The 144,179-nt window shown below is 39.4% G+C and overlaps 2 protein-coding genes across 2 annotated transcripts in view; one reads left to right on the plus strand and one right to left on the minus strand.

Annotated features, from left to right (window-relative positions):
- The first annotated feature begins 11,144 nt into the window (after window positions 1–11,144).
- LOC129777338 (ras-GEF domain-containing family member 1B) lies at window positions 11,145–111,961 on the plus strand. Its single transcript, XM_055783565.1, has 11 exons — window positions 11,145–11,780; window positions 49,524–49,903; window positions 53,856–53,960; window positions 61,821–61,934; window positions 62,051–62,247; window positions 62,375–62,498; window positions 62,604–62,873; window positions 63,067–63,210; window positions 72,843–73,087; window positions 89,489–89,652; window positions 111,104–111,961. The coding sequence occupies exons 2-11, from the start codon at window positions 49,748–49,750 to the stop codon at window positions 111,172–111,174; spliced, it is 1,590 nt and encodes a 529-aa protein (XP_055639540.1). The 5' UTR covers window positions 11,145–11,780; window positions 49,524–49,747; the 3' UTR covers window positions 111,175–111,961.
- Window positions 111,962–135,793: 23,832 nt separating this feature from the next.
- LOC129778356 (leucine-rich PPR motif-containing protein, mitochondrial) overlaps window positions 135,794–144,179 on the minus strand; it is a 10,589-nt gene continuing 2,203 nt past the window's right edge. Inside the window, exons 4-5 of the mRNA XM_055785221.1 lie at window positions 143,567–144,179; window positions 135,794–137,555 (exon numbers count right to left, since the gene is read on the minus strand). The exon at window positions 143,567–144,179 is cut by the window's right edge and continues 1,230 nt beyond it. Of these exons, the coding sequence (XP_055641196.1) occupies window positions 135,918–137,555; window positions 143,567–144,179 (2,251 nt within the window). The 3' untranslated portion in view covers window positions 135,794–135,917. The remainder of the gene's footprint in view (window positions 137,556–143,566) is intronic.

Raw genomic sequence — 144,179 nt, forward strand, 5'->3', positions numbered from 1 at the left:
ATTAGGTTCTCGAAGTATCGTTTTAGTACTCTGCTGACCGTGGATTGGACGATTCCCAGCATCTTACCGATGTCCCGATGTGACAACTCCGGATTCTCGAAATGAGTGCACAGGATTAATTCACGACGCTCTTTTTCGTTCGACGACATTTTTCCAAATTTACGAAAAATTGACAGTGAAGCATGGCCAACGTGATCTATACACTCTTATCTGATTATAAGCGAAAGCTGAAGATATAATTCCTAAAAATTCAATTTCTACAGCGTTTTTTCCGTGATGCAATTTGATGTGACACACCCTTTAGAAGCTCGCTTCCTTATTGGAAAAAACTCGGATAGCCAATTTTCACAGGCCTCTTTTGTGGCTAACTTCTGACTACCTAGCTCGTTCCCCATGGACAAAAACAGGTGGTAGTCACTTGGTGCAAGGTCCGGACTATACGGCGGATGCAAAAGAACCTCCCATTCGAGCTCCCGGAGCTTCTGGAGCGTCACCAAAGAAGTGTGTGGCCTGGCGTTGTCCTGATGTAAGACAATGCGGCCTCTGTTTATCAAAGATGGCCTCTTCTTCATGAGTGCTACCTTCAAGCGGTCCAGTTGTTGGCAGTACAGGTCCGAATTGAGCGTTTGGCCATAGGGAAGCAGCTCATAATAGATTATTCCTTGACAATCCCACCAAACACATAGCAAACACAACACCTTCCTGGCCGTTAATGAGGGCTTGGCCACCGTCTGAGCCGCTTCAGCGGGCTTCGACCACGACCGTTTGCGCTTCACGTTGTCGTAAGTGACCCACTTTTCATCGCCAGTCACCATCCGCTTCAGAAACGGGTCGATTTTGTTGCGATTCAGCAGCGATTCACATGCGTCGATACGGTCAAAGATGTTTTTTTGCGTCAACGTGTGTGGCACCCATACATCGAGCTTCTTTGTGAATCCAAGCTTCTTCAAATGGTTAATAACGGTTTGATGACTTATCCCCAGCTCTTGGCCGATGCTACGGCTGCTACTATGCCGGTCTTTCTCGGCTAATTCAGCGATTTTGTCGCAATTTTCGACGACAGGCCTTCCGGAGCGTGGCGCATCTTCGACGACCTCTACACCAGAACGAAAACGTTGAAACCATCGTTGTGCGGTGGAAATGGAAACTGTATCGGGTCCATAAACTGCACAAATTTTATTGGCAGCTTGAGATGCATTTTTGCCTTTGTCATAGTAGTACTGTAAAATATGTCGGATTTTCGCTTTATTTTGCTCCATATTTACGACACTATAACTCACGAACGACTTAACCAAACAAAACACTGTCAATGACTATATTATAGCGCGCAAAAATACCTTTCCAACGAGCTATAGTATGACTCGATACAATGAATACAACTAGAACTACGCGCTTACAACGACATCTCGCGGAAATACCGCAGGACTTTTTTGACAGCCTAATACAAAAGTTTTTTTTACACCAAATTAAAGTAGTCCAAAGTTCAAGTAGTCAAATTGATAGACTCGTCATATAGAATAGGGCCCACAAGCTTGGAGAACCTTTTGACGCGATACAGAAGTAGTTATTTTTCCCCAAATTGTAACAGGAAATTAATTCGGATTGCAAATAATACATCAACGCTCAAATCATGAGTGCATCAATCAATCTACTCTCACTTTTGGCGATTAAATCAAATCCTTTGCCACTGTGTAAATGGAATACGGACGGAGACTTTGATACTATGCAACATTTAATAACACACAATCGATATACGACATACCATGGGATTGAGGTACCCTAAGGTATTAATTACATCCGCCAGGTCAGAATATAATGCAACAACCTCTTCTGAAGGCACCACTTTTAATAAATTATCTAGCTCATTGTTCCGGAAGTTACGAAAGCTTCAGTTTTATTACTCTCCGGGGATAGACGGACCTTCCTCCAAACCTCGATCCCTCATCTAAGCCACGGAGATCGTTCTGGTTGGGGTCTCAAACCCTCATTTCTAGTCGCTACATTTATACATAAAAACTAGAGCCTACATAACGAAACAGTAACACTTTTCAGTCCGCAGCTACAAACTGCTTGCCAAAAAACCAATTTTGCCGATCTTTTTTTCATTTGATTTTTATTTGACTGGATCTCTCGCGACACTTTTCCAAGGAAGATTCTTGTCCAAGAATTTCTTGTGTGATTTCTGATCATCCATTCTTCAAATCGTTCATCACATACCGTGAATTTGGGACAATTGAACAGTTCAGTCAACTTACGAGCGAAAAATTCGTGATTTTCATTCCTAGAATGCAGGATACGTGACGCGTTTGTTCCGGTGACGCCATGATGTAAACATTGTAAACAGCAATACACTAAGTTTTTTTACCATTTTGTTCATATTGGTTTTTATAAATAGTGAATATGATTATTAACTTTCAACTATTCATTATCAACCTATCAGAAACCATTTTATCACCATATTAACGAAATGAGTTCATAGATATGACGAATCATCAATTTTCACTAATATCACTTTGGCAGTACGTTAAAATCTGTTGAGTTCTTCTATTCTAATATGTGTATTGTGTATTGTGATTGTATTAACTTGGTTATTTTTGGAATAAAAAAAATTGTTCTAACTCGTTTTCTGAACGTAAGAGGTAAGTTTTTGATACATCCGTTTAAATTGAGCACAGACCATTCTATAATTTATATATGCCGACAATACATTGGTTCCCAAATTTTTATTAAAAATTAATAGTCGTGTTCCTTATCGCAAAATATTAGACCCGTTTTTTTTTCTTTTATTTTTATAGGATGGCCATTTTCACTTTAGGTTGGTCAGGAAAATCATTTCTCAAAATATCACAACTTTTGAACTTCTGGATTGATTCCGATGACTGACATATCAAATTAAAAGCATATAGCTAGTTTTCTTTGTAAAAATATCACATTTGCAAAAAAATGGATTTTGTTTCCATAACTATTGATTGCATTGGTTTATTATAGTTTAGAAGGATTAGAGGTGAAGGGCACTATATATTTTACTATTTTATCTTAAAGCTCAAGCCTTGTTACATAACGTTTACGAAAATCAGAGAGGCTTTTTTTCGTTTTCGAGTTATGATTTTTGGAAGTTAATATTAGGTTGGGGAAAAAGTAATCCATTTGGGTGAAATTCAAGATCTTTTTTAATGTGCTTTGGATTGTCCGAAGCAAATTAAATTGCACTTATTTTACTGCTACAGTATCGCCACCATTAACACCATGCACAATTTCAGCGGCCTGACTTGCATTTTCGTCTTTTTAAATGAAAACAGTGTATAATGTACCGGATTTTCTTTTAGTGAACTTCCCTTGTGAACACCCTATAACTCACAACTGTATGGAACAAACAAAAAAGAACAAAAAAAAAAGATTTTTTTTAGTTTGAAATGTCACCTTTACAACGAGCCTAAACTTGAAATTTTATGATGGATATTACGCGAGATATTGATCACAAAACCAGCCAGCTATCGAAAAAATAATGAATAACTTTTTCTCCAACCTAGGGTAAATGATCTTGGTTTGTCCAATTTGGGGTGTTTTTACGCAACTAGTAAATGCAAATTTTTCTTCAAGAAAATCACACATAATCGATACGAGTTTGGGTTTGTTGAAAAGCCCCAAGTCTCTAGTTGCTAATACTACCATAAGGTGTTGAAATTATTCAAATTTTTATGTTTTTTAACGATTTTCCTTAAAGAAGAATTATGATCATGGTTTGACCACCTCTGATCATGATTTGCCCATAAAAATTATCATGGTTTGTCCGGTTTCAGAAATCTCCATTTTTGAATGAAAACATTCGAATTCACAATTAGATGTTGCATTTATCATTGCTTGAGTTTACTGTCATCATATTGATTCATTCATAATTTAGGCTTTCTTCAGAATATTGCCTTTTCTTGGGCATTTTAGAAGTGTTCACCTCAACACAATCAACACAGAAAAACCATACTTCTGCTATGCGCGAAGCACACCATAAACAAACATAAGCAAACTGCAGCGCGCCAAGCGGTTGCCATAGAAATCATGTGGACAAAACAACATTATTGAATTGGACAACTCATGATCAGAATTGAGTTTATCAAAATGCGTTAATTGTATGGTTTAGCTATGTAAATCCGATACAAATGGTGAGCAAGCATGATGTTTACAATATTTATAAGTGTTGTAATCCAGAAAAGGTCTGAATACGTGTCAAATAATCATCTGGTGATCGATTAAAAGTTAGCTCGAATGAGGGGCGCATTGACACAAATAGAAGGTGTATTTTATAATCCTTTAAAACATGTGATTTCGTAAAAATATACTATCAAACTACTATAAATCATGTAAAAAGCAATTTCATTTATATGTTTTGAAACATTCGAAGGCCTTATTTGACACAGGAGCGCTGAATTAGAGCATTCAAAAAAGTGGGCAAACCATGATCATATTTTCGACTGGACAAACCAAGATCATTTACCCTATTTTTTTTAAATCCCATCAACATGGATATCAAATGAAACTGCTTGACTAGTAGAACACAGTTATTTTTGAAAAATGCAAATTCAAGATGGCCGTCACCACAAAATGGCGCCATATTTTTTTTTCGAAACCCCATCAATATGAGTATAAAATGAAAGTGCTTGATAAACACAGTTATTTATAGAAAATGCAAATCCAAAATGGCCGCCATCACAAAATATCGCCATAATTTTTTTTCAAAACTCCATCAATATGAGTATAAAATGAAAGTCGTCGAATATACAGTATATACAGACACTGGAACACCTTCGACGTCGAGTTTGTCTTGAAAGAGGTAACATATTGCAACACGACAACGCTCGTTCACACCCTTCACGTGCAACTGAGACTCTGAAAAACCTGAAGTTTGAATTAATTGAATTATTGAAAAAATCCTCCTGCGCATATGGTCGAATTATAAAACTACATATAAACAATTTTCCTAACTCTATGGTTAGTAACAGTTCGGCTGAAAAGATCATAAGGTTGACGTCTAGATGGCGCCTCTTGCAAAAATCTACTTGACTATCACGAAGCATCATCTTTCAATGGATACGCGTCAAAATTGACAGCAATCGGTCGATTGGTTCGTGAGTTACAGCATTGAGAGTGAAGCAACTTTTGTTATTGTGAAAAAAATGGAAAAATCCGAATTTCGTCTGCATTAATTGGGCTTCGAATTGCTGCCGCATCCATCGTATTCTCCAAATCTTGCCCCAGCGACTATTTTCTGTTCGCAGACCTGAAGAGAATACTCGCTGGCAAGAAATTTAATACCGATGATGAAGTGATTACCGAAACTGAGGCCTATTTTAATGAAAAACCGAAAGAGTACTATAAAAATGGTATCGAAAAGTTGCAAGATCGCTATAAACGCTGTATCGCCCTCGAAGGCTATTATGTTGAATAATAAAATTGAATTTTGCAAAAAAAATAGTTTTACTGTGTTATCTTATAAACTTTTCAGCCGAACTATTAAGGGGGAAAACCGATTACTCGCGGAGGACTCCAGTTTAGAAGGGTGACATATTTTTTGAGGAAAAGGATGGGACATAAGGGAATTGTTACAATGCTGAGAACACACTCAATTCCTAAATCTATTCGTATATCTATTGTATATTAACATTTCAACATATTTTACTGTTTATAGCAAGGGAGGCAATTGCTCGCAATGGAAGAGAAGGGGGGTATAAGGATATAGGTTACAATTACACACGAAGATCGATAGTTTTAAGGAAAACATATACAGGTTATCTGCGATATAATGTACATTTCACTTTCAAAATTGTACGTTGTATCGAAGCATAATAAAGAAATCAGAAACGCAGCTTATTGTGTTTTATTGTGTTGCTGTTTTGGTAAGGTTGATGAATAAATTCAACTAAAAGACGAAGCTAGCCTTTCTCATGATGTTTTGCTTCGTACTGTTGATTAAAGTTTGTTTCATTTAGAATCCGGAATCACGAAACCAGTTGTATTTCGGGATTGGTTAAAGGTACGAAACATGTTTTAGTATCAAAATACAGATAATTTATTGTTCTTTCAGGAAAAAATGTTTAAAAAATCATTCCTTTACACTTTGCAAATGTTAACTTACACATTTTCAAGGTGTAAAGGAATAATTTTTTAAATTTTTTTTCTGAAAGAACAATAAATTTTCTGTAATTTGGTACTAAAACATGTTCGAGGTAAAATGTACGTTATATCCAGTGACGTTAAATCGAAGGCACGTTATAATGAGGGTACTTTATATCGAAGTTTCCCTGTATTTGGAACATGTAATCAAGGTCTAACCGAGCCAAAAAAAATATACAAAATGTATTAAGAAGGGACCCCTGTTTAGAAGGTCGAAAAATAAAGATTTTTCGTGAATTTTTTTTCCAGATGTTAGGAATAAAGTCAAGTGTTCGGGTATTTTGGTTATTGTTAAAGTTATATTTGTAGATGTATTTATCATTTTTCGAGTTAACAAATAATGATTATTACGTTGTTGACAGCTGGATACCTTACTGGCGATTTCGGTTCTGAAGCACCGGGTGCCGCAGAACGATGAATATTTTGAAACTTTAGGACAATACATCAAGCATTACATAGGGGTATTTAAGAATTCGGAAAATTGCCAAAATGGCGACCATTTTTGCTAAAAATGAGTTATTTTTCATGATAAATCGCAGTTTAGAAACTCATAAAAAATCGAAAAAATGAGATATTAATACGGCTATGTAAGGATTTAAATAATTCATTTTCACATGCTGATAAAAAAAACTCAGCCAAATCGGTCGAGTTGATCCTGAGATATCGATATCACCAGCTGAAAAAACATGGTTTCGAGAAAAACATGTTCAAAAATTCGCGCGGTAATACTTAATATATCCCTTGAGGTGACCTCATACTTTCGGCTGTAACTTTCCAACGAAATCAAATATTGAACAATTATGTAACCATGTTACAGTCGAGTCGCATAGGAATATTGAACGAAGACTGAAAACACACAAACTTTGAAAGAATATAACTTAAAAACGGAAAAAAACGCTTATCTATAAAAAAATTAAAAAAATGGCGCCCTCTATTTCTAAACCATGAATACTAGAATAAAAAACAAATACAATCAATAATAACTGGAATAAAATCATTTATTAGCTACTGCAATGTTTTTCTCAAAGAAGACTAACTAATGGGCTTTAATCCGATATGTGAATCATCTGCATCGGTCCAGTAGTTCGAAAGTATTGATTTTTTTAAGAAGTCATTTTTTGGAAAAAGAGGAAAACAATTATTTTTCGGACCACCCTAAAATGGAAATGGCCACTCTAGTGAACAAATAAAAAAAATATACGAGTCTAATATTTTGCAATATGGAACAAAACTACCAATTTGCACGAAAATCTGAGAATTACTATATCGGTTTGGCATGGAATGACTAGATGCATGGTGTCAGGTAGTTTTAAAATTAATGTTTTTTCCATCCCAAGAATACATATTAAACTTGATTTTTTCTATCGGACAAATTATAGCTTTCTAACCAATCCGTTCTTTGACACCGAAATCCTACTTTTTAAAAAATTCGGTGCGATATCATTTCAAACACTTCCTGATTAGTCTTCAGTTAGAATCTTCAAAGACCACGAGTTTTACGCCATTGTATTGCCGAAAAATAGCCAATTAACGTTGAAGTAGTCAGTGTTTACTTAAAATAAGTCAAATGTGACAAGTTTAATCTTTGAAAGTTTCCAAAAATGACGTTTTGTTGGCTCGAATTGATATATATAGGAACTCTCGATCAAAGTAATTAAAAAATGTAATTATTTCGATTATTTACAAGTACAATATTTGCACACCTGAGAACAATTTTTTAAAGTGAAAATTGTTTTTAAAGAATAATATGCAAACATGCCACATTATGGTTAATATTACGGAATTTGATAAAAGCTTAACAAACGATATTGTTGCTATATAGTATATAAAATTAGTTATTTCTCGAGAAAGTTTAGTGTTAGAATAAAATTTTCTGGACATATATTCAAACTGTCAAACTCTGTTGAATTAAAACAGTATTCTAACAATAACATATTGAAAAAAATAACTAGAGGGGGTATTTTAAGATGCACAAGATTTAAGTATTAAATTTAATTTTTCAATATGTTTTTTTCTAACGGCTGTTTTTAAATATTATGAAGAAAATCTGGTAAATAAAAATGGAAAAGTTCGATTGATTGACTTAGGCTGGTCTAAAGATTTAATTTAATTTAGCTCTTGATTTAATATGTCCTCAATATGTCCTCAAAAAAAGAAACTTGGATGCTATATGAATAACAGCGAAAACCTAAGATGGTTATTTGGTTATCCGCAAAAAGGTCATTGCAAGCAAACAAAAAACCTTGCGTGAACACAATGAATATTTCCAGGAGAAAGTTCGTTCGCCAAAGATCTCCAGACAAAAAGGAAAGTCAAATCCAAAGCTATAATAAGTATAACGTTAATCACACGAGCATCTGCAGAAGAGAGACATCTATACATAAACAAATGGAATGATGTCTGTCTGTCTTTCTGTCTATCTGTCTATCTGTCTTTCTGTCTTTCTGTCTTTCTGTCTTTCTGTCTTTCTATCTTTCTGTCTTTCTGTCTTTCTGTCTTTCTGTCTTTCTGTCTTTCTGTCTTTCTGTCTTTCTGTCTTTCTGTCTTTCTGTCTTTCTGTCTTTCTGTCTTTCTGTCTTTCTGTCTTTCTGTCTTTCTGTCTTTCTGTCTTTCTGTCTTTCTGTCTTTCTGTCTTTCTGTCTTTCTGTCTTTCTGTCTTTCTGTCTTTCTGTCTTTCTGTCTTTCTGTCTTTCTGTCTTTCTGTCTTTCTGTCTTTCTGTCTTTCTGTCTTTCTGTCTTTCTGTCTTTCTGTCTTTCTGTCTTTCTGTCTTTCTGTCTTTCTGTTTGTCTGATTCTTATGGACTCGGGAACTACTGAACCAATCGACATGAAAATTAGTATGTATAGGTTTTTGGGGTCGGGGATGGATCTTATGATAGTTTGAGACCCCTCCCCCCCTTTCTAAGATGCGGCTGCCATACAAATGAAACACAAATTTCTGCATTACACGAGAATGAATCAAGCAAATGAAACCAAGTTAGGCATAAGGAGGTTTTAAGATGCAATAAATATTTCTATAGTGGTTCGACACTTCAACCCCCTCTCTAAGGGGGGGGGGGTGGTCGGTTGGCTACCATAGAAATGAAACGTAAATTTCTGCATAACTCGAGAACTAACCAAGTAAATGGAACCAAATTTGGCATATTGAGATTTTAGATTGAGATTGAGATTTTTTGGCATTTTTTAAATATTTTTATGGTGGTTTGACACCCCTTTCTACTCTCTAAAGAGGAGGAGGGGAGAGTTCTGAACAACTCGAGAACTAATCAAACAAATGGAATTGAACTTAGCATATAGAGGTTTTAGGGATCGATAAACGTTTCTATGTTGATTCGACACTCTTCCCTCCTCTCTAGGGGAGGGCTACCATACAAATGAAACACAAATTTCTGTATAACTCGAAAACTAATCTATCAAAGCCAAATTTGGCATGTAAAGGTTTTTGAATATGAGAAATGTTTCTATGATGATATGACACCCCTCCCTCCTCTGAAATGGAGAGGGGTCTCGTAAAAATAATACACATATTTCAACCAAACATATTCCAACCAAACATGACAATTGATTTTTTTAATGTGATAAAACGCACTCCTATATCTTCTTCTATATATATATATATATTAAAATGGTATATTATAATGACGAGTTTTGGTAGAAGTTCTAGGAATTTTATTTTTAGTTTTGGTAGAAGTACTAGGAATTTTATAGTAAAAGGTAAATTTAAAGGGTAGATCAGAAAATCAATCAATGAAAAGTTCTGCGATTGGACCTATGAACTTGCGCTTATTAAAAAAACGTGAATGTGATAACGAAAAACAAATTTTGGGCGGGACAAAGTTTTCCAGGTCAGCTAGTATACTATAATAATTAACGGATTAGCTTTAATCTCGCCAATAACATTTGCAATAATTATACCACACTTCCACAATATATAGATAATCCTTAAACATCCTCCCTCATTATTTCTATAACAATAACCCAAAAGTTTTGCACAAGCAAATCTCTCACTCCAAGCGAAACACCACTAATAAAGAAGGATAAGAGCTGGTCGCCTAGTCGCGATTCGCTCCCCCTTAGCAGAATGTGAAAAGCCCTCTAATACTGGCTTTGTGCCTCCGACCAGACGAACAGCGCGGCTGGAAAAGGCCGAGAAGTAACACAAACGGAAACCAACCCAAAATCATTAAAAACGGATATTCCTTCCCATCCGAATCTGCTTATCGGGATAAGGAAAACCAGGGAAATGAAAATGAGAAAGTTCGACTGATTGACTTAGGCTGGTCGGAAGATTTAATGTAATTTAGCTCTTGATTTCAAGTTTCGCGCTATACTGCGCTAAAGAGGGGGTGAACAAAAATAATTGTTCAGCGGCATTACAGGAAGCGCGGTACGGAAGACGGAAATGCTAATGCGAATTTGTGGCCATTTCGCTCTCTCAGAAAGCAATTCTCGTAATATTGCCATGAATAATATTTCCTGTTTGATTTTTTGAGAATACTTCATCGCTTCATCTCCCGAGTTGATTGATTCCAATATGAATTCTCAAAGAACATGTTATTTCGAAGACGATATTACTATCATTAAACTTAGGTTGTTATGGTTAGTAACAGTATGTCTATATACTTTCTTGAATTACAAACATACAACCCAAAAAGTTTTTAGGCTAATACAGATACACAATAAGAAACAAAAAATGAAATTGATTAGTAAATTACGTCCACTCATAATATAAATCATCTATGCGGAGTCTTCGCTTCCCATTATTGACGATTATGTGCAGCTTAAGATCTCACGTTGATTCATCCAACTTCATCCCGATGAACGAATTCATTTTCGAACAGTCACACACAATCATTGCACGCGATATGGGCTGCTCCTTGCGATGAACACACCGTGAACCAAAATGAATACCCACATCCGCGGAGTCTGTTGGCAGTTTCCGGACAGTGCATCTGGGGGAAATCAGTTGCTCGCGGGCGGTCTGATAGAGCGCATGTTGAACCTTTGCACTCCTGCTTTGGATTTACCTTTGTTAGCTTGAACATTGCTGTGACTATCAACGGAAATCTGGAAGTTGGTTCCAGTTGGTTCATTTACTTCGGAATTATCAAAGGAATAAAACGAAGGATTACTGCAGCTGAGTACTGTGTGTGTTTGGATTACACCCCCTCAACTATCGATGGACGCACGGGTATTTGATTCGGATAATGCTTATGTGCTGTGAATTGTATCTTACAAACGTAAACTAAGCTTTTGTGGTATATAGAATAGTGAAATGTGATCAACTATCATGCACCTGCATCGATTTTAGCAAGGATGCATCTGAATGCACCTGGCAGGAAGTGGAATTACATTAAGTGAACCGGAAAATAACTCGTGTGCTGTTGCTCCCACCCCCCACACTTCGTGTATTCACTTTACGTGTGTCAATGCTTCGGTTAGTTCGAGAAAAAACAGTGGGAGCGGTGCATAAGTAATGAATATCCTGCTAATGATTTCACTAATTGAGAGTTGAATACAAGGAGCGTGTTTACGGAATAGCAATCGGATTAAACAAGTGTGAAAGTGAATGAAAGGTGGTGTTAATAGATTACCTAATCAGGATATAAATTGTGGTAATAAATTATTTGAGTTTATGTTCCAAACGATCTCACGATCTCATGTTCAGTTTTTCATGCATCGACACGAGTCTCAAAATACATATGCGGAAAACACAGTTGAAATTTTGGAGACGCCTTCATGTGCGAGTGCTGAATAATAAATCGTTATAAAACATTCCATCTAGATAAATTTGAAAAATGTGTGTCAAACAGACCGTATATATGTTCCGCTGACGGTTCTTATCACGTATGTGTGTATGTTTACGCTAAATTTCAATTCTGCAGCCACATAAATTGTACCCATGTTCAACAGGAGCTAAACCGAGTTATCATTCCACCACACCTCCCGGAATGATTAATTCCCTCGTGAGGGAAACTCAACATTGCTGAAATATGCTAATGCTGGGGGCTGCGAAATGTTCCTGAGCAGTAGATTTTAATTTGCGGGAATGACACCGGAAATGATTTTCCGCCACCGTGCGAAGCAGCTGAGCGTAATTTCACGTTTGCTCGTTAGCCATTATCTAAATTAATCGCTTAATAAATCAAAAGACCGCTCGGGTCAGCTTTATAGTGCGGTGGAATATTTCTATCCGAGTAACTTATGAATGGAAAAATCTGAACTCAACTGGATTTACAGGGATACCACATCGGTAGCTTAGAAATATTCGTGTCGAAGAGAGTTCTACTATTTGAATGTTTGACAACTAATACGTATGTGCACAGTGAAATCGCTCAATCGATCAGTGTACGAGTTATATAGCAAATACGTGTACCTTTACCAAGTGCAGATTCTCAATATTGTCATGAACGTTAGCCACACATCACTGAATTCAATTTCGTGTTCCATTTAGCATCTGGGGTTTTGGTTTTGCACTAATTTAGCTACAGATAATGAAAATGATTACCGATTTACTGAGGACTGGTTTATACTATTCGTGCAGTGCTCATGACGAGAATCTCTTTTATGTCTTCGTGTAACAAGGTGTTAAGTAATAAATTTTTATCAATACACCGACAACATTTCCTGGACTGAAACAGATAGAAGTCAATCAACCACTCTGTATGAGCATGTTTGGGAATCTGCGCTTATTTGTTTGAACGAAGGAAGCACGCCTAGTTCCATTTAGAACAGGGGTTCTCAAACTATTTTGGGCAATAGACCCCTTTTCCAGAATGAAGTGATATTTCAGACCTCGGTAGCCAAATTTTTTGAACAAAAATCTATTTCTAGTATTTGTTTTATTCATACAAAATTCTTACTAATTTAAATTCGATTATTGCCTAGTTTTCACGGCCTTACAAAGGGTTAAGCCAGGGTTGCCACATGTATTGAACAGAATACTGGATGTTTGAAAATCATTTGTCTGGATTTTTGTCGACATATTTATATTCAATTGCGAATTTTAATAACATTTTCTCGAGAACGTCGTTAGATGTTTGTAGAAGTGAACACGGTTTGTTGACGAACAATGACAATTAAGTGTCTTTCTCAAGGCAGTTGAAGGAGGAGTTTAGATTGAGTTTGTCCACAAGGGTCCTTCTCAGGCTGTATAATTTACAACAATCAATCAATCAACAATTTTACATAGGTGTAAAACATTGTTTAACCATTGTTTCTTGTTATCATATATCGACGCATTATATATAAACTGGATGGTTGCAGACATGTGCATCTTCGGTGTTCGGTAAATTTTTGGGATAAATTTCCTCAATTGCGAAAATGCCATTTCACCACCACGGGTAGTTGTGACTAGAACTAGAAAAGTCGAGAAATGCTCGAATGAAGAATCGGTAGGACTCTCACTCTGAAATAGCTTATTCATGTTGTTAATCATTTTAAGTATGTATGACAAAAATGTCAAATAAATATAAGTCTACCACTTTGGCGTCCTCAACATGATTAATATATTTCACAAATCCAAAGTAGATTCGGGGTGGTTCATATCTGTCAAGCACATTTTTAACACTGCTTCAAGGGTTTTAATTCAAGATTTTCCTGCATCTCATCACACTTACTAGTCCGCAAGGGACTGGGACAAGTGAGTTGCCTGGTGAAATCATGGTCTTTGCTCCTTCAGCCACATAGCCAATCAAAAAAATTTGGTATGCAATTTTGATCCTCTTGAACAACGAAACCATCTCGTCATACATCGTTCTAGAATCCGTTTCGGTAACCTATATCAGGTCATAAAAGCTATCATTCACGAACAGCATACTATCCTGCCAATAGCTAGTTCTGGCTACTGAGGGTGCTCATATACAGTTTGACCGAAGCCATATATTTGATTCAGATAAAACACAGATAAAATTTCATCTTCGTGTACTGGTCCAATATACTTGACACAAAACACGACAAGCAAATATTCAATTATTGGATGCCGAAAATATTGTTTTGGTCTGTTCTTCGAATCTGTCGGTACATGGTTAAGTTACCTTGAATATTTCAGTCGATTTTTTCCATGTTCGATGCTTGACATTGTTTGCCACTGTTGATAATTGAAGAGTGGCAAACAAAATAGTGTTTGTACAAATTATCTGTTAAAAAGTGTCAATTATTTGATCTGTGGTCAAACAGTGTACAGGTATCTTAAGGCTAGTGACTATTTCTTCGACAGATTCTTCGCAAATGATTAATGGGCTTCTCGCATTGACCATCTCCGGGAACATTCGTGAGCACAGTCGCTTTTGTTCTTGTCGGTCGTAACATGCTTCAAGAAATCCCTCAATCCTCCAAGAAACTTTATGTCTTTATTACATACTTTGTAGAAACCAGCATGCTAATCGGTGGATTGGTGAATATGGTGTGAATATTTGAATAATTTACCAAAGTCTGAAAAATTCCACACAAATCTGGATGTCTGGGAACCGTGGGTGGGGCTAGTAAACTTGACATCATTTTCTCATCACTATTCAACAAAATAAATAGATGTAAAATTATATAAATGAGGGGCTTAGAATGAAAGGGGTGTAAGTGATTTGATCGATTTCTCTACATCGACTTTCTCTTTTGGTCATAACTTAGCTGCAAATACATTCCCAGCTGTATTTGACAATGCGGAAGATAGGTCAGAACCTCATCTATCGGATTCTATAGCAAACTCAAATTGGAACGTTTTTGCAGTTGAGTTATTAACTGAAGAAAAAGTTGATGAAGAGAAATCGATCAAGTCACTTACACCCCTTGCATTCTAAGCCCCTCAAATATTAATTTAATTGTAAATATGTTGATACAAATTACTCACAAATTTTCGAAAAAAATATAAAATCTGCACGTTAATGAAAATCAGCGTTTTGCGATAAATCGCGTGACTTTCTTTCTATTTCTACTATCTCTAAAATTAAATTAGTAAATAAGTGTTTTCAAGTTTCAGCAAATTTCAGAACGCAAATGCCAAATGTACTTGACACATTTTTCATTTTATACGAACTCAAGCGCGCTTATCTATTTGTTGAATTTTTGAAAAGTACAACAATAATACTTCCTACTAAAATCAAGTTGGATCACGTAATACAACTTATACTCCGGAGGCGATCTGGCGTAGTGGTAACATCCATGCCTCTCACGCTAAAGGTCACGAGTTCAATTCTCACTCCCGACATTCTTTCAAAAATGGAAGTAAAAGTGACCAAATGAGTTGAAAATCACTATAATACAGATAAAAAAAAACTTATACTTTATCTTGAAGGTTTCAAACAAGAACTTGTATTAATTATTGGGAGCCAATTTTTAGACCTCGTCGACCCCCAAAATAAATTTTTGTTCATGTCGACCCCTGAGAAACCAATATCGACCCCAAGGGGTCGACACCGACCACTTTGAGAACCCCTGATTTAGAACATGTTTTCACTTAAAAAAAACATCTGTTCCAATTATTCTGTTGTTATAAATTCAGGGTGTGTAAATATAATTTCGTTCCGAAGATGAATTTACTTGTTTATTTAAAGAATTTCATGGAGTACTTCCCAGAAGAAATATTGATTGTTTTTGTGAGTCTGATCTTTTTTCGTATAAAGTAAACTGCTAACCCCGTAAGCAAATGTTGCCACACGTTTATCTGGAAAAGTTCGTTATTTTTGGTACAGATTCTGTACGGTACAGAGTACAAATTTTCGTATTTTACAGAAGTGTATTGTAATGTACAGATTGGTACATATTGATTCCACTTGTGAAACTTCTTACATTTGAACAAAGCAACTTTGAGGTACATGACTTTTACGCCGCTGTATCGCTTAGTGCTGCTGATTATAAAAGCATTTACAATGCAATGATTGATCAGTTTTGTAAGGACGGATCGTCTGAAAGGCTTCGTGTCGGGCGATGCGACGTATCTTTTTCCCCAGGTCAACAGATTGAATCGTTTGTTCCAGGCTGGAAAAACCTGAATTCACGATGCTAAATGAAGAGCTGAATGATTTTTATTTGATCATTCTCATTAATATCTGCGAGGAATCTTACGTTGCTTCAATGCTATTAAATTTGAAGTTCATTTGAAAATCGGCAAGAATTTTTAGGTTGGAATAACAGGAGAAGATACTATCATAACAATGTACAGCGAAAGGCAGATCGTTTCAAGGATATTCGTCGCAGTTCTTTCGTGGAGCTGAGATCTAAGTATATTCGTAACGGCAGCTCGAAAATTTTAATAAATTATAATATGAAATCTAGATTCAGAAAAACTATGTATAAGCATCATCAATACACGAATGGCTTGACAAATGACAAATGTAAATGTAGTATTTGTAGTAAATAAATGAGTATTTTTTTATGCTAATAAATTAGTTTTTTCTCTGAAACAAATATTTTTCGATGGTACAGATTGTTGGTAAAAAGGACAGATGAGGAAGATTCTTAACCCCTCTGGTACAGATAAAAATGTGGCAACACTGCCTGTAAAATTGAACAGCATCGTCCTTATTGAAGTATAATACAAAGGACTATGACTGGCAAATGATATTCAACCACTTGCCAGTCTTATTAGCTCAACCCATTCCATTTGAATATGTTAAATCGGCATTTTCAGTATGCGTTCTAGCGTTGTCATGTACAAAAATTAAATTGCTACGGCTATAGGTATAATTTTTCTTCTATAGCCACCGTCTAGATAATTAGTTATCGTCGGCAAACTTCACTAATAATACTATCAGACGATTTCAGCAACATATGTACAAAATATTCAAGCTCCCACCAAATACAGACCATGACCTTGACACAACGATTTTTTTCCTGTGGTTTTGATAGACTGCCTTCAATTGACTTCACTCTAGCTTGTTATGATACACAGTATGTCAGTTAAATTTTGGATGTGGTGGCGAAAATGAACTTCTAAGAAGTTATTCTAATATTTACTATTATTGAAACCATTTTTATTATTTTCATTTTTTATTTTTTATTGTTATTCAAGTGAGGTTATTGCTTCAACACGTTCGTCGCCCCGTCGCCCAGATATGGGTGACACTTTCCTCGTTCAAATAAAATAGGATTCTCCAACCCAATTTGATCGAATTGACCCTGCAAGAAACTCAGCCGGTTAAGGAAAGGATTTCGTCTTGGAAAATTGAAAAACTCGATTTTTTTATTTTTATTTCTTCTGGTAGCTTATAAAGCAACTTAATCGTAAATATTTTGCTTCATTCATAACAACACATCGTAGTATAACTGAGGCCAAAACGTATTGTTCTCCAAGCTTAGCTTTTTCAACTGGCAGCACAATTATTTCAGGATCTGTACGACCGATTTGGCTGAAATTTTATTCAAACATGAAAAACCGCCATAGCCAAATTTCAACTAAATCGGCAGCATAGAGATAAATGTTCGCCAGTGAGGAACCGTCTTTGAGAGAGCACTTACGCGCACAACTACCAGCGTCTTAATAAACAAGCTTTTTAGAGCCATCATTTTTAAATTACACTGATAATAATTTGAGTCGTAAAACATAATTGACACACTGTGTATAGCAACCGATAGTTGACGGCAGCTCACTAACTACAGCTCACTAGTACAATTGAATAAAAGAAAAATAAATTTCAATGATATGACTGTACCCTTAAGTTATATTAACACACATACAATAAGTTGCGAATTTATTCGAATCGAAAAATCATTCCCTATTTCAGCCATTTCATGCGAAACTGATATATATATATATATATATATATATATATATATATATATATATATATATATATATATATATATATATATATATATATATATATATAGTGGTTCTCAGTTCTTCATGAAAAGTGGTAGATTTGTTCTTTTTCGCAAAATATTAAACCTGTATGTTATTATTTTTTTCATTAGGTGCATTCATTTTAAGGTGTTCCGAAAAATCAACTTTTTCCATTTTTTCCAAAAGTAACTTTTTCAAAAATTCATATTTTCTGACCTTTGGAACCGATTCAGATGTTCGATATATATAACATTAAAATAAAAATTAAAAATTGTTTACATGGCTTTGGACTAGAGGGCACCATATTTTTTATATATTTTCTTCAAAGCTGGGAGCTTTTTTAAAACATATCCATAAATCAGAGATGTTATTCATGTGATGATTTTTCAAAATTGACCTATGGCTCAAAAAATATGTTTTTTGCAATTTTTCCAAAAATAACTTCTTCTAGAATTTATAACCTTTGAACTATTAGACCGATTCAGATAATCGACGTATTAACCCTTTCGTATTAAATTTGGGCATGGCTGTCTTACTGGTCGGAATTATTTTTTCCTTGAAAAAACAGTGATACAGACAAGATTATGAAGAATATACATGCAAACAATTAGTCTGCTCTTTAAAAACAACTGCTCCAACATAATTCAAACCAGTAGTTACTCAAATAATGATTTCTACGTATCCGAAATGATCAGAACTTTTCATTTTAAATGAACAAAATTTTGTCGCTCAAAACACTTATGCGATTATTCAAATAACATGAGACATTTATGCAAACAATAGTTCTAAAACTTACGAACAATCTTTTCCATCACACCAAAGTGTTACAATTGCTAAATTCTGCTGTTATGATTTTTGTCTCACATTCCTATTCATTCAACGCACTGTGCGTTTTCTAGTGTGGGTGACTACTTCGTTTGATACTGAGTACCGTTATCTATAACTCATAGGAACACCGTATTGATACGTGAACAAGTTCACCAGACGTCAAGCTTCGTTTAGTTTAAGCATAGACTGATACTTGGTTGAGTAAAATATAGGATTAGCATGGTTTCTTGCTGTGGTGACTGAGGGCAAACAAACGACCGCAAAGAGTTAAATTGAAGCCAATGAAGCAAAAATATTACTCTTGCGAAAAAATTGGATTCTGGAATATTGAACGAAGACTGAAACAAGTTAATATAGACAACGAGGCAACGAAGGTATATATTATATTTTTTTATATTGCACTGTAGTTTTAGCTTATTAGACTTAAGTTTATGATTATGTAGTTATAATATATTCAAATAGTTTTAAAATGTATTGCTCTTTATCCACTCGAGCCTAATTAAATAAATAAAGGAAAAAAAATATATAGACAAATCATAACTCAAAAACGAAAAAAAACACATGTCTGATTTCAGGATATGTAATGTAAAAAAAAACTCAGCTTTCAGGAAAAATATTAAAAAAAGTAGTGGTCTCTATCTTTAACCACGTAAACTAAAAAAAAAGAAAGTTATGAATTTTTGAAAAAAAGTAATTTTTTGGAAAAAATGGGAAAAAATGATTTTTCTGGCCTCCCTAAAATGAAAATGGACACCCTAATGAATAAATAAAAAAAATACAGGTCTAATATTTTATAAAGAACAAATCTACCACTTTTCACGAAAATCTGAGTACCACTATATCGTTTTGGCCTAGAATGGCTGAATTTATTCCATTATTTATTCTGACAAAATTAACAATAACAGATGGTTAGACACCGATTTATTACTTTTGAAGTAATACTACTTTATGCATCTGGTTGAAGATTAATCTCCAACAAAAAATCAATATCGATAGAAACACTTCAATTGTCGAGACACGTTTGTAGTGACGAATATTTACAACGTTGACAGGATGGTTAATCGAACGAATCAAACGAAAACCTCCATTCCGAATTATAGAAGCGGAATTGAATATCTTCAAAACATAAAATATTTCTCCGATCTCCGGAAGCTCCCTTTACGTTAGTCCATATATGGTCGGTGTTCTTTCAGACCAATATACTCAATAACATAATTATGATTTCGAGTAAATCGAAAGTTTGACGCTATATAGTTTTAACAGCTTTCATCCTCCCCAGTTATTCTTCTACAGCTCTTCAACCAAGTTGTGTAATAATAATATTATAACAAAAAAAACTTTTAAGTTCACTCAAGAGGGTTTTACGACTGACTATGTGTACTTGGTACACTATTACTGAACAATTTGAAGATGAAATCATAAATATTCGGCACGCAGTCGACGTGGATTTAAAACTGTAGAAATTTCTCCACTAATCCTATACAAACAAAAACAAACTGGTTTTATGACATGAAACAGTATTTCAATTAACCACCAAAACCAAAAACAATCGATCAACATCACCCTAGAACATCATTTAATCGAAATAGGCATTCTTATCGTCATCCTGTTTCAAAATCTCATAGAATTTGTGGTGGGTTGGAAGAACGTATTTCAGCAAATGGATTTCACAATCTCTCAATCTAAAAAAACGTGGCTGTTTGCAATATTAGTGTGATCTGATTAAAGCAGAATGTAGGCTAGGAAATTCTTGATTTTTTGCTGCCATTTACTCATTTTTTCTCATTTTGTTACTTAGTCTGGTCTGCCTGAACTCCGACCATAAATTAACAGATGAAAAAATGTTCATATTAACTAGAACATTTTTTTTGCATTCACAAAAATTAGCCTGATTATTTTGCCGATTAAAGGAAATGTGTATCATATTTTCATATCGTATCATATTTTAATTATTAGCATCATATTTTCACATTTTAATTGATAACAGTGTTCCACATTTTCATCGGTAATTTGGGCTTCTTAAAGATCTGTTGCGCATAACCCCACTCAAATTAACGAACGGCTAATAACTCTACCACAGTCAACGATCTAAAACGGCAAAACCAACATTTTCAATAACAAACACTAGTTTGATTTACTACCGTAACTTGAATCTATTCGGTGAAATTTATTTACCAATAAAATGTAGGTTTGCAACGATTTTTTCCAAGAATATTTCTATATACGACCTGAAACACTCGTTCAACATGTTTTCTGATCGTGGACATCTAAAGCACTTCGAAGAATTTACGAGGTTGAGAACGAAACCCACCAAATTGCCAGTTTCACTTGTGCTTTGAAATCGAAACAAAATAGTAATATGTTATATTTATAATTGAGGGTCTTAGAATGCAAGGGGTGTAAGTGACTTGATCGATTTTTCTTCATCAACTTTTTTTTAGTTAATAACTCGATTGTAAAAACGTTTCAATTTAAGTTTGCTATAGAATCCGACAGATGAGTTTCTGACCCATCTTCCCCATTGTCAAATACAGCTGGGAATGTATTTGCAGCTAGGTTATGACCAAAAGAGAGAGTCGATGTAGAGAAATCGATCAAATCACTTACATCCCTTTCATTCTAAGCCCCTCAATTGTTATCATTTTTGTCTGTTAGAAGATTGAATGGAACATAACCCACCAAACATTAAATCGTATAACTATCGTATATGCAGCATCATATACCCCATATTTTGGGCGACTTGCACTGTGGTCACCGTATTGTAGGCGCTGCCACTCAGAATGCATTCAAGGCAGGTTATTTGGCATAGAAAACTGAACTAAGTACTAAAAAAAATGTAATACTACGTTAAGACGGCGAAGTTCCTCTAGGGCAATTTGCATAATCGGTTTGCCATTTTAACTCTAGCCTTTTGAGAAGAATCTGAACAAAAATTGTTTGAAATTTTAAAAAAAGACGAGTGGGTAATGTCGGGGACATAACCGGAGTGATGTAGGACTATACAAAGGGGACAGCTTTTGTTAAATATATATTTTAAATATATTGTTTTATTTTCTTCTCCTACGTGAATACTTACCTATCTACCTGAAAAATGGATTAGTTTACTGTTTACTCTTTATGAACATGTTGCGTTTTTTTTCTTCTGCGACCTGATGCCGTTTTGCGATTGCGTTTGCCACTCGCCACTCGCTGCAACTGCCTGTTGTCTTGATGTCCACCGAACCGAATGTGTTCTGTTCCGAATGCAGGTTTTCTTATCGTCGCGAGCAGCTTTGCCAGCTAACTCGATCACTCCGGCGGCCGAAACTATATAACGCCGGCTGGGTGGACTGGTACACAGGTTCTAACGCGCTCGGCCTAGCTACCCTTCCGGTGCAATTGGCGGATACACCTACGGGAAATTGCAGACCACCACGGTTCGAGCGGGATTTTGCCTTTCCCTTCTCTTTTCCTCCTTTGTTGAGTACACGATGCCGATGCCGTACAACCACACGGGTTTACGGTTTGAAAAAAAATAAGATATTTTTTTGGGGTCCGCGTGTTTTATACTCTAGCGGTACACACTCACAGGATAGAGACAAATCGGCAGACTCAGCCAAAGGGGCGAGTCCAACGAGACGAACGAATGAGCGTTAAAAGGGAGCGATGGCAAAAAAATACATTCATTACGATTTGTTCGCTCGTTGGATTCATACAGGCTAAAAAGGGTCCTTTTCAGGATCACAAAAAGTCCAAAGAGTTTATTGTTTTGTTATCACTCGATATACCCATCTTGTTCGGCTAAACCTTCCTGTTTAGCGATTTGTTGCCACTCACCACAGCTTTCACAGTTGGAAAATTTCTTCCCATCCAGCTTTGTGACATGTTGTACAGTAAATTACATTCAATGCGACGTGCCGAAGCGCCACTCAGTGTCGCATTGGAGGTAATTTTAACCTGTAATTGAACATTTGCGATGACAGTGGTACAGTGTCGACTTTCAATGTGGGGTCATAATTTGGATCTCTATGTTTACAAAAATGTCCAACTAAATAAGTCGCATTACATGTCCGTTCAATTAGCTAAATGTCGAACTAATTGTAAATTACTGTACTTTCAATCTGGAAACAATTTAAGAATTGGTGAAAATTGAATAATCAGAAAAGTCCCCAACTATCAATAAGCTCAGAACAACTGCCAAATTCACATACTCATCAGATCCTGGCAAACAAATTATGAAAACAACAATTTGTGTTTTATTATTATTTTGGATAATGTTTTAGAAAGCATTGAACTTTATTTCCTAAACTCTTTTTTGGAAGGTTTAATGGCCCTGAAAAACGCCTTGTTTTATGGAATGGTTCCAATTTAGAAAACTTAGTACTCGTGGTTTTGAAAAAAAAACCATTTCGAACGCCTTCGATGCCGCCTTGTTCTGGATTTGCCACCAAAGCAGTGTGTATAAAGAACAAACTTTTTTCTTCTGCTACCTGATGCCGTTTTGCGATTGCGTTTTCCACTCGCCACTCGCTGCAACTGCCTGTTGTCTTGATGTCCACCGAACCGAATGTGTTCTGTTCCGAATGCAGGTTTTCTTATCGTCGCGAGCAGCTTTGCCAGCTAACTCGATCACTTCGGCGGCCGAAGCTATATAACGCCGGCTAGGTGGACTGGTACACTGGTACTAACGCGCTCGGCCTAGCTACCCTTGCGGGGAACTCCAGATCAACACGAGCGGGAACTCCAGATCAAGGTTCGAGCGGGATTTAGCCTTTCCCTTCACTTTTCCTCCTTTGCCATATCCAACCATGGCTGCTTGTGTTGGTTTGTTGATGTGAGGTGATGCGAAACGATGTGGTGTACGGTTCGGATGAGAATGATCGTTACGGCAGCGGAGCGGGGATTTTTAAGCTGACTCGAGGCTGGCTCGAGAATTACGCATGTGTAAGACTACGACCAATGTTTCCCTCATTTTTTTCTTTTTCCTTTCCAATCGTGCTTCATTCTATTTCGCTGCTGCTCTGGTTGCCCGTTTTGGTCGGTACGATTTGAGGAGCACAAAATGGACCAATCAAAAATGGGCACATAGTGTATTTGGACAATGCTTGATATTTCACAATTATTCAATTATTTATCTCAAGAAAAATGAAATGTTATTCGTTATGTTAGATGCGTAGATATATTTCCTATCAATTGATGCAAAAACCTTTGCGATCTATTGAGAAATGCTCGAGTTATAAGCGTTCCAAATCTTGCATTTTTCCTACTTGTTCAGTGCCTAGATTTCCATTTCACCCCCTATATCTTCCGGTTAGACGTAGTCCTACGTCAAAAAATATATTCAGAAACGATGATTCGTTCGACTGGGAAAATGAAATGAACACGGACCTCCGTTGAGCAGATAGCAACGAAAACGTCCGAATGATTTTGATTTATGTTGACAGCGAAACGGCTGGAAGAAGCAAGAGCTCTTTTCCAATTGTTCAATAGTTCCCTAACTATCCTCAGATGAATATGACTTTGCCGAGCCCTGTGCATAACTATAGAACCAGATGAAAAACTCACTCCTCTACAAAATTAACTGCAATTTCGCATGAATTACAACAAGTTTTTTTAATTCGTATGTTTAATTCTAAGATCTTAATCAACACACTAGCATTTTCCTTTTTTGAATGTTGACGCCTATGACATTGACATGTGTTATTGTTGTCAGTTTGTCGTCAAATTGAAAAAACGTAGATAATGTGAAGGTTGCCAAAAAACTAATTTTTACGTTCATTTCACAGTTTATCCGCAAGTTGAGCCTTGCAAGAAACTCAGCCGGAATAAATTTATAAATTTTTTTTTATAAATTTACTAAACTTTTATGTTATAAATAATTAAATAATGAAAACACAGACACTCTTTGAGGTATATGCTTTATTTTGACATCATTTCCAGGTATCGATACAGCCTATAATTTATAATATTAGACATTTGCAAAAAAGTGACAACCAAAACCAATAATAAAATGTTTGCGTTAGCAAATTCCGTAAAAAACAAGCATCGTTCATTTTTCAGTTTCTGTAGTTGTTTCAACTATGTTGATTGTTGTTTTCATGTTAAGTGCTAGAGAATGTATGAACCTACAATAAATGGTTGAAAAAAATGATATTTTATGCAGAAAACTTCATAAAAATTAATATTGAATTAGTGTTCCGAATAATCAAAACCCTGAAATTCTTTGGGTTATAGCCTTCAATTTAACATCATTTACAGGTGTATCAACAGCCTATAATTTAATATATTAAGCAATGGCAAAAAAGTGACAGTCAATACCAATGATAAAATGTTTGCGTTAGCAAATTCTGTGAAAAACAAGCATCGTTAATTTTTAAGTTTTTGTATTTTTTTCAACTATTTTATTTGTATATATGAAATATGTATATATGAAAACAAATATGAAAACAAAATCATATTAAGTGTTAGAAATGGTAACAATCTACAATGAATGGATGAAATAAAATGATATTTTATGCAGAAAGCTTCATTAAAATTAGTGTTCGGAATATGAATCAAGTTTCTGCGCATGATTCAAATCCCGAACACTTCATTTTTGAATGTGAATTTACTGGACTTTAATGTTATAAATAATTTAATATTCTAAACCCTGAAAATCCTTGGTTTATGGAATTTATTTTAACATCATTTACAGGTATCGATACCGATATAGCGCCCTTAGTCCCGAAACCATGCAAACTATAACAAACAAATACAATCAATAATTACAACAGTTTTGTAATGGTTGCGACTCAAAACAACTGAACAAGATAAAGTTAAGCAAAACTAACTCACACTGGGGCTATTTTCACAGTATGTGTTTTTTTTTTGTGAAATCATAAGTTTCGTAACTTCAGTTATTTTTTGTTATCTATACATTTTCACGCCGTTATAAGACGGCATTTTGAATTACTTTTTTTTGTAAATAACCCGAGTAATTCACCAATTGAGTCAAAAGTTATATTGATTTGGACATTAGTGAAATTATTGAAGAAATACGAAGTATGTTCAAAAAGTATCGTGAATTTTGAATTTCGCGGGTTACGTATATTCGAATTTCGATTATTATGTGGTGTTATGTTGGTACTCATGTCTCACACTTATGCCGACAAGTTCGGCCGTTTTGAATGTTCAGTTAATTGTTGGCAGCTGCTTTGCTTGCACGTGTTTTGGCTCGTGTTCGATTTTTACCTCTTCAGAAAAAAGGATCACAGAACATGTATCAAATTTTGTTTATTTGTTTATTTGTTTATTTGTTTATTTGTTTATTTGTTTATTTGTTTATTTGTTTATTTGTTTATTTGTTTAGATATAACATTCATCTGACAAAATCGTCTTAATGAACAAAAATTAGTATAATAGTCGAACAAAAACATAACATTAAACACATCGGGATTCTCAATTCGGTTTCTGAAGCGTAGTGATGATTCTCCAAAGTCATAAAACTGCTCTACGGATGAAAAGGTTCTGATCCATTGACCATACGATGAACGATGTGCAAGCGGTTGCAGCAAAAACGAGGATCGTAGAATTCTACTGGGAGCGCGAAAGTTCATCTTCTCGAGCAAGTTAGGCGCATCGATTTCACCACAAAGAAGTTTGGCAACGAAGGTGGCTTGTTGAATACGCCTACGACGCTCAAGAGTATTCAAGTTCAGTAAGCGACATCTAGCTGTATATGACGGCAGGTTCCGCGGATCACGCCAAGGCAGATTCCTAAGCGCTCTACGGATGAACCATTTTTGAATCCGTTCAATCCTGACGATCCACATGTGTTGGTACGGGCTCCATACTACAGATGCGGTTCCAAGAATCGGCCGAACAAGCGAGCAGAAGAGAGATTTCAGGCAGTAGGGATCAGTAAAGTCCCTAGAGATTCTCGAAATAAACCCAAGCTGACGATTGGCCTTGGATAACAATGCAGATCGGTGTGCGTCGAAAGTGAGCTTAGGGTCGAGAGTTACGCCCAAGTCATTGACCTGACTGACTCTCTCCAAGATAATATCATCGATCGTGTAGTCGAATATAGTTGGTTGTCTTTTTCGATGGAAACTCATGATGACACATTTATTTATACTGATAGTTAGTTTGTTCAGGCGACACCAACTCACAAACTGGTCAAGCAGGCTCTGTAACCGTCGGCAATCCTCGAGGGTTTCGATGGCTAGATAGATTTTCAAGTCGTCTGCATATATCGACACACAGTCACATGCTAGAATAAGCGACACATCGTTATAGAAGATCGCGAACAGCAGTGGTCCAAGATTGCTGCCTTGCGGAACACCCGAAGAAACAGCAAACGGAGATGAAGTGTGAGACAGGAGCTTGACACGGAGCGTTCTTCCAGACAGGTATGATCTCAGCCAGTTGATGAATTCGTCGGAAGCACCAAGACGGGATAGTTTTCTCAGTAGGATGCGATGGTCAATTCGATCGAAAGCGGCTTTTATGTCGGTGTAGATAGCATCAACTTGAGCGCGTTTCTCTAGACGGTTGATACAAAACGACGAAAACTCGAGGAGATTGGTGCTAACCGAGCGTCCTGGCATAAAGCCATGTTGTACTGGTGAGATATAACGCTTAACTTTGAAAAAGACAGCATCGTTTACGATCAACTCAAAAAGCTTGGAGGCGGCAGATAAACTGGTTATGCCACGATAGTTAGCCACGTTACACTTATCACCTTTCTTAAACACGGGAAACATAAAGGAATGCTTCCACACATCTGGAAAAACCTCTTGACTCAGCGAAGCTGTGTAAATACGGGAGAGCGGTAAAGCCAAAGATGTAGCACAGCGGCAAAAAACTATAGCTGGAACGCCATCTGGGCCAGGAACTGTTGAACGTTTCAATTTTTTTACGCCCTTCTCAACCATCTGTGGGGTAACAACGAATGGTCCCAAGTCTATTAAACTCTCTGGAACGTTAGCTGCAGCTCTCTCGGCTTCTGACGGGGTGGCTGCATCAGCGACAAACACCGATGCAAAGTGTTTTGAAAATAAATCGCACATTTCAGAAACGGAGGACGATTCCTGAGCACCCGAGAACACCTTAGACGGAATATCTGCTGAAACTCGTTAAATGCAGCGAAATTAATTTTTGCGTAATTCAACGCTTGTTCGCCTTCGTTCCGATCCTCAACGGCCAACACTGCTCCTCTTGTATCCGATAACGATAATACTAACGGAGGATGGTGCAAATCCACCGCTAGCAGTGGCGATACAGATTCGTTGATAGCGATGTTAATATCGGGAGCACAAAAAACCAGATTCAGTGTTCGGCCACGAAAATTACGAATGAAGTTGCGCTGCTGGAGACCGAGAAAGGTGATTCCATCCAATAGAACAGCACTCGCCGCAGAGGTCAAAGACGGATTCAGATCAACAACAGAGTTAGCATGTAATTCCCATGCAATATGAGGCTGATTGTAATCGCCACATACCAATACGGTGTCATCAGAAGACGCACGGTCACACAGCTCACGCACAGAAGCCAAATGGGAATCATAAGCCCCCACGTCACGACTGCGGTCGGGAGGAATGTATACTGCGCAAAGTAATATCCTTTTCCCACGTATGGTAGTGGAGACACAAATCTGTTCCAAAGAGTTTCCATTCCTCGTTTGAACCGATACAGCAGAGAAGTGACGAGCTACTGCGATAAGGACACCACCAAATCTGGACTTGGAACTGTTGGAAGGACTACGGTCACAACGGAAAACGTTAAATTCAGCTCCGAATAGCTGTATGGAGTTGACGCTGTCGTCAAGTTCGGATTCAGTCAACATGATGACGTCGTAATTACAATCGCATACTGCTACATAGAGATCGTCAATTTTCGTCCTCAGGCCGCGTACATTCTGATAATACAGCCACATAACATTGGAAGTCGTGTCGTTGCCCCTAGAAATGAGAGGCAGATCAGGTTGCGAATGGTGCTCGATTGAATCGTACTCGCCTAGAGTGGCACGTTGGAAGACCCCTTCCCCAGACTCAACAGGACCGGGACGGCTAATCTGACGCTGGCTACAAGGCTCGACTGAGTTGGACGGGTTAGGGGCTTCCATGATGCCGTTAATCGTGCGTCCCAGTAATCGAAGCTCATCATCGAGCTGATCAGTCCATATAAATTGGCTGGAAATTTGAACGAAGTCAGGCAGATACGAGCGATCATAAAATGCATACTTGCCTGAAGAGTCAGGTTGGGAGACTCTCCCCCAACATCCGATCACAGGACCGGGATGACTTTAACGGCAAGGGTCAATCCGAGGTGGATGAAGTCCGGCGTGTGGCACGACTGGGTCGGAGTAGTTGAGAGCTCCCATGGTACATTGTTTATTGCATCCCGGTTGTACAAACGTTGATGATTGCTGCTGATGTGACTCGCTGGGTACATATTCTCCTCGTTCTCCTCGTCCAATCTGCTTTTCTACTTCAGACGGAGCGTTTTGGAGAACCCCGACTGAGTTTTCCGATCTTGATAGTCGATGAATTCACGAAAGTATACTCCATCAGGCCACGTGTCAGCACATAGAGCCACTTCCCGATATTTTTCGTCAATTCCAATTTTGAACGAGACGAAACGCATCGAATTCAGCGTCCTTTTTTACCAGCTTTTTGACAACTATGGGTTCGTCGCACGGAATGCACTCGGTGACTAGCGAAAGTATGTCATCTTCAGAGGCTTTTGGATCGATTCGGGACATGTACACCCAGCAGTTTTCAGGCTCTGGGGCAACAACAGGGATGGTGGTTTTTGTTTTTCTCCTACCGCACGACATTGTAGGTAGCTTTGGAGATTCTAGTTCCGCAGCATCAACGGATCTTTTAATAGTTGGTCGTTTAAGGCTCGGCCACGGTTTGGGAGTTGTAGGAGCAGTGGAGACTTTGGTTGCTAATAATTCCACTTGCTCCCGGTTCTTCACCAACTCTGATTGGATTCCTTCCAATGCAGTACGATGTGTTTCGCTCAGCTTGTGAAATGCATCATTCAGAGTGGCGAACGCATCACGAACATGCTTTGACTTCATGATCGCAGTGCAATTGTTGCAAAACCAAAACAGATTGGGTTGATCGTTGATGAAATCCATGTTCGCTCTAGTGAATGAAACGCAATCCAAGTGCGCAATTTTTTCGCAAAATCCCTGACATTTGATGAACTTCAACGTTTTCACCGGCTCAGAGCACTGAAGGCAGCTGGATTCCATCATAAAGCTTAATGCGGGAAAATATACGCCAACAGTTATGCAACCCTTAAGGTAATCTTGTGTGGTAAAAGTTGAAATTGTACGCAATTTTCAGTACCGCTGCTGACCAGCAGATGTCGCTCCGGGAGAAAAATTTTGCGTGGAGAGGTGATAGAGCGAGGTTCTTTTCAATACACCAAAAACAATCACTACACTACACTGCCGAATATTAATGAATTCGGGACAAAAACAAACAAACTGCATTTTAGAGGCGAATGAACTGCAAAGTTTAAAGCCTCTTAAAAACAAAGAAAGAAGAAGAACAAACTGCACTACACAAACGGATAAAAATTGTTCACAAAGTGAATTACGCGTTAGTATGAATTAAAAACAATAGAAGTATTTCAAAAAACGGTAAACAAAAATGAACAACAAAAAACCGTACGTTCAGTCAACTAGTGTTGCCAAACTGTTTTGTGTGAAAAACGAAATTAAGTGCGCGGATGTATTCCGAGTGTTGACTGTGGCATACGGAGAAGCTACCTTGGACCGCAGGAACGTTTATTGGTGGTACAAAATGTTCTCAGAAGGCCGAGAAGATGTGAACGGCGAAAAGCGGACCGGACGCCCGAGCACTTCACTGTTGCTGAGTTGCTGAGGACCTAGACATATCCATTGACTCGTGCCATTCGATTTTTGACGTAGGACTACGTCTTTCATTTCTATACCGGGGTGTAAAACCAAAGTTTCGAAAACGAAAGCGTTACGCCGAAGACCGAGATTTTGAGCGTTAATAGCTCCTAAACAACTGAACGAAATGGTATGATAAACACTTCATTCGAAAGATAAAATGTCTACGCGTTCTATACTTGTTACTTTTTGATCCAAAAACTTGTTTCAATAGTCTTAAAATTGCTTTCAAAACAGGCTATTGAAATCACCAATCGGTATATAAGCGAGCGCCGCTCGGAAATCCACTCAGTTCTAATTGAACAGCGATTGGAGCATGTTGTCGCTGTTGTGGTGAAGCTAATTTCGTTTATCATGAAAGCGCTGATGAACGGTGTCACCAAGAGCCTGTTTGTGCACCTAAGGCCAGAAGGGAATCCATCAGGAGGAGAGTGATGCCACAAACGGTTCCCCGGGAAGACATCGCTACACACACATACACGCGCGGAATTCTTTCCGTTTGGATGCCATTCAGCATCGAGAAAGTTCCAGAAAGATCTAATCATTTCTGGAAAATAATCTACCAGTTCCTCTGGGAATTTAAAAATACATTCATGTGAAAGGGTTTATTTTAATGTTTTCTAACCATATAACACAGCGATCAAACACATTTGATTTTGTAATTTTTCAACCAAGTGTAATTAGCAGGAAAGCTTCTGAAGATTATTCTTCCCCATCAGTAGGACATTTCCGTATCCAATATTGTATGCGCCCGCAATCGATTATTGCTCAGTCGCCGAAAGTTCCGAGCTCAGAGAGTTCATTCCCCTCTAATTTGCCTTCCAAATTGCCATCGTAAACCACGCCTTCTCTCGATTCAATCACACACAAAAAGCATACTTAAGCGATTTTCTGGTGGTGAGATGCATTCATTTATCGTGAGGACATCGACAAGACAACATCGTTGCTGAGGGTGCTGGACGGCGAAGGATCGAGATCTGCCCTGAAACGCAAGCAGTTTGTTTGAAACTGTGAGGGAGCACAGAGAAGCCATCCTTCAGGAGAAGAGAAGGTGACCATCGAAGCAGCCGCTACACACACACATACACGCACGGAATTCTTTCTGTTTGGATGCCATTCAGCATCGAGAAAGATCCGGAAAATAATCTGCCAGTTCCTCTGGGAATTTAAAAATACATTCATGTGAAAGAGTTTATTTGAATGTTTTCTATCCATAAAATATCCATATAATACATTTGGGTTTGTGATTTGTTAATCAAGTACAGTTAGCAGGAAAGCTTCTGACGATTATTCTTCAGAACAAGGTTTTTCGTATCCTATATTGGATGCATAAAACCCTGTGCCTCCAACGTAACGCTCTCGTTTTCGAAGTCCCCCAAATATTCATTTATTCATTCATTTAGAATGGATTTAGATTCAACTTCAAACAAATGATCTCTAAATCAACGATAGTCCTACGTCACCCTTGCGGTCATACCATAGATATAACCCACTTCCTGTTTTTTTTAATTAATTCGTTTATTTTTACAGGCTCAGTTACTTAAGTTTAAAGGAGCCGAATTCTTAAATATAATTTTAAAACTATATATATAAACAATTTTCTTACATCTATGGTTAGTAAGGTGGAAAACCGATTACTCGCGGTGTACTCGAGTTTAGAAGGGTGACATATTTTTAGGAGAAGGATGGGGTATAAGGAAACTGTAACAATGTTGATGAACACTCAATTCTTAAATCTGTTCGTATATCTATAGTGTTTTTACATTTCAACTTATTCTACTATTTATATCAAGGGGACGAATTACCCGCAAAGGAAGGAAAGGAGGGTATAAGGACATAGGGACAATCACACACGAAGATCGATAGCTTTAAGGAAAACATATATATGGGACATGTAATCAAGGTCTAACCGAGCCAACACATCTCTCACCGGTACATTGGGCTGTCTTCCTCGGGCCCGAAGGGAGTTTTCTAAATTCGATCTGGCGACCAGATACACCTCGCACGACCAAACAACGTGCTCGATGTCGCGATAACCTTGGCCACAAACACAGAGATTGCTGCTGGCAAGATTAAAACGAAAGAGTAGTGCATCTAAAGAACAGTGATTGGACATGAGTCGGGAGAAGGTGCGAATAAAGTCCCGACTCAATTCCAGACTTTTGAACCACGGATTGAGGCTAAACTTAGGGATAATCGAGTGAAACCAACGGCCCAATTCATCTTCATTCCACTTGCGTTGCCAGTTAGCGATGGTATTTTTGCGGACTAAAGAATAAAATTCATTGAAGGCGATTTGACGCTGATAAATATCGCCTTCAATTGAACCTACCTTTGCTAATGAGTCGGCCCTCTCATTACCCGGAATGGAGCAATGTGAAGGGACCCAGATAAAGGTAATGACATAACAGCGTCTGGATAAAGCACTCAAAATTTCTCGTATTCTCTCAAGGAAGTACGGCGAGTGCTTTTCCGGCCTCACTGAACGGATAGCTTCGACAGAGCTAAGACTATCCGTTACAATGTAATAGTGTTCAACAGGTCGTGAGGCGACGCTGTCCAGCGCCCAATGAATTGCTGCCAATTCAGCAATATACACTGAGCAAGGATTCTGAAGACTGTGTGAAGTGCTAAAAAATTCGTTGAACACTCCAAATCCTGTGGACTCATTTATAGTGGACCCATCAGTAAAGTACATATTATCACAATTGATACCCCTATATTTTTCATCGAAGATCGTTGGAGCTATCCTCGATCGTTGGTAATCTGAATATCCATGGATATCTTGCTTCATGGACAGATCAAAATGCACAGAGGAATTGATGTAGTCAGGGAAACAAACACGGTTGGGGATATACGAAGAAGGATCAACCTGCATGGAGATGAATTCATGATATGAACTCATGAATCCGGTGTGAAAATTTAGCTCGATCAGCTGCTCAAAATTTCCGATCACCAATGGGTTCATGACCTTACACCGGATGAAGAACCGAAGAGATAATAAATTGAAGCGATCTTTTAGTGGGAGTAGGCCTGCCAAAACCTCGAGACTCATGGTATGCGTTGAGGGCATACATCCCAACGCGATACGGAGACAAAGATACTGAATTCGCTCGAGTTTAATGAGGTGTGTTTTGGCAGCTGATTGAAAACAGAAACTGCCATACTCCATCACTGAGAGAATAGTTGTTCGATACAACATTATAAGATCTTCGGGATGAGCTCCCCACCAGGTGCCGGTAATTGTACGGAGAAAGTTTATTCTTTGTTGGCATTTTTTACTCAGATACCTAATATGGGCCCCCCAAGTACATTTGGAGTCGAACCAGACCCCAAGATACTTGAATGACATAGCATGAGTGATCGGTTTACCCAAAAGTTGAAGCTTTGGTTTTGCTGGTCTATGCTTCCTAGAAAAAAACCACCATCTCTGTTTTCTCCGTGGAGAATTCGATTCCTAGCCCAATGGCCCAGGTTGAAAAATTGTTCAATGTATCTTGTAAGGGTTCTTGCAGGTCGGATTCGTTTGATCCTACGACAGACACCACTCCATCATCTGCAAGTTGTCTTAGGCTGCAATTTTGTGTAAGTCAATTGTCGATGTCGCTTACATAGAAGTTGTACAAAAGGGGGCTTAAACATGAGCCCTGGGGGAGGCCCATGTAAGAGAACCGACTTACTGCCGAATCTCCGTGAGAAAAGTTCAAATGTTTCTCACAAAGCAAGTTATATAACATATTATTCAATAGAGGCGGCAGACCCCGAGAGTGTAATTTGTTTTACAAAACCTCTATTGAAACAGAATCAAAGGCCCCCTTTATGTCCAAGAATACTGAAGCCATTTGTTTTTTTTTCGGCGTAAGCCATTTGAATTTCTGAAGAAAGCAACGCAAGACAATCATTCGTCCCCTTGCCCCTGCCGAACCCATATTGTGTATCTGAGAGTAGGCCATTCGTTTCAACCCATCGATCAAGGCGAAACAAGATCATTTTCTCCAACAATTTCCGTATACAAGACAGCATTGCTATTGGGCGGTACGAATTGAAGTCGGACGCGGGTTTTCCGGGTTTTTGAATAGCTATAATTCGCACTTGTCTCCAATCATCTGGAACAATATTATGCTCCAGAAACCGATTGAATAAATTCAACAAGCGATGTTTCGCCACATCAGGGAGGTTTTTCAGCAAGTTGAACTTAATTCTATCCGATCCCGGAGCAGAATTGTTACAAGAAAGGAGAGCAAGAGAGAATTCTACCATCGAAAACTCGGAGTCAAGATCGCACCTATCTTGTGGTATACCTCGATCAACTTTTTGCACAGGTGCGGAATCAGGACAAACCTTCCGTGCAAAATTAAAAATCCATCGATGTGAATATTCCTCGCTTTCATTCGATGAAGAGCGATTTCTCATGTTTCGAGCCACTTTCCATAATTTTGACGTAGGACTACGTCTTTCATTTCTATACCGGGGTGTAAAATCAAAGTTTCGAAAACGAAAGCGTTACGCCGGATACCGAGATTTTGAACGTTAATAGCTCCTAAACAACTGAACGAAATGGTATGATAAACACTTCATTCGAAAGATAGAATGTCTACGCGTTATATACGTGTTACTTTTTGATCCAAAAACTTGTTTCAATAGTCTTAAAATTGCTTTCAAAACAGGCTATTGAAATCACCAATCTGTATATAAGCGAGCGCCCCTCGGAAATCCACTCAGTTATAATTGAACAGCGATTGGAGCATGTTGTCGCTGTTGTGGTGAACTCTTCACTAGAGGCGAATGAACTGTAAAGTTGAAAGCCTTTTAGAAACAAAGAGTCGAGTTGAAGCTCTTCGTTTATCTTTATAGCGCGGATGAACGGTGTCACCAAGAGCCTGTTTGTGCACTTTAAGCCAGAAGGGAATCCATCAGGAGGAGAGTGATGCCACAAACGGTTCCCCGGGAATAGATCGGAGCAGCCGTCACACACACATATACGCGCGGAACTTTTCGTTTGGATGCCATTCAGCATCGAGAAAATTCCGCAAATATCTAATCGCCGCTGAAAAATAATCTGCCAGTTCCCTGGGAATTGAAAAATACATTCATGCGACAAAGTTTATTCGTAACAACACGAAGGAGCGCCAACTGCCTGTGGATTGAGGTACTACAAAAGCGAAAAACCCCATGTTCGTGAGCCATGCGTTTATTTTGATTATACGTTTGTCTCGCGTTTCGCTGACGTTTCATCGTTTCCGCACACCGAACGAATGACGTCACGACGGGTATAAAGAGAGCACATCGTGGTTGACTCATTCTAGAGACGAATGAACTCTCAGAGTTTAAAGTCTCTCTAATTCAATACCTTCCTTCCTTCCTGACTCATTCTCTTTCCTGATCAACGACGCCTGCCGTCAACATTCTGCTCAACGACACCTGCTGTCAACCTGTTTCCGGCCGACGACACCTGCTATCAACCATCTAGTGAAAAGGCGAACATCAGCGAAGAAAAGTTTTTTGTGCAACTGACATTTAATTAGAAGAGTAAAAAAAAAAATTGAACCAGTGATTAAATTAGATTAAATAAAAGGAAGTGTGTTTTTGAAGTAAAAGCAAATACTGACCTGGAAATATTTGAACGTTTGGTTTCCTGATGATCTGAAATAAAAAGGGAAATAGGAGAAATATACCTACCTGCTGTAATCTGCTACCGGCTGCAAGTGATTTTTCGGAGACGTTTCGCTGGAAAGGACATCGGCCCGTCTGCTGCTTTGATGATCTACCGACAGAGTTTATTTTAATGTTTTCTATCCATGTAACACTGCGACCGAATATTTTTCAATCAAGTGCTATTAACAGGTGGTTATCGAGTTAGCATTAACCACTGGTGGGCTTCCAGTATCGAGGAAAATCTGGAAAGAACTAATCGTTGCTGAAAAATACTCTGCCAGTTCCCCTGGGAATTGAAAAATACATTGATGCGAGAGTTTATTCTAAAGTTTTCTATCCATATAACACTGCAACCAAATACATTTGGTTTTGTGATTTTTCAATCAAGTGCAATCAACAGGTGATTATCGAGTTAGCATTAACCACTGGTGGATTTCGAGAAGAATCGAGGAGAATCCGGAAAGATGTCGTTGCTGCAAAATAATCAGCCAGTCCCCCTTGGACTTGAAAATTACATTCACGCGGAAGAGTTTATTTTAATGTTTTCTACCCATATACAGGGTGGGCCATTTAAAGTGGAAGCATCTGGCAACCCCATAACTTTTGACAGAGATGTCAGATTAACAAATGTCATACCGCGTTGGAAGCGTCATTTCAGTACTATTTTAACCATGGAACAATACACACCTAAACAACGCGCTGAAATTGTTCAGCTGTACATTCAAAATAACTTCTCAATTGTGGCTTTTGGCAAAAAATCATAATGTCTGATGAGGCGCATTTCAACTTGAATGGAGGAGTGAATAAACAAAATTGTCGGTTTTATGCTACTGAAAACCCTCAATTCATCGAAACGCGCCCTCTTTACGACCAAAAAGTTACTGTGTGGTGTGGCATTTATGCCGATAAAGTCATCGGCCCGTACTTCTTTGAAAACGAAAATGGAGCAACGGTAACCGTGAATGGGGAGCGTTATCGGACAATGATAACCGATTTTTTATTGCCATTTGTTCGTGAAAATGAATTGGACAATTACTGGTTCCAACAGGACGGCGCTACATGCCATACAGCGGCTGCCACGACCAAATTATTGCGCGAAATGTTCCCCGGAAGATTAATATCGAAAAACGGCGATTATGACTGGCCACCGAGATCACCTGATTTGAAGCCTCCTGACTTTTTTTTTATGGGGATATTTAAAATCCAAAGTATACACTGGTAAACCAAGGACCCTGGCTGTGCTGAAAGACAATATCCGACAAGAAATTGCTGCCATATCGGCCGAAACATTGGGCAAAGTGATGGAAAATGCCGAAAAAAGGGCACATTTTGCAGTCAAGGCCAGAGGCGGTCATTTACGAGATATCATAATCAAAAAGTAGTTAGAACAAATCTCCTTGGACCAAAATAAATGAATTTAAAAAAAATATATAAAATTCCACTTCTTTACTTTGCTATTGCAAAAACAAATCCTTCCACTTTAAATGGCCCACCCTGTAATACTTCAATTCTGTGATTTTTCAATCAAGTTCAATTAGCAGGAAAGCTTCTGAAGAGTATTCCCCATCAGTAGGATATTTTCGTTCCAATATTGGATGCATAAAACCTTGTACCTCCAACGTAACGCTCTCGTTTTCGAAGTCCCCCAAATATTTATTTATTCATTCATCCAGAATGAATTCAGATTCAACTTCAAACAAATGATCACTAAATCAACGATAGTCCTACGTCACCATTGCGGTTATACCATAGATATAACCCACTTCCTGTTTTTTCATTGACGTTTCTCGTGATAAACCTCCCACGAAATTTCGCCAATAAGCACGTTTTTTCCCTTTGATCAAATTTTGAATTGATTCTCAAGGGCTAAATACGTTTGAAAATTTTCAGGGGTTCCACGTTTCCGAAAAGCTTTAAATGCATTCGATTTATCCTGATAAAGCTTGGAACATTGGCTATCCCACCATGGATTGGGAGGCCTTCGACGAATAGTGGAGCCTGGGATGGGTTTCGTTTGAGCGCGAACCGCGCTGTCATATATCAAACGAGAAATGAAGTTATATTCCTCCAATGGAGGTAAACCATCTCTGGAATTGATGGTTAGAGCAATCGCGTCCGCATATTTTTTCCAGTCAATGTGTCTTGTGAGGTCATATGCCATGTTTAAAGATTCAGAAGAATTCGACCCAATGGTGATGGAAATTTTGATTGGCAAGTGATCACTACCGTTGGGATCCTGGATTACATTCCACTTGCAATCTAACGATAGTGAATTCGAGCAAAGCGAGAGGTCAAGAGCACTTGGGTTAGCAGGAGGTTTAGGTACACGTGTTGTTTCCCCAGTGTTTAAAACGGTCATATTGAAGCTGTTACAAAGGTCATATATCAACAATGAACGATTGTCATCTTACTGTTCCCCCCAGGCAGTTCCGTGAGAATTGAAGTCTCCCAAGATCAATCGTGGCTCAGGAAGGAGTGAGCACATGTCAGCAAGTTGCTTGCGGCAAACCGCAGCTCTCGGAGGCCAATACAAGCTGACAATACAGAGGTCTTTGCCTCTGATGTTTGCATGACAAGCAACAGCTTCGATCCCTCCAATAGGTGGAAGGTCAATTCGAAAAAATGAGTGGCACTTATTGATCCCCAATAGCACCCTGCCGTATCTGTCATCACGGTCCAAGCGTATAATATTAAAATCGTGGAAAGAGAGATCATTTTGAGAAGAGAGCCAAGTTTCGGACAGAGCAAAAACATCACAGTTGAAGTTATGAATTAAAAATTTGAACGTATCCAATTTAGGTATAAGACTACGACAATTCCACTGTAAAACAGTGATATCTTCGACCTCTCTATTTGAATTAGACATCAAGAGAGATAATCATTGCAAGGAGGGGCCATGTTTGCATCAATTGTTGCAGAATTGTCTTTAATACTGGAAGCATTGAGATGACAATGGTTCTGATGGAGTCGGAAACATTAAAACACTTGAAGATTTGATCCACAAGGTCAGTCAACTTTATAAATCCCGATTGGGAAGTTGAGCTGGACGGACAAATAGGGACAGTTTGGGTTTTTGATGTCCCCTCGAGTGCTGGGTCGTTCGAAGGTGAACTATTCCCACGGAAGCCAGGAGGAACCTGATTTGGCTTGTCCGCTGCACTCGATTTTTTAGGCAAGCTAACAGGGGTTTTCACCGGGGGGACTTGTTCTTGAAATTTGGGAGTGGTCACATTTTTGCGCCGGGGATTCCCTTTGAAAATACACGGTGTGCCCCCGCTAGCTGTGTCCGCTTCCATTTCGTCAACTGGCAACGTGGAAAAGCTATTGTGTGTCGATATTGATTGTTGTTGTTGGGCCAGTGGAGAAGCGCCCTTCAAAATTTCCGCAAAAGTGCGCTTCGAGCGTTCCTTTGAAGAGCGCTTCTGTTTCTCCCAGCGACTCTTGTAAGTTTCACAAGCTGAGAGCACATGTGGAGTCCCCCCACAATATGGACACTTATGCTCAGTCGCACTGCAAGATTCGCCCACATGTTGCTCTCCGCAAGTTGCACAGCGCTCCTTGTTGCCACAATAAGCTGAAGTGTGGCCGACTGACTTGCATTTTTGGCAAGTCATGGGCTTTGGCACGAAGAGTCGCACCGGTAGCCTCAATTTGTCCACCATAACGTAGTCCGGGAGAGCGGAACCAGCAAAAGTTACTCGAAACGAGTCGGACGGCGTGAATTTTTTTATTTCCTTTTCTTGGGAGACCTTACCGAGTTGGCGACAGTCCAAGATTTTGACTTCCGCCGAAGGGAGCTTCTTGAACTTGCCAACTCCTTCACTTCTAATTTTTTCGCACGTCAGACCGTCAGACGTCAGACGCCAGGCGATTTCTACGTCATTGGAGGGAATCCATACGCGATATTCGAGGATGAAATGCTTATCAGCAACAATCTCGTTTGCATCCTTCCGTTCAGACACGACTACTCGTAATTTGTTCGGTCTGACCTTGAAAATTTCTTCTACGGAAGTGTATCTGGTCAGATCTTTCATGATCTGAATCACGTTAAGGCCTTTTCCATTTGGTTTTGGCCGGAAGAAAACAACCCACGGGCCAGTTCCAGGTGCATCTTCTGGATAGACTCTGATACGTGGAGCGGAGACAACAGAGGGAGAAGACGAGGACGAGGATTGAGTTGTAACGGTAATATCAGAAGGAGGAAGCGAAACCGAGGAAGGGGGAGGGAGAGTGGGAGTATTGGAGGGCTGGGGAGGGAGAGTGGAAGAATCGGAAAGTTGGGGAGGGAGACTTGCGAGTTTTTTCGAGGGGGGCTTAGTAGGGTGAGTTGACTCGTCCCCGGAAGAGTTATCGCGTTTGAGTGCTCTTCCTGTTTCCTTTTTCATACATAAGGGGGAGTCACTTGTTTCCATGTCGGAGATCTCCATATAAGGAGACTCCCCACCACCCTCTGCCATTACGTGGAACTTTAATTCTAATTATGATTTTTGTATATAATATATAGAAAATAATAATGAAATAAAAATAATGAAAAAAAAAACTATCTTATAATTAATTTTTTATAACTATACCTAAATTTGCACACAGTGCGTATGATTCAATGACTGCTTCCGCTGACCACGCTCTCCACACTATCGTCAGTGTATTGGTGTCGAACGGGCAATCAATGCCGATGCACGAACAAAAGATGACAGCGCTCGCTGTGGAATAATTTCTCCTCTCGTTGACTTTTTCACGGATGTGGTCCGGTGCACGCAGTCGGGGCGCGTTTTCGCTTTCGTGTACGGAACGCACCACTGGCTAACTCAATTCACCAACTCAATTGTTCTAACACAGTCTGATGCGAAAGAAAAGAAACCACAACAAAAGAAACCACTTCGATTTATGAAAGAACGATGATGGACGTTTTCGTTCTAACCACCGCAGGAGCTATGAATAAATACATCCGATCCGAATGACTACCGATTACCGAATGTGCCATTCGATTGTTATCAATGATTTGGACACGAGACGGGTCGCCGCGAAATTCGTCCCAAAATTGATCAATTTTGTCCAAAAACAACATTGCTAATGAGCTGTTGGACTCCGCGATGACCCAAATTTGTTCCAGAAGGTCATAACTGTTGACGAATCGTTGGTTTATGGTTATGACGTGGAAACCAAAGCTCAATCATCTCAATGGAAGCTGCCGTACGAACCAAGACCGAAAAAAACGCGCCAAGTTCGTTCGGATGTGAAAGTTTAGTTTACAGTTTTCTTCGATGGCAGGGTCGTGGTGCATCATGAGTTCTTGCCACAGGGTAGAACGGTCAATAGAAATATTACCTACATGTTATGTGCAATTTGCGAGAAGCAATCCAGAAGCGCCCGAATTTGTGGAAGAACAAAAATTGGTTCTTGCACCACCATAACGCCCCTGCTCACACATCGTTACTTGTGCACGACTTTTTGGCCAAAAACAACACGCTAATGATGCCGCAGCCACCGTATTCCTAAGATCTGGCCCTCTTCGACTTTTTCTTGTTCTTGTTTTATTCATTTATTAAATCGCTCTGAAAAACCGTAAGCTTTTCGAAAGTGCTTCTTGTAAAATTATGATAATTATGATAGGAAAAATACTGTTTTAAAAAATATTGTTTTTTTTCAATGATCAACAATTATTATCTTTATCTTTAAGTGAAGGTAACTATGTACAGGGTTTTCCATTTCGGGCTTCCGAAAGTATATAGCCCTGCGCTGACAACCGTTTGACATAGCTGTCAACCAAAGCGTCATATCGTTAGTTGAATGTCTGCCATTTTACAATATGGATCGTTTTAGCATCGCCCAACGTGTTAATTTTGTTAAATTATACTATAAAAATGATGAAAAACCGGCAAATGTTTTTCGAGCATTACGGACGGATTTTGGTCGTCATGGACGGCCTACAGAGCACACAATCGCTAATGTAGTGCGTAAATTCGAACAAACTGGATCCGTAGCGGATATTGTGAAACCTGTGCATCATCGTAATGTGCGTTCGGCCGAAAATATTGCTGCTGTTGCTGACAGTGTGAAGGATGACCCGAATGTTTCGATTCCACGGTGTGCTCAGCAATTGGGCTTGTCAAACACATCATTGTGGCGAATTTTGCATTTGAACTTGCACCTACATCCATATAAAGTCCAACTGGTACAAAAATTAGAGTGTGGTGACCATGGAATTCGTCGGGCATACGTCGATTGGGTGAACGAACAACAGCAGCAAAATGCTGAATTTTCGCATCAAATTTTCTCCAGCGATGAGGCACATTTCGAGCTCGGTGGCTATGTGAACACCCGAAATTTCCGTATATAGGGCTCAGAAAATCCACACGTGATTGTTGAGAGGCCATTGCATCCGCCAAAAGTCACTGTTTGGTGCGCATTATGGTCTGGTGGAGTCATCGGGCCGTATTTCTTTGAAAATGAGGACGGCGAAACGGTAACTGTGAATGGTGAGCGCTATAGCCGCATGTTGACCGAATTTTTTGCCACAAATTGAAGATATGGATACGGATGACATGTGGTTTCAGCAGGACGGCGCCACGTGCCACACAACACGACCGAACATGGCCATATTGCGAACGAAATTTGAGGGACGCATAATTTCGCGTTTTGGTGATGCCAATTGGCCGTCCAGATCATGCGATTTGAACCCGCTAGACTTTTTTTTGTGGGGTTATGCGAAAGACCGTGTCTATGCCAACTCTCCGTAAACTCTTGAACATTTGAAAGACAACATTCGTGAAGTTATGACCGAGATTCGGCCCCATATGTGCCGAAAAGTCATCGAAAATTACCTGTTCCGGATCAAGGTGTGCGAGGAAGCCCTAGGTGGACATTTGAATGATGTTGTATTTCACACATAATGGCATAAGCCAAACTTTAATTTGAAATAAAAGTTTCATCGAAATTCTAATTCTAAGTGTGTTTTATTTCAATTTACTTGCGGAATTTAAAGTTGGAAAACCCTGTATTTATAAACATGATCTATATAAGTAAAAATGATTTGGTGTCCGTTCCTCACGATTTAACTCAAGAACGAAGTAACGGATATAAACTGTCAGTATTAGGATTGATGCGTCTTAGTCTGCATCAGGTTTATATGTCAAAAAAGAAATTATATAGCGCGATTATAGATTACTACATAAAAATAATATCAATATGTCAATTGTGGGTGGGACGAAGTTCGCCGGGTCAGCTAGCTTGTTAGTAAAAAGAATTCTGTTTTATATGTTGGACGTTTTCAGATATCTTATATTGTCAGTCTCCTCCCTCTCAAAAATTTCCATGTGTTTTGTTCGACCATAACAACCACCCATCTCCTCCCATAACCATACAGCACCCCCTCCTTCCCACTGGATGGTGCCTACACACTCTGGTAATGATGCTTCTCCCGCTGGTAATGCATGGTACAGCATTTACAATCTACCTTAGAAGTACAATGCAATAAGTGCGCACTTTTGCCTCATACGGTGCGCACTTTTACCCCAACTATGGGGCAAAAGTGTTCCCTAATTAGAAGAAATCAATAATAGAACTGCTGCCTTCATCAAACAATGTGGCTCCGTTCAGTCCGATTGCAGAAACGAAATGAAAATGGGAGAGAATAGCATAATAATGCATAGGCGTGTGAGCGTGACCTTCCACAACTCACATCCCAATACAAAAAAAAAGAGCGGGTGCCAGTTTATATTGAAACAAGTTTTCGGGTCAATAATTAACAGTAATATAACTTTTGGACATTTTGTGTTTCGTATGACTATCATACCACCCGTTCAGTCGACAAAACGGTAATAACGTTCGAAACCTTGTACTCGAAGCGTCACTCTCTCATTTTCGAACACCCCGGTACAGAAATGAAAGACGTAGTCCTACGTCAAAAATAAGGTTTAATTACTGAAAAGCTCATAAATTCTCTGAAAATCTCATCACATTCATCACAAGATATTTTATATTCTCTTATGAGATTTTTTGCCGGGCTGTTTCCGTTCCAAGAACTCCAAAATAGTCTGACTTGAACCTCGGACCGAAAAAGACAGGTAGATAATCACATGGATATAACCGGAGAGACGTGGAACTACACCTTCCCACTTCCTTTCGATTATTCCTCTTCTTGGTTTATTTTATTGAGGCTTTGCACTTAAACTTTTCATTCTGAAGAAACATTCGGATGCTGACATTTTACAATTATTCAATTGTTTATTTCAAGAAAAATAACATTTTACTCATTTCATCCCCTATATATTCATGTCCCACGTTGCAATTAGATAAATTAGATCTTCTCCTATGTAGTTCAAATGACTTCCCAGGGTTTGAAAAAGTTCCCATGCATGGTAGGTTCGGTGTTCTCTGTGCAGTCTCGTCCTTTTTTAATTTTTTTTGTGAAGCAACATGCAAAATTACCTTGGATATTGAGAAGAGGCCAGAACTTGTATTTTTTGTTATTTCTTCAAATACTTAAAGAAGCCTAATGCACTGCTCCATAAAGCACAACTGTTGTATCGTCCATTTAGTGAGTGTGTGTTTGTGCCCACTTCCAGATTATCATTCCTGAAGATAAAAAAAATATGCTCTTTGCTTATTTGAATTCGTAGTACTTACTCTTACTCTTACTGATATATTAGAATTATTTCAATATGTCTACAAAAATCTCACCATTGTAATAGAAAATCCTTATCAGAAAAAAAAATCACAGAATATTCAATTTTGAACAAACATAACATTATTTTGTGGAATTATGAGATTCATTACTTACATGAATGTCTTCTAATTCGATAGGAACGGTATTTTTCCATACCAAGCTATGTCAATATTTTTTAGTAGTTGAAGTTATCATCGTGAGCGCTTAAGTGTCCAGATTTCGATGCATTATGGTAATCAATTTTCGATTTGTTTTTTGTTGGTACGCAAATCTTTAACATATGTCGACGGGTTCGATCATTTTGAATGTTAAGTTAATTTTTGACAGTTGCTGCGTTTGCACGTGTTTTGGCTCGGCTTCGCTTGGAATAGGAATAGCTTCTATTGAGATAACTGAGCTTTGAACAGCTTCTAAGCAATGTTAATGCGATGCTGTTTTTGAACGAAATTGAGTAATCTTGGTACAAATTTCGCGACGACCCGTCTCATTCCCAAATCATTGGTAGAAATGGAATAGCACGAGTCAACAGATATGTTTAGGTCCACAGTAATTCAAAATTTGCGATACTTTTTCTACAGACCATTTCATTTTTAAATTTGTGCCAATGAAAATCGTCATCTCGAATTTCAAAAAGTTCCCCCACACAAAATGTTCACCGCTTCGAAAAAACACCCTATGCAAAATTTCAGCTCAATCGGATTTAAGGGAGAGTGGCGTAAGGCGGTCTAATTCAAACTCAAACTCAGAATGGAACTTCGTGCGAAATGTTAATTTACATGATAAAATACCCAATGCAAAATATTAGCTCAATCGGACTTCATTTACTACTGTCGAGGACGATGAAATTTGAGTTTTTTGAAAAAACCAAAAATCACCCAAGGGGGAAGTACATGAAATCGAGGTTTCGAAAAAAAAATGTTGTGCCAAATGTCCTAAAATTGCATGAAACGTCGAGATTTATTGTCTAAAAAAAATGTAAAAAATCAACTTTTCAGAACGAGAAACGGCCGAGTGCCAAAAAGTCAATTTCTGACGAATTTTTTTTTTTAGATAACAGTAAATCTCGACGTTTCATGCAATTTTAAGATGTTTGACATCAAATTTTTGTTTAAACCCCGGTTTCATATACCGTTCTGAATCATATTTCGAACAACATCATATTTCGGATAATTTGTTCTAATATCTTAATATGCTTAATGCACTGATGATATAAATATAAAATTAATATCACAATTGCTTCTGTAGAGTAATCCTTTGGTTTCACTATCATTTCATATGAGAACTACATTTTAATTATAACATAATCGGTAAAAATCTGACATCACTACTCATTATCGTTTGTGTTTGACGTTTTCTTAGCGTGAGTACGTAAAATTTACTCGTTCATCAATATTTAAATTTCTCCAGTGTTTCATCAGTTCTCATCATCATTAACAGTTTACTGTGATTGCTTGGTAAGTGTTTTGCAGTTGATTATAAAATATAATCAAGTATAATGTAATTTTCGTCCAAAAAATTACAAAATAAAGTGTCCGAAATTTGGATTCAATCCGTCCGAAATTTGATTTAGTGTCCGAGGTTTGATTTTTATTCGCTTCATTTGAAAAGCATTTTATTCGATGATTTTTTTATGTTTTCAGTTAAATAGGTACCAAAGTAGAAAGCTTAGAAGCATATTGAACTAATTTATACCAAATAATACCTATGCATAAAGTTAAGACCTATTTTCTGCAGCATATGCCTTAAGCGTCCGAAATATGATTCAGAACGGTACTCAGACTGATTTCGTACGATTACCAGACCAAAAAAACAATTCTTCGCAACAATCACAATCCTACGTCAAGCTTACATGTTTCCTTATACCCTTATACTTATGAAGATGGGTAATTTATTGAGGTTTCTCAACAGGACTATAGCTGTGGCAGCATTAATTGATGATGATTTTTGTTCAAAGATCATTATGGTTTCATTTCATGTCAATGAGCTGCCCAATAAATTTACAAGAACGATTACTAATTTACTTCAGGAAAGTGTCACAGACCGAAAGTTGAACTTCTCTGTAATATTGCTATTGTGTATTTGTAATACCAGTAAAATTTATTTGGAGAAGAGGGTATAATTGAATGAAAAAACTCCAGAAAATATATACCCGAAATATATAAATATATACCCGAAACTGTAAAAAAATAATCATAAGCCGCCGATAAGTTTATATTTTACAGTATACAACAAGTGCAAATCTTCCACAAGTGTGTATAGGTGTGACCATTGTATTTAGTGAATAACTATACGAAAGTCAAACATTCATATTTTGCTTTTGCACGTATGAATCTAACGACGAATATGTCGGAAGCACAATATATAAATCCGTTCAATTCGGTGACAAAAAGAACTTAAATCAAATAAGAATAGTCCGGTAATGATCTTATGCATTATATTCAATTAATATTTCACACCACTAACATTAATTCATGAATTTCATTGGACAATATTCGAAAATAGGAATTATGGATTTCTCGGTCTCACAGACCTATGCGCGAGTATACACTGCGTTTCACAACTATAGAAACAACCCTTTTTTTCTGAGTTTCCAGAGATATGTAAGAGGTAGGTTTAATTGAAGTATATAGCGTAGGAAAGCAATCAAAAATCTAAAATAATAACATATATATTGGAAATTTATTGTTGTGTTCAGACGCGAATCAATCAAAAATCTAAAATTCCAGTGTTTCATAACTATAGAACCAGATGAAAAAAATCTCACTCCTTTACAAAATTAACGTTAATTTCACAAGAATTACAATATGTTTCTAATTCGTAGGTCACCTTTAGTTCTCAATTAGTTCAAATATCCCATTCGGGGTGTTCACGACTAAGCTGCGCCATGTTGTAGTGTGTATCTCGTTTGCATCTACTATTCGTACGATCACTCCTCATAAGTTCTTGATAGGGTTTTGATCTGGTAAACAAGCTGACCAGTCCAGTATCTGAAGTCTCTATTCTTTAAACCATGCCATGACTTTCCAGATGTTATGAATTGATGCCAATTTATCCAACTCTCACGGTGTTTTTGATGCAAAAACAGAAGTAAATGATTTTGAAGTACTTCATTGCATTTCTGACTGTTTATTGGTATTGATGAAAAGCTCTCTGAACCAGGCCGTTTTGAAAATTCGAACTCAGAAACTCAGAAAAAATGAGTGGTACTATAGTTGTGAAACGCAGTGTAGGAGGGTAAAATTCAACTTGAGAACGAGGGAGACTTCATCAATTGAATACAAGAAAAACATTTTGCTCAGTACGAGAGAAAACAGAAACGTGACGGATCTAGTTTTGTAGTGGGTTATATATGTGATATAACCGCAAGGTGTCTACAAGGTGTCTGTAAGATTATTTTGAACTTGTTGGTGGTCCAGAAAAGGACCGTTGGGTTTGCCTGGTTTTGCAAAAGTAACTGGTGAAGTTTGATTAAAAATTGTATTTTGCTCTCGTGAGAACGAGAGTTTTCATGATCACTCCACGCGGATGCAGAATAGAAATGATGCTCCTGGATACGATAATCGTATCCAATCGCAGTTTCAGTGATACAGTCGTATTACGATTGCATCACTGAAACCGAATGCGAAAATGTTCCATCGTTAGACCGCAATTACAAGCAAACATTCCTTTATGACCATTTCATGCGAAAGCAAAACACTGATGAAACTGATGTTCTTAGATACGATCTTCCTTTGCTAGAGCGCATTTGCAAGCGAGCAGAAGATAAGGGCCTTGATTTTGCGTCCGTGTTCGGGAACACATTCCGATCACCACAAGAGCAATCATAATCAATGAGCCAGATTGTAATGATTTCAATAGCCTGTTCTCAAAGCAATTTTCAGCCGGTGAAGAGTTATTAACATTCAAAACCTTAAAGACCAGCGTGACTCTCTCGTTTTAGAAACTTTGAACTTACACCCCGGTACAGAAATGAAAGACGTAGTCCTACGTCAAAACAACAAAACGTAGATTGTATCATTTGGACACTGTATGATCCTAAAGCAATTATGGAGGGTTTTTTCATCCACAAAGAGGATACATTTGGCTCCATATGGCCACAAAATACACAATTATCCACAGCACCCAGTACATTTCTGTTCGTAAAAATCAACGGTACCGGTGGATTTTTTTTTATCTGTATTATAGTGATTTTCAACTCATTTGGCTGGTTCGTCACTTGTACTTCCATTTTTGGAAGAATGTCGGGAGTGAGAATTGCACTCGTGACCTTCAGCGTGAGAGGCATCGATGTTACCACTACGCCAGATCGCCTCCATTACCGGTGGATTGGAACAACCATTTTAACCAACAGAATGAAACACATTAAACGTTTTTCCGCTGTTCTGAATGTAAACGCATATGTATTTTGCGTCAATGTATACAAGACTCGCAGTAAAAAAACATGAAACACAATTTCATCATGTCATCGCCCCGGAATTGTAATTATATAAATACAAATGGTAGAATAAAAAATGTTACTTTTTTCACTCTTCCTTCCACAGTGCTTTTTGCATATCAAGCAGAACTCAGCAACGCCCCTCCAGCGTGCTTCCTCGCCATCACGTTCCATGAGCTCCACGAGCGGCAGTTTCTACGGTGTTTGGGAAGCTGGATTGGAGATGCGGTTAGAGCAATACCACACCGAACGACATCCGTGATATCGTAAAAACTGATGCCTGCTAGTTCCAAAGTGTGCGCTTATAAATGTATTCCACCGTCTTGACGTATGGCTATGTACTACTATGCGAGCAAATTATCAGCAGTAGCATGTGGGACTCGCTGCCGACAGGGCCTAACAAGGAGACAGCGCAATCGTAACGGTCGGAACCAGGGCAAGAAGGAGGACGATGAAGATTCTGACGATAATATTAAGAATAAAAAGGTAATTTCGCTCCGATGCGTATGAATACATATTTTATCTTCATTATCTAATTTCACGTCGGCCGTTGTGGACCAGCCACAACGGGACACCCGGGCTTACGAGTTTACGGCCCCGATGAACGTGTTCTGCGAAGAAGGAGAGCACTTTTGAGTGCAAAAAGTTGTTAATAACAGAAACCAAGCTTTCTCCTAGTGTAAATACCAAATCATTACAGCGCGTGAAGATAAAACGTTGGGGAAGTTTACTGCAAGAACCACAGCGTGAGTGAGTTTTCTTTTTGTGAATAGATGATGGTAATTTACTGCGAGAGCGCTTCTGATGGTTTAGGTGTTGGTGGTCTTGGTTTAGACTTTTTGACATAGGACTATGTCTTTGATTTCTATATAGGGGGTCACTCTACGAAAAATGTAACGATTTATTAAGAGTTTTCAAACGCATATTACTCAAAATGGTTATTGCGACATATGTTGTGTTATAATTCATTAGACAGGAAATTTATCCAGAATTTTCTTTTGCTTAAAACAAGAACAATGAATATAGTTAAAAAGTTAACAATTTGACGATTTAATTGGGTATGTTTTCTTTCGATTGCACTATCCACCAACTTCCTCCCCGACGCAACGAGCAATCTTTTTGTCTAAATTCGGGCGTTAGCTCATAATGTGAGTTGATGCGTAAAATGAATTATTCTCCAATTACCGATACTAGGCAATGATTTTATATTATACTAGCTGACCCGGCAAACGTTGTTCTGCCATATAAATTATCTCCAGTGAACATTTTGGCTGTTCAATAAAAAATAACTAATGTATTGTAAGTGTGTTTAAATGTTTTAACGATCTGCAAAATAAATCGATTGTGATCAATTGACGAATTTACGCAAAGCTGAATCAGCTCTTGCGACATCTACATTAGAGCTCAGAACCACAAAAGTGAGGGTGTTTGTTTATTTTACGCACTGAAAAGCAAGATTCGGTGGTGATTATTTATTTTGTTTCAATTTAGATTCATTTCAGCCATTGAATGTCGTCAGTATATGGTAAGAAAGTTAGAGTTTTGTATATTTATGATGGTTTCAACACGCGATTTGACCAAAGTCATAGATAATCTTCGAATATTTTAAGTTTGATAATCCATACCGGTTATTGATACTTCGGATAATTTCGATGAAATCGATGTCATACCAAATTGGTTGATATCATTAATTATGTAGTGGCCGATACGAGCGCAAAACACCCTATTCTTCGTTTACTAAGTTGTAAAATTAAGTTACAATACTTATAACAAGCCATTCCTCGTAATATATTTGAAGATAAATTATGATTTTTCTAGAAAATTTGAACGAATTTCATACAAAAAAAAACAAAACATCCTCATTTTACTCGCTGCGCCATCTGGTTGTAAATCCAACGTAAATTCGTCAATGAGAGATAGATTCCACGTGGATATCGAGCAGATACGTAAGGGTTTGACCGTGTATTGCATTGGACCGTGGGAAAGTGAACTTCCCGAACCTGAGTGTGATGTGGAGATGAAGATGAAACGACATGAAAGCAATTCTTAATTGCAAAAATTTCAATGAAAATCATTACTCGATGTTGTTTCAATACTTAAAAGACAGTCCTAACTAAACGTTTGTTCTAGAAATCTCTTGGCATTTCCGCCAAAACTTTATCCGTAATATGGAATCATCATCGAAAACAATTTGTGAATGTGTTTTCCTGTTACACAGAACACATATTAGAGACTATCTTCATTTTTTTCCGTAGAGTCCTTGGTGAATCACACCATTAAGATGGCGGATCCTTCGGCTGAAGGAGGGCTGGATTTTGATAGCTCGGGAATCTGAATACTCGTTGCACTTTGGTTTTATGGTAGCCCAAACCGTTTGGATGTGGCTTGTTGAAGAATTAAACACTTGGTATATTGGTAACACAAACTTGATTTATTGCGATGCTTCACGGTTACACGTTGGAATTGGAATCGTGGACTATCACACTTGGAGGTTAGATATGAAATGGCGAATGTGGTATTGATATTGATCGATTTTATGCATATATTTGTTTGTATGCGTTATGCTTTATGTTGGTATTTGCTGATGTCTGCCGTTGTGTTGTACACCACACATTGCATTCTGAATTGGAAGGAGTGATTTGGATGGGGATAAGGATCGGGTGGAATAGGTCGTTTTTTCATTTATATTTTTTGTTCTAAAAGCGTGTTTATTTCACCCGAGAATTCATTACCATTTTCGCTTCACAGAAATAGCTCAATGTCGAATTGCATGGCAAGGCTGCCACATTTGCACAACTCTATTGAACATGAGTTGCGATTCGTATAGGTTATTCTGAATCGATCGAATACGTCCAGCAACATGTTGAACGGAAAACGTGTAATTTAGTAATAGAGCTAACTAAAGACGGGTTGTCGATTGAACAAAGGCTGTGTCGGCGTTGCTCATGATAGCGTCTCGCTAGTGAATGTATTCTGTTGATTGTGTCAAAGGAATCGCAGCTCTAGTATGTGTGGCGTGAAAGTTCGATGAAGAGGAAGAAGTGCCATCTGATATTTAACAACGTAAATAAATTCGTCTTGTTTTAAAAACGAAAGACGGATCAATTGTTTGGTATTCTTTATATCAAAATACAAATATCGCGATTGAAAATAGGAGATAGGGGTGAAAATTGATTATATATGGATATATGTATTTTTTAAGCTAAATTTATACAAAGAATACAAATACAAAATTATTCAGATTTTTTTCACATAGGACGACCCTAATCGGTATTAAATGTAAAGTAAACGGTGTCCTAGCGGTATCATATATAGTTTACGACCTATTCTGATACCAAGCAAATTTTTTGAGTATAATATCATTAAAATCGGTCGAGCCGTTTCGGAGGAGTTCGACCACGAACATCGTGACACGAGATTTATATATATATATATATATATATATATATATATATATATATATATATATACATAAATATATATATATATATATATATATATATATATATATATATATATATATATATATATATATATATATATATAGATAGATAGATAGATAGATAGATAGATAGACTATATTCTTGACTATTTAGACTTGTGTTTAAAAATGATACATGATGACTCTTTGTCTTCTTCTGCATGATTGAATAAACAGAAGAAAAAGCTAGTAATGGCTTTAATGGTGTTTTTGTGTACATTTTTGAACAGAATGCAGTACCGAATTCTACCACGTTATGTCATCTATCCCGTTTAAAGGATACAAGTACATACAGGAAACGGTTTTTCCAGGACACCCATGCAATTACTACACACAATCACAGTCCCATGTCAAGATCCCGTCCGTTCCCCGTAGGCTCAGACCCATCAACTATTTGTTTCTGCGGTTGGTGTAATTTGAAACAACCGATCATCAACATATTCAGAGATAAACAGATCTGCAAGATGATATTGTCGTGTCGTGAGAACTTGTCATTGAAAATTACACATTCACCATATCTACTCTCAAACTTTTCATCATATCCTAGCCTGAAGTAGGTGGATTATTTAATATTATTCTTAAAGGCATTCTCACATTCAACTCAAATACCATCTTTGACTTTTATTCTGAATATTTAAAAAAAAATCTTACGAATGAAATATTGTTTAATCATGAGAAAAGCATATTTTTTAAATATTCAATATTTTCGAGCATAATAATTCTTATGATATATCAAATTCTCCTTACGAAGTTCACGACTGAAAGTCCTGCTGGAATACAATTGCAACCATGCTGAGTAATGGGAGAACTGTTTTCAATCAAAATTTTCCACTGCACACTGTCGGTACGAAATGGCTATTTGAACACTTTATGAATCAAATGATGATTTTCATCAACGCTCATAATACGTCTATATTACAGACTAAACTTTTTTTATATTCTTTTCTTTTCTTCCAGACCTTATCCTCAGTGCTATTCGACGGTGCAGACGACTCAATCGTAATATCGGTAAAAGCATCGGAGCAACCAGAGATGTGCTGCGAGAGTACTCCTACATTTACGGTAAGCTACCGATTGCATCCCCCGCCAATCTGTTCCGAACCATCATTCGTCGAAGCAGTAAACTATTTTACTGCCTATTGCCTTGAATGGGGAAAACCCATTATGGGCAGGAAGCGTGAAAAAATATTGATTCCAACCCAAGCATGCAAAGAAACAAAATGCCACTCCCGAATTTTCGAAGTCAATTTGAAACATTGTTAAATGTTTGCGCTCCGCGCAGACATTCCATATTGGGAGAGATCGGAAAACTTTTATAATACGTCGCCTTTCCGTCCGGAGACGTACAAAGGAAGGAAATGGCAGAAAGTAAATGGATGCGAACGAATTGTGTTGGCTCTCGTGAATTGAAATTCTTTCTCAAGCATCACGACAACAGAAAAAAAAAGCCAGCAGCAGCTGAAAGCCTCGAGTAGCCTCGAACCAAAAGGCGGAGCGAAAATATATGATCCCAGAAATCACATTTTTCATAGTTCGTGTAATACCTCAAACCGAGTGCCACCCGAGGATGGATTGTGATTGAAAGGAATATGAAAAATCCTCGGGAAATGACAGTCGGAGGATGGCTTCTCTTTTTGTTCCCTTGTCACAAAACGCTTGCATGATGAATTGTTTTGTTGCGGACTTCCAGCTCATATTGATCAATCACTCATTCGTATTGGTACGATGTCAGGACGGACTCATGTAATAGTATTTCACTGTATTAAAGGAGCAAAAAATATTGCCGTTTTGTTATTTAATACATTCTGCTACATTATTTAATGTGTCGTGACATCCCGCAATATGCTGTGAAATACACAAATTCGAAATACACACTCTGTCCAACTTCTATAAGACCACCCTGATTCTATATCGTTGCAACACAAACAGTTAGAATTTCAACAAGATACATTCATACATTGTTGAATGCTTAGAATAAAGTATATTTAACATCAATTTCGTTCAAAAGAGTTGTTTGTTTATCCAGTTTCTATAAGACCATTTCAAAATTCATAAGTATTCATAAGTATAAGTATTATCAATGAAAAATTCAAAACGATCGGCTGATTTACATGTCAATAATAGGTAACCTTGCCAGTTCGACTAATAACCTTGTAAATTCGTGTTGGAAAACTATTTACCAAATTCTGCTGAACGGATTTCTCGATATTTTTCCATTTTTCCGAAATTGCGACCTTGAGCTATTCAATCGTGGTGTAATGTTTTCCCTCAGTGTAGATCCTACGTACAAGGATCCCCCCTAAGATTTTCAACAGGATTCAAGTCTGGAGAGCGAACCGGTCAGTCCATAAATTAAGTTTTTGGTCCTTAATCCAGTGCTTAGTTTACTTGCTGGTATCAATAGTAGCATTGTTTTGCTGGAATGTAAATTTTTTGGTTGCACATAATCGCGCCAAAACCATGCACGAGTCTCCATCAAAATTTCTGGTTGAAAAATACTGCTTCTTTCTCCGTACCATCAGGACCATCCAAATCGAACTTTTTTTCGTCAGTGAAGATAACCTATACATTGAAGAACTTTTCGATATGGCATATAAAGGCGCGTCCACATTATGCCGAATGATGCCGATCGGCCTGTACCAAGCGGCATATTCGGTTCGTTATGTAATGTGGACGCCCCATCGGGTGCACGAAGCCGAAGTCCCATCGGATGCACGAAGCCGTCACGAAGACAAGAAGCACAATGTCGTCAACGCTAATTTACTTCGTTTTGTTTTAGTTCGACTTACTCGAACTGGACCCACTTGTTTCGGGTTGGGTTCGGTTTGATTCGAGTCGGTTTTCGGCATGTCGGCAAGCAAGCCACATTTAGTCGGCTTTACCGGGCGGCCAAGGCCGATTGGCGTAATGTGGACGCGTTTTAACAAAATGTATTTTTTGAAAACATTCTTTGTCGTGACATATCTTGCCCCACTGTCGGTTAATGTGGGCTTTGGCAAAACTCAGACGTCATCCGATGTGAGATGGTGTAAGATGAGGAATTTTAACCTTTTAAGCCCTATTTATGTGAGGATTTTTTTTTCTAATTGTCACCCGAGCAGTTGAGTAGTTAAATTATTGCTTCATTTGCACATGCGATTTTGAGGTATACGAACCTGTTCTAGCTATTTCCTGCTCATCCCGGTCAGAGAGCTTCGATTCACGTGGAACTCTCTCCTTCTCTCAAAAATCCATGACTTTCCAACCACTGAACAGATTCAGACGATCAACATATCAAATTAAAGCCAATGAGCCTTTTATTAAAAGATATTGAACTTGCAAAAAAATTGATTTTATTTTCGTAAATATTGATTGTAACCGCTTTTTATTGTTTTTATGGATTTGGACTAGAGGGCGGATATTTATTTAGATTTTTTCTTAAAAGCTGAGGATATTTTACATAATATATCTCGATATGAGAGATGTTATTTTTTCGTTTTTGAGATATGATTTTCCGAAGTTAACCGTTGGTTCAAAAAATAATTTTTCCCCTTTTATCAAAAAATGACTTTTTACTAAAAATCATAACATTTGAACTACTGAACTGATTTAGATAATCGACATATTAAATTGAAGTCAATAAGCTAACCTTCTTACCTTCTTTGAAAAAATATCACACTTGCGGGAAGATTGGATTCTGGTCACATAGGAATATTGAAAGAAGACTTTTTTTATCCCATTTATTTATTTAAGGCTCATTAGCAATTTAGCTGTTACAGAGCCGAATTTTAATCGTGTACATGTCACATGGTTATCATATCTATAATTAGCACATTACACAGTTGCCATTCGCCAGTATTCCTTCTATACCATTACATATGGTACATTCACACAGTAGCCATTTAGGCGTAAGAGTAATCTTTCTGTTCTTCCATTATCCAGTTGGACCACCGGACAGCGGAGACAGTTAATTGATCATTGTTGAGTTATTTATAGAACAGCAGCCCGATGTGTCTTGCAGAGCAGAGCAGTCATATGGATGAATCGATCTTATTTCGACCGTGGATCGATCTCCATCGCTGATGATTGTTGCGTGGACGTAGCTATTCTGTAACAACACAAAGATGGCCAATGAGGGCCCTGAGTTTTGAACTCACGATCCATCGTTTACTAAGCGAACGCGCAACCAATTTGGCTACGAAGACCCCCTTGAAAGAAGACCTCAACATGTTAAATTTGCAAAATAATAACCTAAGAACGATAAAATAGCATCTCTGATATCGAGATATGTTATGTGAAAAATCCTCAGCTTTCCAAAACAATATAGAAAAATATAGCACACTCCATCTTTAACCGAGAAAACTATGAAAAACTAACTCAATCATTGATGACAAAAACAAAAATCCAAATTTTTCGCAAAAGTAATACTTTTTAAAATAAAACTAACTCATAAACTTCAATTTGATATGTCGATCATATAAATCGGTCAAGTAGTTAAAGTAGTAGTGGAAAAAATAGGGAAAAAATGTTTTTTCGAACCATCGATTAACTTTAAAAAATCATATCTCAAAAACGAGAAAAATTGCATCTCTGAAATCGAGATATGTTATGTAAAATCCTCAGCTTTCAAGAAAAGATATAAAAAAATATAGCGCCCTCTAGTCCAAAGCCATGAAAACAGTAAAAAACGACTACAATCAATAATTATGAAAGTAAAATCCATTTTTTTTTGCAAGCTCAATATTTTTAATGATCTCATTAGCTTTAATTTGATATATCGATCATCTAAATCGGTTCAGTTGTTCAAAAGTTATGGTGAGTTATAAAAAAGTCATTTTTGGGAAAAAGTGAAAAAAAATAATTTTTCGGAGGAAATTTCCATGGATAAATGGGCACCCTAATAAAAAAAAATAAAAAAGGCGGGGCAATTCTTTGCGATAAAGAACAAAATTACCACTTCTGACGAAAATCTGAGGGCCATTATATCGGTTTGGCATGGAATGGCTGTATTTTAATAAAAATGGAAGACTAAATATGTTGGTAAGCGGGAAACATGAGGAAGGAACGGTCCGATTAGAGCCTACGAGCCGACGCCGAAGAGAAAAATCGGAAAATTTTCAGAAAACTCTGAAGGAAAGTCGAGTTGACTTTATTTTGCTTTATTCGTCTCTTCCCGTAGATCAACTCAATGTTATGGTTAAAATTTTTGAAAAGCTTTGAGAGAAAGTTCACACATGGGAAGCTCTACAATGACATCGTTGTTGCGGAATTAAGTTTCGTGTTCCGTTGATGTGAAGCGAAAGTGGCAATAGATTCTCAGGTGGAATAGAGCGCTTTGAAAATACAGATTGTAAATAATAAAAATTACTTTTCAGTATCAAATGTTTGTGCTTTACGTTTGTATTTCAAAATTACGTTTGAGTGTTTTAAGTTTGTGCTTGAGTTTGCGCTTTAAACTAGTTTTTGCATTTCGAGTTTGCGTTTTCAACATGCGTTTGAGTTTGCATTTGGAGTTTGCGTTGGAGTGTGCGTTTTGAGTTTGTGTTTTCGCTTTGCGTTTTAAGTTTGCGTTTTAAATTTGCTTTTGAGTTTGCGTTTCAAATTTGCGTTTTTATTTGTCGTTTCTAGTTTGTGTTTTTAGTTGGCATTTTAAAAATTAACTTTAAAATGCAAACTCAAAGGCAAATTCAAAACGCATACTTAGAAACTCGAATTGCAAACTCTAACGCAAATTTAAAATGTAAACGTTTGCATTAGGAGTTTTCAAGTATGCGTTTTGAATTTGCCCTTGAGTTTGCGTTTCAAATTTTCGTTTCAAGTTTGCGTTTAGAGTTTGCATTAGATTTTACATTTCGAGTTTTCTATCCTAATTTACATTTCTAGTTTGAGTTTCGGTTTTGCATTAGAGTTAGTTAGAGTTTTGAGTTAGCATTTTAAGTTTTTATTAGAGTTTAACTTTCGAGTTTTCGTTAGAGTTTGTGTTTCGAGTTTGCGTTTCAAATTTGCGTTTTGAGTTTGTTTCATGTGTGCGTTTCGAGTTTGCGTTTCCATTTTACGTTAGGATTTGCTATTCGAATTTGCGTTTTCAGTTTGCATTTTATGTTTGAAAAGTTTGCGTTAAAGTTTGCGTTTCAAGTTTACGTTTCGAGTTTATGTGTAAATGTTTGCGATTCAAGTTTTGCGTTTCAAATTTACGTTTTGAGTTTGTGTTTTAGGTTTGCGTTTATAGTTGGGGTTGTTACAGGAGCGATTTTCATTTCGGACTTCTTTATAGCGAACTCGTATTTTTTGTTTAAATATATGCTTTAAGTTGTAATTCAATTGTTTTAGTTCGTTTTACACATGTGTTACATTTTCATGCTGCTTACATTTATTCGTCCCCTACTTTAGTCTATCCGCTGTGCTGCAACAATATGTTTCTGTCCCAATGTGATTTAATCACCGTCTAGGCACAATTTATTATTTATTATTGTAAGAATTCAGTAAAGATTTTGTGTAATCAATTATAATACAAAATATAAATATAAATATTTCTCTATTGATCTCTTGAACCTGCATTATCGACCTAAATTTGTCAGATTTTCGCTCATTCCACATCTCCCATGAGAAACTCGCGAAACCGTGTTGCCAACAGTTGGCGTTTCGAGCTTGCATATTAACTCTTTGTAGTCGTTTGTCTGCTCTCAGCCACCACAGCAAGAAACCATGCTAATCTTATGTTTACTCAAACAAGTATCAGTTTATGCATTTCCTAAATGAAGCATGATGTCTAGTGAACCTGTTCACGAATCAATACGGTGCTCCTATGAGTAATAGATAAAGGTTATCAGTATTAAACAAAGTAGTCACCCACACAAGACAACGCACAGTGCGTTGAATACATAGGAATGTGGGATAAAAATTATAGCAGCAGAATTTAGCCATTGTAACACTTTGGTGCGGCAAAAAAGATTGTTCATAAGTATCAGAACTACTTTTTGCATAAATGTCTTATGTTATTTAAATAATCGCATAAGTGTCTCAAGCGACAAAATCATGGTTCATCTAAAGTTAAAAGTTCTGATCATTTGGGATACGCAGAAATTATTATTTGAGTAACTTTTGGTTTAAATTATATTGAAGTATTTGTTTTTTGAGAGCTGAATAATTGTTTCCATAAATGTCTTATGTCATCTGAATAATCTAATGTATAAAAATCTTTGTTTGTTAAAAGTGAAAAGTATTGATCTTTTCGGATACACATTGCTGGCATTGATTACACATTTATTGTATCAATGACAAAAGTGTCTCACATTCATCGGACAATAAAAATAAAATTATGTATTGATTATCCTCATATGATTTACTCTTGGAGATTGTTTCGAAAGATTTCGCACGAAGACGAATTATAGAATATAATTCTTATATCAAAACATTACATTAAAATACATTAAGTTAATACATATACATAGTTCACAAATCAAAATTTTAAAAATGTTTATCTTCCATGTATCACTGTTTTTTCAAGGAAAAATAATTCCGACCAGTACGAAACCAATGCCCAAATTTAATACGACCGCAAAGGGTTAAGTTTGCGTTTCGAGTTCGCGATTCGAGTTTGCATTTTGAGTGTGTTGTTTGCGTATATTTGAGGGTTTGAGATTCATGTTTGCGTTTCGAGTTTGCGTTTTGAGTTTGCGTTTTAAGTTTTCGTATTGAATTTTCGTTTTTAGTTGGCGTTTTGAGTTTGCATTTACAGTTTGCGTTTCGAGTTTACGTTTCGTTTTTGCATTAAAGTTTGAAATTTAAGCTTGCTTTTCACATTTGCGTTTTGAGTTTGCATTTTAAGTTTGCTTTTCCAGTTTGCGTTAGATTTTGCATTTCGAGTTTTCTAATCTGTATCTGTTCGAAAGTTTGCATTCGAGTTTGCCTTTCAAATTTGCGTTTTAAGTTGGCGACATTGAGCTTGCATTTTAAGTTTGCGTTTTCGAATCGATTTTGCGATTCGAGTTTATATTTTGAGTGTACGTTTTAGTCTTCGTTTCAAGTTTGCATTTTGAGATTGTTTGAAGTTTGCATTTCTAGTTTTAGTTTTCATTTTTTTTTATTTGCGTTTTGAGTTTGCGTTAGAGTTCGTGTTAGAGCTCGTGTTTCGAGTTTGTGTTTTAGTTTGCTTTTCGATTTGTACTTCAATGTTTGTGATTCAAGTTTGCGTTTTAAACTGGCGTTTAAGTTTTCGTTTTCAATTTGCGTTTTGAGTTTGCGTTAGTGTTAGATTTTCGAGTTTACGTTTCGATTTTATATTATGGTTTGCGGTTCGAGTTTGCGTTTAGAGTTTGTGTTTTGAATTTGTGTTTCAATGATTGCATTTCGAGTTTGCATTTTAAACTTACATTATAGTTCACGATAGTTCACGGGTATTTCAATAAAAACTGTAAACTGTTATCAAAAATTGGAAATTGTTTTTGAAGTACGGAATATGATATGTAAGAAATTCTTAGAAAGTTTTGGATGCCAAATAATTGATGAAAACATTCAGTCATATCTGGCGAATTCCTGTTTGCAATCAAATATATTAGAATCAATTTTAAGATCTAAACGATCAATATTCGGATAATTGCAATTGTGCACGTATTCATGATGGCACACAACTGTACATGATCGATGGATGTGAGAAGACCAGGAGAAATGACTGTAGAATATTTGAAGTGTTTCAACATCTAGAATTTCAACTACTCGAGACCAGAATAACTCAATTTATTTTAGCAACGGCAAATCGAATACAACTAATTGATTATTCCAATGTTAGCACATCGCAAACATTGCTGCGATCAATCGAAACCACAAGTCATTCTATCACTCGCATAAATCGCATTTCAATTAACTCCTCTGATCTCACATCGACGAGCATCTAATATTAATCTACTCAGCCCATCCTCAACATCGTATCCCTTTTTGTTGCAGCACACGGCGCTCGGAACGGGCGGTGTTATGTACAGAAATGGCAATATCGTGTCCGGTCCGCTCGAATCTCTCATCGAGCTGCTGATGCCCGGAAATGGCGATGAGTTGGATCAGGTAAAATACGGAACAAATCTGCTACTCTCCTTTCCGGAGGCACACCGCCATGAATACCAAAACGGAAATTAAATTATGTCTCGTTCGTCTTATTTTGCGCTTTCACCTTTCGACAGGAATATGTGTTCTCCTTTCTGCTATCGTGCAGATTTTTCATCCGGACACATGAGTTGCTAGGTAAGTTTTTAGCATTGGTTCCCGACCCGGAACCACTGGACCGACTCGTACCGCTGTTGGCTGTTTGGACCAAGATGTTTCCGTATGACTTTCGCGACGAACGGATGATGAATCACGTTAAACATATCGTAGCTAGGTATGTATCACTTTCCAGCAACTCTTCACCTGCGCTGTTCACGATACAACGAGATGCATTGCAGCATATTCTGCATTCTAATAACGCAATATTTCTCCACTGTTATTATGTCGTCCTTCCTCTGCAGATGCGCAGATACCAAATTAGCTGACGTCGTATCTGAACTACTGTGTGCCTTGTTAGCTCGTCTAACTGAACTCGAAAAACACGAAGAAGAACTCAAAAGCTATCAATCAACTGTTGACAATAAGGTAAATTAGAGTTACGTTTGCGTACAAGTCAATTATAGTGTGGCCTGTAAGCAGAGGCGTCATTCCGAACTGACACTCTTCCGCATTCTCTGACTCTCCGCCCAGACTGAACCAATAAAATGGCCGAATGCTTCACAGCTTGCACAACTTCTGTGCAGAATCGAGCGAAACCTAGCGAAGCATGTAGGCCCGGAGGAATTTGTCCAATGCAGCACCAATCTGTTGAAGGATCCCGCCAGGGAGGATTTCACTCCCAAACCACTTGGCGTCAGTGCTCCAGCCGCCACGCTTGACGGCAAAAAGACGTGTAATCTCGAGAGTTACCTAGAGTGGTCCGCTAGGTTGCGGCTGCTAGTAGCTAATGAAATTTTAAAGGTAAGTTTTTCTAAACAGTTGATGTTCAACCTTCCAATGAATCCACGGGTGATCCCAAACATGACTGTTTCGCAATTTATTTCAAACAACACGCTCACAAAAAAAACTAATTAAAACCACATGTCACCCGATATAATTTTCCCGCGTTACCCTCACTTCAACATATGTCCAATTTGGTATTATCCAATTTCAGTGCCAAAATATTCACGACCGCAACAACACGGTTGAGTTATGGAGCGGTGCGGCACAGTACTGCCTCCTGGTGGGGAACTACAACAGTGCCACCACCATCCTGGAATCGCTGGATGTGCCGCCTATTGCGAGATTACAAATCACGGTAAAATATTGCTTTAAAAATTAAATTAATGGCTGCACCCACACACTCGTGCTGTTGCGACGCCTGAAACGGGAAAGCGCTGGCAAAGGCCAAGAGACACGTAGCGGTTTGTTGGATGTTGGAAGCATAGTAATCAGCATGTTGTAGGATAGAAAGAGGAGTAGCGAGAGAGAACTCTGGTGATGCAACACGTTCATTAATAATGCACATAATCGAAATGACGCTGCAGGGTCCCCCATTCGTGGGTCAGGCTACGCTTCATAGCTATAAATATTGGATTGAAATGTACGTGGTCATGTTTTCAGCATAATTACCCCAACTCTTTACAGAAACTAATTTGTTACTAACCAATAACCTGGTTTGATTAGTGAATGGGTTGTGTCGTTGTTGGAAAATGACAGAATGTTTGGTTTCTCCACGTAGCAATTAAAAGTGGTTGTTGATAAAACATATATGCTGACCTGTTTCTAAGTGTGACTAGTACTAAAAAGTTTGTCATCTACGACAAGCGAAAATGCTCATAGTCAAAAAGGGGTGAACGGGCAAACGATGATCAAGCAAGGATTGGGTACTCATCTACTATAAGCAACTCCCATGGGGTTCAGGTTAGGGGCGGCTCAAACAGCGTCTGTCTCGAAACGAGTGGCTGAATTCGAAAGGCGGCTCCCGCCCGCTACACCTAAGATGGCAACCCCATCAGCTGGATAGGGACCTTAGGCTAACAACCTACTGCTCCCGAAAATTTATACCGGTACAGAAAACGAATGAAGAAATAGATCTGGATTATTGGCAACGACCTTTAGCATGAAAACACGGACACGAATCGGAACATGGATCATACTGACCCTTGCCCAGCAGGGCAAACTGACTTAACTTGCATTTATTCCTCATTTATTTATTCATTCATTACTATCAATAGGCCTGAACATAAGTGCCCTAATGATACTAATACTACAACATCTAATATCTACTTAATACTATACTTACCTGGAAAGAGCAGTCAATTATGCCTTTAGCAAGCTTGCACGAGATAAGTGAAAGTCATAAAACAAGTAGCAACGGTTAAGAACACGAGACATACTCGATACGGGTTCGTTGTAACCGTAATTTGTACGAGAGTGAGGGAGGCGGAGAAAAGTATGAGAACGCAGGTTACGAAGGCGTAGGTTAAAATTGATCAACCGAAGAAGATCAGCACAGTCGATTTTCGAAGAAATCAGATCTGATATGAAAGTTGCCTTCACTACATCCCTACGTAAGCTCAGCAAATCGAGTCCGATCAGTTTACAACGATCCTCATAGCTTGGTAGATTCGAAGGATCCCTCCAGGACAAGTTTCACTGGATAGCCTCAATCCGCTGGACTCCATTTTGGTAGTAGGGAGACCATACTATGCACGCGTATTCAAGAGTAGAGCGGACTAGAGCACAATAGAGAGCTTTTATACAATGTGAGGTGACGCGAAAAATAAAGCCTAAGACCCTAGATGCCTTGGTGATGATGTACGAGATATGATCGCGGAATGTTAGCTCAGATACAGATACCAAGGTTCTTGATAGCCATAGCCATAAAGCAGGAATATGTAAGGACCGAGATGACTTCCTTGAGGTACGCCCGATGTGACCCGAAAAGGAGATGAAACGGCGTCGCCGATTTTCACTGACATCACACGATCAGTAAGATATGAGTGTAACCAGTTTAAAAGATAACTATGGCAGAAAGAAACCCAAGGCGTTGGAGTTTTGCGACAGCGACGTCATGATTAATTTTATCGAACGCGGCTGAGAAATCTGTATAAACAACATCGATTTGGTTACGAGACTGAAGAGAGCGGCTGATGAACGATGAGTACAACACCAGATTTGTGGAAGTAGACCTTTTGGGCACGAAACCGTGTTGTTGGTCGGAGATGTAACTGCTGCAGGCATGGGAGATAGTATCAAAAACTATTATTTCAAGTAATTTGGAGTTGTTATATATATAGTTGCCGACGTCCTTTTTACTGCCTTTTTTTAACCCTCCTGTACTCGTGTGCAAAATCATAACACGTATACTCGCGCGCGGTGTCACAGACCGAAAATTGAACTTGTCTATAATGTTGTCATTGTGTATTTTTCAGACTTTATTGCCATTTATTTGAAGAAGAGGGTATGATTGAATGAAAAAACTCAAAAAAATATGTTTTCTTCATCTTTATTATGTTGTAATAGTCATCTAATTCAGCCTCCTTGAAATAGAGTAATTTTTGATACTCGAACACAAATAACGAAATTCGAATTTTTCGCTGATATTAATTGAAAGTAAGCAACTGAATATAATTCATGGAAGTATAAAGAGCTATAAAATAACATAAAAACGTATTAATCGATTGTGGTTTCATTGGAGTAAGAATCAGAACATAGCATAACGGAATGCTCGAAATAAACATATTTTTTACATTTCATGCAGTTGTTACGTGTTTTTCGGGTCTTTTATCGAAGAGAAGAATGTATAACGACCTTCAGATGATAAAGGTTCTGGAATATAAAGTTTGCATATTTCTAATATTCTTTGCCTCTGTTTTCTTGGTAAACTAAGAATTAATGCCTTTTTTTTAGATGGGGCATAAAAAGATGATATAAAATGATTTCTAGGAACTTCCTTTTCTTTTTCTTGTTTTCTTGTCGGTAGTGTCCATTATATAAAAAAAAATCCCCAAAACTGTAACTGTTAAAAATTACCATAAGCTACCGATTAGTTTATAGTTTACTGTTTACAATTCTTCCACAAGTGAAATTCTTTCACAAGTGTGTATATGTGTGACCATTATATTTAGCGAATAACTATACGAAAATCAATCATTTCTATTCTGCTTTTGAACGTATGAATCTAACAAAGAATATATCGACGAATAGTTAATATATGGATCCGTTCAATCCAGTTACAAAAGGGACTGAAATTAAATAAGAATAGTCCGGTAATAATCTTATGTATTATATTCAATAAATATTCCATGCCACTAACATTAATTTATACATTTCATTCAACAATATTCTAGAATATGAAAAATGGCACTTGTCCAAAAAAGTTACTCCTATACTCGCGTCGGTGTGTCAGACCGAAAATGTTAAAAAAAGTGGCACAAGTCCCCTTTGTACCAACACATGCGATACGCTAAACGATGACGAACGACGAATAACGAAGCTAGAGAGAATCGCAAAGTCGTAGTGTTGATATCTTCTGAGAAATGATTTCTCGGTCTGACAGACCAATGCGCGAGTATAGGAGTGTTAAAAACAGGATAAACGAAAGATTTTTTCCAAGCCTTCGGGAAAACTCCGCAGCGTAGTGAACGACTAAACAATAATCTTAGCGATGAAGATAGACTGCTGGAACACTTTTTCAATATGATAGAAGGGATGCCATCGGCCCAGGATTCGAAGATTTCTTGTGATTTAAACAAGCAAGTTGTACTCTGCTGGAACTCATGGCAGGATCAGTACAGATAGCAGGTAGGCAAGGTACACTGTTGGCAGCTTTAAAAAATTGTTCATTGTGGAGTCTTTCATTAACGAAAACACCACTGAATTGTTCTCGAAATAGCTCACAAATTTTGTTTGATGCGTCCACATTCTTGCGTGTCATTACGGTAGGTAGTCGTGATTCCTTCCTCTGCACATCGACAAATCTTCAGAATTCTTGTGGGTTGTTTTTCAGATTACTCTGAATACGGTTGGGATGGGCTCCAAATAGCGCTCTGTTCAGTCGTTTATATTTTTGCTGCTTTCAGAGTAACGGGTTTTCCAAAGTACACAACGGAAATTGAAAATTTTCCTCAAAGTAAAACGTTTTTCCCTTTTCAAACGTTTCAAAAGATTGGTAGTCCAGAGTGGCTGGCTAGGAAGCTAGCCGCGTGAACACAAGGCATCATCCGGGCGAGTCCTGCTTTACTCTGGCACACGTGGTGAAAATGCTCCCCGGGAACGAGGAGTTGGATTTCTACTGAGCCTAGGGTCCCATGCAGCTCTGATGATATGGAAACCGATTGACGAAAGAATAATCGTTGCCAGATACAGAACACGGGCTAGGAACCTTACAGCAATCCAGTGCTATGTGCCAACAGATGCTGCCGACCTGCAGGAGAAAGAGAGTTTCTACAGTCAGATGAACAGTGTGATTGAGAAAGTTCCAAAAGGGGGACATCCAAATCTGCTTAGGTGACTTCAAAGCGAAGATTGGCTCAAACAATACGGACCTTGAACGCGTCATGGGACGCCATGGTTTAGGAGAGATGAGCGAAAACGGGGAGCTGTTTACAGAATTCTATGGTATGGTGGTTGGTGGATCGCTCTTCCCCCACCGACCAGCACATAAGGTCACGTGGGTTTCCTGCGACGACCGAACAGAAAACTAAATCGACCACATCTGCATCAGAAATGGAAATGGAAAAGGAGTCTTCTTGATGTACGCAACAAGCGCAGCGCCGATATTGCATCCGACCTTGTCATCGCTGAGATACACCTGCGCGTCGCTCTCGTTCAACGGCGGGAGGAGAAAGTTGGATGTCGTTACGACGTCCGCCTGTTGAAGAACCCTGAGGTGAAAAGGGTATTTGTTGAACAACTTGTATCACGAGCCTCGGAGTTACCAGCTAGTGCATCTGCTGAAGAGCTATGGAGTAGCATCAAGAACACCTTTATCACAGCCAGTGATGAAAGCCTCGCAAAGTACGCAGCACGCGGAGGGAGTGGATTTCAGATGAAACCTGGAGGATGATCGACGAGCGGAGCGAAGCGAAAGCTGGCATTGAGCGAGCGCGAACCAGAGCGGCTAAGACAGACGCTCCTCAACGATACGCTGAGCTGGAGAAGGCTGTTAAGAGGGCTTGTAGACGGGACAAGAGAGCCTGGACCAACTCCCTAGCTGAAGAGGGAGAAAACCGCCGCCGCCAATGGTGATATGCGCCTGTTGTACGACATGTCAGACCATGCGCCTGTTGTACGACATGACTGTCAGACCGTACAGATCAGCTTCAAAGATGGACTGAACACTTTGAGCAACTCTTTCGAGTCTCAAATGCCGGTAACTAAGAAAACCAGCAGCGCTTAGCACCCATAGTTCGTCGCATTAATCGCTTAAACTCCGATGCGCCATCGCTGTCTGAAATTGAAGTGCCAATCAAGAATATGAAGTCCAGTAGAGCACCTGGAATAGACTGTATTTCAGCCGAGATGCTCAAAGCTGATCCAGCCTTGTCAGCCCATATGATGCATCAGCTATTTAGCAACATATGGGAAACCGCAATTTTTCCGGTGGACTGGATGCAGGGCGTTTTGGTTAAAGTCCCTAAGAAAGGAGACCCAACTGAAAGCAGGAACTGGCGCGGCATCACGCTGCTTTGTGTTACTCTCAAAGTACTCTGCAAGGTTATCCTTAACCGGATTCAGGAGAAAATCGACGCTACCCTCCGACAGCAAGCCGGACTCCGTGCCGGCCGATCATGCGTGGACCATATCGCAACGCTCCGTATTATTCTGGAGCAGATCAACGAATTCTAGGACTCTCTCCCGCTGGTGTTCGTTGATTTTGAAAGGGCGTTCGACCGACTCAACCACGAAAACATCTGGGGCACACTCAAGCGTAGAGGAGTCCCAGAGAAGCTAGTCCATCTCATAGAGGCTCAGTACGAGGCGTTTTCGTGCAAGATATTGCACAATGGCGTCTTTTCCGACCCAATACGGGTTACTGACGGTGTGAGACAGGGCTGCATATTATCACCACTACTGTTCCTTATCGCTATGGATGAGGTACTATTTGGAGCTATTGACAGCAGCCCAACAGAGGATTGCCTTGGAATCCTTCAAGAATGGAGCACATAAACGACCTGGATTTAGCCAACGACATTGTTTTGCTCTCCCAACGTCGAAGTGATATGCAGAGCAAGCTAGACGACCTCTACGAGAACTCGCAGTAAATGTCACCAAAACTAAGTCCATGGTAGTGAACACTGACAATACCTCTAGCTTCACAGCAGCGGGACAAAGATCGAACAGGTGGAAACGTTCCAATATCTTGGGAGCCAAACAACGCCGGATGGTGATACCAAGACTGATATAGCCACACGGATCGGAAAGGCCAGGGCTGCCTTTACAGGTCTACGAAATATCTGGCGCTCAAACCAGATCACTCTACATACAAAAACCCGAATCTTTAATTCAAACGTTAAATCCGTACTGCTGTACGTCTGCGAAACGTAGTGCGTCTCGGCGAAAACAACGCAAAAACTGCAGGTTTTCGTTAATCGTTGCCTGCGATATATAATTCGAGCAGGGTGGCCTCACAACTGGATATCCAATGTGGAACTCCATCGTCGATGTCATCAGCGCCCGATAGCTACAGAAATTCGCGAACGTAAGTGGAAGTGGATTGGACACACCTTAAGGAGAAGGGCAAACGAGATCTGCAGAGAGGCCCTCGACTGGAATCCACGAGGACAGCGCAGAAGAGGCAGACCCAGAGGCTCGTGACGGCGTAGCCTTACCAATGACATCCAAACTGTTGTTGCCAACCTTACCTGGCGGCAAGTGAAAGCCATGGCAGATGACCGTCGACAGTGGAGACTTCTGACATCGTCCCCTTTGTTCTGTCCAACAGGCAGACACGGATCAATAAGTAAGTAAAAGGGGTCCATTCTTTAAAAAAATAAAATTTGATCTGAACCAGACAATTTAAATTATATATATACAGCCATTCCATGCCAAACCGATATTATTGCAAAATACTAGACCAGATTTTTTTATTTTTCGTTAGGGCAACCATTTCCATTTTAGAGTGGTCCGAAAAATCAACTGTTTCCACTTTTTCCCAAAAATGACTTTATTTAAAAATTCATAACTTTTGAACCGTTGAACCGATTTGGATAATCGACACATCAAATTAAAGCCAATGAGCTGGCATTTTAATATTTTATTATTTGAAATATTTTGAACTTGCAAAAAAGATGGATTTTATTTTTTTGGGGCCGGGGAAGGTTTTTATGATAATTTGAGACTCCTCCCCCCTCTCTGAGGGGGGGGGGGTCTGCCACACAAATGAAACACAAATTTCTGCAAAACTCGAGAATTAATCAAGCAAATGAAACCAAATTTGGCATGTGGAGATTTTAGGGTGCAATAAATGTTTCTATGGTGGTTAGAAACTCCTCCCCCCTCTAAGGAGGGGCTGCCATAGAAATGGAACACAAATTCCTGCATAACTCGAAAACTAATCAAGCAAATGGAGCCAAATTTGGCATGTAAAGGTTTTTGGGTGGTAAGAAACATTTCTATGGATAACAGACACCCCTCCCACTTTCTAAGGGGGGCTGCCAAACAAATGAAGCACAAATTCCTGCATAACTCGGAAACTATTCAAACAAATCGAGCCATATTTGGCATGTGAAGGTTTTGGGGGCACGAAACGTTTCTATGGTGAACAAACACTCCTCCCCCACTTTAAGGCGGGCTGCCATGCAAATGAAGCATAAATTTCTGCAAAACTCAAAAATTAATCAAGCAAACGGAATCAAATCTGACATGTTGAAGTTTTAGGGGGCAAGAAACGTTTCTAAGGTGGTTCAAAACTTCGCCCCCTCTCTGAGGGGTGCTTAAGAACTAATCAAGCAAATGGAACCAAATTTGATTTATCGAGGTTTTAGGAGGCAAAGAATGATTCTATAATGATTCGACACTCCTCCCCTCTCTCTAAAGTTTGTTGTGAGGAGAGAGGTATTGCGTAACTCGGGAACTAATCAAGCAAATTGAACTCAATTTGACATATGGAGGATTCAGGGAGCATTAAATGTTTCTACGGTGGTTTGACATTCTTCTCCCCCCTCTAAAGAGGGGGGGGGTGCTGAACAACTCGAGGACTAATCGAACAAATGGAATCAATCTTAGCATATAGAGGTTTTAGGGATCAATAAACGTTTCTATGGTAGTTCGACACTCCTCCCCCCTTTCTAAGGGGAAGGTGGCTGCCATACAAAGGAAACACAACCTTCTGCATAAATCGAGAAGGAATGAAGCAAATGGAGCCAAATTTGGGCGGGACGAAGTTTACTGGGACAGCTAGTGCTAAATATAAAAATAATATTTTTACGCAAAATATGAACTTTTTTGGTAAAAATATTGGATTTTTTTACCCCAGATTAAAACTATCGAGAAGTTCTTGCAATCGTATAGTCATCGATTATGTATCATTCCTTACGAGATATGTTTTATATTAGGTGTACCGATAAGTTTCTTGGGGTTTACAACAGATGGCGTGACTTGATTTTTATTCCAGTGATGAAGAATTTGAGGCTTTATTCGATCATGATCCGTCACAAACGCAGATACACTTGGATGTGCTCAGCAAACCATATCCGATCGTTCAAAAGCAATGGGAATAATCGGAAAAATAGGACATTGGTTGCCGTAAGAATTGAAGCCACGAGACGTCGAACGTCGTTTTTTCGAGTGCGAACAACTGCTCCTACGACATAAAAAAGTTTTTTTTTTGCATCGAATCGTTACTGGCGTTGAAAAGTGGGTTCATTACGACAATCCTAAACGTCGGGCAACGTATGGAAACCCCAGCCATGCATCAACATCCGACGGTCACGCGGAATATTCACGACCACAAGGTTTTGCTGTTATGCTGGGTGTGGTGTGCTATGAGCTGCTAAAACCGAATGAAACCATTACCGGGGGCCTCTACCGACAACAATTGATGCGTTTGAGCCGTGCACTGAAGGAAAACGGCCACAATACGAGCAAAGACACGATAAAGTTATTTTGCAGCACGACAATGCTCGGTCACATGTCGCAAAACCGGTCAAAACATACTTGGAAACGCTGAAATGGGAGGTCCTATCCCACCCGCCGTATTCTCCAGACATTGCTCCGTCCGATTACTACCTTTTTTCGATCGATGCAACATGGCCTGGTTGACCAGCACTTCTCCAATTTTGATGAAGCCAAAAATTGGATCTATTCGTGGTTAGCCGACAAACCGGCCGATTATTTCCGCAAACGGATCCGTGAATTGCCAGAAAGATGGAAAAAAGTTGTAACTAGCGATGGGCAACGCTTGGAATATTAAATTTGTAACCATTTTTTCAGAATAAAGCATTAAATAATATTAAGGAAGAAACTTCCCGGTACTCCTGTATTTCGTAATATATTTGCATGATTGTAACCGTAACTTACCACAGTGGTAAACATAATGCTTCTCCTCTCATCCTCCCAAGCTTTTGAAAAATTCGTTTTGATGGAGACGCATTATGTTTCTCTTCTCCAAATGATAATTCCATTGAAATTGATTTGACTTGGTCTTCATTACTAGAAGTTGTTTCTGAGTGCTCTCCTTCCTGCCGGAAAGGAGATGCTGATTTCGAAACACTCTGACCCATGCACCTGCGGTATGATTATCGTCATGTTCTAAAAACAACATTATCCTCGGCCCAGCAGCCAGCAGTAAACCCTGGAACTGGAGCAGCTCCAATTCGCGCACTCAGTGTGGTTGCTAGCATTAATTAATTTTATTTCCACGTTGCAGTTGCTTTGTGTCTCCCTCTCAAGTCCATCTCACTATGCTTTGTATCTTTTTTCACTGACTCCCACTTTACACAGTGGAGTAAGCTTTCGACAACAACAAGCCAACAACTGGACTGTATGCAACGCCACGCGGAAGGTTGCGGAAATTTATGGAGCAAACAAACGGAAAGCGTCACGGCAGCGGACAAAAAGCGAAAACCAACGCCAACGTCCGCGGCGGCGCCCATCGCGAAGTCAAAGTCCAGCGAGTGGGTGGTGGTTCCAGTTTTTGTGGACATTGTGAAACTAGCGCTGAAATCCAGAGAGGACTGCTGCGTCAGGTGAGTACATTCCGCCCGCGGCATTATTTCAGGTTGACTGCCCGTTACAGCAGCAGTTTATCACTGAAGCTTAGCCAAATTGCATGATTTCTGATAGCTGGAAATTCCCACACACATGTTCTCTCGCTTGACGGGTAGTTGCGTAAAACTTTTCGCCCAAAGCCAAATTTCCGTTGTTCCGCAAACATTCACAAAAAGGCGTTCATGTGGAAGGCGCAAATGGGTGGATGCTTGTTTCCAGCTTGCGAATTTTAATCCGTACCCCAAAATTCATTCAACTGATATTGTTTCAAATTTTTCAACAATTAGTGCATAGTGTCTATGAAATTATAATTAAATTTTGGTTGATATGAAACTTTGTGAGCTTTTCAGGTGTAAATGGATAACGTTAGTCATGCGAGCGAACAATACAAACAGTCAGCTTATTTTCTCTGTCCTTACATGTTTACTTGTTTTATCACGCTTCATTCACTTTTTCAAAGGTTGTGACAGATGGAATCCATAAACGATAAACGATAAATCCACGTCGGGAATCCAAATATGGTCCGAAAATGACGGCACTGATAGTCATATCTAGCGTTCGCAATGTTCTCAAGCATATGATTCGTTTGCGTCAAGATTATTGTTCTTTCCATGCCACCAACCAAAAGCTCTTGGAGTTGGGGTCACAATGTACCAAAGTTTGCTCATTTATGGATAACAAAATCGCTTCTCGCCACGGCTCTAATAGATGTTCCCAGTAATACTCGTTCTTGTTCATAAATTCGCAACTTCTGATCTAGCAGGGTCTTCGAAGCTGTGAAGAAAAAAACCGAGATTGCATAAAGTTATTGTATCCTGGATCTACCAGGAAGCCTGAATCAAAAACGAGAACGAAAAATTTGTTTGTTTTATTTATCCATTTCACACTTCAGCACACGAAAAAGCATTTTTTCTACTAAAGATGATATCATTTCTGATAACGCTAGTTTGGGTGTAGAAATGAAGAGATAAAAAAATATTTCGTCTTTAAAAGTACAATAAACATCTTTTTTTTAACCTCAACATTTCCATTTCATCAAGCCTATCCCGAGCTACAGCTGATTTCGCGTACACGTTTTAACTGAATCGAGCTGTCTCATTAAACGTGAGAAAGCAACATATTATCTATTTCATGGTAAATGCAAGACTTCTGGTAAACTAGGGTTTTTATCAGTGATTAATGTGGTTAATGATTAATGTAATTAATTGCGGTTCAAAAACATACAAATTAGCTTCGTTCTATAATTTGTGTACACTAGATGAACGCAGAGGAGGCGATCTGGCCTAGTGGTAACATCCATACCTCTCACGCTAAGAGTCATGAGTTCAATTCTCACTCCCGACATTCTTCCAAAAAATGGAAGTGTGGATGCGATCTGGCGTAGTGGTAACATCCATGCCTCTCACGCTAAAGGTCACGAGTTCAATTCTCACTCCCGACATTCTTCCAAAAATGGAAGTAAAAAGTGACGAACCAGCCAAATGAGTTGAAAATCACTATAATACAGATATAAAAAAAAAAAATGGAAGTAACAGTGATGAACCAGCCAAAAAGTTTTGAAAGTAACTATAATACTGAAAAAAAAAGATGAACGCAGATTCCAAAATATAAAATATAATCTTGTTTCGACTTCCGGTTTACTGATAATAGTATTGAATGACAAAAAAATATGGAAAATCCATACGATATGGGTATTGGGTGAAAGGGTCTTACCAGCGGAAGTCGAATATCGTGTTCCGATGCCATGTTTGGAATTCCGGTACGTTTTAAACGGCTCTAAAAGATCGGACATGGCTTGAAATCCCACAATACGATCGGAAATGACAGTATTTGCATATATTTATGGGTGCACGAAAAAGAATGAAAAAAGGGGGGGTTATATCAATGATATAACCGCAAGGCTGACGTGGGACTACCTTAGCTTAGCAATCATTTGTTTGTATTGATTAATTTTTGATGGTAAATTTAATGACAATCCTTTTACGTTTGGTATGATGCCTAGGACAAAATATGTGAATGGAAGAACTATCAAACGGTTATTTTATTTTACTTTTTTCCCTCTGATGTTTGCATCTCTCAAGTGTATGTACTTCTTGAACAGCGAATTTGCTTGATGTGATGAACTTCAGGCAGTCCGTTTCGATTTTGATATGTACGTCGAAAGCATATTGCTTAATCAATGGGCGTTATCGCAGCAAATGGTTATCATGAAATGCTAATCATGAAATGGTATGCGTAGAAATTCAGTGAGCTGACGATATGAAGGCATATCCTCCAATACAATGTTGAACAACCGAGCCAAAGCGTTGTGTTCGTAACCGCTTTTGTAGTCTGTGTTAGAAAAACACTTTTCGGAGTGCAAAAAAATGCGGGTACAGAAGTACCCCCGGCTTGCATGAATCAACAACTTCAACATCCAATTTTTATACTATAGAAGCTTTAAACTTGAAAGTTCATTTGCCTCTAGTGTCTGTAGATTTTCCCAGGTTCCTAACTTTAGGAGACCGTAGGAGACTGAGGAAACATATTCTAGTCTGCACAAAAGCAAGCCAGTACAGAAGTACTCGTAATTTGCATTTATTTGCAAAGCCAATTCCCCCGGACATCTTGTTTTTGAAGTCTGTTTTAGGCAAACACATTTCAGTCGGAACAAAAATACCCCCGACTTACATGTATTTGCAATGCCGATTTCCCCAGACACCTTGGCTTAGAAGTCTGTATTAGGTAAACACATTTCAGTTTAAACAAAAATACCCCCGGCCTGTATGAATTCGCAATTCCAATTTGCCTTTCCTTTTTCCAATTTTTTGGTTCTGAGGTCTTGATTCTGTGACGTGACAACGCTTTGTGGAGACTGTTTTTTCGCAAAGAGCGTATTGTCACGTCACAAAATGCATGCCGATTTGTGTACGGTTTTTGTGAGATTTTTGAAAAACTGAATATACAGGAATCTATTTTCATCTTTTATTTCACAAATCATGGAACAAAGTTCATTTGTATTTTTTGAAACGGAACTGAAAATCCAACATTAATGCTCAACAGTCGGAAACCGCAAAAAGTCAGGTGTTGTCACGTCACAAAAATCTAGGTCTGGCAACAAGCGAATTCAACTATAAAATATTCTCCAACTAATGATTCTTGTAGGAAATTTTCTCAATTTTACACTGACATCGTTCACTTTCTGGAAATCGTGTGATTTCTACAACCTGAAAACGAGAGAGTGAATTTTTAGTGAGTCTATACGTTGTAAGGTCATGCTGGAATGCAGAAGAAGAGATTCCGAATGCCGAATCTATTCTTTTGATTATCATATCATGTGACAGTTCGGCGCGTGAATATATTCGATTTTGTTCTTTCGTTTTATTCGCAGCATCGCAAATGTTCACAGCGACGCTGACGAAACAAAATGACGAACTACAAAGGGTATTACGATCGAAATTTGATGAAATTATTTTTCTTTATGAAGCTCAATTAGTATGAGAAACAGCTAAAATATTCAGCTAAGCTTCCGGTGACCAAATTCAAATTTTCGAGCCTTTCTTTCAAATCCTACCATATCTACTTTGTTCGCCACAGAACGCCAGTTTGCCTTAAACTGCATCTGGCTTCCAACAATTTTTGATCTTCTTTCGGTTTCACATGACGATAGCCCAATATTTATCGATTGGGCGGAGCACTGGCATATTGGGTCCTTGGGTCACGTAAATTTCTTAGTTGTAATAAAAATGTCGCAAATAGTCAGCTGAATCAGAACGACAATTCTTCTTCCGGTTGTGTTTTGGCCTTCTTGTTTCATTTATCATTGAGGTTTGAAGTCACTAGCTCATAATTTAGCGATTTGGAGACACTATTTCATATGCGACATTCGGACTCGTTTTAAGCTTCATGTACGGTTTTAAACGACACTCTCAGTTTGTTTGTGATTCCTCGGACAAAGAAGTTGAGGTTCCCCTTTCGATTTCTCCGAATTCAGAATTTCTGGTTGTCGAAAAGAGTTTACCGATCCCTTTTACCAGGTTGGTGACCATTGATTTGACTACATTGAACGATTCCACTAACTCGACGTGTATTTAGTTCGATTTTTTGCGATACGCGAGCAAAATGTTGATGCATTGCATCTTTGTTTGGACATCATTTTGAAAAATTGAAGCAAATATCAAAATCAAAATAGAGGCAATACATGATACGAAAATTACCTGAAAAAAAACTAAAATGAATTTCTGAGATAGAGGAGACATTATGACATGGTTCTAAGCTCTATAAAATTAAAACAAATGGCCAAAACACAGACTGCTGTAGCAATATGAGTTTTTATAACGAATATAAAATATTGAATGTGCAACTCAATGCATTCTGTTTTCACAAGATGGCTCAAAGTGCTAGTCGAAGACAGCTGATTTTTTCTGAATCGTGAAATGTCGATATTTGTTGCCCAAATATTGCTTACAATTCTTTGAGTTCTGCAAAACAAGTTCAATTTTTACTGCGATGAAAATGTCGAGTTTCATTGCAAATAAGCACCATTTGCGGGAAGTTTTGATAAAGGGTGTGTCACATCAAATTGCATCACGGGAAAAACGCTGTAGAAATTCGCCCAGTAGACCGATCCTTTTGAAAATTTTAGACAGTAAAATAAAAACTATTAAACAACTTTTGGCATTTTCTTATTATTCATACTTCGAGCCCAAGCCCGTATGCTCGCACCTTCCTCTTTACCCCGTCCATAAGGTTCTGTACAACGTCAGGTTGTAGTTTTTTTGAACAGAAATCCATTTTCTCTTGAAGTCCGCCTCCGATTTGACAACTTTTGGGTTCTTCCGGAGGGCCTGCTTCATAATCGCCCAATATTTCTCTATTGGGCGAAGCTCCGGCGCGTTGGGCGGGTTCATTTCCTTTGGCACGAAGGTGACCCCGTTGGCTTCGTACCACTCCAACACGTCCTTTGAATAGTGGCACGAAGCGAGATCCGGCCAGAAGATGGTCGGGCCCTCGTGCTGCTTCAATAGTGGTAGTAAGCGCTTTTGTAGGCACTCCTTAAGGTAAACCTGCCCGTTTACCGTGCCGGTCATCACGAAGGGGGCGCTCCGCTTTCCGCAAGAGCAGATCGCTTGCCACACCATGTACTTTTTGGCAAACTTGGATAGTTTCTGCTTGCGAATCTCCTCCGGAACGCTGAATTTGTCCTCTGCGGAGAAGAACAACAGGCCCGGCAGCTGACGAAAGTCCGCTTTGACGTAGGTTTCGTCGTCCATTACCAGGCAATGCGGCTTCGTCAGCATTTCGGTGTACAGCTTCCGGGCTCACGTCTTCCCCACCATGTTTTGCCTTTCGTCGCGGTTAGGAGCCTTCTGAACCTTGTATGTACGCAGGCCCTCCCGCTGCTTGGTCCACTGGACGAATGAACTTGACAAATTCAGCTAATTGGCGACATCCCGGACCGAACTTCTCGGATCACGTCTAAACTGCTTAACTACGCGCTTGTGAACTTTTTCACTGACGGAGCATCCATTTTTGCCGTTCTTCACCTTCCGGTCGATGGTTAGGTTCTCGAAGTATCGTTTTAGTACTCTGCTGACCGTGGATTGGACGTTTGCCAGCATCTTACCGATGTCCCGATGTGACAACTCCGGATTCTCGAAATGAGTGCGCAGGATTAATTCACGACGCTCTTTTTCGTTCGACGACATTTTTCCAAATTTACGAAAAATTGACAGTGAAGCATGGCCAACGTGATCTATACACTCTTATCTGATTATAAGCGAAAGCTGAAGATATAATTCCTAAAAATTAAATTTCTACCGCGTTTTTTCCGTGATGCAATTTGATGTGACACACCCTTTATCCTGTTTCCATTGGAAAAAAGTGCAGCTGAAGCGCATCGAATGCTTGTGGAAGTTTATGGTGACTCTGCACCATCGGATAGATTTTGTAGGGAATGGTTTGGGCCATTTAAAAGTGGTGATTTTAAAGTTAAAGACAAAAAGCGTCCGGGTCAACCGAAAAAGTTTGAAGGTGAAGAATTATAATCATTACTCGACCAAGATTCGTGTCAAACCCAAACAGAACTGGCAGAGTCATTGGAAGTAACTCGACAAGCTATTTCTAAAGACTTGAAGCCGCAAGATACATCCAGAAGCAAAAGAAATTATATTTCTTACGAATTGAAAGTGATAGGTGTCGAACGGGTTACCGGAGACGAAAAATGGATTCACTACGATAACTCAAAACTCAAAAATTTTTGAATAAAATTTATTATTACTAGTCGTGCTGCGACTTTCCTCATGCCCAAAACATCAACCAAAATATGACGGACGGTCTCGTAAGGCACATTTTATTCACGGGCCCGGTCTCCGAATCTCGAATGACGGTTTCCGAGCACAATTCCTATTATTTTTTTCTATATTTTGTCGATGTTTTCATCAGTGGATGGTCATCCTTGACGTGGCAAATCTTTCATCTCTTTTCGCTCGGCTTTACATGCCTTCTACCATTCATACACCCGTGCTTTCAACATAGTTGAGTCTCCAAATGTATTCTACAACATTTTAAACGTTTCGGCACATGTAATTTTGTGTACAATACAAAATTTCACACAATATCTTTAAACCAATAGAGTTGTCCTTATCATGAATCACCAAGCAAAAAAAAATCAATTTTGGATAATTATCGAGGAATCACTGCTCTGAACGCGGTGTCGAAGCTTATTGAACTTTTAGTTATGGGACCGATATTCTCCCAATCAGTGTTTGCCAAATGATCCACTCATTGAAAAAATCGCTTTCGTTCGTTCAAATATGATCTTTCAGGAAACATTTCCCCCAGCGGTATTCTATTGTTGTTATGTGCTGCAAATCACGACACAAAAGAGAACGAGACAACTCTGCATCGGCTCGCACTTCATTGCACACCAACATGCAAGCAAAGCTATCATATACGCTTTCGGTGCAGAAAGCTTATTTTCTTCTTTGCCTCTAACATATGCATACCGACCTCTCCATGCATCATCAAACAGCAGGATCATACGGACAACGCAAAGCGAAAGATTCAAATTCAGCTAATGTAGCAGATCCTGATTTTTAAGTCTCAGAGAGTGCAAACTATATGATTATTTAGCTCGATAGAGGCTAAGGAAAGGGTAGTCAGATTATATTTTCCATTTTTAACGCCTCTATCCCTTGAATTTTTTTTTTCCAAAATATATATTTTATTAAGGCACATGTGGCGTTAGCCTGACGGGGCCGGGAGTCCAATATTTTAACAATTTTTGTCTTACAACTATGTTAGTAATATGTAACCGATTACTCGCGGTTGGCTCGAGGTTAGTATTACAAGTGTTCTCATAATTGGTATGTTGCAGTCTTCGATGCTCTGTACGTGTGCCCGACACGGGATACCTGCTATTGGGATGCAGCTGACCATTAATCAGCAACGCCCCCCTAGTCTGTACCCCATATCTAGCGTGGTGCGTCTTTCTCGACTCGAGGAATCCAGGATAGAATGGTCACTAGCCGGCGCAATCATCAGCTCGTGTAGAGTTGTCATGAGCGGTACAACCTTTGGCTCTTGTTGAATGATCAGTGGACTGCACAACCTTCGGCCCGTGCATCTGTAAAGAGTGTGTGTATGTATTGCCGCGACTAAGTAAAAGTTTATCGATCGGATAGGAGGGATATGAAACGGGGACACAACGAAGGAAACATCATTAAACGTTGACATCGGCGTTTCTGAGGAACAGGTACAGATGAAGCAGAAGATCAGGATCCCGGCTACCTAAGATATCCCGGACGGGGATATCCGATTGTCTGCCTTGTGCTCTCAGTGCTCTAGAGAGCTGAGAGCGAGCAGCATGGAACCGGATACACGACCAGACAACATGCTCGATGTCGTGGTAGCCATCGCCACAATCACAAAGATTGTTTGCTGCGAGCCCAATGCGATAGAGATGCGCGTTTAGGTTGTAGTGATTGGACATAAGCCGAGATATCACGCGAATGAAATCACGACCTACATTCAATCCCTTGAACCATGCACTCGTCGAGACCTTAGGGATAATCGTGTGTAACCAACGACCGAACTCATCACCACTCCACATGCGCTGCCAACTTACGAGCGTATACTGACGAGGACTGTGGAAAAATTCATTATAAGCAATTTGCCTTTCACAAAGTGTGCCTTCTAAAGCGCCCACCTTAGCTAGCGAGTCCGCTTTCTCATTCCCCGGAATCGAGCAATGAGAGGGAACCCATGCTAAGGTAATCTTGAATAATTTTTCGACCAAAACACTCAACAGTTGTCTTATTCTTGTTAGGAAATAAGATGAGCGTTTATCAACTTTCATTGAGCGGATTGCCTCTATTGAGCTGAGACTGTCTGAAAAAATAAAATAGTGGTCGATGGGCAATGTTTCAATGATCCCTAATGCTTAATATATCGCACCCAGTTCAGCGACATACACGGAACAAGGATCTTTGAGTTTGAAAGAGGCACTGGAGTTTTCATTGAAGATGCCGAAGCCAGTGGACCCGTTTATGAATGAACCGTCAGTAAAGAACATTTTATCAGATCCAACTTTCCCATATTCTGCCGAAAATATCAGCGGAATAGAATCGGAGCGTAGGTGATCTGGGATTCCATGGATTTTTTGTCGCATGGACAGATCAAAAATGACAGAGGAATTGCAGAAGTAAGGGAAGCAAACTTGGTTGGAGATGCCTGGTGAAGGGTGCACGTCGTGGGTAAGGTACTCATGGTATAAAGACATAAAACTTGACTGAGGAGTCAGCTGGAGTAGATTTTCGAAGTTATCAATCACCAATGAATTCATGATCTTGCAACGGATGAGAAATCTGTAGGATAATTCGGTGAACCGAAGAGTAAGCGGGGGTACTCCTGCCAAAACTTCGAGACTCATCGTATGTGTCGAATGCAAACACCCCATGGCTATACGCAAGCAACGATATTGTATTCTCTCCAGCTTGAGAATATGAATCCTGGCAGCTGATCGCAAAAAAAACTGCCATATTCTAACACTGATAATATCGTTGTTTTGTACAACTGAATGAGGTCTCCTGGATGGGCACCCCACCATGTTCCGGTAATTGTTTGGAGAAAATTGATTCTTTGCTGGCATTTCTGTTTCAAATACGCAATGTGTCTCCCCCAGGTACACTTAGAATCAAAATATACACCCAGGTATTTGAAAAACATAGAGTGTTGGATCGTTTTGCCGGATAGGTAAAGCTGGAATTGGGCGGGTTCGTGCTTCCAAGAAAAAACGACCATTTCAGTTTTCTCCGTAGAGAATTCGATACCCAGCTTGAAGGCCCACGTGAACAGATTGTTCATGGTATCTTGCAACGACTTTTGCAGAGCGACGGGATTAGTACCCGTGATGGAAATAACTCCATCGTCTGCAAGTTGTCTCAGCGTGCAGTCTCTAGTTAGACAATCATCTATATCATTGACGTAAAAACTGTACAAGAGGGGGCTTAGGCAGGAGCCTTGTGGTAGGCCCATAAAACTGTATCGAGAAGATTTCAACCCACTTGTCCAAACGAAGTAGAATCATTTTCTCTAACAATTTACGAATACAGGATAACATTGCAATCGGCCTATACGAGTTGTGATCGCTAGCCGGCTTGTTGGGTTTCCGTATGGCTATCACTCTCACTTGTCTCCAGTCATGCGGGACAATATTCAGCTCCAGAAACTTGTTGAACAAGTTCAGCAAACGCTGTTTTGCCAAGTCTGGAAGATTCTTCAACAAGTTGAATTTAATCTTGTCCGACCCCGGAGCTGAATTGTTACATGAGAGAAGGGCAATTGAGAATTCCACCATCGAAAAATTCTCATAATCGCTTTGAAGTGGAATATCGCGTACGACGTTTTGTGCAGGAACGGTGTCGGGGCAAACCTTCCTTGCAAAGTTTAAAATCCAAAAATCCAACGGTCAGAGTATTCCTCACTTTCGTTTGTATGGTTCCAGCCACGCATTTTCCTAGCCGTATTCCAAAGAGTGCTCATAGCGGTCTCCCTTGACAAACCATTGACGAACTTCCGCCAATATCCACGCTTTTTTGCTTTAATCAGACCTTTTAGTTTGGCTTCTAGAGCTTGGTACTTTAGAAACCATTCCACTAATCCAGTTTTCCTGAATTTTTTGAAAGCAGATGATTTTTCAAGGTAGACCTTTGAACATTCCTTGTCCCACCAAAGAGATGGAGGACGACGTCGGAAAGTGGTAGCTGGTACACGTTTCTTTTGAGCTTGAAGTGCGCTTTCGTAAATCAAACTCGATATAAAGTTATACTCTTCGAGTGGAGGAAGTTCATGCATTGAAACAATTGCTTCAGATATTATTTCCGCAAATGTTCTCCAGTCAATATTCTTCGTGAGGTCATACGAAATATTGACTGACTCACGAGAGCTTGATTCATTAGCGATCGATAAAATTATTGGTAGGTGATCACTACCGTGGGGATCTTGGATTACCTTCCACATGCAATCCAGGGATAACGAAGAAGAGCATAGAGATATGTCTAGCATGCTTGCCCGTGCAGGAGGATTGGCTATTCTGGTTGCTTCCCCAGTATTCAAATCTGTCAATTTGAAATTGTCGCACAGATCATAAATCAAAATGGCACGGTTGTCATCGTAGTGTGATCCCCATGCTGTTCCATGGGAGTTGAAATCACCTAAGATTAACCGCGGCTCCGGCATTGCCTCGATAGTATCAAAGAACTGATGGCGGCCTACCGTAGTTCTGGGAGGGATATATATCGAAGCAATGCAGAGGTCTTTGCCATTGATTTGTGTCTGGCAAGCAACAACTTCAATGCCTGTCATCGATGGGAGAGTGACTCTATAGTAGGAGTGACATTTTTTAATCCCCAATAGTACGCCACTAAACGAGTCATTTCGATCGAGGCGAATAATGTTGAAATCGTGGAAATTCAGCTCGTCGGCTGAAGAAAGCCATGTTTCACAGAGGGAAAATACATCACAGTTAGAGTTATGAACTAAAAATTTAAATTGATCTAGTTTAGGGATGATGCTTCTGCAATTCCACTGTATTACAGTGGTCAATTCCTTGACCTCTTGCACTGAATCAGGCATCGAGGGAAATGAACGCTGCTAAAAAGGCACATTTTTCTTTCAAGAATGTTCTCACTACCGGAAGCAAACATAATACTATGCTTTTAAGAGAGTCATTAATATTCAAAGCATTCAAAATGTTGTCCACCAGGTCAGAAAGCGCAAACAAGCCAGGTTGTGACTGTTGCTTTGACCGCGAAAAAGGAACAGACGTATTGGGTGTTGTTCCGGAACGTGCTGAGGACCCCTGGTTAGTAGAAGAACCGTGTAAACCAGGAGGTACTTGCTTCGGTCTATTTTCAGCACGTTCGGTTCGAAGTTTCAATCCAACATGGGAAATTTCGGACTTCTTACTGGGGAGTGATGGAAAAGTAGTAATTTTCCTTTTCCTGATGGCCCCCTGCGATGTACCAGAACTTCCCGTCGTCGTTCTGCAGGAGGGAGTAAGGATTGTCCTGCGTCGTTGGCACGGAATTCTTAAGCATTTCTGCATAAGTCCGTTTTGAAAATTCCTTTAAGGAACGCTTGATTTTTTCCCCTCTTTGTATGTACACCGGGCATTGAGAAAGATCATGGGGGGCCCCGTCGCAATGAAGACACTTGCGCTATTTTGCGCAAGAAGTCCCATCATGACTCTCTCCACAATCTGCGCAACGCTTTTTGTTGCAACAGTAGACGGCCGTGTGACCAAGTTGCTTGCAGTTGTTGCAACTCATTACCCGGGGTACAAACAATCGAACAGGTAAACGGAGCGCATCTATCGAAACGAAGTTTGGAAGGGCGGAGCCCTCAAAGGTTACTCGAAAAGAATTTGTCGAACTGAGAACTCTCTTATTATTTATAATAGATACGGATTTCAGTTGGTCGCATGCAAAAATCTTCACAGTTTTAAGCGAAGAGTTCATGAAGCGACCGACTCCATCCTTGAGTATATCATTTCGGGTCAAACCCTTTTCGGTGATTACGCCGTCGATTTCTACGTTACGACAGGGCACGTATACGCGATACTCAATTGCAAAGAGATCGCAACGGGTTATATCATTTGCTTGGGTCCGGCTGGAGACGACAACTCGTAATTTGTCTGGCCCCATCCGAGTAATCTCGGTAACATCTGAGAAGTTTTTTGTCAGCTCTTTAGATATGCGAATAACATTGAGGGGTTTGGATTTTCGCCTAAAGTACACAATGAATGGGCCTTTGGAGCCCTCAGGGTATACTTTTTGACGAAAATCCAGTTTTTCTTCATCCTCCTCATCATCAGAAATTACGTTTTCTATTTTCTTTCTTCTTCCAATTTCTACTTCACCTTCCGGTTCTTCAGGGGGTTCCGTATCAGAGATATACGTTGGCGTCGTTGCGGGATCCTCCCCGCCTTCAGCCATAGTAATAAATTTCGTCAACTGTTCGATATGAACAGAATTTATTGGTAATAAAAAAAATAAATATAATAAGATAAGCTTCTATTTTAGTTACAGTACAAAATTATAGTTATTCAAACTAATTTTTATTAAATTAAATTCAAAAATGAAAAAAATCCCCTTGAAATGTGTATATTCATATAGACCGCATAGTTTTACTAGCAACACCGCTCTCTTTCCCCATTTGTTGCTCTCCGCAAATGGTGACCGAATGATGACGTAATTTTTCTTGTATCATTTATTGCTTTGCACTTGCCTGTGCAGTGGGTTTCGCTATAGTAAAATGGGACGATATATGCGGTTCAAACTTGTATGCAGGCTTCGAAAATGGTATGCGATGTTTAATACAGATCGGATATGCAATTAACAGTCTTCGTTCCTCTCTCAGTTTAATCACTAAATATTACACAAGTGATTACTGACATTCATACAAGTATCTGAATGATCCTCTCATATTTGGTTATATGTTCGTGAGAGTTTACTTGCATGACACATTGTGTATCATTCGATTTTGATCGAAATCCAAACACTGCTCCCAATGTAAGCATTACACTTCCATCGATCAACATGGATTCATGTCGAAGAAATCAAACGCAACGAATCTTCTTTCTTTCACGACGTACGTTTTCGATGGTATATCCGATGGTATGACCCAAACGGATGCAGTCTACACAGACCGGTCAGCCTCCTTCGACAAAATCCACCACGATATTGCAGTGCAGAAGTTAGACAAGGTTTTTTTTTTTCTGTATTATAGTGACTTTCAACGCTTCTGGCTGGTTCGTCACTTTTCCTTCCATTTTGGAAGAGTGTCGGGAGTGAGAATTGAACTCGTGATCTTGAGCGTGAGAAGTATGGATGTTACCTCCACGCCAGATCGGCTCCTTAGACAAGGTTGGTTTCAGCGGAAATATTTTGCAATGGCTGAAATCTTATTTGATCGAACCGAACCGTGAGGCGATTGTCTTTCTAATGAATTCTCAGCAACATCAGGAATACCTCAAGGAAGTCATCTTGGTCCTTTGATATTTTTGATCTACTTCAATGATGTAAATCTTGTACTGGAAGGACCCCGGCTTTTCCTCGCTAATGATTTGAACCTGTTTTTCCACGTGAGTTCTGGGAGTGACGCATTATTTCTCCAGCGACAATTGGATTTTTTTTCCAGAAATGGGATCGTATGACACTGAATCAAAATAAGTGCTCCACGATCACTCCCTCAAGAAGGAAAGGCCCAATTAATTTCATCTTGATGTTGTTCAGCTAGCCAAAGTCGACTGTATAAAGGATCTAGGCGTTTGTTTGAACTGCAAGCTTAATTTCTAAGCTCATTGTTCTGTGTTTTAGTTCACTCTACACTGGTATCCATATTATCTGAATGGAGTCAACAGAATCGAAGCCGTGCAGAAACGGATCATTCGATTCGCTTTAGGGCGTTTGCCATGGAACAACCCTCATCAGCTACCGAGTTATGAGAGCCGGTGCCAACTCACGAGGGTCGATCAAAAAATTCTTGAAAATATTCAAATGGACTGTGTTCGAGCATCCTCCTTACTCCCCAGACCTCGCCCCTAGTGACTATCACTTATTCCCGGTGATGAAACAGGCGTTCGGCGGTCAACGTTTCGATAACACTGAAGAAATTCGTGATGCAGTTACATTGTACTTGAATGCCTCGAACGTTATGGCGATTATGTAGAAAAATAGAAAATAAAAGGTAGATTACGAATATCACCTTGTTTTTTATCTTAACTTTATTTTTCCGCGATTTCTGAGGCACTGAAACTTATTTTTATAACAACCCTCGTATCAGTATCGAAACGTTACACGTACGGAGAGATCTCATCCGCGCCTTACTGTTACCCACGCAACAAATTTTAATAACTTCTACAAAAGTGAATCGATTTTTATTTTTTTTAAATCGAAAATAAAGCTTATTTCAGGACATTTTCGATGTGACTACCCCTTTTTTCGATAACGCGTTTTAAACGGTGAGCGAAATTTTTCATACACAACTGTAACATTACGACTTCGATGCTGTTGAAAATTTGAGTTATTTGCCATACAAATGAAACACAAATTTCTGCATTACTTGAGAATTAATCAAACAAATGAAACCAAATTTGACATGTGATGATTTTAGGGTGTAATAAATGTTTTACGTTAGTTAGATACTCCACACCCTTCTCTAAGGGGGGGCTGCCATACAAAAAACAAATTTTCGCATTACTGGAGAATCAATAAAGTAAATGAAACCAAATTAGGTATATGGAGGTTTTAGTGTACAATAAATGTTTCTATAGTGGTTAGACACTCCACCCAGCGGGTGCGCTGCCATACAAATGAAACACAAGTTTCTGCATAACTCGAAAACTAATCAAGCTGATGGAGACAAATTTAGCATGGGAAGGTTTTATGGGTCACGAAACGTTTCTATGGTGAATAGACACTCCTCCTCTCTCTCTGAGGTAGGGGGGGCTTCCATGCAAATGAAGCATACATTTCTGCAAAAATCAAGAACGATTCAAGCAAACGGAACCCAATTTGGCATGTGGAGGTTTTAGGGGGCAAGAAACATTTTTAAGGTGGTTCAACACTCCTCCCACCTTCCAAAGGGGGGGCTGTCATAGAAATGAAACACAAATTTCTACATAACTCGAGAACTAATCAAGGAAATGGATCCAAATTTGGCATATGGAGGTTTTAGGGAGCAATAAATGTTTTTATGGTGGTTTGACACTCCTTTCCCCTCTCTAAAGAGGGGAGGGGGAGGGTGCTGAACAACTCGAGAACTAATCAAACAAATGGAATCAAACTTAGCATATGGAGGTTTTTGGGATCGATAAACGTTTCTATGGTAGTTCGACAGTTCTCGCCCCTCTCTAAAGGGGGGCTCCCATATAAATGAAACACAAACTTCTGCATAACTCGAGAACTAATCAAACAGATGGAGCCAAGTATGGGAGTTGAGGGTTTTTGGGTACGAGAAATATTTCTATGATGGTATGACACCCTTTCCTCCTCTGGAAAGGAGAGGGGGTCCCATGAAAATAATGCACATATTTCAACCAAACATGACAAAAAAATACTCTGAAGGAAAATGGGAAAATTCGAAAAATTCAATTCGCATGTGTTCTACAATTACATATTGACAAGCGATGTTAGTCCATTTGATGTTTGCGGTAACGAAATTGATCTTCGTTCGAAAGTGGAAATGGATTTTAATGTGATAAAACTCACTCCTATATCGTCTTCTATCTATATAAATAACAATGGATCACCGAATGTGTTGATAAGAGCAAAACTGGGGAAAGGAATTGTCCGATTTAGGGCTGTCTTCATTCTATTACATTTTCTGTATCAAACATTTATTCCATGTAACGGAGAAATATGTTATTTTCAAGTGGCTGAAAAATCTCGATTGTGTCTGAAAATAATCTGATATTATAACGGCGAGTTTTGGTAGAAGTACTAGGAATGTTATAGTAAAAGGTAATTTTAAAGAGCAGATTAGAAGATCAATCAATGAACAATTATGCGATGGGACCCATGAACGTGCGCTTGATAACAAAACATGCATGTGATAACGGAAAATAAATTTTGGGCGGGACGATGTTTGCCGGGTCAGCTGGTAAACAATTAAAAATACCAATTACTAGATTAATGAAGGAAGAGGTGTGATAACTGCTAGCTGCTACTTGCATAATTATTTTTTTGCTTTTAGTATCTGTACTATTATTATGTTGAATCACGATGAAACCATCTAACTTAAAAAGTTTTTTTTTTTACCTTTTTTATTGAAAATAAACTGAACATCTTGAATTTCGGAAATGATTAATAACCGTGTTGTTTGTCAACTCATTGCAGACTCCCAAACGATCACATCAATATCGCAGCATTCGACCGGTTGGCCGCAATCGTCGGTGCGTTCACGAAACACATGTGCCAAGTCAATCAGACACTGCCGGACATTGGAGAATTCGCGCAGCTCTGTCGTCATATGCAATCCTGCAAGTTACTGAGCGAAACAGGTAAGCAGGGGAGTTTTTGATGTTTTGATTACTCAGCGTCATGAGTTTGTGCAATTTTGAACATCTCAATTTAGATTAAATTGAATCACTAACATTAATACGCAAATGGAAGCTAGACAGCTGGCAAAGCAATTTTAAACTTTTTATAAAGCAAAAAAGATATAAGTAAATGAAAAAGTTTCCTCAAAATAAAATTATTGATTCTCGGTCTATGATAATGAGACTGTGAGATGTTAAATTAAATGAAAAACATAGGCAACACTAATAAATATTCAATGAGAAATTAGTTTATAAAATAAAAATAATTATCGGTCACTAAATAATTGACAAATATTACTATATTTTTTGTAAATTTTCAATTGATATATTAGATGTAAAGTTTCATCAATTAATCTCGTCGTTGGGGATCTTCGTAGCCCGTATTGGCTGCGTGTCCGTTACTAAGCGAACGATCATGAGCTCATAACTCAGGGCCCTCAATTGACCATCTAGTCATTCTAGCTGCTACGTCTACGCAACAATCATCATGTGACGTTAATCGCAGTCCCTTACCTCTCACATTACGGTCTGCTGCATCGGTAATTGGTACTGTTAATAACACAACAATGGAAAGCTCATATCAACAGTCCCGCTGTGTATGGTCCAACTGTGAACATTCGAACAATAGGAAAATTCTTACGTTGAAAAATACGACTGTGTATCGATAAGATAGGAATACTCTTACGCCTAAATGACTACTGTGTAATATACAACAAAAATCATCGTACGTTAAAAATGTACACGAATAAGTTCGTCTCTGTTACAGTTGAATTGCTAAATGAGCCCAATAAATTAAACAGATGGGATGAAAAAAATCAATATCCTTGTTTTTTTAAGAAAATCGTCATTTATGAACATAAAAGGCAATTATTTTCAATAAAAATACACCCGAGATGAGTATCATATTCCTCAATTCCCTAGAGATAAAAGGTCATCCAATAGCGACTTAGAAGTGTAATGTTTTAGTGTGAACGAATCCTTAAACCCCTTATCTGCCAATGTCAAAACGTATGTCAAAATCAACAATTTCATCATAGTGAATGACACGAACGAGCAACGCTTAATAATTGTTTAAAATAACTATCGAAATTCAAATGTCGGTGGTTGCAACTTTAAGAGCGCTTACTCCATTTTTCGGCCGCAATAATCGTTCTAGCCGGAAGGCTGTGTATGGTTTAGTGACAAGTTTGAGTCTATATTTGGCTGTTGGTTGACGAAATTATCGCAGTCGCAAGTGGATCCATCCGAAATGACCCAAATCAATCAATTGCATTGCGTTCTCAAGAATTGGACATCTCCCAAACCTCATTGTGGCGTATTTTGCTAATAGGTCTTGGGCTACATCGGGCTACAAGATTAAATTGTTTCGAAAACTAAAGCCACTTGACCATATGGAGCGCCGAAGCTTGTCCGATTGGGCTCTGGCGAATCAGCGATGAGGCTCATTTCTGGTTAAATAACCAACAATGTTTAACAAGCAGAATATGCGTTATTGGTCACATGCGAACCCATTTGTGCTTCAAGTAACCGCGAAAAATACTGTTTGGTGTGGTTGCCGGAGAAATGATTGGGCCGTATATCTTCGTCGATAATAACGATCGTCATGATACCGTCTATGGAGAGCGCTATTGCGACTTGTTGGAAAACTTTTTATGATCAGAAATGGAAGATCTTACCATCAATGATTTGTGGGTTCTACAAGACGATGTCACTTGCCACACAGCGCACGTTATAATGGATTTGTTGAAAAATGAGTTCTCAACTATCACTATCTCAAAAAAAACATATCTCATTAAAACAAAGTTGATAAGTCCTTGATGAAACTATCTATCAGAAATATTGGCCTCTATTATGTAAATTGAATTGAACAGTCGATTCCTATTCCTATAACTATCACACTGAACAAATGTTTGTATTTTGTAAATCGATAATTCTATAACTCATCGAATCGAGTTATTTCTCGAACATCGGCGAATTGCATATTTTGAAACATTGCCAAAATGTAAAATGAAAAATAATGCCGACTGTATCTTCAACAGCATAATAGAGCTAATGAGCAAAATTCTGTGCAACTCGAATTACATAATAGAACCCACTATTTAATTTTTGATTTCTCATTCACTGGTTACTCTATTCATGACTATATTTCTTGAAAGAAATCTGCAGAAATTATTCACATTACTTATCATAGTTTTAAAACTGATGTAACAATACTTCATTAAAACTCGCATTCGCAGTCTTCAAAGGCGAAGTAATCTTCAAAAACTAAGTTTATATTAACTATAAGGTTTCGAAAATCAATAAAAACAAAGTTGCGTGTGTTCCCGGATGTTTCCAGCATTTTCAATTGTTCATTTAACAAATGGTATGTCTGTAGAAAACATTGTTTAAATTGTTCCTAGTGACAATTTTTTGCTTTATTACAAGTTAGGGTCAAACAACTGGAAGTTCAGCAAAAACTACAAAGAACAGAAAATCAATATCAAACTTTGATATGAAGTTGGTAAAAATACTACCAAAAAATTTTACATCAACTCACTGATGTTCAAATCGCACGAATTGCACTTCAGAAATACTATAAATATAGTCGTTTTGTTTTACGAAAAAATTTCCTCAGGCTAAAAAAAATCAATTGCAATTACGACTTTGCTCAACCATCAATATCCTCTTCTCACAGAATAGCAAAATATCATCTTTCATCGCACCAACGACTCCAGTATGCTTATTATTATTGCGAAAACGGAACAAGTAAACCCGTGGTTTGGTTTGGTAGCTTTGCGAACGAATTTCAATAGGTTAATAAATATTCTCAGACATCAAATGCCTCAAAGAAAATAAAGCAAGCAAATACAGCATCATCCCGGCACCCGAGAAACTAGATCTAACACACCAACGATACAATTATGCGGCGTGCCATCGGTTGCAAACGCACGAGAACCGTTTTGCGTATGCCGATGTGTTGATCCGCGAATCGCTCTGTTCCGGCGCCATGCTGCGCGCTTATTATTCAACTCATCGACTACATTAACAAGTCGTATATCACAGGGAAACGTGCGCTAATACGCAATATGCCACCGCGCGGTTGTTTCGATGAAATTGTACGCTCTTGGGTGTCTGTCAGAGGAAAATTAGATATTCCACGAACTAGACAAAAGTACACATCGATATCCTACTTCACTATATCCCCTTGGGGCGCATCCTAGATAGCGAACGAAACACATCCTATTTATCTCTTGCGCCAACATTTGAATACCGTCGCAACATTGCCCGTGTGAGATTTACGGAATTACCGTTTTGGTGCATCTTGCCGGGCAGCAGAGCAGTTTCGCAGCCTCGTCACAATCATTAGTTTCACCCACGAGCTGCAGGATATTTCGCGCTTCGTCGCTATCATCCTGCACAGGTGGTGACCGTATTTTCCGTTGTTCTTGAAACATTCACTTGCATTGTGTATGCACTCTTAAATGGGTACCGTGTCGTTGGAGCGACACAAATGCATAGCTGAGCCTCGTGTTTCCAGGGCACAGTATCTTTCCAAATTGCATTGACATAAGCCCCGGGCTCGTACTTAAACTTGGGACTTGGGAGGAACCAGTCGAATCTGTTTGGGAGCAAAGCAAACAACAAACACGGAGACTAGAGCGCGCTCTATTGACGTAGGACTACGTCTTTCATTTCTATACCGGGGTGTAAAATCAAAGTTTCGAAAACGAAAGCGTTACGCCGGAGACCGAGATTTTGAGCGTTAATAGCTCCTAAGCAACTGAACGAAATGGTATGATAAACACTTCATTCGAAAGATAAAATGTCTACGCGTTCTATACTTGCAACTTTTTGAACCAAAAACTTGTTTCAATAGTCTTAAAATTGCTTTCAAAACAGGCTATTAAAATCACCAATCGGTATATAAGCGAGCGCCGCTCGGGAATCCACTCAGTTCTAATTGAACAGCGATTGGAGCATGTTGTCGCTGTTGTGGTGAAGCTCTTCGTTTATCATGAAAGCGCGGATGAACGGTGTCACCAAGAGCCTGTTTGTGCACCCTAGGCCAGAAGGGAATCCATCAGGAGGAGAGTGATGCCACAAACGGTTCCCCGGGAAGACATCGCTACACACACATACACGTGCGGAATTCTTTCCGTTTGGATGCCATTCAGCATCGAGAAAGTTCCGGAAAGATCTAATCATTTCTGGAAAATAATCTGCCAGTTCCTCTGGGAATTTAAAAATACATTCATGTGAAAGAGTTTATTTTAATGTTTTCTAACCATATAACACAGCGATCAAATACATTTGATTTTGTATTTTTTCAACCAAGTGTAATTAGCCTCTGAAGATTATTCTTCCCCATCAGTAGGATATTTCCGTATCCAATATTGTATGCGTACGCAATCGATTATTGCTCAGTCGCCAAAAGTTTCGAGCTCAGAGAGTTCATTCCCCTCTAGTTTGCCTTCCAAATTGCCATCGTAAACCACATCTTCTCTCGATTCAATCACACACAAAAAGCATACTTAAGCGATATTCTAGTGGTGAGACATATTCATTTTTCGTGAGGACATCGACAAGACAACATCGTTGCCTAACGTGCTGGAGGAGGTGGACGGCGAAGGATCGACACATACACGCGCAGAATTCTTTCCGTTTGGATGCCATTCAGCATCGAGAAAGTTCCGGAAAGATCTAATCATTGCTGGAAAATAATCTGCCAGTTCCTCTGGGAATTTGAAAATACATTCATGTGAAGAGTTTATTTGAATGTTTTCTATCCATGTAACACTGTGACCAAATATTTTTCAATCAAGTAATATTAACAGGTGTTCATATGGGGGACTCCGTAGCCACATTGGTTGCGCGTTCGCTTAGTAAGCGATCGATCGTGAGTTCAAAACTCAGGGCCCTCATTGACCATCTTTGTGTTGTTACAGAATAACTACGTCCACGCAACAATCATCATCGATGGAGATCGATCCACGGTCGAAATAAGATCGATTCATCCATACAACTGCTCTGCTCTGCAAGGTGTCGGGCTGCTGTTCTATAAATAACTCAACAATGATCAATCAACTGTCTCCGCTGTCCGGTGGTCCCACTGGATAATGGAAGAACAGAAAGAATACTCTTACGCCTAAATGGCTACTGTGTGAATGTACCATATGTAATGGTATAGAAGAAATACTGGCGAATGGCAACTGTGTAATGTGCTAATTATAGATATGATAACCATGTGACATGTACACGATTAAAATTCGGCTCTGTTACAGCTAAAATGCTAATGAGCCTTAAATAAATAAATGGGATAAAACAAAACAGGTGGTTATCGAGTAAGTATTAACCACTGGTGGGCTTCCAGTATCGAGCAAAATGTGAAAATATCTAATCGTTACTGAAAATAATCTGCCAGTTCCTCTGGGAATTTAAAAATACATTCATGTGAAAGAGTTTATTTTAATGTTGTCTATCCATGTAACACTGTGACCAAATACATTTGGTTTTGTGATTTTTCAATCAATCGCAATTAACAGGATAGCTTCTGAAGATTATTCTTCCCCATCAGTAGGATATTTCCGTATCCAATATTGTATGCACCCGCAATCGATTATTGCACAGTCGCCGAAAGTTTCGAGCTCCAAGGGTTCATTCCCCTCAAGTTTGCCTTCCAAATTGCCATCGTAAACCACGCCTTCTCTCGATTCAATCACGCACAAAAAACATACTTAAGCGATATTTTGGTGGTGAGATGCATTCATTTTTCGTGAGGACATCGACAAGACAACATCGTTGCTGAGGGTGCTGGACGGCGAAGGATCGAGATATGCCCTGAAACGCAAGCAGTTTGTTTGAAACTGTAAGGGAGCACAGGCAAGCCGATCCTTCAGGAGAAGAGAAGGTGACCATCGAAGCAGCCGCTACACACACATACACGCACGGAATTCTTTCCGTTTGGATGCCATTCAGCATCGAGAAAGATCCGGAAAATAATCTGCCAGTTCCTCTGGGAATTTAAAAATACATTCATGTGAAAAAGTTTATTTGAATGTTTTCTATCCATGTAACACTGTGACCAAATATGTTTCAATCAAGTGCTATTAACAGATGGTTATCGAATTAGCATTAACCACTGGTGGGCTTGCAGTATCGAGGAAAATGTGGAAATATCTAATCGTTGCTGGAAAATAATCTGCCAGTTCCCCTTGGAATTGAAAAATGACATTCAAGCGAAAGAGTTTATTTTAATGTTTTCTATCTTTAAAATATCCATATAATACATTTGGGTTTGTGATTTGTCAATCAAGTACAGTTAGCAGGAAAGCTTCAGAAGATTATTCTTCAGAACAAGGTTTTTCGTATCCTATATTGGATGCATAAAACCTTGTGCCTCCAACGTAACGCTCTCGTTTTCGAAGTCCCCCAAATATTCATTTATTCATTCATTCAGAATGGATTTAGATTCAACTTCAAACAAATGATCTCTAAATCAACGATAGTCCTACGTCACCCTTGCGGTTATACCATAGATATAACCCACTTCCTGTTTTTTAACTCGCTAACTGGAACAGATGGTGTCCGGTTGGTGTGTCCGCTTTTGCTGCCGTAGGTTGACAACAACAACGAAAAAAATGCAATTTCGTTTCCATTGAAATTTGCATGAATGTGAAACACGATGAAGCCGCCAGCCCCGGAGAATACCGTTCGAGCCGGCCATGGAATGGTACACTCAATACAATTCGTTATTTCTTTTAGATTTGATTATGATCCGTCTGATGTTCTTCAAAAGATCCTCATTCATTTCTCACTCCAACTGAATTTTCACTGGGAATTTGACAATCTTCAGTATAGATAGATATCGGCAAAATAATAACAAGCATTCGAAAAAAAATGGTAGATGAGAGCAACACATACATTCTGATAATGGCTTAATATGCTCAGTGTAGTTAATCAAGAAATGAAACATGTGTTAAGATTGTTGCTATAGTCGAATATTAGATTCTAAAGGGCGAACACGAAATTATTGCGACACATTCAAAAGGGCATAACTTTTTTACCATTGGGTAAAAATCAACCAAATTTTGCACACTTTCTCATTGATGTGTATTGTCTACATGCTGTCAAACTCGAAGTCGTGTTTTACGATACAACGAAAATGGAGGTGAGCCAACGTAAGTCGAGAGAACAAATTCTTTCCAAACACCTGGAATTTCCTGACCTGTCGCACCGGCAGTTGGGAAAAATGTTGAACATTCACCATTCAACCGTCTCCAGAGTGTTGAAGCGGTTCCAGGAGCGGTTGACGTTGGACCACGGCAAAGGAGCTGGAAGAAAACCGGGACCGGAGAACAAAAAGACGGAGGGAAAGGTGAAGCGGATGATTAAAGCAAATCTTGGCTAAAAAGATCGGCATGTCTCAGAGCTACGTCCAGAATGCAAAGAAGAGAGCTGGACTACATACATACAAGGTACAGAACTTCCCAAACCGCGATGAGCGGCAACAATCGTCGGCTAAAACTCGGGCACGGAAGCTCTACGAAAAGATGCTGACAAAATATGACTGCTGTGTGATGGACGACGAAACGTATATAAAAGTCGATTTTAAGCAAATTCCGGGGTTGGAGTTTTTCACCGACAAGAGCAAGTTCGATGTGGACGACAAATTTAAGAAGAGGAAAATGTCGAAGTTCGCCTCCAAATATCTCGTTTGGCAGGCCATCTGCTCTTGCGGACTGAGGAGTGAGCCTTTCGTGACAAAGGGCACAGTAAATGGCGAGATCTACAAGTCTAAGTGCCTCGAGAAGCGCCTTTTGCCGTTTCTGCAGCCGCACGACGAAGCTCCGCTATTTTGGCCAGATTTGGCATCATGCCACTATTCTTAAAGTGTCCTGGAGTGGTATGAGGCCAATTCTGTCCATTTTGTTTCAAAGGATATGAACCCGCCAAACTGTCCGGAGCTGCGCCCGGTGGAGCAGTACTGGGCAATAATGAAGCGGGAACTTCGGAAGAGCAAGAAGACAGTCAAAGACGAGAAGGACATGTTAAGAAAATGGAAAAAAACTGAGAAACTGGTACCGGATGACACTGTAAAGACTTTGATGGAGGGCATCAAGCGAGAATGCGTTCAATTTTACACTCAAGGCTCCATCGATTAACTTTTCTTTTGATTTTTGAAGTAAATATATGTATAAAACTACCCTAAAATTTTGGTTTGATTCTAAACATTATAAGAAAATTGGCATGACATTTTCGGTGTCGCAATAATTTAGTGTTCGCCTCTTAGATGGAGAATACAAAATTGTATCGCATTGTGTTACTCGAAGCTGAAGGATAGGTTTTAGACAACCTATCCAACCAACTGCATTATGTTTCACGGGTGACGAAGAAAATAAAATATTCTGCATTATTTCCGACAGAGTGTTCCATAAAATTATCCACAAACTTTCGAAAAAAAAATCAACATTGAACACCTTGAAAATGATTTTGAAAATGAAAATGAAAATGAAATTTGACTTGACTTGGCGGAACAAATTTTCACCTTCAATTTTCAACTTAAGAACACAGCTCTCACCGCAGTATAATACCTACTTCACATCCGGGTTGAAACATTCTGCATTTAGATGCTACTTTTAACTCGTGTCAACTGTTGGGTTTTCATTCGCCATCTAACTTTTGACGAGTGAAGTTCAGTTTCGGTATTGTGCGTTATCACTTTTGCTATTGTGCTATTGATATAGTGTAGGTCATTGCTGTCCGCTTTCAAATTGACCTTTTGTGAAGTGGAACAAAGGAAGCAGCGCTCTTGAAGCGAGCCGGATTGGCGGCTGTTGAACTGAATCGGCATAACGGGATCGCCACCGCGTGACTGTCGCAAACCGTATTCATCATCACGTGGCCGTGTCAGCTATTCTTGCGCTATTGTGTTGTCTCCGTACCGCGTAGACTCTGTCTCTCCCTGATTAGGGCAGTAGATCGCATTATCGGAACAACTTACATATTAAAGTACATATATTTATTATTAATATTATTATTCAACTCATTTGTTCATTTTTTGTTTTGTTTAATATTATTATCATTTTTTTTTGTTTTACTTTTTTTTTGTGAGTTTGTCGTTAAAATCATAAATAAATTAAAAATAAGGCTGAAATTTTTGTAAAATGGAGAATGGTGGCAGATCTCCAGAGATGGTGATCTACGATACTGAATCACATACAAGATCTGGGAAAAACATAAACATATAACATATTTTATAATATTAATATTTTATAATATTTTTTTTTAAACATATTTTTTCTGAGGACTGAACCGCTCATCCTACCAAGCCCCCCTTTAAGAAAATTGCAAGCTTCCTTTCTCAACCCACCGTTACTCCCACTCCCACTTCCCCATTATCGATTTCGCTTCCCACTTCTGATGTTTCCGTTCAAACCCAATCCTCGTCCTCGTCTTCCACCTCTGTTGTTTCCGCTCCACGTGTCAGAGTCTATCCAGAAGATGCACCTGGAACTGGCCCGTGGATTGTTTTCCTCCGGCCAAAACCAAATGGAAAAAGCCTTAACGTGATTCAGATCATGAAAGATCTGGCTAGTTACGCTTCTATATCTGAAATTCGCAGGGTTAGACCGGACAAATTGCGAGTTGTCGTGAATAACTGGAAACACGCAAACGAGATTGTTACTGATCAACATTCCACTCTCGAATATCGCGTATGGATCCTCTCCCATAACGTAGAAATTGAGGGGGTGATAGCTGAAACGGGTCTGACGAGCGAACAAATAGAAAATGAAGAAAAAGGCAAGTTCAAGAAGCTCCCATCAATGGAAGTAAAAATCTTGGGCTGCAACAAATGCAAGTCATTTGGTCACACAGCAGATTACTGCGCCAACATGGAGCGCTGTGCCACTTGCTGAGAGCAACATGTGGGGAAATCCTGCAGTGCGACTGAGCATAAGTGTCCATATTGCGGGGGATCCCCACACGCGCTCTCAGCTTGTGAAACCTACAAGAGTCGCTGTGAGAAACAGAAGCGCTCATTAAAGGAACGCTCGAAACGCACTTTTGCGGAAATTTTGAAGGGCGCTTCTCCACTGGCCCAACAACAACAACAACAACAACAACAACCAATCTCAACACACAATACCTTTTCCACGTTGCCAGTTGATGAAATGAAAGCGGACACAGCTAGCGAGGGCACACCGCCGTTTATTTTCAAAAGGAATTCCCAGCGCAAAAATGTGCTCCCAAAGTTCAAGAACAAATCCCCCCGTGATACCCCCTGTTAGCTTGCCTAAAAAATCGTGTGCAGAGGATCACATCCTGGCTTCCGTGGGAATAGTTCACCTTCGAACAACCCAGTACTTGAGGGGACATCAAAAATCCCAACTGTCCCTGTTTCGCCGTCAAGCTCAACTTTCCAATCGGGATTTATAAAGTTGACTGACATTTTGGATCAAATCTTCACGTGTTTTAATGTTTCCGACTCCATCAGAACCATTGTCATCTCAATGCTTCCAGTATTAAAGACAATTTTACAGCAATTGATGCAAACATGGCCCCTCCTTGCAATGATTATCTCTCTTGATGTCTAATTTAAATAGAAAGGGCGAAGATATCACTGTTTTACAGTGGAATTGTCATAGTCTTATCCCTAAATTGGATACATTAAAATTTTTAATTCATAAGTTCAATTGTGATTTTTTTGCTCTGTCCGAAACTCGGCTATCTTCGCGAGATGATCTCTCTTTCCACAATTTTGATATTATACGCTTGGACCGTGATGACATATACGGAGCGGTGCTATTGGGGATCAATAAGTGCCACTCATTTTTTAGAATTGACCTTCCACCTATTGGAGGAATCGAAGCTATTGCTTGTCATGCAAACATCAGAGGCAAAGACCTCTGTTTTGTCAGCTGGTATTGACCTCCGAGAGCCGCGGTTAGCCGCAAGCAACTTGTTGACATGTGCCCACTCCTTCCTGAGCCACGATTGATCTTGGGAGACTTCAACTCTCACGGAACTGTCTAGGGGGAACAGTACGACGACAACCGTTCATTGTTGATATATAACCTTTGTTGCAGCTTTAATATGACCGTTCTGAACACTGGGGATACAACACGTGTACCTAAACCTCCTGCTAACCAAAATGCTCTTGACATCTCGCTTTGTTCGAATTCACTATCGCTAGATTGCAAGTGGAATGTAATCAATGATCCCAACGGTAGTGATCACTTGCCAATCAAAATTTCCATCACCATTGGGTCAAATTCTCCTGAATCTATAAACATGACATATGACCTCACAAGACACATTGACAGGAAAAAACATACGGACGCAATTGCTCTAGCCATCAATTCCAGAGATGGTTTACCTCCATTGGAGGAGTATAATTTCCTTTCTCGTTTGATCTATGATAGCGTGGTTGGCGTTCAAACGAAACCCATCTCAGGTTCCACTATTCGCCGAAGGCCTCCCAATCTATGATGGGATAGCCAATGTTCCAAGCTTTATCAGGATAAATCGAACGCATTCAAAGCTTTTCGGAAACGTGGAACCATTGAAATTTTTTAAACGTATTTAGCCCTTGAAAATCAATTTAAAAACTTGATCAAAGGGAAAAAACGAGCTTATTGGCGAAATTTCGTGGGAGGTTTGTCACGAGAAACGTCAATGAAAAAATTATGGAAAGTGGCTCGAAACATGAGAAATCGCTCTTCAACGAATGAAAGCGAGAAATATTCACATCGGTGGATTTTGAATTTTGCACGGCTGGTTTGTCCCGATTCCGATCACGTTCAAAAAATTGTTCGAGATATTTCACAAGATAGGTGCGATCTTGGTTCCGAACTTTCGATGGTAGAATTCTCTCTTGCTCTCCTTTCATGTAACAATTCTGCTCCGGGATCGGATAGAATTTCTGGAGCATAATATTGTTCCAGATGATTGGAAAGTACGAGTGATAGCTATTCAAAAACCCGCGATCGATTTCAATTCGAACCGGCCCATTGCAATGCTGTTTTGTATACGGAAATTGTTGGAGAGAATAATCTAGTTTCGCCTTGATCGATGTGTTGAAACGAATGGCCTACTCTCAGATACACAATATGGGTTCCGCAGGGGCAAGGGGACGAATGATTGTCTTGCGTTGCTTTCTTCAGAAATTCAATTGGCTTACGCCGAAAAAAAACAAATGGCTTCAGTATTCTTGGACATAAAGGGGGCCTTTGATTCTGTTTCAATAGAGGTTTTGTCAGACAAATTACACTCTCGGGGTCTGCCGCCTCTATTGAATAATATGTTATATAACTTGCTTTGTGAGAAACATTTGAACTTTTCTCACGGGGATTCGACAGTAAGTCGGGTCTCCTACATGGTACTCCCCCAGGGCTCATGTTTAGGCCCCCTTTTGTACAATTCTATGTAAGCGACATCGACAACTGCCTTACACAAAATTGCAGCCTAAGACAACTTGCAGATGATGGAGTGGTGTCTGTCGTAGGATCAAACGGATCCGACCTGCAAGGACCCTTACAAGATACTTTGAACAATTTTTCAACCTGGGCCATTGGGCTAGGGATCGAATTCTCCACGGAGAAAACAGAGATGGGTTTTTTTTCTAGGAAGCATAGACCAGCAAAACCAAAGCTTCAACTTTTGGGTAAACCAATCACTCATGCTATGTCATTCAAGTATCTTAGGGTCTCGGCTCGGCTCCGAATGTACTTGGGGGCCCATATTAGATATCTAAGTATAAAATGCCAACAAAGAATAAACTTTCTCCGTACAATTACCGGCACCTGGTGGGGAGCCCATCCAGAAAATCTTATAATGTTGTATCGAACAACTATTCTCTCAGTGACGGAGTATGGAAGTTTCTGTTATCAATCAGCTACCAAAACACACCTCAATCAACTCGAGCGAATTCAGTATGTTTGTCTCCGTATTGCGTTGGGATGTATGCCCTCAACGCATACCATGAGTCTCGAGGTTTTGGCAGGCGCACTCCCACTTAAAGATCGCTTCATATTTTTATCTCTTCGGTTCCTCATCCGGTGTAAGGTTATGAACCCATTGATGATTGGAAATTTTGAACAACTGATCAACTTCACTTTACAACTTTACTGATAGGTCCTCTAGGAATTTTTAAGCACCTCCCACAGTCTTCAGAATCCTTGCTCAGTGTACATTGCTGAATTGGCAGCAATTCACTGGGCGCTGGACAGCGTCGCCTCACGACCTGTTGAACACGTTAAATTGGATACATTAAAATTTTTAATTCATAAGTTCAATTGTGATTTTTTTTGCTCTGTCCGAAACTCGGCTATCTTCGCGAGATGATCTCTCTTTCCACAATTTTGATATTATACGCTTGGACCGTAATGACATATACGGAGCGGTGCTATTGGGGATCAATAAGTGCCACTCATTTTTTAGAATTGACCTTCCACCTATTGGAGGAATCGAAGCTATTGCTTGTCATGCAAACATCAGAGGCAAAGACCTCTGTTTTGTCAGCTGGTATTGACCTCCGAGAGCCGCGGTTAGCCGCAAGCAACTTGTTGACATGTGCCCACTCCTTCCTGAGCCACGATTGATCTTGGGAGACTTCAACTCTCACGGAACTGTCTAGGGGGAACAGTACGACGACAACCGTTCATTGTTGATATATAACCTTTGTTGCAGCTTAAATATGACCGTTCTGAACACTGGGGATACAACACGTGTAAACCAATCACTCATGCTATGTCATTCAAGTATCTTAGGGTCTCGGCTCGGCTCCGAATGTACTTGGGGGCCCATATTAGATATCTAAGTATAAAATGCCAACAAAGAATAAACTTTCTCCGTACAATTACCGGCACCTGGTGGGGAGCCCATCCAGAAAATCTTATAATGTTGTATCGAACAACTATTCTCTCAGTGACGGAGTATGGAAGTTTCTGTTATCAATCAGCTACCAAAACACACCTCAATCAACTCGAGCGAATTCAGTATGTTTGTCTCCGTATTGCGTTGGGATGTATGCCCTCAACGCATACCATGAGTCTCGAGGTTTTGGCAGGCGCACTCCCACTTAAAGATCGCTTCATATTTTTATCTCTTCGGTTCCTCATCCGGTGTAAGGTTATGAACCCATTGATGATTGGAAATTTTGAACAACTGATCAACTTCACTTTACAGCTTTACTGATAGGTCCTCTAGGAATTTTTAAGCACCTCCCACAGTCTTCAGAATCCTTGCTCAGTGTACATTGCTGAATTGGCAGCAATTCACTGGGCGCTGGACAGCGTCGCCTCACGACCTGTTGAACACGTTAAATTGGATACATTAAAATTTTTAATTCATAAGTTCAATTGTGATTTTTTTGCTCTGTCCGAAACTCGGCTATCTTCGCGAGATGATCTCTCTTTCCACAATTTTGATATTATACGCTTGGACCGTAATGACATATACGGAGCGGTGCTATTGGGGATCAATAAGTGCCACTCATTTTTTAGAATTGACCTTCCACCTATTGGAGGAATCGAAGCTATTGCTTGTCATGCAAACATCAGAGGCAAAGACCTCTGTTTTGTCAGCTGGTATTGACCTCCGAGAGCCGCGGTTAGCCGCAAGCAACTTGTTGACATGTGCCCACTCCTTCCTGAGCCACGATTGATCTTGGGAGACTTCAACTCTCACGGAACTGTCTAGGGGGAACAGTACGACGACAACCGTTCATTGTTGATATATAACCTTTGTTGCAGCTTAAATATGACCGTTCTGAACACTGGGGATACAACACGTGTACCTAAACCTCCTGCTAACCAAAATGCTCTTGACATCTCGCTTTGTTCGAATTCACTATCGCTAGATTGCAAGTGGAATGTAATCAATGATCCCAACGGTAGTGATCACTTGCCAATCAAAATTTCCATCACCATTGGGTCAAATTCTCCTGAATCTATAAACATGACATATGACCTCACAAGACACATTGACAGGAAAAAACATACGGACGCAATTGCTCTAGCCATCAATTCCAGAGATGGTTTACCTCCATTGGAGGAGTATAATTTCCTTTCTCGTTTGATCTATGATAGCGTGGTTGGCGTTCAAACGAAACCCATCTCAGGTTCCACTATTCGCCGAAGGCCTCCCAATCTATGATGGGATAGCCAATGTTCCAAGCTTTATCAGGATAAATCGAACGCATTCAAAGCTTTTCGGAAACGTGGAACCATTGAAATTTTTTAAACGTATTTAGCCCTTGAAAATCAATTTAAAAACTTGATCAAAGGGAAAAAACGAGCTTATTGGCGAAATTTCGTGGGAGGTTTGTCACGAGAAACGTCAATGAAAAAATTATGGAAAGTGGCTCGAAACATGAGAAATCGCTCTTCAACGAATGAAAGCGAGAAATATTCACATCGGTGGATTTTGAATTTTGCACGGCTGGTTTGTCCCGATTCCGATCACGTTCAAAAAATTGTTCGAGATATTTCACAAGATAGGTGCGATCTTGGTTCCGAACTTTCGATGGTAGAATTCTCTCTTGCTCTCCTTTCATGTAACAATTCTGCTCCGGGATCGGATAGAATTTCTGGAGCATAATATTGTTCCAGATGATTGGAAAGTACGAGTGATAGCTATTCAAAAACCCGCGATCGATTTCAATTCGAACCGGCCCATTGCAATGCTGTTTTGTATACGGAAATTGTTGGAGAGAATAATCTAGTTTCGCCTTGATCGATGTGTTGAAACGAATGGCCTACTCTCAGATACACAATATGGGTTCCGCAGGGGCAAGGGGACGAATGATTGTCTTGCGTTGCTTTCTTCAGAAATTCAATTGGCTTACGCCGAAAAAAAACAAATGGCTTCAGTATTCTTGGACATAAAGGGGGCCTTTGATTCTGTTTCAATAGAGGTTTTGTCAGACAAATTACACTCTCGGGGTCTGCCGCCTCTATTGAATAATATGTTATATAACTTGCTTTGTGAGAAACATTTGAACTTTTCTCACGGGGATTCGACAGTAAGTCGGGTCTCCTACATGGTACTCCCCCAGGGCTCATGTTTAGGCCCCCTTTTGTACAATTCTATGTAAGCGACATCGACAACTGCCTTACACAAAATTGCAGCCTAAGACAACTTGCAGATGATGGAGTGGTGTCTGTCGTAGGATCAAACGGATCCGACCTGCAAGGACCCTTACAAGATACTTTGAACAATTTTTCAACCTGGGCCATTGGGCTAGGGATCGAATTCTCCACGGAGAAAACAGAGATGGGTTTTTTTTCTAGGAAGCATAGACCAGCAAAACCAAAGCTTCAACTTTTGGGTAAACCAATCACTCATGCTATGTCATTCAAGTATCTTAGGGTCTCGGCTCGGCTCCGAATGTACTTGGGGGCCCATATTAGATATCTAAGTATAAAATGCCAACAAAGAATAAACTTTCTCCGTACAATTACCGGCACCTGGTGGGGAGCCCATCCAGAAAATCTTATAATGTTGTATCGAACAACTATTCTCTCAGTGACGGAGTATGGAAGTTTCTGTTATCAATCAGCTACCAAAACACACCTCAATCAACTCGAGCGAATTCAGTATGTTTGTCTCCGTATTGCGTTGGGATGTATGCCCTCAACGCATACCATGAGTCTCGAGGTTTTGGCAGGCGCACTCCCACTTAAAGATCGCTTCATATTTTTATCTCTTCGGTTCCTCATCCGGTGTAAGGTTATGAACCCATTGATGATTGGAAATTTTGAACAACTGATCAACTTCACTTTACAACTTTACTGATAGGTCCTCTAGGAATTTTTAAGCACCTCCCACAGTCTTCAGAATCCTTGCTCAGTGTACATTGCTGAATTGGCAGCAATTCACTGGGCGCTGGACAGCGTCGCCTCACGACCTGTTGAACACGTTAAATTGGATACATTAAAATTTTTAATTCATAAGTTCAATTGTGATTTTTTTGCTCTGTCCGAAACTCGGCTATCTTCGCGAGATGATCTCTCTTTCCACAATTTTGATATTATACGCTTGGACCGTGATGACATATACGGAGCGGTGCTATTGGGGATCAATAAGTGCCACTCATTTTTTAGAATTGACCTTCCACCTATTGGAGGAATCGAAGCTATTGCTTGTCATGCAAACATCAGAGGCAAAGACCTCTGTTTTGTCAGCTGGTATTGACCTCCGAGAGCCGCGGTTAGCCGCAAGCAACTTGTTGACATGTGCCCACTCCTTCCTGAGCCACGATTGATCTTGGGAGACTTCAACTCTCACGGAACTGTCTAGGGGGAACAGTACGACGACAACCGTTCATTGTTGATATATAACCTTTGTTGCAGCTTTAATATGACCGTTCTGAACACTGGGGATACAACACGTGTACCTAAACCTCCTGCTAACCAAAATGCTCTTGACATCTCGCTTTGTTCGAATTCACTATCGCTAGATTGCAAGTGGAATGTAATCAATGATCCCAACGGTAGTGATCACTTGCCAATCAAAATTTCCATCACCATTGGGTCAAATTCTCCTGAATCTATAAACATGACATATGACCTCACAAGACACATTGACAGGAAAAAACATACGGACGCAATTGCTCTAGCCATCAATTCCAGAGATGGTTTACCTCCATTGGAGGAGTATAATTTCCTTTCTCGTTTGATCTATGATAGCGTGGTTGGCGTTCAAACGAAACCCATCTCAGGTTCCACTATTCGCCGAAGGCCTCCCAATCTATGATGGGATAGCCAATGTTCCAAGCTTTATCAGGATAAATCGAACGCATTCAAAGCTTTTCGGAAACGTGGAACCATTGAAATTTTTTAAACGTATTTAGCCCTTGAAAATCAATTTAAAAACTTGATCAAAGGGAAAAAACGAGCTTATTGGCGAAATTTCGTGGGAGGTTTGTCACGAGAAACGTCAATGAAAAAATTATGGAAAGTGGCTCGAAACATGAGAAATCGCTCTTCAACGAATGAAAGCGAGAAATATTCACATCGGTGGATTTTGAATTTTGCACGGCTGGTTTGTCCCGATTCCGATCACGTTCAAAAAATTGTTCGAGATATTTCACAAGATAGGTGCGATCTTGGTTCCGAACTTTCGATGGTAGAATTCTCTCTTGCTCTCCTTTCATGTAACAATTCTGCTCCGGGATCGGATAGAATTTCTGGAGCATAATATTGTTCCAGATGATTGGAAAGTACGAGTGATAGCTATTCAAAAACCCGCGATCGATTTCAATTCGAACCGGCCCATTGCAATGCTGTTTTGTATACGGAAATTGTTGGAGAGAATAATCTAGTTTCGCCTTGATCGATGTGTTGAAACGAATGGCCTACTCTCAGATACACAATATGGGTTCCGCAGGGGCAAGGGGACGAATGATTGTCTTGCGTTGCTTTCTTCAGAAATTCAATTGGCTTACGCCGAAAAAAAACAAATGGCTTCAGTATTCTTGGACATAAAGGGGGCCTTTGATTCTGTTTCAATAGAGGTTTTGTCAGACAAATTACACTCTCGGGGTCTGCCGCCTCTATTGAATAATATGTTATATAACTTGCTTTGTGAGAAACATTTGAACTTTTCTCACGGGGATTCGACAGTAAGTCGGGTCTCCTACATGGTACTCCCCCAGGGCTCATGTTTAGGCCCCCTTTTGTACAATTCTATGTAAGCGACATCGACAACTGCCTTACACAAAATTGCAGCCTAAGACAACTTGCAGATGATGGAGTGGTGTCTGTCGTAGGATCAAACGGATCCGACCTGCAAGGACCCTTACAAGATACTTTGAACAATTTTTCAACCTGGGCCATTGGGCTAGGGATCGAATTCTCCACGGAGAAAACAGAGATGGGTTTTTTTTCTAGGAAGCATAGACCAGCAAAACCAAAGCTTCAACTTTTGGGTAAACCAATCACTCATGCTATGTCATTCAAGTATCTTAGGGTCTCGGCTCGGCTCCGAATGTACTTGGGGGCCCATATTAGATATCTAAGTATAAAATGCCAACAAAGAATAAACTTTCTCCGTACAATTACCGGCACCTGGTGGGGAGCCCATCCAGAAAATCTTATAATGTTGTATCGAACAACTATTCTCTCAGTGACGGAGTATGGAAGTTTCTGTTATCAATCAGCTACCAAAACACACCTCAATCAACTCGAGCGAATTCAGTATGTTTGTCTTCGTATTGCGTTGGGATGTATGCCCTCAACGCATACCATGAGTCTCGAGGTTTTGGCAGGCGCACTCCCACTTAAAGATCGCTTCATATTTTTATCTCTTCGGTTCCTCATCCGGTGTAAGGTTATGAACCCATTGATGATTGGAAATTTTGAACAACTGATCAACTTCACTTTACAACTTTACTGATAGGTCCTCTAGGAATTTTTAAGCACCTCCCACAGTCTTCAGAATCCTTGCTCAGTGTACATTGCTGAATTGGCAGCAATTCACTGGGCGCTGGACAGCGTCGCCTCACGACCTGTTGAACACTATTACATAGTATTAGTATAGTCCACAAAAATACCATCGCTAACTGGCAGCGCAAGTGGAACGAAGATGAATTGAGCCGTTTCACTCGATTATCCCTAAGGTTAGCCTCAAACAGTGGTTCAAAAGTCTGGAATTGAGTCGGGACTTTATTCGCACCTTCTCCCAACTCATGTCCAATCACTGTTCGTTAGATGCACTACACTTCCGTTTCAATCTTTCCAGCATTAATATCTGCGTTTGTGGCCAAGGTTATCACGACATCGAGCACGTTGTTTGTTTGTGCGAGGTGTATCTGGTCGCCAGATCGAATTTAGAAAACTCCCTTCGGGCCCGATGAAGACAACCCAATGCGCCGGTGAGAGATGTATTGGCTCGGTTAGACTTTAATTACATGTCCCAAATATATATATTTTCCTTAAAGATATCGATCTTCGTGTGTGATTGTCTCTATGTCCTTATACCCTCCTTTCCTTCCTTTGCGGGTAATTCGTCCCCTTGCTATGAATAGTAGAATAAGGTGAAACGTAAATACACTATAAATATACGAATAGATTTAAGAATTGAGTGTTCATCAACATTGTTACAATTTCCTTATCCTTCTCCTAAAAATATGTCACCCTTCTAAACTCGAGTACACCGCGAGTACAGGGAAACTTCGATATAACGTACCCTCGTTATAACGTACCCTCGATATAACGTACACATTTCCAAAGTGTAAAAAAAAACTCAATTTTTTTTCCTGATAGAACAATGAATTATATGTATTGTGATGCTAAAACAAGTTGTGTACCTTCAATCAATCCCGAAATACAGCTGATTTTGTGATTCCGGATTCTAAATGAATCAAGATTTAATCAACACTACGAAGGGAAACATCATGAGAAAGGCTGGCTTCGTCTTCTGATTGAAGTTATTCGTTGACTTTACTAAAACAGCAACACAATAATGTATTATAGACTACGTCTGTGGGTACTTTATTATGCTTCGATATAACGCACAATTCGATACAACGTACAATTTTGAAAGTGAAATGTACGTTATATCGAAGTTTACCTGTAATCGGTTTTCCACCTTACTAACCATAGATGTAAGAAAATTGTTTATATAATATATATAGTTTTAAAATTATATTTGAGAATTCGGCTCCTTTCAACTTAAGTAACTGAGCCTGTAAAAATAAACGAATTCATGAAAAAAAATCTGTTCCAGTATCGCTCCAGCCAGCGAATCATCAACAGCAAACTGAGAGTTAATAAGCAAGTTTGTAAGGCAACGTTGCAACAAAACCACGCAAGCCATCGGCCCTTTCCAGAGACACAAAAATGTTCTAATAAAGTGATTACCACTCAATTTCACATATTTCTAAGATAGTATCCTGAGTAATAAACGGTTGAATTGAATGAAATAAGAGGCATAGAGTATTACTATGCCCCATCACCTAAGATACAAACAAATTACCAAAAAAAGCAAGTCTGTGAGAATACGATACCATCCCATGGAAATTCCGAAACATTCAACATTGGGGAATAAATCCTAATAAAACTATATGCTCAATTTTCAATTTCCTAATGGCATCCGATAGCACAGAGGAGTGAAGAAAAGGCTCCAACCTCGAACAGAGCAGAGACAATTTTTCCGATCCTTTCCCAGATGGCACACCGTACCATTCGAACTGACTTAATTCAGTGCCCGGCTTGGTGCCGGTATACACGCAGAGCAGTTAATAAAAATGCCATTCTGCACATTCATGACGCAAGAGGACTGAAATATTAAATGCACACCCGCACTGGCCGCCCCGTTATTATTTGGGGGGTAGAGGCCAAGGAGCCGGGTCAAGTCCGGCAATTTCTCTTGATAGTTTTTTTTTTCATATTTCCTCTTTCCTCTTCTTTATGCTTCTCTTTCGCAGATCTGATGCTGGCGTCGTTCGAATGCGAGGAACCAACCATTGCCGAGAAGGAATTGTACGAAATTACATAGTACCATCGCTGGCGGCAGGATTGTGATCGGGCCCATAATGGACAATTATTTGCATACACAGACGGAGCCTAGCACTTCCGAAGCTAATAATGCTGCTAATGCCATCCTAGGAATTCGTCTTCTGCATGTGGCAGCAGTTGTTCACTGGACTCTCGTGCTCTCTCGTGCGCACCAACAAATGGCAAAATGCCAGGGATAGCTTCTGTCAGCGTGACCTTGTTGATTTGATTGGTGGGACAATTTTAATATGCCAACGGTTTAAATATCGGAGCGATGCGTTCTTCCTACACACGAGCATACCGAACAGAATCGAAAGTGTAACGATGTTAGGAATTTTACAATGTAATCAAATCAATAAGATAAATGTGATTAGCTTGTAAAAAATAAAACGACGTGAATTGAAGAAAAACAACGTTTCCTGTTGAGCATTCAGATTTTTTTAGAACAGTAGAAAAATAACTCACAACTGAGCACTTTCTTTTTTCACAATATATGGCAAAACAAACAAAAGACCGGTGAATAAAAACTGTACTCCTAGAAAAAAAAAATTGGCCAGAATTTTAAAAAAACACAAAACAAAATGTACTAAGCAAACGAATGAGAAAATAGTAGTTGTAATGATTTAAAAAATGGGTTACTTTATTGAAATAATATCACAAATAGTCCTGGCGAATGCGCTTCCGGAGTCATCTTATTCGTAAGTTTGTGCCATGTTCATTTTCAGCAAACTTCAAAAGCAACTAACGCAAAAAAAAGCTTTTACTATTTTTACTATAACTTCAGGTAATAAAGGGTGAATCGATAATTATTGCGATGCTTTAGATTGGTTGGTAAATCGGCTATATTAATCGAAGTAAAACCAAATTTTGACACACTCACACAAGTTTGATTAAAATGCTCGACATTTGTGATTGGCGCCTTCCTTCAGAGCCTGTACATTTTTCTCAGTGTTTTGACGTAGGACTACGTCTTTCATTTCTGTACCGGGGTGTAAGTTCAAAGTTTTGAAAACGAGAGAGCGACGCTTGGAGTGCAAGATATTGTATGTTAATACATCATTGCAGGCTGAACGGAATAATATGCTAATCATCTCATTCGAAAAACAAAATGTCCAAGAGTTTGTAATGATAGGATCTACTGACGTGCGCTTTTCGCGCCAATGACATGCATGCAAATACAGAGAAGAAATGGGTTACCCCCGCACTCACCGTGTCTTTCCTTCAGCGCCTCCGTCGGCCGGAATGTCATCATCCGACCACCTTTGTCCCGTCGAGGCCCTCCAGATGCCGGTCGGAATCGGTTGCTCCCACCTGCAGCTCCGTGGCGTTCTTCTTACTGCGGGAAAGGCTCGCCCGCTCTGCTGCGTGCGCCGGCGCCAATTACACCAGCTTGGACGGCAGTGGGGGATTCCACGAAGCGCGCGAGCGCCACCACCCACGTCGAGCTCGAGATCCGGGCAAAGCAGCCCGTCCGATCGGACGGTGAATCTCCTATCCGCAGCGGCACTCCACAAAACCTCACGTCCGTTCGGGCGGCTACCGCGGGATCCAGCAATCACCGCGCGCATCAGCCAGCGCCCCAAAAAAGCTTCGTCTTGTCCGTTCGGAAGGCTCGCTCGGGAACATACGATCGCGGTACGCACCGGCGCCAGAAAAAAAGACTTCCTCTCGTCCGTTCGGACGGTAATGGCCGACCACCAAATCACACTTCACGCACTCGCGCTCAAAAATTTTGCGTCCGTTCGAGACGATGTACTGCACGGAAGTCCCAATTTTCTCTCGTTGTTTTCTTTCCTCTTTTTGTCTTACTGACAGTTCAATACTGTCGCCGTGACAGTTGTGGTGGGTGCGATTGTGCAGGGGTGTACTGCATGCATGCCTGAACTGAATGTCTGATTCAGACGCCCAAAACGTAACATAACTCCACCGTTCAGGGAAAAAAAAATTATGAATCGAAGGATTTCGATTCATAATTTTTTTTTTTTTTTTTAATAATTTAAAGCCATTTTGTTATCTGTCGTCGACCAGAGACCTAGCGTTTGTATCAATGATCTTTCTACAAATCCTCTCAAATTTCGAAACTTAAATCGCCACAAATCCAATCATTATTATTTATTTTACCACAAATCAATCAAATCCATTAAATTTTCAAAACGCCACAAATCAAAAAGGAATTATTTTATACGCCATCGTGTCATGGCAAAGAAGTCTCTGGCCAACGGAGGATTTTCGTGCTTAGAGTGAGTGCAATATTTAATTGTGTTTTTAGAACGTCAGTGTAGTGTTTCGGGTTTGAGGGCATTTGCTCCCTCTGATCGGCAAGAGCCCAGAAAGGAGTTTTACCGCGCCCCAATTCGCGTTACTTTAGGATGTGTTTTTCTTGGCGACCCCCTAATGCACTTATCACTGATCTGATGTTTTTAATGTGTTTTGTAAATATTATAGAAACTTAAAAAAGACATAGCTTAGTTTTGCGTATTCAATTGCGTATTGGGATAGCTTATCATATAAAAATGAGCAGTTCGTTTTTAGCGAGGTTTGACAGTTCGTTGTCAGCGAGTGGACAGTTCGTTGTCAGCGAGTTCGACAGTTCGTTGTCAGCGGGTGGACAGTTCGTTGTCAGCGAGTTCGACAGTTTGTTGTCAGCGGGTGGACAGTTCGTTGTCAGCGAGTTCGACAGTTCGTTGTCAGCGGGTGGACAGTTCGTTGTCAGCGGATGGACAGTTCGTTGTCAGCGGATGGACAGTTCGTTGTCAGCGAGTGGACAGTTCGTTGTCAGCGGGTGGACAGTTCGTTGTCAGCGGGTGGACAGTTCGTTGTCAGCGGGTGGACAGTTCGTTGTCAGCGAGTTCGACAGTTCGTTGTCAGCGGATGGACAGTTCGTTGTCAGCGGGTGGATAGTTCGTTGTCAGCGGATGGACAGTTCGTTGTAGCGGTTGATTCAGCAGAGGGTAAGCGAGTGGTAAGCGCAGGTTCCCTTCGACCCGTTCCCAGTTCAACAGAGTGCAATTTCTCCCAATTTGCGAACGGCCAGCGTAGTTTTCCTGCAGTTTCTCTCGATTTGCGAACGGCGAGCGCATGGTTTCCCTGCGACCCGTTTCCAGTTCAACAGGGTGCAATTTCTCACGCTTTGCGAACGGCACGCGCAAAGTTTCCCTGCGACCCGTCTCCAGTTCAACAGGGTGCAATTTCTCACGCTTTGCGAACGGCAAGCGCAAAGTTTCCCTGCGACCCGTTTCCAGTTCAACAGGGTGCAATTTCTCACGCTTTGCGAACGGCAAGCGCAAAGTTTCCCTGCGACCCGTTTCCAGTTCAACAGGGTGCAATTTCTCCCGATTTGCGAACGGCAGGCGCCAATTTTCCATGCAACTCATTGTCATTTTAGCAGGGTACAATTTCTCCCGACTCGCGAATGCCAGCCAACCTAGACGTTGAAACGCAGTTTAGGGTTTCCAGGAGCAACACTGATGCCGTAATCTTGATCGATCCACAGGTGGTGTGATGAGCCTTGCCCACTCATTAACATTTACGATGTTACTTTGAGAAATGCAGATCTCAACGGTTGAGGGTCTCTGAACGTACTGCAACATGCGCGCGAGGTCATGGTCTTGGTCTCCGTTCACTCCGGAGCTTGTTAGGAATTGATGCTGCATCTGAGACTGCTTGCGAAGGGGCCGTTGTCTTTCGTATTATCTTCACTGAGCTCCACATTTCTCTGGACATGATAATCTACGTCATGAGGCTTCAGCGATGTCGGATGGTTGATGGTTGAGTGCGTTGCTAGCGAGATCTAACTGTGCTACTGGGGTTTATTCCAATCTCGTCTTGGTGGGGAGGTAAATAGTTTAGTTTGTTGTTGCTCACCACACCTTGACGAAATGATGTTTTTGTGAGCACGGGGCTCTTGGTTGACAGGTCCTTGCCTGTCGACATAGCTTTATAGCTTTAGAGTTCCTTAAAAGAAACCATGTGGCTTAATAATAGCCAAACGACATTTGTAGTGTAACGGTCGTGATCGATAATCAAAAAGCGAGTCTCGCCTGCCTCTTTGAATCCCAAAATCTGCGATTTTTTGAATTTCTCTAATTCTAAGTTCAGACTGTTCTATGTTGACAGTCGCATTCATAACGAGCTCCAAGTTCTCATAACGTACTCCTCTTTGCACATTTTCTTCCATCAGAGCATTTAATTTAATTACTTTAGCCCTGTGGGTGCTAGAGCCCAAATTGGCAACTTGACGTAACGCCAATTCATACGCTATCTCGTCATTGCTCAAAAATTCTAAGCCCATGTCCATATTATATAAGTTAAATTTGATGATAACAAGAAAAAAATGTATATGAATGTGACAGATAAATTAGAATAGACGTATATATTTATTTATATTTTAAAATAATTTTCATACAATATTTTAATATAAATATTTAGATTTATTTAGAAATATGAATAATAAAAGAAAATATGTATATATATATATTTTATTTATTTATTCATTTATTTTTATTTACGATGTGGAAAAAATAAACACTAAAAAGATATATTGCACTCACTTTCCCTTCACGGCAAAATTAATAGGAAAAAAAATTCAGGGTTGATAAAAAAAAATCCAACAAGGATCACTGATTACGGCCCTGACGGTCGATTCCGCTCAGTATCAAATACAACCACACTCACGTTACACGAGTGAGGTTATAAAAAACTCGTGGTTTTATTTTACGTTGGGCGCCATTGTAATGAAACGGATCTTCTGACGTGCGCATTTTGCGCTAATGACATGCATGCAAATACAGAGAAGAAATGGGTTACCCCCGCACTCACCGTGTCCTTCCTTCAGCGCCTCCGTCGGCCGGAATGTCATCATCCGACCACCTTTGTCCCGTCGAGGCCCTCCAGTTGCCGGTCGGAATCGGTTGCTCCCACCTGCAGCTCCGTGGCGTTCTTCTTACTGCGGGAAAGGCTCGCCCGCTCTGCTGCGTGCGCCGGCGCCAATTACACCAGCTTGGACGGCAGTGGGGGATTCCACGAAGCGCGCGAGCGCCACCACCCACGTCGAGCTCGAGATCCGGGCAAAGCAGCCCGTCCGATCGGACGGTGAATCTCCTATCCGCAGCGGCACTCCACAAAACCTCACGTCCGTTCGGGCGGCTACCGCGGGATCCAGCAATCACCGCGCGCATCAGCCAGCGCCCCAAAAAAGCTTCGTCTTGTCCGTTCGGAAGGCTCGCTCGGGAACATACGATCGCGGTACGCACCGGCGCCAGAAGAAAAGACTTCCTCTCGTCCGTTCGGACGGTAATGGCCGACCACCAAATCGCACTTCACGCACTCGCGCTCAAAAATTTTGCGTCCGTTCGAGACGATGTACTGCACGGAAGTCCCAATTTTCTCTCGTTGTTTTCTTTCCTCTTTTTGTCTTACTGACAGTTCAATACTGTCGCCGTGACAGTTGTGGTGGGTGCGATTGTGCAGGGGTGTACTGCATGCATGCCTGAACTGAATGTCTGATTCAGACGCCCAAAACGTAACAAGTTATTTGATTGCCAATTATTGACCCGAAAACTTGTTTCACTAACTTTGAAAACAGGTTAGTGAAATCACATAAATCCGTAAATAAGCTAGCGCACACTCGTAAATTCATTTAATCGTTATGGCGATGTGAGATATTGTATTGTAAATATATGCAAGTCGGAGGAATTTTTGTATTGCAAGTACGATTATTTCTAGCAAATAAAATATAAATTTGGAACTTTTAACTTTAGTGTTGGTGTACGAATGACCCATCATGCATTTTAAAACGTTTAGCAGAAATGTGTAAAATAAGTGTAAAATTGTATATGGTTGTGTTAAAAATGACTTCAAATATGAAACGATTCATTTTAATTTTCATAAATAAAAACCAATATCAAATCCAAGCTTTTTTTGTGCTCATCTTCATCGAGGAAAGTTCATGCGGCGAGAAAAATTTGAAAAATGAAGCAATATTCAAAAAACAAGTGATTTCCCGTATGTTTTACATATCGCATTAGATGTTGTTGGCCCAATTGAAATTCGCATTGAGGCACATAGCATCGTGTTTCGTTGGTCGTTAAGCGAATTGGATTGGATTGGATTGAAAAACACACTCAGAATGTAAAAATTAAACATATTTGTACTCTATAATAATGATAATTATCTTATATTACATTGGTGAGTTATTTCATTATTTAATCCATACAGAACGCAGGAGCCATCTCGTTCAAGGCTACAGAGGCCGATTTTCATCATATCTCATTCCACTTCGGCATCTTCTATCGTGATACGCACCATCCGACGATTAATCATCATCATCACTCGGTTGTAACACTGATGGAGTGAACATACGATACCCAACAACCAAACAAAACGCCTCTTTTCAAGGCCACCAAGTCATTATCGAAGAGTTTAACGATGTAATTTTTCAAACATATCCAAAATCAGCATGCAACAGATAGCCCAACGGAATCCTACTTCAACTATGAGGTCGTGTCTCGGACACAACCCTCCTATGATTATCTACACTTCCTCATCATTTTCTTTCCTTCCTTCGACTCTCTCTCACTGTCATCTGTTCCTGGAACCTTTGGAAGACCCTTAAGACGGTCGAATGATATATATTATATTAGGGTGCCAAAGAATGTATGGGAAAAAATCGACCCTGAAATTTCAAGAAGTTACCCTATACAAAAGTAGAAGGGTCTGAGCCTAGGGGCTCGGACGGAAGTTTGACGTAGGACTGTGATTGTTCAGAACACTTGGTTATTTTGAATGTAATTCTTGTCATTGTTCAGAAATATGTTATTTTAACTCTTTTAAATAGTAGCCCTGAAAAGGGCCGTTTGTTGTAGGTACCCATAATCTTCAAACGGTTTATTAACGAACAAAGAAAGACAATGAGCTTCTGGCAGGAAGTTCAAATGTCTTATTGAAAATGATTAATGAATATCAGTGGGACACATAACAGGGCGGAATGGTAGATGAAGTATATGTATTATATCGTCATTGATTACATTGATTAAGAAATTTATGGGGAAGAAACGAAAAAACAAGTTGGAAATACTCACGATTTCGTGATATTTTGAGGTAAAATACACATGAAATCATTAAGTTGCTTTATTTTCAATGGATAGCTATGGTATTGAGATTTCTTTCCATTGTCTTATTCTTATTATTATTGGTGCGCATCGGAGACAGTAGCTTTTTCGGTGAAATAATGTTCGTTTGCAGACTATCACAATCAAGTCGTATTGGTTCTACTGCTGAATCTATCATAGAAGGAATTGAGTCATTGAGAATTATGAATATGAGTCATGAAGAATATTAATATTTCATTTCGTTTAATTTTTGTGATGCGATGTAATACCGATCTCAATAAATCTTCGCATGCTCTGCCTCCTCCTAATTAATGAACGATCACTGTATGGGTGACACTTTCCTCGTTACTTTGATTAAATCTTGCATGAAGTTTGAGTGATGCATGAAATCTTGCATCTGATCACTTTAACATCTTGCTAATTTGTTAGATAGCAGGGTACGTTTATGTAAAGGTAGTCTGGACTAACTAGTGCATCAGTAACAGTGAGGCTGTGACGTGTTAGCTATGCAAGTATCATGGAGCGGTATAATAAATGTGTCTAAATAAGTTTATTTATATTGTAGTTTAGCTTAATGTACATATTTATTCATTGCAGCGTAATGATATTCTATTTAGATTTTCTTTCTAATCAAAACCTAGAGGAAATTGTGGACAGCAACTCGGATTTTAGCTTCCTGAAGCTCTTGGTTCAACTCTTGGTTGATGTCAATCAAGACCTTTCGGCGAGCCGTTCGGTTTTGATTTCTCGAAGCATGAGAATCGTTTGCCTTTCTGACACTAGGAAAGCTAAAACTAAACTGTTTTGTGTACTATATGCGTAATTTGGATTTGTTTAAATTCACCTGTTGGTATCAGTTTTCGACGATGTTGTACTTCCAAACCATCGATATGCATAAAACAATCTGGACTGAAGTATAGCATGCTAATTTACATGTTTTTAGTATTGCTGTTTAGGTCCTGTCCGAAGAATCGAAGCAATTTCTTCAGGATGTTCACATCCCTCGGGAATCAATGAAATGATAATTTGTGGAATATTTTCTAGTTGAACTCGAACCCGGGTATCAATGGTCGAACGCTCACGCATCCGGGTGCCACACATCGAGCCATAGAGTTGTCTGAAAATGGAAATATTTTATATATATTCCTTCGCAGTTGAACCGCGGTAAAAATACCAATTTCAAAAAGCAGCACAGAAACAACACATCCTGGTACTAGTTCCGTTATTTTGACTTCAATGGTTCACTAACTCCTCTATCTCATGTATTGGCGTATTTTCAGAATAAATGTAGCAGAACACGTAATATTCTCAACAAAAAAAACACTTGTTATGAATTGCTTTGCGATCGCTGGTTACCTTTACATAAACGTATGTTAGATAGAACGATTTATTGCACGCAATTTTGTGTTACATACATCATTCATGGGAACGAAGTTGGAAGAAAGAATGCACAATACATCATTTACCTTCGCATCCACTCCCAAAACATACCTATTTTATTTGTTAAATTGCTCACTTGTTTTATTATTTGATGTCTCTGGTGAAAAAATGCTGGATAAATTTGCTGTCTAATGCTATATATTATAACATATATCTTAAGAACGATTCTGCGTAATATGCATTTGAAAACTCTTAATAAACGTTACATTTTTCGTAGAGTGACCCCTCCTATATAGAAATCAAAGACGTAGTCCTACGTCAAAATGTTCACCACCTCTAAAAACACCCTACGCAGAATATCAGCATAATCGGACTTAAGGGAGAGTGGCGCAAAGCGGACAAAGTTTAAGTTTTTTGAAAATCAAAAAATCACCCAAGGGGGGAGTAAAGGAAATCGGAATTTTCGAAAAAAAAATGTTCATGTCAAATGTCTTATAATGGCATAAAACGTCGAGATCTAGTTTCATCCTTGGAAAAAAAAAATTGTCAAAAATTGGCACTCTCGGACTTTTTTTTGGAATACGAAACTGTTTACAAGCAAGCGAACTCAAAACCAATAGAGTGTAGAAGTGAGCGTTAGTGTGTTGCCTGCATGCAACGTGTACTAAACTTTAAATAAGTAGTTTATAGCATTAGGTACGATGGCCAATCCCTCGCTACTATTTAAATGATGCTGCGAAGAAGATACCGTACAATAGGTTCATTTTGTGATAGTCGGCCAATTATGTATTTTTGAATGTCCTATAGTCCAGTCTTTATCCTAGAATCTAAGTGAAAAGTAGTAATTGTCCTGTTTCTGTAGTAATGTAAAATTAAATGTAGTCTAAGTAAAATTAGTAGTTTCGTTGAATAAATGTAGTGTAGCAAAAATTTGTTTAAATAAATGTTTAATGTAATCGCTCGTTTCAACTTTCGTGTTCGGGATAAATTTGCGCAAAAGTTTAAATTGTCACGGAAGTTGTGGTGGAATACTTTAATATTCAAACAAGAAACAGAAACGTTTGGTTTTCTGGTCGGACAAATGAGAACTGACAACTGAAAAACTGAGTAAACACTCTAAAAAGAAATTGTGCAAAATTTGATTAATTTGAGTCAAATGTGAACGAAATTACGCAAGTTTGAAAGTGTCACAATAATTATTGATTTACGCTCTACTATGTTGATCCAACGATTGAGCCATTGATTGACACAGTGTTATTAATGTTTTTAACGTGGGACTACGTCTGACAAAAATACTGCCGTTCTACGCATAATTCTCACATGTTACTTTTTGGCAAATTTCACTTTTCTTCATAAAACGATCTTTTTATGCATAATCTGTCGGAAAAACACCAAAACCTTATTGTTTGTTCCCAGTATTTCGACATCAAGTTAAATTGTTCCACTTTTATATTCTAGGCATAACTGTCCCACCATAATCTAGCTTGATTGATTCAGTAAGCGGTACTTTCCACGTTTCATCAAACAATAGTATACTGCCTATAAACAAAACCCGGTGTATTGCTAAATTGAAATACTTGAAGCTTCTGGTCGACAAATATGCTAGAAAACTTCGATTGCGATTTTCTCAGTTGCTGATTTTGGAACATGGGACAACTATGCGTAGAACGGCAGAATATATAGGAGGTAAATTAAAAATCTAACCACAGAACCTGTAAAATAAAATAAAAGATTTGGAGTGCTTATAACTTGAACATTTCTTAATGTAACAGAAAGATGTTTGCATCGATTGATAGGATTGACGCATCTATCACAATGAATAAAATATTATTTTTCATGAGATAAAAAATTGAATAATTGTAAAATGTCAAGCTTTATCCAAAACGCACTAATTTCTTTCTGCGTTTTGGTTGGCCCAATTTGTGCTCCTCAAATTGTGCAACCTAAAGGAGCAACCAGTGTAACAGTGAAATTTCCCCAACACAAACTTCTAAACCAAGGTTCCTGTGGAAATCAGCATTTCTGATACATGCAAATCGGAAGTATTTTTGTTTCTACGGAAATGTGTTTCTCCAACTCCTAGATATGCCATCATATCTTCTGCTGACTGAATTTCTACGCACAATGTTTAATGATTAGGCAAAATGTTATGCTTGCTGTAATAACGTCGATTAACTCAACAACATAGATTATCCCTAAGGTCTCGACGAGTGCATGGTTCAAGGGATTGAATGTAGGTCGTGATTTCATTCGCGTGATATCTCGGCTTATGTCCAATCACTACAACCTAAACGCGCATCTCTATCGCATTGGGCTCGCAGCAAACAATCTTTGTGATTGTGGCGATGGCTACCACGACATCGAGCATGCTGTCTGGTCATGTATCCGGTTCCATGCTGCTCGCTCTCAGCTCTCTAGAGCACTGAGAGCACAAGGCAGACAATCGGATATCCCCGTCCGGGATATCTTAGGTAGCCGGGATCCTGATCTTCTGCTTCATCTATACCTGTTCCTCAGAAACGCCGATGTCAACGTTTAATGATGTTTCCTTCGTTGTGCCCCCGTTTCATATCCCTCCTATCCGATCGATAAACTTTTACTTAGTCGCGGCAATACATACACACACTCTTTACAGATGCACGGGCCGAAGGTCGTGCAGTCCACTGATCATTCAACAAGAGCCAAAGGATGTACCGCTCATGACAACTCTACACGAGCTGATGATTGCGCCGGCTAGTGACCATTCTATCCTGGATTCCTCGAGTCGAGAAAGACGCACCACGCTAGATATGGGGTACAGACTAGGGGGGCGTTGCTGATTAATGGTCAGCTGCATCCCAATAGCAGGTATCCCGTGTCGGGCACACGTACAGAGCATCGAAGACTGCAACATAGCAATTATGAGAACACTTGTAATACTAACCTCGAGCCAACCGCGAGTAATCGGTTACATATTACTAACATAGTTGTAAGACAAAAACTTGTCAAAATATTGGACTCCCGGCCCCGTCAGGCTAACGCCACATGTGCCTTAATAAAATATATATTTTGGGAAAAAAAACTCAACAATATGCGTTGGACGTGAATGTCGAAATCGAAAATGATTGCCTGAAGTTCATCAAATCAAGCATATTCGCGATTCGAGAAGAACGTACACTTGAGAGATGCAATAATTTCATAGGGTAATGTAAAATACAATGATCGTTTGCCTATTCTTTCGTCCACATATTTTGGAAGTCCAAGGCATCATACCAAACGTAATAGGACGATCATTACATTTACTTGTAACGAAGAACACAATCTATCACAATGCATGAATTGACCTTACATGGCATTTTTTCAAACTCTTTACCTACGAAGTGAATATCAATTGAATTCGGAAATTGTTTCAGTCAATCAATAATTTGATTAATACAAATAAATGAAATAAATTATTACTAAGCCAACGATAGTCCCACGCCAACCTTGCGGTTATATCCTAAAAACAAAGCAGATATGACAGGAGCGACAATTTTGCTGCGCTCATACACTATGAAACTCCGCATACTACAGATTTAATTTTTGTTGTTTGGACAGTTTGGGCTGGTGCAAACACCGACACAACTGAATCGGTGCATTGTGCGCGTATGTATACCATTGTTCCACGAATATAATCACCAACGACTAACGTGTTTTCATCAAAGTTAGAATCGTAACTCATCGCCTGTGACTGCATTCAGTTTGTCGAAAAAAGTGCTTCGGAAAAATGAGGACGAATTTTTCGGCATCGTGAGAGCGATAATTAATCTATTGGCGCTTTTCAGGGCCACTAAATCTTTCACAAAAGAGTCATTAAAAGTTATCTACAAAATGCGATCGATTCTAAAGTGATGTCAGAATAATATTTGCGAATAATAGAATTGTATAATAGGGAGCCTGTGTTAATTGAGACGTATCTTTGAGCTTGTTAGTGGTTGGGGTCTTTCAGATCGATCATTTGGTTTTTACAAATTCCGAATTAGTGGCTTCAAAGTACAAGCAATTGTTTAATGCGTTTATTTCAAAGCCGTTTGAAAGAAGAAATTTCCCAATAGTGAATTGTGTTTGTAAATTAAGTTAAAAAATTTGTTCCATTGCGATTGCTATAGTTTCCGCCTACATAACTGAGTTCGGATCTCCTGTTTTGAGAAAGGTACAGTTGAGTCAACAAAAACCGACCAGAGTAGCAGCGAAATACAATTTGATGATATCGCTGTCATTGCGAAAACAATCGCTTGCATATGAAACAATTGCTTGCATATGAAAACAAAAAAAAACAATGAAACTATACATCTACAACAGGGGTTCTCAAACCATTTTGGGCGAGAGACCCCTTTTCCAGATTTAAGTCATGCCTTGGACCCCCATAGCCAAATTTTTATTGAGAATCCTTAAGAGAATCTTTAGTTTTTTTTTTCTTACTGAATAATTATCAATTTGAAAACGTTGCAGTTGGTTAAATGAATAAACTTGACATTATTTTTTCACGAAGGCGATCTGGCGTAGTGGTAACATCCGCACCTCTCTCGCAAAAAGTCACGAGTTCAATTCACACTACCAACATTCTTCCAAAAAATGGAAGTAATGTAACATTTTTCCCTCTTCGCAACCCATGTCGTGTGTCCTGAAATAATCTAAAAAAAATTGTTACGCCATGCACATAGATGACCAAGCATTTCGTAAATTGTTGTTATCATTCAAGCTCCAACGTATTTCAGAACGCATATGAAATTGCAAGCTAAGGGCAAGTTTTTTATACAGTAAAATATCAGGAGCATGTTTGGACATCCTTCGTCTTAAATCGCGTGTATGTTTCAAATACAGAGAAATGTTAAAAATGCCTGAACAACTCGTACGCTTAAACACATTATCTTGAACGAACATATTCACGTTTTTTTACTTGCCGAATTTTTCATCTTGTACTTTTTGTACTTTTTTATTTTCATCTTGTGCACGGTCATCGTCTTGTTGAGTTTTTAAAATGTACAGCAATAATATTTTCTACTAAGATATTAGTCATTCTCAGGGTTACCACATATACAGAATATTCTGTATTTTACAAATTTTTCGCAAACAGAATTACAGATTTTCTGCAAAGATACAGAATTTAAAGATATTTTTTCAAATTCAAATTTAAATGTTAAATTAATCCCAGTTTATTCTCTCCGTCTACCTTCTTACTAAGAAACTTTGTTTTTTTATCGTTGAGTCAAGAGTCATCAAGGTACATTGATTTATAAAAATATTGAACCATATTGGGCACCCTACACGATCAAAATTATTGACAATAAGTGTCTTCAATATCGTGACAGCTAGGTTTTCGACATCCGATCTAACCTCAATAAATATTTTGCCACCTTACACGGTCAATATCGTCCTTAACCCGAGACAACGGAAGTACCCGCAATGGCTAGTGGCGACATTCGAGTTTGGGATCCAAGCTATTCTTCATCAGATTAGAAGGCTCAAAGGCAATGTTTAGTTGGTAAAATTTGAATGAATATATATATACTTGGTATTATTTAAATACTTGAAGCACGTAGTCTTAACCCTAACTTAACCTATTTCCTATGAATTTTCAGATATTCCTACTAAAACTTATTATTATAATATAAAGTCAATTTCAGACACAATTTTTGTATAGGTTTTTCTAAAAAAGTGATTTGCATCCACATAGAGTACTAATTTGGTTCAGAAAAGTTAATTTTCATTCATAATTTATACTTTAAAATCCGGTTTTCCTTCTCAAAAACACATCATAATACTCGCTTCACAAATACAGACTGTTCCTTTGAGTTTCAGAGATGCCAGATTGTTTTAGTTTGCGAAAATACATGCAAGCTATATTATCTGCAAGCAAATGTTTTTTTATTCTAGAAATAAGACTATGACAGTAGAACCCCGATTATCCGCGAGCGAGTGATCCGCCGTGTGGATTATTCGCGACTGTGAGTTCCATCGGAATCGGAGGACTTTCCGGAATTTGTTAGTGAGCTCTTTTGTTTTGGTTATGGTTTTTACATTATTTAGCCACTGGTGTACACGACCTTATAGATGGATAGTTCAATGATTTCTGTATTGATAAAACATAGTTTTTATGTTCAAACATCTACTCTCGTGTCTGCACCTCTTTTTTTGGTACATTCTGCTGCAATGAGTGCCGTACTGCACTCAAAAATTATTCCGCTGGGGCCATGAGTGCAGAACTTCACACGCGAAATCTTCAAAAGTTTCAAAGGTATGCGCTACAATACATGTTTTACGTGAAAACTAATGTGTTTTTTTGTTTTCTACTGGCCTCAATACATAGTAGGACACTTCGGTATCATAGTTTGGCATCACTGCTTGTATTATTCTACCAATTACAATTTATTACTGCCCGAGATGCTCCGAAAAGTTTTTATGTCTGGATTGTTTTAATAGAAGACATTTTACGAGTTTGAAATAATGTTTTAAAAAACATAATTTCGAAAAAATAAATTGTTTTTAATGATTTTTATCGATATTCTACTCATTTACCTTGAGTTGGGGCCGCGTGTACAGTACTACACACGGGTAGTTTTTACCCTTATATGGCAGATGGGGATGAAATTTTATGCTAGATGGGTTCCTGGCACCATTTAGTATAAGAATCAACCATTGAACGCTCGAGGTTTTTACGAAATTTTTGGCCAAAACACCATGGCCGCCAAAGTGTTGATAGGTCATCCGCGATTTTCGTGATTCGCGGTAAGTTTGCCCGACTATTCCGCGGATAATCGGGTTTCAACTGTGCCTTGTACCTGTACCTTTTCCGCCTGTGATTTTCCCAGATCTTCTCATTCTCTAAATTTCATAGCGGAGTGTGAAGAAACACACAACATACACTAAAGTGGCTGCCCCGCTTGTTAGTGCAAAAAAAATGACCGAGTTCAACATTAAAAAACTGCCTAAAACGTTGTTACGTTTCATCCACTCTCTCACCATCACATTGTCAGTTTACTTTGAGGATTTTATTTGTCTTGCTAAAAGTACCGAATTTTGCTATTAAAAGTATCAGTTTTCCAAACCTAATGCTTTCATTTATGCTTTCTATAATTTCGGAAGTTTATGAAATTCAATTGCAATCGCAAAAAAGACTAACAAAAATGAAATGTCTGCAAATTTACAGGCACGCTTGGAAATCTGACAACTCAGTCTCGAAGTCCGTGAGGTAAAACGTCAACATCATGTATTTGCACGAAATGTCACGATATTGATGCTCGAAAATCAGAAAATCCGGATTTCTGCGACGTCGGCTGTGTTTAGCTGTCATTATGCTCTCAAATGTCATCTTAGTGATAATATTGACCGTGTAAGGTCCGCTTATGAAATGTCACCTCACTTCTTCATTCCTGCTAAGGATATTTTTGGGACACTTTTTGATAATTCCACATTCATCAGCGTGTGTTGAGTGAATATTTCGCTTCACAATGCCAATAAAACAAAGTTCTGAAATCGGTTAGCTTCCACAATGATGGACTCTATTTTAAAAGCAAAGAACTATGTATCGGCTCAAGGAGGAGCGTCAAGAATAAAATTGACGGAGAATTTAAGAAAAGTAAAGTTCAACAAAACCATGTATAAACATCATACAATTTATTACGAGAAAACTTTTTTTTTCAGAAAATTTTACAGAATCAAATGTGGCAACCCTGGTCATTCTTATAACAGGGTGGTGCACGTAACACAACTTATGGAACATCTCAAAAAATTACAAATAAGAATTTTTGTTATTTTATAGGGGTCAATATTCAGACCCCGTCGACCCCCAAAATCAATTTTCGTTTCTGTCGACCCCTGGGAAACCGAAATCCACCACCGGGGGTCGATATCGGAAATCCATGTCCAGAACAAAAGAGCATGGTCCTACCGCTCACTGTCGAATTCCGGGAAGCCCTATTGATTTACTATCGCGGTTTATCCGCTCGCAGATAATCGGGGTTCTACTGTGTGTATTTTTGAAGCCAAATTTAAGAAAAAAATGGGTGGGTTATATCTATGATATAACCGCTAACTTCAAATGGAGAAAAATGAATTGTATTCACATGTGCCAATTCCTTGTAAAATGTCTTCACCTTCATGTCTCACCATCCATTTCGGCATTCAGTCAGTTTATTTCCCGGAACACAGAAGTATTATTATAACCCAACAGGATGACTTGGCACAATACGATTCGCTCAACCTATTTATGAGCAAAAGCTTCCTTTTCAGAATGATAAATCCACCCATGCTTCAATGATAACACGAATTTCAAGAGCCAGCAGAATATCTAACAAAAAAACACCACAACAAAAGGTATAAAAGAGCATTTCTGTTGAAATCAACTTCTCGAGTTTATCCGGGTTCATTCCATGAAAAGCAAACTCTTACAGCCACTGTTGAATCTGTAAAATTCAATTCTCTCAAATGATGTCCCACTAGAGTCACTGAATTAAACGTGCTATCTAAAAAGTCCCCCGGAGCATGCATACACATTCTTCCGATAGCAGGGCAGTATAATTAAATTGCTTTATTCTCATTGCTATAGAAAAGGGATTTGATAGGATAACAGATAGTATAGGATAATATCGTTTGTCTTGAAGCGGGAACTTCGTCTGCATTGGGCCAAATCCAAATCACGAATACCACATTTCAACTTGAGTACGCATATTCAACGCGCGAAACATATGAAGAACGAATCATCTCATCAGTCATATTAATGAGCAGCACTAACTAATTGCAACTAATAAATAACAAACGATCATTTCATCTCGATACTTTGTACCTTCTAGCGATTCCATAAACAACTTTCAGACCATGTGTGATACTGGATACATTAATGCGAGTATCATGTCTGATGTGCTCGAAATGTTTGATGCCTCGGATGCCATGAAACACGCAATATAATGAAACTCGAAGCTTGTTATTTCTTCTGAGAAGAGTTTCACTCTTGCTCACATCAGGGCAAAAATTGGGCTCCGAGACATTCAACTTGCTCAGTACATTCATTCGTGATTGCAGATGAAAGTTTCTGTTCCGTTGGCAGCGCTCAAAATAGACGTTACTGGATGGAAGATGTATGATGAAAATAAATACTCAAGTTATGCCATCTTCCCTACAAACAAACAAAACGAAGCATGAAACAAGAAGCGCATGGAAATTTTACTTCAAAACAAATTGAAATTATTTAAAGTTTCCGTATTAATTATCTGTCGCTCGAGATTTCAAAAGCCAACCTCGCAACTGCGCAACTTTTCATATCTGGCATTCCCGGTAAAATATTTATGGCGGTAGTCAGCACATTATTTGCGACGAAGAAATATTTGCATACTGAATGACCATAGGTTTGTTGCAATCATTTATTGATTTCTTCTTAAATCTAGGTAAATGTGTTCTTTCGCAGTGTGATGATGGTGGATATTCAATACACAAAAAAAAAATCAATATATTTTCCACATTACTTCCATTGCAGCAGTAGCACAATTCTCAGTAGCGTTCATCAAATCTTTTGCGCTTCTAATTATTCCCATAGAAGACTACGAAGTAAAACGGCACCTAGCCTAGCCTAGAGTACAATCAAACACAATGTACAGTCAATCGCAAATTGCATCACGGAAAAAACGCTGTAGAAATTCGCCCAGTAGACCGATCCTTTTGAAAATTTTAGACAGTAAAACAAAAACTATTAAACAACTTTTGGCATTTTCTTCTTATTCATACTTCGAGCCCAAGCCCGTATGCTCGCACCTTCCTCTTTACCCCGTCCATAAGGTTCTGTACAACGTCAGGTTGTAGTTTTTTTTTGAACAGAAATCCATTTTCTCTTGAAGTCCGCCTACGATTTGACAACTTTTGGGTTCTTCCGGAGGGCCTGCTTCATAATCGCCCAATATTTCTCTATTGGGCGAAGCTCCGGCGCGTTGGGCGGGTTCATTTCCTTTGGCACGAAGGTGACCCCGTTGGCTTCGTACCACTCCAACACGTCCTTTGAATAGTGGCACGAAGCGAGATCCGGCCAGTAGATGGTCGGGCCCTCGTGCTGCTTCAATAGTGGTAGTAAGCGCTTCTGTAGGCACTCCTTAAGGTAAACCTGCCCGTTTACCGTGCCGGTCATCACGAAGGGGGCGCTCCGCTTTCCGCAAGAGCAGATCGCTTGCCACACCATGTACTTTTTGGCAAACTTGGATAGTTTCTGCTTGCGAATCTCCTCCTGAACGCTGAATTTGGCCTCTGCGGAGAAGAACAACAGGCCCGGCAGCTGACGAAAGTCCGCTTTGACGTAGGTTTCGTCGTCCATTACCAGGCAATGCGGCTTCGTCAGCATTTCGGTGTACAGCTTCCGGGCGTCTTCCCCACCATGTTTTGCCTTTCGTCGCGGTTAGAAGCCTTCTGAGCCTTGTATGTATGCAGGCCCTCCCGCTGCTTGGTCCGCTGGACGAATGAACTTGACAAATTCAGCTTATTGGCGACATCCCGGACCGAACTTCTCGGATCACGTCTAAACTGCTTAACTACGCGCTTGTGATCTTTTTCACTGACGGAGCATCCATTTTTGCCGTTCTTCACCTTCCGGTCGATGGTTAGGTTCTCGAAGTATCGTTTTAGTACTCTGCTGACCGTGGATTGGACGATTCCCAGCATCTTACCGATGTCCCGATGTGACAACTCCGGATTCTCGAAATGAGTGCGCAGGATTAATTCACGACGCTCTTTTTCGTTCGACGACATTTTTCCAAATTTACGAAAAATTGACAGTGAAGCATGGCCAACGTGATCTATACACTCTTATCTGATTATAAGCGAAAGCTGAAGATATAATTCATAAAATTAAATTTCTACAGCGTTTTTTCCGTGATGCAATTTGATGTGACACACCCTTTATTTTGCATAGGGTATATTATCGTGCAAATCAACATTTCGTAGCAAGTTCAGAATGAAAAATCGAGATAACTATTTCTATTGGCACCCGAAACCATACTTTTCGTTTCGTACTCCGAAAAAAAAACTAAGTCCCAGAATGCCGATTTTTGACAAACAAATTCGAGATGACGTTTCATGCAATTTTAAGATATTTGGCATCAACATTTTTTTTTTTTCGAAAACTCCGATTTCCTCCCCCCTTGGGTGATTTTTCGATTCTCAAAAAACTCAAACTTTGACCGCTTTGCGCCACTCTCCCTTAAATCCGATTGAGCTGATATTTAGCATAGGGTGTTTTTTCGAGGTGGTGAACATTTTTTATGGGGTAACTTTTTGAAATTCAAAATGACAATTTTCATTGGCACTCTAAAGTACATATTCACCACTAAAGCACAAAATTTCTATCAAGCAAAATAATTAATCGGTGTTTGTCGCCATCTGAAAAGTTAGTTTTTGTTGTTTATCGTGACGTTTCACCTATACACACGCTAAAATGGATATACATAATCAGGGATGTGCAATTCACTAAAATAATTTATTATATAGTTGATTGTTTCAAGAATCTATAGAGTGGCCATCTTGCCCCACCTTCCTCTAGTTGCTTTTTTGATTCAACTTTTTGCCATATATTTCTGGGATTCTTCAAGGGCCTCAGAGCTGAGCATATAAGCATGATAAACCATAGATTTCACATTTAGAATTTGCTAAGTCGTCGGAGCGGTAATAAAGATTTGAAAGTCGCTTGAAAGCCACAATTCATATGGGAGGATAGTCAAAACATAATAGTAATCACCCAAATTTTTGCTGTGCGAATGATGGGTGGCTCTTCCAGCATCTGATGCAGTGCATTGTTCATTCGCTTTACATCTTCACTCGTAGATAGTACGCAACCCCTTCCATTCGAAAACATGGATGGTGCATAGTCCTGGTCTCGAGACCATAGAAGACTACCGATCTAATCAGCGCCTTATAGATGGTTAACTGTGTGTAACGAATTTCATCGATCAGTGTCCAAACTAAGGGCAATTTCCTGCCAGAATTCCTCTTTCTATTTCTCTGCTGGTTCCATTGTTACAAATAACGCGTATTTCAACAGGGACGCTACAAAAGTAGACCGATAGGGACAGCAAACGACGCCATATTTTTTCCCGATCTCTTGACATTACTCTTCAGTAAGGTATACGATCCAACAACGAGTCGAGATTATAAAAAATTACTACCGAAATTACTGGCCTCAACTTTAAGAGCGTTACGTCCAATTTATGGTCGTCATAAGTGCGATTCACATACAACATCCACGTCACGTTCACGTCCCGTCACGTCACGTTGCGTCAGTTATTCTACCATGCAATTGTCATGAAAACATTCACACACACACCGGCAACGTAACGACCCGTCAGCATAGATTAAACGTAAACGACCGGCAGGATTTGTAGGGTCGTGTTGGCCGTGAAAAGTAATACATCTCAAAGGTGAATATGAAAAAAACGACTACAGTTTGCAGAGGCATATGTAAACAGACCTAAGGAGTTCTGGAACAAGATTTTTTATACGGATGAGCCGAAAACCAATATCTTTGAATCGAATGGGAGATGGCGTGGAGGAAACCAGAATCGGTGCTTCAGATGAGTTTGGTTATCACAGTAAAACACGGCGGCGGTAGTCAGATGATGCATGGTACATTGGTGGCTTCTGGAACTGGAACCATAGTATTTATCAGTTCGGCGATGGACAAGATGTCTTAAGGTGAAGGTGGAAGTTAGCCACAAATGGCTGCCACAATGGCGCTCATTTCTTTCATCTCCCTCCCTCCCCCCTCGCCATAATCAACAATTTTGCGAGACAGTGTGAAGAAAATTATCGTTTTCGCACACTTCCTATCAAGTAATATCAACCAAACTCTAATCGATTACTCACAAGATATTAAATTTTCATCTGCTGTAGCACTGTATAGTGAAAAACGTCGGAAAACTCGAGCAAGTGCTCTGAAAGATAAATTTTCATTTTTGAATCTCATGATAGATATCGTGATAGAGGCACTACTGCAAGAAAAAGTCTTTTTGTATAGAATATGCTAATTTCGATTCAATTGCACGAATTCAAACGAATATTACGGTTCTCTACGGTGTTATATAGTAATGTTTCGAAATCCGGACGCTTAAGCGCTTACGAATATAACTTCAACTACTAAAAAATATTGACATATCATAGCATGAAAAATTAGCGTTCCTATAGAATAAGAAGGCCTTCATTTAAATTATAAATCACAGAATTCCACAAAATCATGTTATATTTGTTCAAAATTTGAAATTTCTTCCATCGTGTCGTGATTTTAAATCCGGACACTTTTCTAATCATGCTTTTAAATCCTGACACTTGTTTTTTTGCAATTCTTTGAGAGAAATTATTTATAATTTCTTGTAGAAATTATTAACGGGTGCGTCATAAGTAGCGAGACTAAACGGTTTGGTACATTTTTTTTATTAATTCAATTATTTATTGTATTTTTACAATATGACCACTACAAGATGGCGCCATATATATTTTTTCAAAATCCTATCAATATGGGTATCAAATGAAAGGGCTTGATTAGTAGAATACAGTAACTATGAAAAATGTAAATTCAAGATGGCGGCCGCTACAAAATGGCGGATTACATATTCCCTCAGAACCCCATCAATATGGGTATCAAACGAAAGGGTTTGGATAGTAGAACATAGTTGTTCATGAAAAATGCAAATTCAAAATGGTCGCCACCACAAAATGTTTTGAAAAAAATATTTTTTGTATTTGGGTTGACTATTTGAACACAAATTTAAAATGAGCCACGTCAGATTTCCATTTTCTACAGTTAGATGTTTCATTACATGTCCCTCGATTTTATTTAAGTCTCATCAATGCCCTAGATTAATGAAGAAAGGGGTGTGGTAACTACTAACTGCTACTTGCCTTATTATTTTCTAGCTTTTAGTACATCATTTGTATCATTATTATGTTTAATCACAATGAAACCGTTAAACTTAAAAAGTATTTTTTACTTATTTATTTTGTTAGTTCTTAGCACATTATCTGTATCATTAGTATATTTCTCTACAATAAAACCGTTCAACAATTTCTTCAAAATTTTGGATGTGTATTTTTCATAAATAACCGTGCTCTACTAGTCGATCTCTTTCGTGAGCCAAGGGAGCACCAGTTTTGCGGTTTACCGGGTCGAAAATCTTTGCTCCACACTCCATACTCCATACTAAGTCTTCCAACATACTCTTATGCAACTCCTTCAATGAGAAATTTAATCGTCAACGTGACCGTCCGGATTTAAAAGCATTTTCTGAATGTGCTTTTTATTTCGGACATGGGTTGGTGAAATTCACACTGATTTTTGATTTTTTACATTTTTTGTTAACAGCTAGCTACCATGTTTGACACTAAACTAAATTGACACAATAGTAACTATCAATCACATCAATTCAACATGCAAAAAATGGCATGGTTTTGGCATAATATTGAATGTAATGAAAAAGTGTCCGGATAAAAAAGCGTCCGGTTTCAGAAGCATCACTGTATATCCCGTAATCTATGATACAAAGGAGGTTTCAACAAAGCGGTTTCTATGGTATTCTTCTCTGTCGAGTAAACAGAGAACCAAGTATATTTTGACTTTTTACACTAGTGCGTTTCGGACGTTACTCCCTTCAGTCCAAATTATTCTAATTTTTTTTATTATCAATTCGTTTATTAATTGTTCGAAAATGGTAATGCTATGAATCATAAACGAATAGGAAAATAATAAAAGAACACAAAACAAATGGTAGTCTTATCTGTTTGTTTGTGGTTTGAAAACAAATGAAATTTTCTTCTTAAATTTCATGCCTATCAGTAATTGCGAATTTCCAATCATATATGACCAGGATGATGTTCTCGAATATATCATTGTTGAGTTTGATCAACAATGTATCCTGAAAAGCTTCTCCTGACAATCCTGTACGCAAATTCAAAAGAATTAGTGCCAGTGCGCTAAATCTGCAACCGTCACTTGGCTTGATGGACCACAGAGCATGACCATAGCAACTTCAAAGAGTTTCGGATGACTGTTCTTCCGAGCTAGCCAACGGGTCCAGACATCATAGTGATGAGGTGACTACGTTAAAAGCGCTAATGCGGGCGCTACACGATTCGTCCAACGTTTCACTCGAATGTTGGACTCAAACATTTGACTCGATGAATCGTCGAATGTTGTGACGAATGTGCTGCTACACGGTGACGTGAATGTTCGATTCAAAGCAATCGGCCCAAACAATCGGCGAGTATTTGGATCGAATGTTTATTGTTTTTATTTACCATCAAAAACGTTAGGAAACTGAATGACGATGCGAGTAGTCAAATTGCTGCCGTAGCAATTGTACTGATATCGGGCTGTAAAATAAAAATGCTTCAAATCAACAATATTAGAATGCAATATTTCGCCGAATATTTTGAACTATGAGAATCAATTTCACGGTTCCTTCACCTAAAACTTGTAAACAAACCAATCTGTCAAAGATAGATTCGGACGAATCGTGTAGCGGTGTATCGAATGTCATCGAGTGTCGAATCAACGAATGACAAAAATCCTTTGACTCGTGTCACTCGCGTTGGAAGGTAATCCACAACGAACGTATTACCTTCCAACGCGAATATTCGACACTCGACATTGGAGGTTCGTAGCTCGTCAGTCGACTACACGATGCGCCGAATCATCGAGAGTCCAGCATTCGAGGGTGATCGTAGCATCGTGTAGCGCTGGCTTAAGAACAATTATAAAATCAGAGGGAAAAGTAGTTGAGAATATAGGAGGTGAAAGAATGTTATACACTCACTTCGATTCTCGCGAGAAACGCAAAGCCGATTTTTATTTTTCGGCCGTGCCGTTGGTTGAGTATGGCTGATCTAGAAGGTAATACTAAACGTAGGCTGCCGTTAAATTTGGATTATTAATACATACTTGTTCTATCTATTTAAATATATATATTTTTTAACAATTTTCATTTATCAACTTATACAACACGACCTGGAATAAAGAAGTTAAAAAATTCGAAGCATGTTTCTGCACTGCGATATAGAGATGAGTTACCAGTAGAGATAATGAACTTAACACCATTCTCCAGATTTTTTTAATGGTCATCGAGAATTGAAACATGTTCTGTTATTTTTTAAGTGATATTATATTTATTTCTATTATATTATGGATATTTAGTAAGAATACAGTTTTTGGTAAGCAAATAATGCTCGCTCTAAATGCCAGCTAAAGAACTTCATCGAATCATCGAACATCGCTTTATTTTCGGGTCCTGCCAACATCGTCATCACTACTGCTGCTACTGCTACTGCTACTCGAGGTGTCATGTGCTTTTTTCTCGCTCCGATCCGGTATTTTATGAGGGAAATCTTTGCCAGCCGCCACCAGACCATCCTTCAGCCTTTTCAATGCAGATCGATTTACGTTCTCCAAACAAATCGATTTCAGAGCTTCATTCAGTGCTTCTAAGCCTTGCTCCACTTGACCTTTGGTAACAAGTGTATCAATCAAACAGCTGTAGATTACACCAATGCCGTTCTCCGAAATCTTGGAGTCCTTCAGCTGCACAATCAATCGACGAACAATCTCATCATCCTGAGTTTCTCGCGCTTTTTTTATGATTCTCTGGAACATAACCCTTGGACAGTTACTCAAATATTTATCCCAGATCTGTTTCGCCTGCTCATCTTCTCCTGCCAGGAAATGATGTGCCCAAAGTGCGTTCATTGGAGAGAGAATGTCCCATTGGATGTATCGTTCGGCCAAAGTCCTATACCGTTCGTGAAGCTCGGGATGATTCACAAGTATACCCGAGGCACCACCAACCGGGAAATGTTTTATCGCAAGTTCAGCCTCTTCTTTTGATTTCGCTGAATCGATCGATTTCTCTAGCTTTGCCATATACGACTCGATGTTACCACTGACCATGTTGGCGTGACAATAACGATTATCGAACGAAATCAGTCGCTTCACCTCGTCCGACACCATTCCGCCGATACGATTGAACGTTTCCATATCCCCTGCTGTGGCCAGCTTGTTCAGGAAGTATTTGAAAATACGAGGCATCGGATACAGCTGTTTCTCGAGCAGGTCCATCACCATTTTGGATGCTTCATTCAAGCGATCCTTGTTGACAAGCGCCTCAATGATGCGAGACGTTTCGGTAAGGTTGAGCTTATCGCCCGCTTGCAAGCTATCTCTGGCGCTTAGAATGCCGTCGGCGTCGCCAGTCTTGATGGCCGCTTTCAATGACTTCAACGCTGTCATAGGTCGCTTTTTCGGTTCAGAAAATATGACATTTTTCGAGGCTTCTCTATCTCTTGCCGGTGGTTCTGTTTGTGCCTTCGCTTCTGGAACAATGAAGGGGACTTCGTAGCCATTGGTTTTCAAGAAGGTGGACAGTTCAATAAGGAACGCATCGGAGGGAGTTTCATCTTCCTCCTGCATTTTCGTCCAAAGCCCGAGAGCCTTTTCGGGTTCTTTTTCGTTGATGTAGCTCTTCAGCAGGGTGTGGTAGATGTCCGTACGATCGATATGGTTGAGATCCTTAGTGGCTTCCATCAAACCTTCCAGGCTTTGTGTCTTACCTTCCACATGGTACCGCTCGCAGGCACTTTGAATGCGCTGATAGCGTGTACGCAGTCCGGGAGTTTCCAAAATTTTTCTCGCTTGCCGAATGCGTCCGCAGTCGACGAACGCGAACACAAGGTCGTACAGACTGTTCACTTCACCGTGAACTTCAGTGCTAAGATCCGTCAACCGCTGTAAGTTGGTTGCGTCTTCCGCTTGAATCAGGCGACAGGTGAGTTCCGACTTCCACGGGGTGGTTCTGTATTTCTGGCAAATTTCCTCGAAGACTGCGATCGCACTCTGCACATCATCCTTCACCAAGTGGACCTTAAGAAGTAATCAGAGATGGAGAGTGTAAGACAACAATAATGACTATTGGGAGCACTACAGATCTACTACCGCACGGCATATGAAGTGGCAAAAGGGTGGATAGGTTAGTAAACAAACAAGGTTAACAGAGATGGAAAAGAGGATGAAAATTTAAGATTTCCAAAAAATAAAAATTTTGCGAAAAGGAAAAAATAAACAAACACTACACAAATGAAATGTTATTGGCCGTAGAAGATGTGTGAAAAGAGAGTGTAAGCTGAAATAGTTTAGAAAATAAAAGAATTGAGGAAATTACGCATTAACATTATGTAGGCATAAATTTTAATCAAATTTACAAGCTTCAAAAACATATTTGTGACACAGGTATACTGCCCTTGTTCCAAAAACAGCAACGCTGAGAAAAACGCAATCAGAATTGTTTAGCATATTTGTCTACCAGAAGCTTTAAACATTTCAATTTAGCAAATGTGCAGCTGAAGGCATTAAACTATTGATTGATGAAATGTAGCAAGATCCCCTCACTAAATCAATCAAGCTTGATTACGGCTTAAAGGCATGGTGGCACAGTTACGCCTGAAATATCAACATGGGACAATTTGTTTCCCTTTGTTGGGTGTGAATCACTGCGTCCATTGTTTTGAACTATTGTGGTATGCCCCTTTTTTTACTACGCTTCTAGCTTATCTACTACATATTGATGAAGAAGTAGACTATAGCGAGAAAGGTGCCAATCAGGAATAATCTGTCTGTTATTTTATTCAAGTCGCTTGTTTATAATTTTATAATTCAGCAAATACGCATACAAATATCCATATATTGATGGCTTCAAGCAATTAAATATACACACCCTTATTTCCGTTTTGCGCTCTTCTCAACAGAAGCCTCTCTTGTTAATGTTATCGGTCTCGATAAATTTAGCTGTCATCCTTGGTAGAGATAGTCATGCGAAACAATATCAAACACAAAATTCCTGAACAATTATTTTCTTGGTGAGCCGATGATAGCCTAGTTTGATGATTCCCCACACAATTGTGTAGTACAGAACCTTGATGGAATGGCGACAGTTAGAAGTAATGATTGCATATCAGAGACATCAACGAGTAAGTAATTTGGTCGCGTTCACAGCTCAATCCCAAACGAAGACGCAAAACAAGAAAGAGCAAGCGATGTTCATTGCTTCGTATCTAGAAGGATACTGAAAGTTTGCCTCAGCGAGATCCAATATTTATGCTCTAGGAAATATTCCCCTTTGCTCTTCTTCTTCTTTTTTTTTTGTTTACGAAGACTTTAAATCATTCCCCTTCGTTATTCGCCGAGAAGTTGGTCGTTATTGACGGCATGGGTAGGGACGCTCACAAATGGACAAAACAAATGTATGAGAAAATGGAAATGCTTCTAGTTTTCATTAATTTAAACCGTTTACACACAAGGGGATTGTAATATATAGCATAAAAAACAAATCTTAGAGAATTTCCGATTCGTTTGGTACGTAATCGTCAAAATCCGTTCGCGGCAAAGATAGTTATTAACGTTAACTTTATTTCATAAAAACGTGACCTGTTTTCTGATTTGGCACCCTTAATGTAAGACGTAGTTCTACGTCAAAAACTGAGGCGAAGTGCTTCGCAAAGAAATCACACGCTTCTGCTTCGTTTTCAGATTCTTTTCCATCAAAAACCACATTCATCGGAACTGACTTGTTTTTCCGCTTGCTGGTTACGAAGCCCCAGAATGATTTTGGATTCCGGCGAAGTCCAAACTGCACCCTTAGCACGTGTGACTTATAAAGGTCGGTATTTAGTCTTTTGTAAACGTCACTCGCCCGTTTGAAGTTATTCTTTGAGGAAGGCGATTTTTGAGTACGCAAGATGCGCTGGCACCGACTGCGTTCGCGTTTTAGTTTGCGGAGGAGCGGCGTGCTCCAAGGGGGTGAGAGGGGTTTTCCTTTCACAGGAACGTTCAAAGTTAACCATTGCAATATGACATTAGAGAAGTTCAACGTCATGCTGTGAACATCAAATTCTTCATAAACACAATTCCAGTCTAGACTAGATAAGTGTGCACAGTGCTTTCGAGTATTGATTGGACTAGTGCCCTCGATAAGGAAGACATTGACCTCGCCGTGCAGACTTTTCCACATATTCTCGGCTATGTGATCGACAGGCATGTTCCGAAACAGTCTATTCCCGACAATCGTGTTCCGTGGATGACAAAAGAGCTTAGAAAACTGAAGACTCTGAAGAGGGCAGCTCTCAGCCTGTATTCCAGGGTTCGAGTACGTCACTCCGCAAATCACGTTGTGCTATCGCTTAGAGAACGCTACCGTGGACTGAACCAAGTTTATAAGTTGCAAAGTAGACGCTCCTTTGCTAACCATCAGACACGCATCCAGCAAAAGCTAAAATGTAACCTGAAAGCCTTTTGGAAACATATTAACGATCAACGAAAGGAGAGCGGTTTGTCTTCGTCAATGTTTTACAACGATGCATTTGCCACAGATACCGAAGACATACGCCGACTTTTTGCCCTCAAATTCTCGGGCATGTTTGATAATGCCACGTTATCACCCGAACAAGTATCGGCAGCCACCAGAAGTATTCCGATTCATGAGGTTTTGCTGAACCGTATTCTTGTCAACGATGACTGCATCCTCAAGGCTGTGGCCAAATTGAAATCATCATTGCCAGGCGGCCCCGATGGGATTCCTTCTTTCTTTCTAAAAAAAAATGTGCTCAATCGCTACTTGCTCCACTCCGTCATTTGTTTGGACTATCACTGTCTAGCGGTAAACTTCCGATCCTTTGGAAAACGGCGTATATGTTCCCGGTACATAAGAAAGGGGACAAATCAAACATTGATAATTACAGGGGAATTTTCACCCTATGCGCCACTGCAAATCTTTCCGAACTCGTTGTTCTGCCGCCTATGTTATTTCATTGCAAGCTACAAGTTAGCGACGATCAGCACGGATTCATGCCCGGTCGCTCCACATCGTATATCACCGACGGCTTCTCGGAGGGATGCCAGACAGACGCCATCTATACCGACCTGTCAGCTGTCTTCGACAAATTGAACCACGCAATCGCAGTGGCCAAGGTGGAACGCATGGGAATTTGCGGTAATCTTCTGCAATGCTGAAATGTTCCAGTCTTATCTTACTGGCAGAACAAACTGCGTGAAGATCGGAGAGCTTTTGTCCTCATATTTCGCATCGCGTTCAGGGATACCACAGGATAGCCACCTCGGTCCACTTATATTTTATGCCACCTCAACGACTGCAGCCATTCATTAGAGGATCCCCGATTAATATACGCGGATAATATGAAAATATTCTGCTACATAAGGATTATTGATGATGCCATGTTTTTGCGAAGACAACTAAATTCCTTCGCAGCTTGGCGTGAGGCCAATAGAATGGTGTTGAATCCCAGTAAATGCTCTGTCGTGTCATTCACAAGGAAACGGAATCCTATAGCCTTCGATTACAGACTCTCAAACGTCGTTCTACCTCGCGCGAAGTGCGTAAATGGCCTTGGTGTGCTTCTGGACCGTGAGCTCACGTACAAAAACCATATTGCGTACATTGTTAACAAGGTATCGAGACAACTAGGCTTTATCTTTCGTACGACGAAATCCTTCACTGACATTTACTGTCTGAAAGCTCTCTCAGGGTGTCGACTCAAAATTCGAAAATAAAGTCCCTGATATTCCTTGATTTTCCAGTAATTTTTCAGAAAAAAATCCAGGTGTAGACTAGCAATTAAATTCAGTAAACGCATTTTAGCTGCAGCTCCTAAAACATTTAGTTAGCTTAAACAATGAAATTTAAGAACGTCTGTAGAATGAATTCATTGTTTGTGATTTTTAATTGAGTTTAACGACGCCTGATAAGTGTCGTTGAAGATTTTTCAAAATGGATATACTAATACAGTTCAGAGTTATTTTGAAGGAGTCTCAAATACTAGTACAGAATGAGACTTTTTCATTTTGATTCGGATCAATTTCATTAAACTGTTACGATTTTAACGGAATGCTTTATCTCGCAATCTTTTGGTCCCCTTCTGTACGTTTTGCAAAATTTTCCCCGTTTTACCTCCAGAGATTCCACTTCTGTTTCCCGTAGCCGTTTTATTAACTTTGATTCATATGACGATAAAAGAGCTCAACATCTTTATTGATGCTATCCTTCCAAGATAAAGTATAGCATCATAAACTTGTCGCATAGCACAACCGTTTCTTCCTACAAATTTTCATAGAAACATTCGCTAATGGAAAAGCCCTCTCAACGTTGAGGTTTCTAACGAAAGACAGAATACCATTTAGGGTAAAAACTTCCGTAACCAACGACCATAATCCGTCAAATATCAAAAGCTTCTCGAATCGTTTCCCTCCATTTACTATCGGAATCAATGATGGAAAGATCAAGGATACATCGACACAAAAAGAAGTTTGTTCAAATATATAATTCCCATGCATTCTTCAAAAGCTGCAAGTTCATTCCTGATACTTGAGAATGTCCCAAGAACATTGACGTCATGTAACGATTCACCAAACGGTTGTTCTTCATCCCAAAATCTGACACTCAGATCCATCTGTAGCCTCTTTGTAGTCTTGTTCAAAGACTCGCCGAAACCAACGACAATGTATAGCTCACAAAGTTTCATCGAACCAAAAATCATCATAATGCTCATTTTATCACGCCCTAGCTAACCCTTCTCAGCTTCCTGGTTGTCATGAAACATTCTTCTCAATACAACCATGTATTTTTCAGCAGTGTGGAGTTGTGCTACATAACTGTTTCCAGGCACCACAGGAGCTCAGCTTTCGTAGTATGATTTTCAAGCATTAATTTTTCGATAGTTTTCGAAGAAGAAAATGAAGGGAATTGATTGAAACAGAACGGCAGATACTGCCAAAAATTCCAGAAAAACATCGCGAATGTAAAAGCCGTTTATTTTTGCGCTGAAATTGTTTAAATTCCCTGATATTCCCTGATTTTCAATTATTTTCAAGGTAGTCGACACCCTGTCTCTGCTGTGGCCTTGTTCGCTCAGTACTAGAGTACTGCTCCACTGTCTGGAACCCGCATTACCAGAACAGTGCGCATCGTATTGAAAGCATGCAACGACGATTCATTCGCTTCGCTCTGCGCCTACTGCCGTGGCAAAATCCGCATCGTCTACCAAGCTATGAAAGCAGCTGCCAGCTCATTAACATAGATACTCTGGAAACGCGCAGGAACACTGCCTGAGCCATGGTGATTGCAGATGCATTCACCATCAAGAACCGACTGCCCTGTAATTCTCCAAAGGACGAATATTCTGGCCCACCGAAGACAGCTTCGGAATTCTTCTTTTCTCTGGCTTTCCATCCGACGAACAAACTACGATGCTTGTGGCGCTATTACTGGACTGCTACGAAGATTCAACCGTGTAGCTTCTATGTTCGATTTTAATTTGTCACGTGAATGTATTAAGTGTAAATTTTTAATGTTTTTTAGATCTAGACAACACACTTAGGCAAAATTTATTATGTTTGAATATTTACGGAAAATCTAGATATTAGGTCTGCAATTGGGGCTCCGAGCCTGTTGGCAAATAAATGTAAATGAATAAAAATTGATTCTCGAGTTTTTCAGAAATTTGTGTTTCATTTATATGGGAACCCTCCTCAGAGAGGGAATTTAGATACTAAGACTACCATTGGGGCTTCGAGCCTGTTGGCACAACAGACAAATATAGTACAAAACTTTGATTGCATTTTGCTCAGTTGCTGAACTATGCGTAGAACGGCAGTATAACATAAATTTCACATTCACACGGAACAATTATTTGGAGAAAAGGATATAACAAATTCTCGGTTCGCACCCACAGAGTATAAAGGATAAAGAAGAAAAAAGGAAAAGGAATTAAAGATTAAAAGGAACACTAATTGTACGCAAAAAATGATTACTGAAGTGTAAAAATGTGTACAGCTTTGATCGACTAAAAAATTTAATATCAAATTACCTTTATCAGTGAGCCCAGGAAAATGTTCTGTGGGGTGATGTATCCAAGATCCAGCAAATGATCGAACAGTTTGTTCACTTGGTCCACCTTTCCACCTTCGGCCAACGCGTTCAACAGTCTCCAACACGAGCTGTTATAGTTGAAATCGACCTCATTCTCATCGCGACCAACAGATGGCTTGTATTCGGCCAAAAACTTCAGCGTGTCCTCAAACCGATCCTGATTTAAAATGGCATTTGCGAACTTCACCACCTTTGTATAATCCAATTCAAAATCAGGCGATTGCGTCTTAACTCTTTGAATCAACGCAAAAGCTTGCTCCAATTTATCGTTGTTCACGTACAGTTCGATTATTTGGGCATAAACCCCGGGTTGAATGACATAGTTCTCCTCCTCTAATCGTGTCAATATTTCCTCCGTTTTCGGGATATCGTTTGCGCGAACTGCGCTACGAATCAACTGGCTCTTCAGCGTGTTTGTGTTCTCCCCGCGGGACTGCAGTTCCCGGATCAAGCGTTCAATTTGTGGAATGGATAGACTCGAGGAGTACGCTTTGACCCTCGGAGCGACCGACTCCAGTTCAACCGGTTCAAGGTCGCCAGCGGCCAACTTG

Source organism: Toxorhynchites rutilus, chromosome 3 (assembly GCF_029784135.1).
Source record: "Toxorhynchites rutilus septentrionalis strain SRP chromosome 3, ASM2978413v1, whole genome shotgun sequence".
NCBI lineage: Eukaryota > Metazoa > Arthropoda > Insecta > Diptera > Culicidae > Toxorhynchites > Toxorhynchites rutilus.

Bases quoted from the DNA above. Each gene is read 5' to 3' on its own strand.
- LOC129777338 (XM_055783565.1), top strand. From the start codon at position 49,748: ATGGCTATGTACTACTATGCGAGCAAATTATCAGCAGTAGCATGTGGG. The intron at 53,961-61,820 runs GTAAGCTACCGA...TTTTTGTTGCAG, and splicing joins AGAGTACTCCTACATTTACG to CACACGGCGCTCGGAACGGG. The intron at 61,935-62,050 runs GTAAAATACGGA...ACCTTTCGACAG, and splicing joins ATGGCGATGAGTTGGATCAG to GAATATGTGTTCTCCTTTCT.